At 46.3% G+C, this 144179-nt stretch overlaps 1 protein-coding gene and 1 pseudogene across 3 annotated transcripts; one reads left to right on the top strand and one right to left on the bottom strand.

The window, feature by feature from the left end:
• LOC119164791 (uncharacterized) overlaps nucleotides 1-4634 on the top strand; it is a 4876-nt pseudogene extending 242 nt beyond the window's left edge.
• A 42762-nt stretch (nucleotides 4635-47396) lies between these two features.
• On the bottom strand, nucleotides 47397-123968 carry LOC119163271 (carbohydrate sulfotransferase 1). Of its 3 annotated transcripts, none has more exons than XM_075873780.1 (4): nucleotides 123007-123968; nucleotides 72007-72099; nucleotides 60637-60922; nucleotides 47397-52350 (listed from the first exon to the last, which is right to left on the bottom strand). In XM_075873780.1, the coding sequence occupies exons 3-4, from the start codon at nucleotides 60818-60820 to the stop codon at nucleotides 51062-51064; spliced, it is 1473 nt and encodes a 490-aa protein (XP_075729895.1). In that variant the 5' UTR covers nucleotides 60821-60922; nucleotides 72007-72099; nucleotides 123007-123968; the 3' UTR covers nucleotides 47397-51061. The 3 variants fall into 3 exon arrangements, with proteins under 3 accessions (XP_075729895.1, XP_075729896.1, XP_075729897.1); XM_075873781.1 differs by lacking the exon at nucleotides 123007-123968 and adding an exon at nucleotides 111898-111984; XM_075873782.1 differs by lacking the exons at nucleotides 72007-72099; nucleotides 123007-123968 and adding an exon at nucleotides 67227-67512.
• Nucleotides 123969-144179: the final 20211 nt, after the last annotated feature.

Genomic DNA, 144179 nt, shown 5'->3' with positions numbered 1-144179 from the left:
CCATCTCAAGAACTATCTGTGCCTTCTTGAACGCTGGGAGAGGTGGGACTATTTTTCTGGGAATCCTTGACAATGGTGATGTCAGTGGTCTCCATCTCACAAAATACCAAAAAGACCCCTTGGCTTTGAGTCTTGAAAACTTGATGCTGCGGTCATCTTTGAGGGTGTGCCAGTCATCTTCGTTCCAGTCATCTTTGAGGGTGTGCCATTGCCAACAAACTAAAGACGTGAGATAAACAGCAAGGAGAGGTTCAGGCCACACAAATTGCAGTGTTCGATGCCATGCTTGTGTGACGATGAAGCTACTGCTCAGCTGAGTGTTGGCGGATTGGTAATGCGGTATGTTGTGGAGATTAGGCTATCTGCATGGGACAGTTCTGACCCGAGAAACAGTGGGTTCAATAGAAGCAAGATGGGCATCCACCCCATGTTTGACAATGAAGAGGATATCTGCTTTTTGCGCCGTCAGGGCAGCAACATCCGGTGCACTTTGCAAGATGTCATCGACATGACCCATCAAGAAGTTAAAAATGCGGACGACGTCACGCTCTTCGTGAGTGGACCTACCTCCCATGGTCGTCAAGTGCGTGAGAGCTTCCAGACTGCCATAAATGCAGTGAATAGCCTCATAGGTAGCGTGGGCCTTGAATTCTTCGCCACTAAAACCGAGGCCCTCCTCGCCCACCTGAGCGAAACAGGCCGCTACAACGTCCCGAAACTGCACCTTCGTGTACACCAACTGCCATGGCTAAAAGGCAACAATTGTACGTAGCAGTATTTGAGAGTTTATGAGGCTTGTCATGGTCGCTCGTGAATGAAGCCTCAAAATGTTGATACTCCGAGGCAACCTTGATGTTCTTGCATTAAGGTCACTTCTGTTTAAAGTGCGAGGTAACACACCTTGCACGTAGTCGCCATCAGCAGATGAGAATGAACCCAGCACAGGTTGTGGTTGGGGAGGGGGGGTGCATTAGGTTGTGAGACAAGTGTGTTGAGAAATGGCACATCGCGCACAGACTGCACACCGTACATGTTGAGTCTTGAGGAGGATTAGTCTGCCTCTTTGTCTGCTATGGCATGTTGTTTTGCTTCTGCGGCCTTTACAGGTACAGAAGGTGTATTTGGAAGTTCGCTTGCTACTCCTGCAGAGTGGGACAGATTAGGCTCAGACAAGGGAGAGTTCTGGCCAGACGCCCGCTTCTCCGTGTCAAGGGCCTCGCCTGGCGAGGTGAGGACTTGAGACCCGAGAACCCTGGAGTCTCTGGTCTCTGTTCAATAGTAGGTGGAGTAGACTCAACTACTGCCGCCTTGGGGGCCGGCGCCACAGCCAATGGCTCGCTCTGCGCAGGCCGAAGGAGTGGCGAGGGCTGGTGCGACACTTCCCTTTGGCGCGCCGCATCAGCATATGTGGGGCCATAAAATGGCGAGACTCTCCTTCTTGCTTCTTTAAATGTAATGTTTTCTTTTATCTTTGAAGTGATGATCTCTTTTTCATTTTTTTCCAGAAAGAACAGGAACGTCTTTCAGAATCTTTGCAGACAGTCAAAACCAAAGATGTCTGTTGCCAACTGCCAAGTAAAACGCAGAAATAAGTTTGTCAAATGTGTCACATCAGGCATCTACGCCACTCCCTTCTGGAAAATGGTACGTAGGGAAATCAGGGAGATGCATCAATGACAGGTTTCCTGAGCACAAAAAAAATAATGTTGGAAAAATTGCTATTGATGGTTTTCTCGCGCAACATTGTAAACAGCTTCAATGTTCCCCTATCTTTGAAAACACAATAATAATAGCTAGAAGCAAATGCGAAATGACTCGTCTTAGAAGCTAAGCAGATTGTGGCACTTGACGATGTGTGTGTGTCAGCCAGTCGTCGATAGCACTGTCAGAAAAATAGTTGACGTATCTGTGCAATACATGAGTTTATCAGCGCGTATATAAGTACCGCTGCACTTATATTTATTTATGTTGATCCTTTATTCACGTGCTCACATGACTGTGACTCAACGGACAAGTGAATGAATGTTCTCTGGTTTCTCAGAACCAACTATGTTAGAAGTTAGCGCTCGGTCTGTCTGCATGTGCCCTCATTTTTTCCTGTTGACATGCGCTACGAGGATACTTACTGAAGATAGGCTTAAGGGCGGATGGATAGCTAAGACCAGGTTTAGAACTGCTACTACCTATCTCTCTGTTATATTTAAAGGAAACTCTAGCAAATTTAAAAGCTGCTTTAAGGCAATTTTCACTAAATGTTTTATGAAGTTAGTGAGAAAATGCGAAGTCACTTTAAAGATAATGATAAATCAGTTAGTTCATTTTTATTTCGAAGGAAAATATGTGAAAACGTCTTGCATATAAGTTGATGAAAACGGTTGTGGGTAATAAATGTGCCTAGGCTGGTCTTCATGACCAAAATAATAATTCCAGTCATGGCCAATATTTAGTGAAAAATTTGCTTTTTTCATGACACAAACTTTAAAGCTCTTTTTTTAAGAAAATCGTTCGAAAAAAAAAACATTGCAGTGGGAGCGCCCATATTTTGCTTCAAAGGGGCGCATGTTATTCAAAAACAAGTTATGAAAGTTTTCACTTGGTAGCTGCAGTGGTTACAAAGAAAATACTCTTTTTCTGGCGAAAGCTAGTGGTTTAGAGGAAATGCTATTTAGGGTTCGGGTGGCCGTCAAGTAAGAATAAAATGGTCCCGCAGCATATTCTTCGCCATTATACATGATGGTGAATATTATACATAACAATGGCGGATTATGCATAATACAATATATAATGTTTGTTATGAGGGTTCGTGTACTTGTAATTAAAAAAAAATCCCACGTAGCACTTAAAACTTTGCAGTTCATGCACTCTCTGGCGGAATCTCGGTGTGTTTACTGGGCACTTGGTGGTACTGCTTGCTAATAATTCTCGCCTCTAGTGCAGATTTGCTGAACACTAAGGCACTGAAGCGTTTTAAGTGCGTTTGTGAAGAAGTTCACAGCTGTGGAACACCCGGAATCGCAAGAATTGCAGAACCCATGACCACAACGTGGACATGCCAACATAGAAAACACAAATATAAACAAACTTTCTCTGAAATTGAGGTATTAGTGACTTTTAGCTGATGCGTATACTTCTTTGTGTTACCGCGTTACTGGGACTAGAGTTTTAGCAACGTTTTGCTCCACAGAAATCTTTACATTCGTACGTAAACCAGTACACGATGGTTATGTATGCACACACACATGCTCTATTTCATTTAGGTAAGATTCAATAGGCGCTGTAGAGAAATAATTATATAGTGTAATATATAAAAGAACAAATTTTCAAGATTTATTCAATAACCAAAATAATTGAAGTTGGCTACGCGCATAGGGCTTGAGCTAGCTCCCTCAAAACGCTCAACTGGTTCAACTATTCAACGTTAAGCGGCTAGGCGCATTCTTTATTTGGAGCGAAGAATTGGTCGTCGATATCGCAACGAGTGTGCTTTAAGATTCCTTCCTATAGTGAACCATCTTCCATAGAAGTATATTGATGATTTATTAATTATGGAGTTCCTGTAGCAGTAGCCACGGAGCAATTTTCGCAAAAACCTCTCGTTAGGTATCGATGCCATGTATACAAGAACCTTGTACCGGAACTTCAGGTTCCACAGAGGCGATTTGGACGACCTGATCGCTGGCATGCTCATTCCAGGCGAAGTGATAATTGTGCAACGCGTCCAGTTGTCAGATCCCGAGGTTTTGCGTACGACAATGCAGCGCCTCACTTATCCAAGTGAACTTTGTGATCTGGAGACGATATTGAACTGCTACAGCTCCATGATCTCGAGTGAGGTATTCAATGTAGTGGTCCACATCGAATGTTACCTGGGACACCAGCTGGAAGATCTTACACTTTACAGCTGGACACCTGCTTGCAGATCTTACAATTTACAGCTGGATGAACCTCCTGGATCTTCAAGTGTTTTCTCTTAATTTGTGAATTGCTAAATTGTTTATTTAGCATGCTTAATAATGTATTATATGTTATTATTGCCTGGCATATAATGATTCAAATTTTCATTCTCCAGTCAGTACGAAAAGACACAGTGAGTAGCTTTGGTTCCTGTTATCGTTTGTAAAAACGCAAAGGGAGAGTTCCCTTCATTGCGGATAGTTATGACAGTAACGTAAAATCAACCAAACAAAAGCTCAAGCGCAAGTGAAAACTTTGATATGTGGGGTTTAACGTCCCGAAACCACCATATGATTGTGAGAGACTCCGTAGTGAAGGGTACCGGAAATTTCGACCACCTGGGGTTTGTTAACGTGCACCGAAATCCGAGCACACGGGCCTACAACGTTTTCGCCTCCTTCGGAAATGCAGCCGCCGCAGCTGGGATTCAAACCCGCGACAAGCGGGTCAGCAGCCGAGCACCTGACCACCACGGCGGGGCCAAGTGAAAACTTTGGGTTTGGTCACATTTGTTCTGCTATGTCTATACTCAATGAAAAGGAGCAAAGATAGTGTTTATTGCTGCAATCATATCTCAAAACAGAACCTGTCTATAAATTCTATTAGCAGCTTTTTTGACTGTTTTTTGTTGTCGCTTTCAGGCCGTGAACCAAAAGGATGCTGCACTGAAGACCTGCTGAGGCTTCATAGGTGGCACGACACAACGAATTTTCGGGCATATATATGCTCCAGAAGGAGCACTACTCTGAGCATAAGTGGTTTCATTTGCACAACTACTCGGCCGTTATGTGTGCCAATGAAATCATTTGCCAGCTAGATGGCCTATTCAAGAGATGGCGCCACGATGCTGGTAAGTGAAAAGAGTAAAATTGTGCGCTTGCATGAAGTTTGGTTGTAGCTGGCAAATTGTTTGACGTGCCGCAGACGTACATGAGGCAGGACTCACATGCTACGAACCTAGCTGAGCACTAACCTTTTGGTGTGGTAACAATGTTATTTTCTCAAGACAGTGATTGATTGATTGATTGATTGATTGATTGATATTCTTACAAGAAAACGTATATTTACAGATATTTACAGCGATTACACGTGATGACAATGCCTGGCGCACTGGCGGGCTGGAACCAGTCTCTATCCACTTCGTAGTCTTTTCTTTCAGTCTGGGACCCTCTACTGCTTTATGCCCCAATCCCACTACTGCCTTGTGGCACTACCCCGCGGCGTTAAAGCGCCGACCCGGCGCTTGTCACGAAAGGGGAGTGTTGGGTCACACATAAGGCTTCAGTCTGATGACGTGCACAACAGTGGATGGTGGTGGCATTGAGTGCGCTTCGTCGACGACTCGCTGTATCTCGTAGGTGAGGTTGCTGATCTTGCGAAGGACTTTGTATGGTCCGTCATAGCGAAATAAAAGTTTTTCTGAGAGGCCGATGTGACGACATGGGGTCCACAAGAGTACGAGAGAACCTGGTGCATACGAAACTTCGCGGTGGTGACGATCGTATCGATCTTTCTGAGAGGCTTGAGAAAGCATGAGTCGTTCGACGACGCCTTTGGCGAGCATTTTCTCGACCTCTTTCTGGATGACAGAGCGTTCGGCAGCGGAGACGCGGTAAGGGCGGCGATGAATTGGGTTGGCATCGCCGGTGTTGATGTGATGGGTCACAACTGATGTCTGGCCTAAAGGGCGGTTGTCAAGATCGAATATTTCCGCATAGGATGTCAACAGACGGTGGAGGTCTTGTGCTTCGGAGGGCGAAAGATCTGGTGCTATCATTTTGGCAATGTCAATGCTTGACAGGTTGGGCGCAGTGAGCAAGTTGACGTGCGGAGTAGGTTGCTGAGCCGACAGTTCAGAAATATCACACTCTTGCAACGACGACATGACGCCTAGTTTAATACCAGCAGGAAGCACATGCGTGGAGAAACCAAAGTTCAAAAGAGACAGATGGGTCTGATTGTGGCATACTCTCACCACGGTGTGCGGAACAGCAATGGAGTGCTTTAGCACAACGTCGGTAATAGGTGAAACGACATATTCACCATCGCGCACAGGCGGATCACACACGAGCTGCACGTAAGTCGCGGCTTGCGGCGGAAGATGCAGGAACTCGGTGGCACAAAGGCGACTTTGAGCGTCATGGGCAACAGCGGCGTCAAAAGGCAGTTCCAACTGAAGAAGTCCCGTCGAGCAGTCGATAAGGGCGGAGTGCGCAGAGAGAAAGTCGAGGCCAAGAATCACGTCATGTGGGCACTGCTCAAGCACGGTGAACAATACGACGGTCTGGCGCCCAGCAATACACACGCGAGAGGTACACATGCCGAGAACGGCAGATGTGCTCCCATCGGCAAGCATTACTGCACACTTAATAGGAGGCGTGATCACTTTTCGCAGTTTAATACAGAGAGCAGCGCTCATGACTGAAATGTGTGCACCAGTGTCTATGAGGGCTGTAACGGTAACGTCATCCACCAAAAGGTCCAAAATATTGCGGCGTGTAGGAATCGTCAGCAGAGGATTTGCAGAATGGGTCGTTAATGCAGCGTCACCTCCGGGAGCTGCATGGTCTAGTTTCCCGAGGTTGAGGGCCCAGGTCGTGCAGGGGACCTGGATCGAGAAATCATCGGCGAGAAAGATCGGCGGCCTTGGGGTGATGGTGACCGGCTGAACCTTCGGCCCTGAACGTTAGTAGGAGCAGGCTGTGGATCGTGCGGAGTAGAAAAGCGGCGAGAACTGCCTTCAAAGCGACGCCATGCCCCAGTGTTCCAAGATGAATTGGATGACCAACGATCGCGACAGTAGCGTGCAATGTGGCCGGCGCGAGAGCAGTGAAAGCAGATCGGTCTATCATCCGACGTTCTCCATTCAGCAGGGTTCCGGTAGCGGGAAGGGTAGCGTGAAGGGTACATCGGAATCTGGTTTACAGAAGCCGAGCTCTCGGTGGGGCGAACGGCGCAAACAGGTGTGATGCCGAGATTTGCTATTTCTTGGCGAACGACGGCTTGGATGAGGGAGACGGTGGATGCGTTGTCTTTAGGACCGTCAGAGGCGATGGCTGCAGGAGCCATTGCTTCGAGTTCGCGGCGAACGATTCGGGTGACATTTTCGGACGATGTAGCTTGCGTGAACTTGGGGCTGTCTTCACAGGTCGAAGTGGCTGCAGTATTAGGCAGACGCGCAAACTGGCGGGTTATGCGACGGTTCTTGGCGTGCTCGAAGCGCTGACACTCCTTCACAACCGCGTCGACGGTGGCGCAATCTTTAACGATCAACAAATTGAAGGCGTCATCGGCAATTCCCTTCAATATGTGAGCGATTTTGTCAGTTTCGCTCATGTTCTCGTCCACCTTTCGACAGAGGCCCAATACGTCCTGTATGTAGGATACATACGATTCCGTCGATGTCTGCACGCGACATTCCAGGTCTTTCCTCGCGGCCTGCTGTCGCCCAAATGGCCTGCTGAATAACTCGAGAAGCTTCAATTTGCAAACGTCCCAGCTGGTCAACTCCGACTCATGCGTCTCATACCAGGTGAGCGCCGTATCCCGCAAATAAAATACAACGTTGGCCAGCATCAACGTAGGGTCCCACCTATAGTATTCGCTCACGCGCTCGTACAAAGCGACCCAATCTTCAACATTCACCTTGTCCTTGCCTGTGCCCGAGAAGGTTCCGGGGTCTCGTGGAGGCAGGAGAATCAGAGGAGGCAGCTGGTGCTGGTGCTGCTGGTGCTGGTGCTGGTGCTGCTGGTGCTGGTGCTCCTGGTGCTGGTGCTGGTGCTGCTGCTGCTGCAGCTGCGGCTGCTGTTGCTCTTGTGGGTGGGCCTGTTGAGCCATTGCAGGAAAATGAAGGTGGCGACCACTCCGAAGTTCCGTGTTGGTTTGCCGGAAAAGCCAGAGGTAGGCGTACCCAGCACCTCCACCAATAATCTTACAAGAAAACGTATATTTACAGATATTTACAGCGATTACACGTGATGACAATGCCTGGCGCACTGGCGGGCTGGAACCAGTCTCTATCCACTTCGTAGTCTTTTCTTTCAGTCTGGGACCCTCTACTGCTTTATGCCCCAATCCCACTACTGCCTTGTGGCAATATGTTGTGTATAACGTCTCGAAACCACCATATGATTATGAGTGACGTCTTAGTGAAGGGCTTCGGAGATTTCGACAACCTGGGGTTCTTTTACGTGCTCCCAAATGTGAGCACACGGCCCTACAGCGTTGTCACCTCCATGGAAGATGGAAGCGCCGCAGCCAAGATTCAATTCCGCGACCGGCGGGTCAGCTGCCGAGTACCTTAGCCACTAGACCACCGCGGCGGGGCACCCAAATCTGCTTCGGGCAGTGAAACAGTCTGTCTGCATAACGACATTCTATCGCAGACATGCATTTATCCCTGCTGAGGAGAGATAATGCATATATCACAGTCAGGTGCACAAGAAAGCCTCTGTGTCATAAACATCCAGAACACAGTTTCAGTTTCTGGGCAGGCACCGAAAGAAGCAACAGCAGTATGTAGATTGCTGCGATTGGCACCACCCTCATAGGTTGACAAGAAATTACTTATATACCTCTCATTTGAGTTACGTCTCAAAGATCCTTTTCTATAATATTGAGGAATAAATCGTTTAGTTTTTGACCGTGTGACTGAACACAACTCTAGATGAGTTTTTTTTTTCTGACCGCTGCTTCATAGTCCGCTTAAAATATATGCATTCACGTAATGAAACGTGATGCCACATGTTCAGTGACATGAATGTCCCACACGATGTCATTGCGCCACATTTACGTCATCAAGGCATCCATATTGGGGAACCAGTACGTGACGAAGCTGCGACAGTGACGTTACGTGCAAGCGATCTATTGTCCATGTTCAAAACTCGTGACACCTTTTGCTCTGTTGCAGGCATACTGAAGACACCGCGCTGTATTAGAACATCGTGATAGTTGGCAGGTGTCACACGTTAGTTACATATGAGGACAGGGTGTACCAGCTAAAGCGTCTCCTTCTGAAGCATAATGGGTGCACCCACTTGTAGCCCTACCAAGAACATTTCAATAAGTGCATGAGCACTGTACGGAAAGGTGTAGCGTGGGACTTCGGCAAAGTGGCTGCTGACTTCGCATTTGTGGAACTTCACAGGAATGCAAGAGTGACGCGCCAAAGTGAGGAGGATGTACTAGATTGCTACGCTTCTCACCAACTGCCACATCGGCCTGTACGACAACCTGGTGTCTAAGTATTTTGGCCTTGCACCACCATCACTCTGTGAATATAGCATTCGATTGAAATAATAATAAATGTATGCTTGTTTTCTTTTCATTCTACTGCTCCAATATTCATTTTTATTCTTCTGTACCAGCACAACTGATTGGTGCAGAAACTCAGTGTCGAATGATGCTGTGGCACGGGGGTGAAGTGCGTGAATTCTCGATATGTGAACCTCGATCTGACAGTGGAAGACAATGATGGATAAACTAAAGCTAAATGCCTAACGCCGTTTGATCAGCAACTGAACTACTGAAATAATTCATTTACCTACCGACAACGCCTCACCGGAAGCACTCGCGCCGTATGTATGTTCAATCGTGGGTTCGGGCACCTTTGGCGCGGTTTTTAACTGCTTCCGTTGCGCATATAAACACGCCACTTCGTGGAAACACTTGTGAAGAATGCTGAAATATTGTGCCACAAAAATTAAAAAAAATGACATTTACAGTCCATGTTGCCCTCCACCTTCCTGCCATAAATTTTGGCAGAAGAGGACAGCTCTACTATTCAAACCACATGACGTCACACAGGCTGTGGCAATATGGCGGTCCCAGACGGGGGGCAGGGTTTACAGACGGCGACTTCAACATTTCGTTTTGCACTGAAATAATTTTCACAGCCAACTTTTCTTGTTTGATTACGCATAATAGAGCGTATACTTTGATATTTCACCGAAAACCAAAATTTGATGGGTCACCATGTGACGGACCCTTCAACAAAAAAAGAAAAGACAGCAGCTAGAGCCACCGCTAAGAACGCGAAATTTAAGCACGTGCATCAAGAATTTATGAAACGTTATAGGCGACTAGGAACAATATATCATAATGGTGGCGGGGCTACAGGTAGCAGAAGCAATTTTGTTGACCTTCAATTCCTCCATGGTGCCTCAAACAGCCAGTCATCTACCTGACAATACCAGGCATCCAGAAAAAAAGGTGATTTCTCAATACCAGTCCTCAAGCAGCTCGCATTACTTCTGCTTTACGAGAAGTACCAAGACTGCACCCACGTCTACACCGACGGCTCCGTCCTGCCAAACAGCTCATTTGCGGCGGTCGTTATTCCAACGCACGCCACAACCATCAAATTCAGGACAGCTCATGCAACCATAACAACGGCAGCAGAGCTTGCAGCGCTTCGCGCTGCGCTGCGTTTCATTAATGACCAAAGCACGCAACGGTGGACGATTTTTTGCGACTGCAAGGCGGCACTGCAGTCACTTCTGTCAAATCTACACCGTGGTCCACACGAGAAGTTGGTATTTGAAACAGCAGAAATGCTACACCACATAACAGAGAAAGGGCACCACGTTATATTTCAGTGGTTGCCAAGCCACTGTGGAATTATCGGTAACGAACGAGCTGATCAAGCAGCCCGGTCCGCCCATAAAGAAGACAACGACCAGTCAATACCTCTCTCAAGAACGGACGCTCCTAGGAGGCTCCGCATGCTTGCTCGCCAACGCTCCATGGCTCTTTGGAATGAGCCTCTCTTTACGCATGCAAGATTACGATCCCTTGATCCAACGTTAAGCATGCAGCTTCCAACAAAAATTCGACGAGGCGACGCTACTACTCTGTGCAGACTATGGTTGGGTGTCGCGCTTACCCGTGCGTACGCGTTCCGCATAGGTATGGCCGACACCGCCGACTGTGCACACTGCGGAGATGAAGAAACAATTCGACATATACTGTGTGACTGCCCGAAATACAACCTGGAAAGACAACACCTTGCTAATAAACTAAACAGGTTAGATGACCAGTCGCTTTCAGAAGAAAGGATACTGCGCCATCGTCATGACTCATCGTCACAGAAGAAAGCCGTGCAAGTGCTATTGGGCTTCATACGAACTACTGGCCCGTCGGAACGCCTCTGAGTGGACTGATTTTGTGTGTGCGTGTGTGTCGGTGTTTTCCTCTTATTTATTTTTTTTAACTCTTTCTTTCTCTTTCAACCCCCTATTCCCCAACCCTAGTGTAGGGTAGCATACCGGATACTAGCATCTGGTTAACCTCCCTGCCTTCCTCTTTTCTAGTTTCTCTCTTTCTCTCTCTTGTTGAAATTCCTTTTCATGCGAAAGGGCCACGAACTGATGGAGTAATGCAAGACCAAATGCTACCATTTGTGGTATAGAATAACGCTGTAAAGTGCTATGTGTGACGACCGAAGAAGATACATAAATATCGTATGCGTCAAATAGTTGCCTGGTAAGAATGCTTGTGTTAAATACGTTCTTCTTTTTGTCCCAAGAAAGCAATGCAGCAGACATTTAAAGGGGGCTAGAACAGCAATTAAAAACTGAGACCAATGTATGTAGGTCTGATGGTCCGGTCACCCTCTCGAAGAAGCAACCAGGTTCGTCTGGCTGTAAGCTGTTGTGAAGGAAGCTCACATAGAAAGGGCAGCGCGAAAACTCGGGGTGTGTGTAATACGCTTACTTGTGTCACTGTATTCATGCTACAAAGTGCGAGGTATATTGCCACAAGGTATATGTGAGCAGACGTCTTATAGGTAGAAGGGGTACTGTGACCACAGTGATGACAGCCTGTTTTTTGTCATAGCTATAGCTATAGCCACACCGTGTTCCAAATATGTCGTCGCAGTACAACCATGTTTGAGTCTTTCGCCAGTAAAGGCGCTAAACAGATTCACATTGGGCTTTGCGGCTGCTTTATTTCGTGGGTATTAGCTGGGCTTATGGTCTCTATAAGGGTATCCCACTAACCAAGGGGAGCAGCTCCAACAGCCGAGCATGAAATCAAAGAGTATCGATGTTCTCGGTGGAGTAGACCGATGTCTAGGGGATTTGGCTTCCAGACGTCGTCGGGGCGAGACGAACGCTCCGGGCTTGCTATTGCTGCTTCACCAAATCCCACAAGGCATCGACTCGGCTACGTTCGCGTCAATTATTTTGGGGGGGTTCATTCGTCTAGCACTACGGTCAACGCATGACCTCAAAAGTGTCCTCAAACACTTACGAAGCACCTATTTTCTGTTTCTGCTTTGCGTAGACCGATGACTAGAGATAATATTAGAATAAGACAAAGCAGCGATATCATTTTAGCATTTTAATTACTATTGTCACAGCATCGCTGCTGACCGCATCATATCGTAGTGCACGCTCACCTGTGCATGGCACGCGGTAATTACGGAGGGTGGCTGCCACCACATGACTGAATAAATGTGACGCTACAAGCTATCGTGCCGTGACATAAAAATCGTAGCGACAACGGTGTTTCGTTTTTTTTCACTTTTTTATCGTCAAATAGATGCCATCGAAAGAAAATCCTGCAAATACAGAAATCGAAAAGGTGAAGTTTGCTTTCCTTTTGGTTCAAGGTTAGACGCTTGCACGTGTCGGATTGTGCGTTTATACCGAAGGTTTCTCTCTCCTCTCACTTCTCGCGTTCCTTGTGCATCGTTTCGCGTGGTGCCAAGTCCAAGCGGTGTATTTGTTCCCTTTCATACAACGATATGTCACCTCCCCGTTGCAATTCGAGTGGCTATACTTAAGAACCTGCGAAGCCTCTGAAGGATCCCAGAAAGATTTGCCTCGCCCCGCGAAGTTCTACTAATAAGCACAACCTTGCTTCAACTGCATCGTTCCACAAATCCCCGTGTCTGAATGCGAGGAGGCAGATGTGGATTAAAGCGCTGGGGATCAAAAAATTGCCCGCAGCTTCCCTCGGGGGAACACTGAGGAGGATGCGGAGCATATAATTGGTTAACGGGGTGTTAAAGTGCGACTTACTTGGGTCGATGGCTAAATTGGTTAACGTGGTTGTGAAATGGGGTGTTAAATTGCGACTTACTTGGGTCGATGGCTAAATTGGTTAACGTGGTTGTAGGAGGGGGTGTTAAATGAGTGAACACGTACACACGTATGCGAAAGGGCGGCGCTGGTCGAAGGGACGTCGATCATTGTGTTTGTGGATTCGTTGGAATTCATTTCACCGCGACCTTGGACGTCGACGCGCCGTACAAACCAACCGACGAGCGGCAACTGAGCGAGCGAGCGCCGACCTTGAGTATATATACAGCTCGACGGCGCATGCACTGTCAGCTGTTGAATGTTCTCGAAGCGCGACGCCACATGCGCGTCCACTGGAGAATCAGGAGAATTGTAGATGTCGAACGCGGTGTGTAGAGGAGGAAGGGTGCACAGATGGTGGAGGAGTGAAGCACGCGCGGTCTGTAGAGGAGGAAGGGATGCACAGATGGTGGAAGAGTGGGCGACGGCGCGACGGCGCATGCGCGCGCGTCAGCTGTCGAATGTTCGAGAAGCGGTGCGGACGGCGCGGACGGCGCGGACGGCGCACTACAAGGCGCGAGTATAAGATGCTCCGCATCTAAAAAGTACACACCGTCAAATGTGCGCATTGAAATTCCCTGTAGATGCCTTCGAGCATCGACATTATGGTTGCACATCAGGCTTCCACCTCGTTGCGACGCGATACCGATGTGTTTCACAGCAGTGTCTGTTCTTGGTGCTGACCATAGTCCCAAGGATTCGCAAGACCATACAACCGTGAGTATACTCGAATGTTGAGCAATGCCACTGTAATTGCTACAGCGAAACTCGCTTCACTCAATTTCCTTTAGACTTAGACTGCAGCACCTGCACTTAGAACTGATTAACGGTCCTAAGGATTAGCAAGCCATCATAACTATCAGTGTACCTCGACGTAAAGCCATCGCGCTGTCATTGCTAAAGAGAGATACGGCCTCTAGCCCTGTTCATAGACGTACTGTGCATTGTTTAAAAGACAGTATGATATGACGTATTGATGCACACAAGCGACACCAATGGCACCATTGAGCTACAGCCTTTACCGCCGTCCAACGTTGGCCTTGAAAAACGTGTGTGGTAATAGAACCCACGTCACCTCTTAAGCGTTACCTCAAAAAGAGGGCTTCAAACTAAATTGCATCTACATGGAAGCGAAGTGCTTTACCTCAAGACCGCAGCTATGCTTCAAATTGTGTCGCAAAAAGACCCTATAAGTGCCTCATGAAGGGCACGTGGTATGCAAAATTTAGGCAATATTTTATTGCTGTTTTGTTAACAGAAAGTACATATATTAGCACAATGACGTGTAAAAAAACTAAGCAACCGACACTATACTCACTTAAGTGCTTATTAAATCGTGTTCTTCCAATTAAAAATATTTTGCATAAATTTTTGGCGTGTGCATCAACTTACTGATCATCTTACAGATACACGTCTCTAACAGGAAACCACATAAAAGAACAAAAGGAATACGAGAACACAAAATGAACGTAGCACATTAAAAGTTACGGCCAGAAGAGTGGCAAGTGCAACATCACGCTTGTACACTTTTTTTTTACTTTCTCTCGAAGTAATTCTTACAATGAATGTTTGTGGCATTATTTAAACTAATTGAAGCTGTAATTTATAGTTTATTTCACATAGCAGACATAAGAAGCATACTATATGATTACTACATTCCAATGGTTAGGAATGCTTACAGTGACTTAAAACAAACAAGAAATATGCGTGCACTGAGCCGAGCTCATGAATTTTCGCTCCAGTGAACCACCTGTACTAGTGTGTCGCTGTCAGTCAAGTAGACGGAAACCTTCTGGTGGTAATGTGGAAAAGTAAGCTCGAACGAATCTTTTTCATTTTATATTGTACGTGTTTAACTGTTATTGAGCCTAAATTGTGTTTTTTTTATTCTCACATCAGGCATGCTCAACAACCTAGTCAATGTGTGTACGGGCCACGACGTTTCTTACCCAGGATGCCTTCATTCCGACATACCTGACGGGAAGTGGCTTTAACCGGGTAGTGTTACGCATTGTAAGTGTCAGGGCAGTTGACTGAGAGAAAATTAATTTTTTAGGTACACCGGCCTACCCGCGGGTTGTTGCTGCGTAGCAATGGAGCCAACTTTGCTTGTAAGTATGGTGAACTTTTCGTCACCTGTCCAGACTTCAATCCTGGAGTCATTCAACGACTTTCTCACGTAGTTTGCTCAGAAGTCGGTGGCATTTTTCTCAAAGATAATACGTGCCAGGTATTGAGCGGACTTTTAGTGCGGCGATATAGTTCGAGTACCTTAGTACCGACGGTGCTCCACTGACGTTCAATAGCTTCAGTAGAACGCAGCTGGTCATCGTCCACAACAACGAGGATTCTGAACATGCACAAAGCACCACAAAAGCTGGAGAGCAAAAATGTCAAAAAAACCTTGTGCGATCCAAGAAGGTCGAAGAGTTTGTTGGCCCGACCAAGGCAACTCCAACATATGGTCGGTGTCTAAAACCTAACGAACAGTTATTAGAGAGCACCGGACTCCATACAACCAAGCTACCAACCAACCCAACCCAACAAGCACAAGTAGCCCTGTCCTGTCAGACTTCTTTGCCGAAACGTTCTGCGCACTAAGAAAGTATGTTCCTTTTAGAATAGCATTGTTTATATTTGCATGTTTATATTTGCCTACCTAGGAAAGCTTATTGATAAAGTGGTACTGGTTTGAGGTTCTTCACAGTCAGTAATTAAAGCACGAAAGTAGAAAAGTGGCACCAGCCACAACCTGTACCCAATGTCTCATCAGAGAGTGACAAGGCCTACAAAGCAGTATATACTATAGCTTTTTTACTCACAGCAATCACGATTCCCCAAACAGCCTAGCGGACCATGGACGGAGCGCAGTGCGAGTAGCTGATAGAAGCAGCACGCCCATTATGGGTATGTGTCCTGCTCACGTTACTCTTGCCAGCTACATCGCTTCAGTTCTCCTCGAAACGCTAATATCCCCTCTGCAAGTCACCATCACCCGAGTGTACAAGTGTGGAAGTCAGATTCATCACAGAGTTTCTATGACGTGCTGCTACGTATGCCACTATGTGGCCCATTAGCGATGTGCTCAAAATGTGAGTGTGGCTCCACACCATGCACATTTACTGATAATTGGTTTTCTTAGGGTACACTCTGCGTAACCTGTGTAAACGTTGGAAAGTGCTCATTGGCAGATCATGCTGGTCCCTTGTTTCTTCTTCAGGTTACGGCGATGGCGGCATCTTGCATTCAGGAATTCGGGAGCCTTTGGCATTTAGGAATTTCTCTTGGCGCAATGGGTGCTCAGATGTCCTGTGGCAATAGGTTTGCAATATCTCTCTTGAGTCGACTCAGTCCGACTATGATAGAGCCGTGAGTGTGCGTGATTGTGGGTGAGGAATATCTTGGTGAGTCTGAGTCCAAGTAAGACTGGTTGAGGAAAACTTTAGAGTCATTTAGAGTGAGCCCTATGCGCACAATATATTTTAGTGGGTCTGGGTGAGCTCCACTTTTCGTTGCTGACCTATAGTAATATTTACTTCTCTTCGGCATTGTAGTATCAAGTTTATTTAACGTTTATGTTAGTGTCGATTCAGACCTATCTCAATGTACTTGGGTGCATACCCCACCTCAATATTTATTGATCAAATGCGTAAGCAAAGAGTGTCGGGGTGTTATAACCTCCCAGCACAAGCGTTTTCATAGGAAGACATAGATAATAACTATCTTGTGCGAGTCACGTGTTTTATAAGAAATCCTTACTGGATTGTGTGATAATGCGTATTTGAAGGTACAAGATTAGAAGGCGTATTGTAGAGCACCAAATATGTGAGATACTTGCGTAAAAGAGCATTCACATCAAGATCGAAATACCTAATTTCGCGAGAACGGACACTCGAGTCGGCTCACTTAAGCTCAATCGGAGTGAGACCCGCTGAGTAGGGGCTAATGTGCTGGCGAATTTGACTTCGAGGGAGTGCCGTTGACAAAAAATGTAGTGATTCTGCGTCCAAGTGAGTCCTCAAGGTGAAATATGTTTCTTGAGTGAGTTTGAGAGAGCTCCAATCTTTTTGCCTACCCAAGGAGGTATCGTCCGCAGCTCGGCTTGCCCTACCTCCAGCAAAGTACTCTGCCCATTCATCTCCCTCCATGCCGAAGTGAGCCGGACCCCTTGTCACGCCGTGATCCTAGTGTCTCTTCGTACCACAAATATTTGCAGTAGTTGTAAGGGTACATTGTGAGAGCCAGTTTCGGAAAAGGCGAAACGTTGTGAGGTAAAGCACCTGCCAAGAAATAGGCGGCAGGCCGCATATGCATCTGTACGAGCAAAGCTGCTCGGTCACTGGCCTCCATGTCTTGTTTGGCCGAAGCTACGGCTGTGGCTACAGCTATTACAGTTGATCTGTTCCGTACGGTCACTGCAGTGGTTGTTGGCCCTTGGTTAGTCACAACTGAATCGAAGACAGTGATGGTACTTGCATATTTATAGTAGGGTCCTGTCTATGAAGTACGTATTATGATTGTCTCATTGCTTTCGTAAAGTGGCCTCCTGAGCACACTGCCACGCATTTCGCAGGATGGATTCGGTGCATGTGGAAATGAGTTGGGATTACGAGGGTCCTCTCTTAGGTTTCAGATGTTTGTAGTGTGGTCTCACCCACGCATGACTGTGGCGTTATTGGGTAATGTGAAGCTGAAGGGTTAAGCGGCCCTAGTGTTCCATCCTAACCCTTTCTTTATACCAAGGACAAGCTAAGCTCCTTTACTGAGATTGTATTGCTCCTACCCACAAAAGAGATGGCTTAGAGGTGACAAAGTTAAGTTACCCTAATTAATTTTGCTTGGTCCTCTAACCTTTTACAAAATGGTGCGGTAAAAATTTTAAACGTTTGTTTAAAGTATAGACTTAGGCTGAGAAAGGACTTCATTCTGCTAACTTGAACTAGAAACAGGCATCCCCCCCTGTGTTTTATTTAAAACAGTATGCTAAGTGCAACCTGGGCTAATCTCCGATCTGCAGGTGGGTATTTGCCGATGCCACAATGAGCAATGAGGGCCAAAACAATTCAAAAAGTAGTAATTTATCATGCAGCGTACTGCTTTATTCGCCGCCGTGTTCGCTCCGTGTATCTGTGCCGATGTGGGCGCCAGACTAAGACGGAACCATCAGGTTCCGTGGGGCGGCTTTCAGCTCTCCCATAGTATAGTACCAAGTACTTTAAATCGTTAACCACATCTTCTAAACACGCGTATTGCTACCACGTAGTAGAGGTTATTGTATTCAAATTCGTCAAAGATGTTTTCGAAGCACACAAATCATCTCATCCTTTGTTCGTGGATGGGACGGCATTCTGTTCCACAGTAGGGTGTACCAAGTACCGTAAATCGTTAAATCCCTTTTCAAATGCCAAGCATTTCTTAGCGAACTTCGGCGACTTTGAGCATATCTATCTATCTATCTATCTATCTATCTATCTATCTATCTATCTATCTATCTATCTATCTATCTATCTATCTATCTATCTATCTATCTATCTAGCCGCCTTCGACTTTTAGCTCTCCTGGCTGCTTAGATAATGTTATCGACACCAAACTTCGTATGGAGTAACATTACTGTATGACGAGCATATCTGACTAGTCACAACATGAAAATCATGACATGTATGTAATGATTTACATTTCATGGTATTGCTTTTCTTGCAGTGGTTTTGTTCAGATAACATGTTGAAAAACTGGTATGGTATGACATAATTGAATGGCAAACACAAGCGACAGACTCAACATAAAAATCAACACTTCCGTGTCATATAACAACATGACTACATGCCATGCTCATGATGCCCTCTCGGCCATTTCGCTAGCGTCACATATACCAAATTTGGTATTACGCTACGTGAGTGGATGGTGAAGGTATGCGACTGGTGCAAACATGATAATCATGAGATGCGTGTCATGTAACAACATGAATACATGCTACGCTCATGATGCGCTCACGTTCCACTAGCTTCACATGTACTAAATTTGTTGTTACGTGACGCGAGTGGACGACATAGGTTAATGACACGTCCAAACATGATAATCACGACATGCGTGTCATGTAACAACATGACTACATGCCGCACTCATGATGCGCTTGCGGCTGTTTCGCTAGCTTCACATATGCCAAATTCGTTATTACGTGACGTCAATGGATGACGAAGGCATGCGACTGGTGCAAACATGATAGTAAAACTCAACTTTCTACCCACTCCCTCTGTTCCCTTGAGCAGAGCTCTCCCAGCTGCGTAGCGGCTGTTGCTATAGAAAAGAGTGGAAGGTTGGTTGCTTCTCGGTGTCCGTCTTGTCTTGTCGTTGCTGCTGCTGCTTGTTCGGGGATGGAGGCCAGCACATTTCAAACGTTGCAACAACTAGACTTTATATACAGAAACTTAAGTACATATTTTCTTTGTACAACTTCGTTTTCGAGTCGATGCAGTTCGTCACGCGGCCATTGGTGACCAATGGAAGTAACACCTTGATGGCCATTGAGCATTGGCCAATCAAGACCGAATGACAGGTATGCACACCAAGTCGCACCAGCCAGCAGCAATGCATTGCCACTGAACCAGTATGAAAGAGTGCACTCATGTATAGGCATGATGGATGGCACGCCTGGCTCAATGAGCTGTATGGCACGGGCCATGCGCAGCTCAAAGTCAGCTGACAGCGACCGAGTAAGCCTCACATGTGTAAGCATCCATGTCAATAGTAACATCCATCCAGCAAATAGTAACATGCTGGTTGGACATATACGCAGTACACAGGAAGGAATACAACTCAATTACCGGATTTCTGAATCTAAAAAGTGATCCTAATGCATTTACGATGCTTAATGAGTGTGCATATACATGATTTTTGTATGTTTGATTTCCGTATATGCTTCACAGCCGAAAATAGTGCATAACCCTCAGCCGTAAATATATTTGTTTCCGGGTGCAGCACACCGGATTCCGAGAAGGATGGTCAGAGGGCTGCATAAGCCACCTCTGCATGCGATTTAGAAGCGTCGGTATAAAGCTCCACGCATGAGTTGTGTGACTGGAGTTGCCGGAAATGCATTTTAATATGTGCTACTGGTGCATGTTTGGTGATCTCGACAAATGAGGTGTCACAGTGTATAGGCTGCCACTTCCACGGTGGTAAAAGTTTCGCTGTGGGCGTAGGACAAAGTTCTAGCAGTGGAACACCCATTCCTTCACTTAGGTTTCTCACACGCAAAGAGAACGGCTTTCTCACTGCGGGTCGATTATGGAAGAGCGTGGCAGCGGTCATATCGTTTATAGTTGAATAAGAAGGATGCTTGATGTTTGCGCGTACCTTTATAAAATATGTGAAACTACTATAGGATCACTGCAGGTGAAGTGACCACTCATTCGACTCTTCATTGAGGCTCTGGATCAGACTTGTCCTGAAAGCACCGATTGCCAGTCGGATGCCCAGATGGTGAACGGGGTCTAGGATTTTAATGCACTTGGCGTTGCGGAATGATATAATATAGAGGCTTAGTCAAGGCGCTACCCGACAAGGCTTTTGTACAACTTCAACAGGCACTTTCGATCACTACCCTATGTTGTACGTGATAGGAGTTTTAGGACGTTCATCGCTTTCAAACATTTCATTTTGACATATTTAATACGGGGAATAAACGTCAGCTTAGAATCTAAAGTGGTTCCCAAGAATTTATGCTCACTGCTCACGGAGAGTTGGTCTCCCTTAATCGCAACATTTGGTGGTAGCATTACCCCTCGTTTGTTGGAGGAAAGTACGCAAGTACTTTTTATTTTAAAACCATTCTCATCCGCCCATTTAGACAATTCATTCATTCCAAGCTGTACTTGTTGTTCGCAGATAGACATATTGCATGATTTGAAGCTCATTTGCACATCAACATACACGGAATAAAACATCGCGCTTTGGATGACTGACTGCATGGAGTTCATTTTTACAAGAAAGAGTGTGCAACTAAGCACGCCCCCTTGCGGAATACCAGTCTCATGGGTAAATAATCTATAGACAGCATTTCCCACTTTTACGCGAAAGGTTCAGTTAGACAGATAACTTTTAATTGTGATTACCATGTTCCCATGGATGGCCATGGTGGCAAAATTGCGTAGAATCGCGAATTTCCATGTGGTATCATACGCCTTCTCTAAGTCTAGGAATACCGAAAGTACAAACTGCCTATGAATAAATGCATCTCTGATGTATGTCTCTATGCAAACAAGGTGGTCTATTGTCGACCTCCCCTCTCTGAAACCTCACTGAAGGGGGTCTAGTATACTGTTACTTTCTAGAAAGTGGATTAAGCGCCGGTTTATCATTTTCTTATGTAGGTTGCATAGGCAGCTTGTTAACGCTATTGGCCTGTAGCTGGTGACCAAGGACGAGTCTTTGCCTTGTTTAAGCACCGGGATGACTATCGCTTCTTTCCATGACAATGGAATATATCCAGCTTCCCACATGGTATTGAAGAGGGTTAGGAGTGTTCTTATGCTTCGGGTTGAAGGTACTTCATCATTTCATACAGTATACGATCGCCACCTGGCGCCGAGTTGTTGCAGTAGGCAAGAAATGCCTGAAGTTCAGCAAATCAAAATGGGCAGTTGTAAGTCTCCCTGGACGGACGTTTACAATTAAGGGGTTACCGCTCTTCGCGTTCTTTGAATCTTAAGAACGTTTCTGTATAGTGTGATGCACTTGAGACATATTCAAAATGTTCACCTATGCAGTCTGCCTGCTCCTCCAGGCTCTCCCCTCGACTACTTACCAAGGGTAGGGGGTGTGACTCCGGACCCATTAACTTGTTTGCCATATTCCAAACCTTCAGTTCGTCGGTTTAAGTATTTATACCAGAAATGTACCTATTCCAACTTCCTTTTTTTTGCAAGACGACGCGTTCTGCTGGCTTGGCACTTAACCTGTTTGAAATTCACCAGGTTTTCAGCCGTTGGGTAATTTAGGAGTTGTCTCCAAGCTTTATTTTGTCAACTGCGCGCTTTTCGACAATCGTCGTTCCACCATGAGATGCGACGCTTATTAGTCATTCTGTTAGTTTGCTTAATACATTTCACTGCTGCGTCAATAATAAAACCTGTTAGGTATGCTACAGCATCGTCTATATTAAAATCAGCACTGTCATCTCCATCTAAAAATGTAATTTCTCTGAACAGTTCCCGGGGGAAAGCCAGGGGGCGCTCGTCCAGTGCGGATGTGCGAACACGTCGGCTCCCGATTGTTCAAGTGTTCTGGCACGGATTTTTTGCCTCAACTAGCAAGAACTGTGCATCATTCGACGCCGTTTGTTGTAGTGAACCAGCAGATACCAACATCTTACCGGTGGGTGAAATTTTTGGACATCCCCAGGACTTTTACCCACGCCACGCAGACGCCTCGCGCGTCGACGCGTTTCTCGGGCGCTGCAACAGCGTCGCGACGACGCCTAACGTGTCGTCGAGCTGAAGAATGGCCTCCAACCCCAATGTGTCGGTTGTAGAAGGCATGGACATCAATCCGGAAGAAGCGGAGTGCGCGGGATGGATTGAAGTAGCCAGCAAGAAGAAGAAACTTGCCGAGCGGGCGGATTGTAACGCTGGTAATGCGCCCACGTCAGCGACAGGAAGCGGTAAAGGCGGCTCCCGCACTGCCGCCTCACAGAACGTGTTGAGGCGTGTTGTGAAAGCTTCCAGGATCCCAAACCTTCCCAGGGATCACTTTAAGACCATTATACGGCCACGTGGAGGGATGGATGTCAAGAAGACAGACCTTCTTATCTTCAAGCGCTCGCTCGCAAAGGCGGCTTCCCTAACAGCAGAGCAGGTGTTCGACGACACGCTGTGCACGAACCCCTTCCAGAACATTTTCGTCGTTGCCACGCCGTTCGAGGCGAATGCGCGCGCCTACGCCAGGGTCCAAGAGATAAGTATGGGCTCAACTGTCATAGGCTTGGCGGCTTACGTGGCTGCGTCTGACAACACATGTAAAGGAGTGATCCGTGGAATCAATGTGGATCTCAGTGACGCAGAACTGACAGAGATGATCGTCAACCGGAGGAACCCTGACGCTCTGGGGGTTCGAAGAATCAAGAAGACACCAACAGGGATCGTGTTGTTTGACGGACAAAAGGTCCCCCAGCACGTCGTGTGTGATGGTGTTCGATACCCTTGTTCCTTGTATCGCAGGCAAGTGGACGTGTGCTATGCATGTGGTGATTTGGGCCACAGGTCCGATGTTTGCCCCAAGAGCGATGAACAGAAGAAATGCCGCGGATGCGGCATGCAGTCACCATCACCGGATCATCAGTGTGATCCCACGTGTGCCATCTGCGGCGGAGCGCACCCAACGGCGGACCGCAAGTGCAGAAAGCGCTTCCAGGTGCCCTACATCGTGCGCCAAAGACGGCGGCGCCGCCGTAGGCGCGCGCGGCGTGGCTCCGACACAGCTGGAGGCGAAGAAGGACTGGCGGAAGAAGAATCATTCTCCAGCGCTCATCGCAGCAGATCGGCATCTAGAGGACGCTCCCGATCCAGAGGACGCTCCGGCAGCAAATCGCGCTCTCGCTCCAGAGGGCGTGACAAGGGCAGCAGTCGCTCCCGTTCGAGAGGACGATCGGGTTCCAAGGGCCACGTTCAGAAGCAAATGTCTTGGGCGGACAAGGCCAGGATGAACATCCCAAGTGGCCAAAAGGTAACGCAGGGCATTTTACCAGAGCAAAAAAGAGAACAATCAGAGATTTTAATGCTTAAAAAAGAAAATGCAGAACTTAAAGAAGCACTACGAACGCTGAGGGCCGAGTTCGAGCTCTTCCGCAACTCGCGTGAACCCCGTGAAGTAGCCACACCCATACCGGTTCAAGCAGGAGGGTCGAATAAGCGCAAGGCCGTTTCGCCCCCCGCGATCGCGGAAAGCGTGGCAATGCAAAGTGACGAGTCCCCGCTCAGGTCCCTGAGAAAAATGTACTCGCGTCTTTAACGGCGATTCAGGAATCGCTCAAGCAGATGAGAGAGTCCTTAGCCATTCAATCTAGCACAATCGAACGTATGGACGGGAGCGTCTCCCACCTGACACGTCGAGTAGGAATCCTCGAATCTAAAATGAAAATGATTGACTCTAGCAAACTCAAGACGACCAACACTGGTACGATTGCAAAAGCCAAGATAGTGCAGCAGGATTCGGACGCTACGAGTTCGCCGCAGGCTATGTTCCTTCAATAATATTCAAAATGGTGGGCCAAACCGGAAACATAACTATCTGGCAGTGGAATTGCGGAAGTTTCTTAAGGCGTAAAGCTGCTCTACTGCAGCTCATCCAAGCACAGGCGTCAATGCCGCACGTCCTGCTCTTGCAGGAAACACTTAGCGAGAAGGTAGTTCTCTCGGGCTACCGTTCGATTAGCCAAAAAGGCGCAAATGGCAGAGGTATCGCCACGTTGGTCAGGAAAGATACCTCCTTTGAGCAGCACGAAGTCAAAATTTGCGACTCGGATAAGAGATCCGGTCTCGAGGCACAATTAATTGAAATCATCCCCAACGGCAAAATCCGAAGCAACATATTCGTTTTTAACCTGTATAGCCCTCCTTCGGCTTATAAACATAATATCCGCTCACTCCTTCATAGGGTCGCAACTGCCGCCAGATCGCACCCTTTAATAGTAGCTGGGGATTTCAACGCTCCCCATCCGTCTTGGGGCTATGTTACGAGGACAAAGAAAGGGGCCAATCTAGTTGCAGCCAGTATAGACTTAAACCTAACGCTTATCTCCGACCCGCGTTTTCCCACGAGGCTGGGAAACTCGGTCGCCAGAGACACGATGCCTGATCTCAGCTTCACTAGAAATGCGGTGGTCGAGTGGTCCAACTTACAGGAGAACTTGGGAAGCGACCACAGCATCATAGAACTCCGGATGGAAATAAGAGCACCACCCCCAAGAACCTATAAATATACAGACTGGGACCTTTTTAGGCAAATCAGAGGTGAAGATGAGTCAGTACATGACACCTTCAGTGAACTTCTGGTACAAATCCAGAAGGATGTCGAGAAGGCCACAAAAGAAATAGTAACAGAATTTGATGCTCCGGGGATGGATGCAAGGTTAGCGCACCTCCTGGACGCCAAACGCTCTCTCATCGCGAGATGGAAAAAACAAAGGCTAAATCGCAGGCTACGGAAAAAGATTGCGGAGCTCAATCGGCATATTGAGGAGCACTGCTCCGAACTCCATAAACAACAATGGAGGGACATCTGCTCGGCTGCGGACGGGAAAATGCGCAAAGGAGGCAAATGGACCCTCTTCAAACACCTCCTAGATGATGGACAATCCAAAGGCAATCAGAAACTAGCCATAGACCGACTTATTAATAAGGAGAAAATGGCAGGCATCTCAGAAGCTTCCCAATTTCAGATACTTGCCAACAAGTACCTCCCGCTTAGCCAGAGCTCAACTTCTGTCCCCCACCGGTATGAGGGTGTGCCTTCCCCAGAGTTGGACGCTCCCTTCTCGGAAGCTGAGATCAGGGAAGTGCTCCATAGCCTAAACGGAAGGTCTGCCCCAGGTCCCGATGGAGTTACGAATCGGCTCTTAAGAAATTTGGATGATAAAGCCATTCAGGCCTTAGTGAAGGAGATAAACAGGGTATGGGAGGAGGGCGTCGTACCAGAAACTTGGAAGAGGGCCACAGTGGTCTTAATTCCCAAGCCAGGTAAATCACCCAGCTTAGATCACCTCCGCCCGATCTCCCTTACTTCTTGCCTTAGCAAAGTAGCAGAACATGCAGTACACAACAGGATATCGCGCTACATCGAGAGGAATGACCTATTTCCATATAATATGGTAGGTTTCAGGCCCTCACTTTCCACGCAAGATGTCATGCTCCTCCTCAAAACACAAATAATTGACTTTCCAAGCAAAGATGTAAAAGGGGTCCTCGCACTGGACCTCACTAAAGCATTCGATACTGTCAAACACGACTATATTCTTAAGGAGATATCGGCTTTGAACCTGGGAGTTAAATTCTTCTCCTTCGTTGAATCTTTCCTCGAGAGTCGGACGGCGGCAATAAAACTGGGACAATCAGTCTCGGAGCCTTTCAAACTCGGACGAAGGGGTACTCCCCAAGGGGCAGTTATCTCCCCCCTTCTATTCAACATAGCCATGCGCAAGCTTTCGGCAAGCCTTTCTAAAGTTCCTAATGTCGGACACGCTTTATATGCTGACGACATTACAATCTGGTGTCCCGGAGGATCGGAGGCGGCGGTTGAACAAGCTCTACAGGAGGCTCTGGACGTTACAGAGTCTTTCCTGGAAGGTACGGGACTGGCGCTTTCGCCGGAAAAGTCGGAACTCCTGCTGTACAGACAGGCTAGACGAGGTGTTAGGGGACTCACCCCTCTCGATCAGGTGCCCATTAGCCTTTGCACCAAGGATGGTCGCACAATTCCTAGAGTCAATTCTATGAAAATTCTGGGGCTTTTATTAGACTCTAAGGGATGCAACGCAAAGACTATAGCCCATCTCACCACAAAAACAGAGAACATTCTGAGATTAATTATGCGGGTGTCCAACAAGAAGGGCGGCATAGGCGAGGATATCCTCCTTAGGGCCCACCACGCTTTCCTCATGAGCCATATCATATACATAGTGGCGGCTCTCAATTGGACCAAAACGGAAAGGGATAAATTGGACACGCTCATGCGCAAAAGTGTCAAAAAGGTGCTCGGCGTCCCAATCACGACTAGCACAGAAAAACTCATGAAGTTGGGAGTGCACAACACCACTTCGGAATTAATTGAAGCGCAAAGGTCAGCACAAATAATTCGGTTATCGAGTTTCAAAACAGGAAGAAAACTGCTCGATGCGGCAGGCCTCCGTCCTATCTTCAATCAGGGAGAAACTACGCAGCTTGATTATCAAACAAGGAATTCCTTTATTGTTGACCCTCTTCCACGAAACATCCATCCCCAACACAATAAAGGTCGTAGGTTGGCGAGGGCTAGGGCTTTCATAAAGAACCTCTCCGGAACAGAGACATTTGTGGACGCGGCGCGCCACGCCGGCGGCAGCGGGTTTTCCGTGGCAGTAGTCAATGACAGGGGAGAACTTGTCTCGGCAGCTTCAGTGAAGACCTCCTTGCTCGATGTAGCAAAACAGGCTGCTGTAGCGCTGGCATTACTGGACACGAAACGCACCACGGTGTACACCGATTCCCGAGCGGCCGTTAGGGCGTTCGCATCGGGATTGATAGCCACAGAGGCAGCCAGAATTCTCCACAGCAAACCCCCCTCAGACGTTATTCATCACATAGTCTGGTTTCCCGCTCACATGGGACCAGACGTACTGCCGGGTCACCTGAACCCAAACGAGATAGCCCACGACTGTGCGCGAGGTTTCACAAGCCGCGACGGGGTGGTCTCTCGGGTGGGTTCGGGAGAGCTCGTCCACAGTGATCCTCTCGTTACTTTTCACGAGATAACATCTCATTACAGAGGAGAGCGACAGACTTTTCCCTTTCCCCATCATAAGCTCCACAGATCACAAGCAAGCACGCTCCGCATGCTCCAGACGGGGTCTTACCCCTCTAGGGGCTTTCTGAGCATGCTTCATCCGGATATTGATCCACTTTGCCTAGATTGTGGTGAATTTTGCTCTTTGAGTCACATGCTCTGGCAGTGCCCTGCGTTACAGGATTTTAAAACAGAAGAAGACTGGACGACGGCAATCACAGACCTCAGACAAGACGTCCAGCTTCAGGCTGTCCCGAGGGCCCGTGAACGAGCGGAGAGGCATGGCCTCTCTGTTCCGACATGGGACTAGCCAACGGCTGGGTGGGGACCTACATAGTTGGCCCGCTGCCTTGCCTCTCAGGACCAAATAAAGTTGTTTGTCCTGTCCTGTCTGAACAGTTCCCAGTCGGCTGACTTGGTGTTCCAACGAGGAAAGTGAGGCGAGCATGTACCTTCTGTTACCTTCAACATAATCGGGAAGTGGTCACTCCCAAAGGGGTTATAGAGAACGAACCACTCCAGATATGGAAATTGATTGATATGTGGGGTTTAATGTCCCGAAACCACCAATTATGAGAGACGCCGTAGTGGAGGACTCCGGAAATTTCGACCACATGGGGTTCTTTAACGTGCAGATATGGAAATATTGTACTCGAGATAATACTCAGGTCTATAGATGAGTACGTGTTGTGTGTAGTGCTATAATATGTTGGTTCTTTTTTGTTTAGTAGACATGCACCTCACGAAAACAGAAAGTGTTCTATTAGGCGTTCTCGCGCATCTAAATGGGAGTCGCCCCTTAGGGGATTATGTGCATTTAGATCACCAATGACTATATACGGCAGAGGAAGTTCATCAATGAAGGTTTGAAATTGTGTCTTCGAAAGTTGACAGCAAGGAGAAATGTAAGAAGAGGTAATTGTTAGTAGCTTCCTGAACAGTACTGCTCGGACAGCAACTGCCTCAAGAGAAGTTCGGATGTTTAATTGCTTACAGGCAACACCTTTATCAACTATTATAGCGACACCGCCCGACGAAGCGGCAGCTTTGTCAAGGTCTTTGCGGAAGATGGCATATTGGTTTAGAAAGTTTGTGTGGACTTGAGATTTGTTTCCTGAACACACAGCACCTCTGGAGTATGTTTATCAATAGGTTCTCTAATATCATCGAGGTTATGAAAAAGTCCTCTCACATTCCACTGCAATACTTGTGTGTCCATTTTAGATGTGTTTTGTGCTGTGTGCTGAAGGATAGAAAGTTAGCTCACGGACCCTTTCCAGGCGCCGTGACACGAGATTTTTCTTCTTTGGATCGGTCGACGGATTCGCGCCGATCCTTAGGCGCTGGCTGAGCCTTCACACTCGGTTTGGTGTCTATTGCCTCTTGCTAGGCGCTGGACACGCGCTCTTGCGAGCGCTGCGTTTGTTTTGAGGGCCTCGCCTCAAAAGACGAGACCTTCACGGCCCCCTGCCCGGAGGTTGGTGGGTCTTTCTTGGATGGTGGAGCAGCACTGGCTGCAACCGTCAAGGGGGCGGATGGCATCACCACTGGCTCACTACGCGTGTGCCAGACAGCCGCCGGGGGCCGTCGTGGCGCTGCCCCCTGTCGCGCCACTTCAGCAAAGCTAGTTAAGACACCTGCCTTCGTGCCTCCCTAAAAGAAATGTTTTGCTTTACTTTAATTGCGACAATTTCTTTTTCTTTTTCCAGCATGGGCATGACCGTGATTTGATTTGATTGATTGATATGTGAGGTTTAACGTCCCGAAACCACAATATGATGATGAGAGACGCCGTAGTGGAGGGCTCCGGAAATTTTGACCACCTGGGGTTCTTTAACGTGCACACAAATCTGAGTACACGGGCCTACAACATTTCCGCCTCCATCGGAAATTCAGCTGCCACAGCCGTGATTCGATCCCGCAAACTGCGGGTCAGCAGCCGAGTACCTTAGCCACTAGACCACCATGGCGGGGCTGGGCATGACCGTGAGTATGCGGCATGCTCCCCATACAGTTCGCACAGTGAAGAGAGTTTTCACAAGCATCAGATGTGTGTTCTTCAGCACTGCATTTCACGCAAGTTAGGCGGCCTCGGCAGTTCTGTGAACTATGGCCGAACCGCTGACGTATGAAACATCGGTGAGGGTTTGGTATATATGGCCTCACTCGAAGCTTGATGTACCCAGCCTCAACTGAGTCGGGCAGTACACTTGAATTGAAAGTAAGTATCAGGTGCTTAGTCTGAACTTCTTTGCCATCACGCCTCATCCTAATTCGTTTCACGTTGATGACATTCTCTTCAATGAAACCCTCCAAAAGTTCAGCCTCCGTCAGCCCTAACAGGTCATCATCTGAAACAACACCACGGGTGGTGTTCATGGTTCGGTGTGGGGTTACTATTAATTTGGTGTCTCTGAATTTCACTAGATTAGGCAGTCTCTCATATTGTTTTTGGTCGCGGAGCTCCAACAGGAGGTCACCACTTTCCATTCTCGATGCTTTATATCCTGGGCTTAAGATTTCTGTCAAAGACTTCGAGACTAGAAAAGGTGAAAGTGTTCGCACTGATTTCCCGGGTGTGTCAGCGTGGATAACGTCGAATCGGGGAAAAAATACTTTCTGGTGACCAAAAGACTGGAAGACTTCATCGGTGCGCCCTCTTTTCTGAGGGCGATCAGGGAGTGAGGGAAGGAACTAGCCATATGTAAATGTTTACTTTCGGCAGCGGCGCCAGCCACCCACCATGGAGTCCTACAAGGGGACGCTGCAGGATCTGTAGGTACAGGCCCTGCAGACGCCAGCTGTACGCCACCACTATAACCGAATATCGTGTATCCAAGGTAGCATAGCCACACAGGGTTAACCTTTGCCGCACGGAAACATGGGAGTCAATGTAAGAGAGTAGAGGACAGGAAAGATTTAAAGTAAGAGAAAAGACGAAGATGTGAAGGCGAGACAGGAAAAGGCGACTGCCGATTCCCCCCGGGCGGGTCAATCCGGGGGTTCCGTCTACGTGAAGCCGGGTCCAAAGGGGAGTGTTGCCGCCGCTGGAGGGTCTTAAAGATCCAATCACCCAGCGTTGGCTTAACCCCCAGGATCCTCTTTTCCCCGGACACAGCAAAGCCACGCATGGCTAGGCATGGGAGGGGTCGAAAGCCCCCGTTAGCTCGGGTCCGTGGTGTCACTACACACCAAACGCCTGCTTGCGCAGACGCCCTTGCGGGGCATTTTGTCGCGTCACGCCGGTGTTGCCACGCGAGGCACTGGTCCCGCCATATACTCGCAGGCACGCGCTGCGCTGCGTTGCTTTGACGCATGCGCGTTTTAGCGCGTCCGGCGTCCCTCCGTCACGAAAAGAGGGAGACGCAGTGTTTTCTGGATAAAGTGCCAACCACTGGCACGCGTACGCTCGCGTCTACGCGTCAAAAGCGTCAAATGCGCCTCTCGGCGTCGACGTCGGAAGGGCATACGCGAGCAGGCGCGAGGGATCAAGCCGGGCTTGATATTTCGCCTCACGTACGCTATGTCACCACGCGTACAGCGGCGCCAACCAACCAGAGGCCGCGATGCCTCCGAGTGCTGGGCCTAATGGCCGCCGCTTCGAAGGCACGGCCGAGTGCTAGAAGCAAGCACGAAAACTACTCCAAACATTCCTGTATGACCGCTTCGTCATCTAGCATGACACGACGAATGTCTGTGAGTGATACCAGCATGACTCAATTTCTTGCCGAGTGCGAGTGACGCCGACAAATCCAGCGAGTACCTGCCGGCTTCCTAGCGAGTGCCTGCCAGTTTCAGTGTGGTCGTTGGCCGTGTGAAAACATCGTATCGGCGATTGTACTGCGCCTGTGCTTTCATCTCCATACGTTGTGCTCGATGTCAGTGGGCTGTGGTGGTAAGATGCTTCCGATGATAGAAGTCATGATGATCGACACTAGCCGGATGCCGAAAAAGATGTGTGCTTCGTTTGCATTCCTCGGCGGAAGCTGACGTGACAAACTCAGACAACGAAAGTTAAGTTGTTTACGTCTCAGCTGGCTAAAAAAAGAAAAAAATAATAATATATAGAAAGAGTGCTTGAGGCTTGTCTGATGTCTTTGCAGTAGCGTGTGATGCCAAGCTAGTGACATGTGATCATCGTTTACATCGGCGTACGAACTCCGTTGAGCTGTAGTACATGGTGTCACTGACACGAACGAATTTATCCGGGATACGTGTTTACATCAACTAATTCAGCTGTAGCTCCGATGTGCGTGTTTACGTGAACGAATTCCACTAAAGCTTCGATGTGCGTGTTTACGTGAATAAATTGCACTGTAGCACCGGTGTGCGTGTTAACGAGAAGCATGCGACGAATGCAACTGTGTGATCTGTGAGCCGTCGTCGTGCAGCGGTGAAACTGTCCTACTGTGAAAATTGCTAGCCGATTGTATGTGTTCCTGCAAAACTACATCCACTAGGAGTCGATGCAGTAGGCAGGCATGAAAATTTTCGGCCTTGAAAATCTTCGAACTACGGTCGCACCGGATGATTACGGCGCTCATGGTCTCACTTCCGGAACATGTGCTGCACAAGCGCGGTGCTTTGTGTTCAGCCGTGCAGTGCGGCAGTTGTCGTGTGAGGAGCAAGCAATGGACGGTGCCTTCATTGACAACGAGATTCTCATCGCTGCAGTGCAGCATAGACTATCATTATGGATGGCAAGCCACCGGCAGCACAAGGACGAGATTGTGAAGGCCGTGATGTGGCGGGAGGTAGCTGCAGCCATGTTACCGAATGTAAATATTGATGGTAAGTTAGCGCTTGGTCGTTCGTGCGACATGCATAAGCGCTTCAATCTTTGTATTTCCCATTGCGCAGAAGCTGCCGAGATTGTACAGAAGCGCTGGAAGTCGCTACGCAACAACTTCTGGCGGCTCTTCGTAGCAAATAAAAAAGCAAAGAGTGGTGCCGGCCTGGACGATGGGGAGTGTATCACCATCACGTGGCCATATTTCCCGCTTTTATACTTTCTCAAGGATACCATGAAAACAAGGGCGTAGGTCATTTCATTAATCGTTGTCATGAGCATTGCTAAATGTCATCTTTTTAAATAGAAATAATGTGACGCTGAAAATTCTGTGATTTTCAAGTAAGCATATATTGAATGCAGTGTACAGCATGTAGGAAGTTCAAGTGTTGCTTTCTTTTACATGTGGCCAAAGCAGCAGTGTGCAGTGATGTGAAAAAATTATTCGTTTCAACAGCTATAGTAATCTAAGCAGTGTGGTACTGACAATACTAACATTAATGACAACCACATTAAAGACCTTGATAAAACCTTTTGCTGACACAATGGTGTGCATTTTTCCATTGTTGGGCAGTGTTGTCAAATGGAAAAACAAATGTTTTTGTGCATATTCAGAGAGCCCTCTTTGCATCATACATGTTCTTAATTTTTTGCTATTTCACCCACCACGGTGGTCATGTGGTCATGGTGCTCAACTGCTGACCCACAGGTGTAGGATAAAATCTCATTTACAGCAGAGGCATTTTAAATGGAGGTGAAAATGCTTGAGGCCTTTGTACATAGATATAGATGCAAATTATAAACAACCCCAGGTGGTCGAAATTTTCAGAACCCTTCACTACGGCGTCTCTGTCGTAATGACATGGTAATTTAGAGAACCCCAAAAATTATTTTTTGCTACTTCAGGGAACACTGACATTTTTTTCTTTGGTTGAGTGTTACATAAACTCAACTTTGTGCTAAGTCTTTTCACAGATACCTCAACAATGCGCTGCACAATATTTGTTGATTCAAAGAGCGAATTAGGGGTGCAAGGGCGCCAGGATTCTCCCCACCAATTTTTCAGGGTAGGTGGTTTCTCAAGATATCCCGCGCGAGTCGCATAGTTCATTAAAAATCTCCTCATCGAATCGAAACCACTGAGAACTCGTTCTTAAAGCTACAAGATTGAAGGCATATTATAGAGAATCGATTATGCCAGTTACTTGCGTTAAGGAGCGTTAACACTAAGATTGGAAAAGGTAATTTTGCACTAATGAACTCGTGAAGCAACCCAGATTCAGGCGAAACTGTGAGTTTGACTGAGTAGCTATGTTGGTGAGTTTGGGTCCGCACTTCAGTTCGGTTCTGAAAAAGTACAGTGAGACTGAGCACTCTCATTGTGGCGAGTCTGAGTCGGAGTGAGTCCTCATAGCAAAATGTATTTCTTAAGTGAGTCTGAGTGAGCTGTAATTCCTTTTTCGACCTGGTCATGGCATGGCTAAGGTGAAAATCCCGTTGCATTCGCTGTCAAAGCCTTTTCTCCAGACTTGTATGGAATATAATTAAATAACATTAGCCACCATATGTTCCACAGGTGATTGATGATTTATATTTACCCAGGAATGGTAAGAAGACATTGGTTGTTGGAATGTGAGAGTGGTAATGAAAACTAACATTGGCAGCATTGAGGCGAATGCAAAAATATCGGGGTTCCAGCAGGAATTGAACCCACAAGAGGCCAGGCCTGACCTCTTATGCCTTAAAAAGAGGTAGGGGCTCAAGTTTGCCACCAGTTTTATATCACCTATGACTGGTTGTTTTGCTCGCCACTAGATGACGCAAAAGGAGGCTGTGGTAGCTCTCGCTCCCGTTTGAACATGCCGCAAGCAGCCACCAGAGTTGGCAGGCCACACGCTCACGTGCCCACTTAAATAAATATTGACATTGTACTTGTACAGTATATATATAAAAAACATACACACAGTTGTGTTCGAGATCATGAGCAAATATATTGGATGTAAGTAAAGTGCATAGCTGTGCCTTTACGTTTAACGTTGCCGCAAACATTCACATTATTCCTACACCACATGCATGGTCATATTGCATCAACTAAACGTTGTAGTTCGTCGAAGAGAAAACAATACTTACATTTTTTCTTTACCTTAAAATTGACTGAATATTCCAGTGAAAGCACTAAAACGACTCTAGGAATCAATCTTATATGTACTGTTGACATCCTTCTATAAGGTATGTACGCTTCTTTGCTAGCATCTGTTGCAGTTATTGGTGAATCACATGTGCTATAGTAGCAGAGTATGTGCAGTTTACTACACCAATGTGGCCTGCCCAACATGGGCTTTATGCATAAGGACATGGCCACTGCTGCAAAACAACTATTACTGTTTGGTCAATCAGCCCAGCTTCTGGTATGGCTAATATGGCTTGCTGTATATTTAATTTATGAAAGTGTTATTCATATTGTTTTTTTTTCGTTTCGCCACTAATAATCCCTGTCCGTCTGTTTTCCAAGATAATGTACTATGCCAGAGATTTTGCTTGATGTAAAATGAATTGTGATCACTTCATCTATCATTAGCTGTGCCATTTCGAGCTGTATTGCCAGCACAGTTAGATTCTTGGTTTTCTTTTTGTATGTGGTTCGTGCCATAGAATTCTAGATTACATAAATGAAATGCAAGTACGTTAATGTGTTTTTAGTTATGTTTACATTGTTTTTACCTTAGATTGCCTCATTGCCAAAGTTTAATTGAAGTGCAAGTAAATAAGTGCAAGGGCCCTTTGTATATGGTCTGGAAAACACGCAAAACCAGATATAGCAAAGTATTTTAGTGTGACAGAGTGTGAAATACCAAGTGATGTGCTTAGGAAAAATCACAGTTTAATCCTTAATTCTATTTCAGTGCAGAAAGAGGTGAAATTATATTTCATTTTTATTTACTTAGAGTTCCTGCAACGCCACAGTGGCATTACTGCAGGGGAGTTTGCACACAAAATTCAATGTGGTTACTAACATTTCTATGAATAGTGACGCTTGAAACACTCTGGAAAATAAAACAACATATAATAATTACAGCATTGAATCCAAAAATATTTTAGTACAATGTGACATGTGGCAAACAGGTACTAAAAGTGAATAAGCATGCCACGATGTCACAACAATGGAAAAAAAAGCGCTGTTGTCACTCAAGTTTACAATATCTTCGGGAAGTTTGTTCCTCTCTCTACTTGTTTTTAAAGAGAAGTAGTTAGCAAAAGTTGTGGTTTGGAATGTGTGTTCGCGTATTTTATGTGTGTGTTGGCATCTTGTGGAACGATATGTTGGTGCTACTGGGTATTGGCCTTTAAAAAGGTTATAGTATATACTAGGCAGAAGTTTTAGTCGAAGTTTCCGTCTTCCAGATTGTAAAGGTTCCCAGCCTAATGTGGCCTTTATGTCTGATAAACCAGCAAATAGGTCGTAATTTTTGCGGACGAAACGGGCTGCCTGGTTTTGAATTTTTCTATTGTTTCTGCAAGATACTTTTGAGCTGGGTCTCAGGTAAGACAAGTATATTCAAGTATAGACCTTACATGCAGGAAGTAGAGAATTTCCTTTACCTTTTTTGTTGCACAGTGAAAATTTCTGTGAATAAAATACAACGTTTTACTAGCCTTTAAGATCATTTTTTCTATGTGCCTGTTCCAATGAAATGATTCTGTTAAATAAATTCCTAAATATTTACACTCGGGTACTTCTTTAGCTGGCTTTTCATCAATGTAAGGTCATAACGTTCGCACATGTTGCTGCCTGCAGGACATCTGGAAATTATGTTAGCCCTGCCAGCTTGCAGAGCACTTCCAGCCTTTTCTGCAGTCCGGGTGCACCAGTAAGGCCTGCAAGCCAGGTGCAGGCTGGCAGGCAACCACCGAGGCCTGATAGCCCTACTACCAGCATAGGTATGAATGTGCAGGAGCTTCTGCAGGACATGGTCCAGTTTGAAGACCAGTGTTTCGCACTGTAAGACGCTTCTGCACATTCAGATGATGATGCTTCTGGGCCTCCAGTGGTTGTTTGCCTGTACCCCCAAGAGAAGACTGCACCAGAGCCTGCCGTCACTGATAGAAGCGCCGGATCAACACCAACCCAGTGAAGAAGTTGCAAAAGGAAGGAATGAAGAAGAGTTAGATAGCATTACTCAAAATGTGCAAGACTTTTGCGAGACATTTGAGAAAACTGAGCCAAGAAACGAACATGAACATTTTGGGCTGTGCCTTGCTAAATACATGGAGAAGATACCATAACAGCGACAGTTTGAGCTGAAAATGAAGCTCATGCAATTAGTAATAGAGTATGTGGACTAGTTTATTTTTATTTCAATGGCTGAAGTGATTTTTTTTATTAAGGTACGGGGCCAAGTGCGAATTTCTTTTAAATATGTCATTTTTACATTTTATGTCATGTTAACTGAATCACTCATTATTTTGATGCATGAACTTTCTCTTTAAACAATTTCTTTGCAAAGATGCAAGGAAAAATGTTACACTACCCAACAGTTGCGAAAAGAAAACTGAAAGTACCAGTTTTGTGTGCATCATAAGATTAGCTTGATATGTGGTATTTGATATGTGGTATTTTGTTTACTCTTTAATGGGGTTGTGAAAAGGTCACAGGGCTTTTTTATGAGCAGCATGAGGAGCACGAGTGTCGAGGTGAAAACTGTTCTATTCCTGCGGGAAACTGCCGACACCGCAGGCATGGTTGCGAGAAACGCACGAAGAAAGCTTCGTGAAACAGTCAAACACACGTCCACCCGTCAACAGGAGCACACATGGAGAAAAACAAACTGGCGCGAAGAGCTGATGTTGATGTGGATGACACGCGAATACAGTCGACACTATTGGCTTGATTTCTAATAAACAGTTTAAATATTTAGGAAAAGTGTCAATTTAAATATAAAATATACTATTTCAATTTACAAAAGCTCCTCCATGGCTTAAAGAAGAGTAACAAATGTTTGAAAAGTCAATATTTTCAGGCAATGCTTTGGCAGTTTCACATCAAAAGCTCTAGCAACACTGCGCGTCAGCTAGGCGCGACGCGAGCAGGCGCGAGTGCCGACGCGTACAAGTGGTTGCGCGCCCTTTTCTTCCATAGGCGTGACTAGACGCTTTTGACGCGTAGGCGCGGGCGTGCGCGTACCAGTGGTTGGCACTTAACTCATCGGCACGAATTTCGTGCTGTTTGCCGACGGACGCTGGTCGCGTCGGTCGCGCCTGGCATCACACTACAGAGTGCTCGCGTTTTGTTAACGTAGCGCCGTTGTTCCCAGTGTGCGCGCGCGTCAGCACTACATTGGAGTATATTAGGCCTTTCATGATACGCTCGCGGCCATTTTGCTAGCTCCACATATACCAAATTCGATGTTACTTGACGTCAATGGATGACGAAATATATGACTGGTGCAAACATGATAATCTTGACACCTGTGTCATTTAAGAGCATGACAACATGCCCCGCTAATAGCGTGCTCGCGGCCGTTTCGCTAGCCCCACATACACTAAATTTGGTATCACGTGACGTAAATAGATGACGAAAGTAAATGACACATCCAAACTTTATAATCATGACACGGAAGTCATGTACAGCATCAGTTACCTCCATTGATTGATTGATAGGTGGTGTTTAACGTCGCAAAACCATCATATGATTATGAGAGACGCCATAGTGGAGGGCTCCGGAAATTTCGACAGCCTGGGGTTGTTTAATGTGACCCCCAAGTCTGAGCACACGCCTCATCTACCTCCCTCTCGTAACATTGTGACGATTTTAAAGTGACATATCAAGCTTTACTATTCATGCTTCGCATATCATCGATTCCCACTGTACGTGGAATCTGCCAATTTTTGAACACAACTTTTCACCATAGTATCAATATAACCGACAGCGCTATTTTTTAAGAGTACCTCTAGAGAATATTATTAAGTCTAATACGTGCATCTACGCATTTGGATACATGCACGAAGTTCTAAAACACTGGGCAAGCGTAAACAAGGGCCTGTGCATACCTGCAAAAATTTCCGTTCCGTTTCAATTTAAAACTGCCATTTTTTGTACGTTTGTGCGGTGAAAAGACTGCAGTGTTATGATATGTGGCCGTGAACATTTCAAAACCACCATAAGATTGTGAGGGACGCCATAGTGAAGGACTCTGGAAATGTCGACTACGTGGGGTTCTTTAACGTGCGCCCAAATCTGAGCACACAGGCCTACAACATTTTTGCTTCTATCACAAATGCAGCCGTCGCAGCCGGGATTCAATTCGAATGGACTGAAGTACTTGACCCATTTGACAATGTCAATTCTAGAGAAACGTAATGCTTTATCTTTTTATGCATCCATCCGCGAATTTCTTATGCACAGATGTACTAGCGAATACATATATGCATTCATTCGTGCATGCGTGAAGAAGGGAAACACACAGTAATTTTTTGTTGGTGCAAAGTCCCAAGTGAAATTTGAGGGGGAAAATGGTTCCCCTATTTTTTTTTTCGTTCTGTGCAGCGGGAATGTGTTCGGTGAAACCAAGTGGTGGAGCCAAAGTGCACATGACTTGCTTGGAACTATACAAATATTGCCCATACGCGATGGGATATTTGAAAGGTGACTGAAATATGGTACAGCTGGTTTAGCAAAAAGGACGTACAGGCGTAAGCTCAAAGTAACAATATTGGTAACATGGAAGAAAAGACACGTCATGTGTAAATAAAAAGTGCCTATAGTTTACTCATCATCATGCAGATAACTTTGCCTATTCAATATGAACGCTTACTCAAGCAACGAGTAGACTTCACAAGCACGATTATTTTGTGACTTAAGTTGTACAAACAGAATGCTTATGTATTATGATGATAGAAATTGCGCATTAAAATTAAATTTATGTTGTCATAAAATATGAAATTGCTTTCCAACATTGATTGCTTCTTTTTTTTCCCGACTTACCACTGAACTCACAGTTCGGGGTACTTTAAACGTATATAGGTCTGTGACGGGAACATTTTTTTTAATAATCCACACGGCGCAAGATGATAGGACTTTCCTCTTTTCTGTTCCCAGCCGTCCCCACATCCTCCGGTTAAACTGACAAGCATTCAAGCCCAGGCCTTTGGACTACGCTGCGCTTCAAAGGCTGCAACCATTGGCATCGCCCAGGGGTACTCAATGATGACGCACATTACCGCTCAGACCACGCGTAGTTACCTGTGGCAATATGCCAGCAACCCTTTCCGTCATCTGGCAAGCATCGCTGCGGAAAAGCTCCGTGTGACATATGGTACAACTGTCCATGCCTTTAGTGCATCCTTGTATGCAGCTGCACAGAAGCCGCTGTTTACTTCCCGGTGCTTGTAACTTCCGCAAGTACGTCTCAGGTCTACTACACAGCAGGTTGATTGATCTACCCACTCTGGCAGCAGTTCAGCGTGGTCGCGCAAGCTAAAAACATCTATTGACTGCAACCATTCTTTCAAAGCTGCAATGGCTTCCCGTTCGCGAAACACAAACCATTTTTGGTGACTCAATTCATGGCAGACCTCAGCTGTTTGTGCTCTCTAATCTCCACCACCATGTGTATCACTTTAAGCTTTCAATGTGTGAATAAAGATGCACAGAGAATGGCGAGGGGGAGGTTTAACTGGCTATTGAAAAGGAGTTCTGTGGAAACCTGAACGGTGGCGCAAGGGTTAAGAAAGTGAAAGAAGACGACTACCCGTTTGTAGCATGGAGCCAGATTTCTCGGAAAGAAAAGCTTCTAATTGCCAAAAAAATTGTCTTGGTCCGGGGTTCGAACCCGGGACGAACGCCTTTCCCGGATGGTTGCTCTGCCAATTCACTTAACCAGGAAGCTAGCAATTTGCAGGGCGAGGGCGAATTAATCGACAACTCGAAGCACATAGACACAAATATTGTAAATGAGTACTGCGCAAACCCACAAGGTGGCGGAAGGGTTATTAAAGGGTAACAAGACTTGCTTTTATGCAATAGAAACGAGCGGGCCTTACAGTTCAAGGCTGCGCTCGTCGTATTGCCTAATCGGATCCGGTAATACGGTTTCACTGTCCAGCTATCTTCACAACGTATATTTGTACCTGTGTTTGGAGGCTTCTAATCACCACTTTATTGAGAGGTTAAACAGCGGACTGCGACATTTCGACACATCAAGGGGCTTCTTTCTGGCTGTAGTTTCCTCAGTTCCCCCCGTCTGATATTGCAGCGAGGCTACAATGCGTCGGCGGGCGGCATTTTTGAGGTGGCCAGTCCTTCACGAAACTGGCCATTTTGTTGCTCAAGGCATTCCTCGCACTTGCGGCAAGCAGGAACCACCTTATCTCGGCGCTTATCACATTCGCCGTGCGCGAAGCGGCGGCACCGACGATCGCCTGCAATTTTTTTTTGCATTTGGTTCTGTGGCTCAAGTTCAGAGAGCAGACTTTGGCGGATATCATGCCACTGTTCATAGTAGGCCATCCACATAATTTTAACGTGGCCGTTCGGATCCCTCGCATGTAATTAAGCCGGCACCCTTGTTCCCCAAACGCTGTGCGCTATTTGGCACAAGTAATTACCACGCTTTTACTCATGAGGTTATCACTTCTGCGTGATAAACTACCCCTCGAAATTCGCGGTGATGAACAGCCTAGCCTTCATAAGCAATTAACATCCGCTGACGTGAAGTGGTCCCGTCGCAGCCAATCGGTCTCCTACGTGGACCTTGACTGCGAACGACGTGCTTCGCTCTAGAAGCCGTACTCGAGATAAAGTGCGGAAGAGAACTTTGCGAACTTCGCTGACTGTTGCGGCGTGCGAAAGAGGCACATGTATTGTTCCCAGTTGTAGAGGTGACACCGTGCACCTTGATTATCACAGTATGGTAATCTGCTATTCATTCAATTGCCCCATTATTGCTTTCTCGGTGATCAGTTTCCCAGCCATCCTCACCGTCCAAAAGGAATGTATTGTGATGGGGTCTCATAATCTCATTCACTCGCACAGACTGCCTAGTCGTGCTCAATGCAGTTGGGCGCGTTCATTGGCTAATGGAGCCAGAAGTCTGAGCTGTGCAAGCGGCCTTCGTGCTCATATAGAAGTGATATAATACGAAAGTTGAATGAATCAGCGGTACTATATTACATCTCAAAGAACCCGTTCCCAACGAAGTTTCTAGCAGGGAGGATGCAGTTGTGGCTTGATACTGGATCAAAGGAATCGCTTTAGAAACCTTTTTCGTCACGTTGGTATCAGCGACCGCATTGTTTAGTGCACATTCTCCGTTCGTCGTTGCAAAATGACTAAGTATCCGAACTGTGAATGCGATTCATCGTGCATGTTTGGCAAGTACGTGCGTCTGAGTTGTTCGATTGTGTAAAAGCGCACGCTGGTGGTTTGGCTTCCATTTTCGGAGGCGGACCCGGAAAGCACAGCGCAAAAGGCTACCACAAGAGACATGCCTTAGACCCATGTGGCTGCAACATTGGTAATTATTCGTTAGCACATTCACTCGCGTCACGCATAATAATATCTGAGATTTTGCGTCCTAAAAAAAACCACGATATAATTGTTGAATACGCTGTAGTTGAGGGCTCCCGAAATTTTGACCTTCTGGTGTATTTTAATGCGCATAGGCATCGCGCAGCAGGCGGGGATCCAGAGTTTTGCATCGAAGTTCGACCGTCGCGACTGGGATCGAACGCGCGTCGTGCTTGCTTCATGGACAGACAGTATACCCGCATTGACGACGATTCAAAGAACTACGTTACTCCGTAACTTCAGCAGCTGTCATGGGTGTAGTCGGCAGCGCGATAAATTTGCCACTGAGAAGACAGCAAGTCGTTGCCGTAACACTGCGTCGAGAACCGCAACACGCCCACGTTGCAAGAATCAGCCAAGCATGGGTACTCACGTTTACAGCTCGGGTCCCGATGTGTCTAAGTCATATTCAGTCAACGGGACGCTGTCCAAGGTCCGCAATGAGTAAAAAAAAGCTACAGAAACACACGCTTCGTCTAATTAGCAACTGAGAGCGCTACCGGGGGTGCTGGAGCTGTTCCTCTTGAAGCCCGCACAGCCAAGCGTTCCCGAACCGAAGCAGTCAAAATCCAACGTACAACTGAAGGAAACTCCCAGCATGCATCGCTGGGTACCGCGTCTTCAGAAACAAAACTCGGCTTCGCGCGTAGTCGCAAGCGGTATTTCCGTGCGTCTCAATCGCTGGAAGCTTCCTTTCTTATCACACTCGCGTAAGTCGCGAACCGTGAAGCCGAAATTCTCCGCCACTTTTAGTGATAAGATCTTCGGTAGCGGTTCTTCGTTCTCACAGCCAAGCCCTTTCACTTTTAACAGTCAATGTGTAACTTCTTCCACAAATGTGTCTTTAAACTTACAGCGACATGCGTTGTTCCGAAACCTTTAAATGATTTTTTTCCCGCCACTATTGAGAATGAGTTACAACGGTAAAGCATTTCTCTGCTGACTTGAGAACATAATTATCTCAAAGCTAATCCAAATACCTGTAGTATAATTAGTGAATGTGACCTCATCAGCACACGATTCAGCTTTGCAATCGCAATAGAAACGGAAGAAACACACAGAACAAATTTGCGGGATTTTTAGTGAACGTTTACGCTACAGCTAGTGCAAGAAAGCAACTCGAATGACAGTAATTGCCGTAACTTAACATCTCCAAACCCCAGCATATGAGAGACCACGTGTAGCGGAAGGCTCCGGAAACTTTTGTCCTCCTCGGTTCCATAATCCGCACGGGAATCAAGGCACATGGAAAACTCGCAATTCGCCCCCATCGAACTGATGCTGACACGGCCGGGATTCAGTTCTACGATATTCAGGACAGCATGGCAGTAGCATAACTAAGACCACTGCTTCGGACAGTTCGATCGGCAAAAACTCGTTATCTAATAGAGGCATCAAATTTGTAATTAAGATCTGTGACGTTACGTGCCACCACCACGGTATCATTCTGCGGTACGCCACAGTGCGAGACACCGGATTAGTTTCGTATGCGCCATGTTCTTCAACGCCTGTGTCCGTGTTTCCACGCCTGCTAACTTTCATGATAAATTACTTAGCGGCCAGCTGAACGTTTTCTAAGCTCAACCTATATGTGCATCCAAGTGCTTGACTGCTCTCGCATTTTGAAACCATCAAAATGAGGCCAACCCTAACCGGTATAGTCGAACTCGAGTCCTCGAGTTTGCCAGCGCACTTTACAAAATGAGGAGGAAGGAAAGCAAGGAACGAATGGCAGGAAGGTCAGCAAGATGCGCAATCTGTTTGCATCCCACGCTCTATAAGGAGTATTAAGGGATGGAAGAATGAGAATAATCTGAGTGAGGTTAAGCAATATTTCTCGGTCTCATACTTTTTTTAACTTTTTTAATGACTTTTTTTTTAAGTCTGACGAGCATGTTAACAGTCTGAGCAATAGTAATGCGTTAAGTACTGATGAGAGCTTCGTTTTTGAGCTATCAAGCACACTTTCGAGCAGCGCCCCATCGGAACGTAGCCGCAACGTGACACATATTACTCGTCCATTATAAGGCAGGCTGCACCGACACGCCGTCCAATTTAAATAATGATTGTGCCTATAGGCTACATACAACTCACATACTGACGTGAAGGTCAACCAACCGGGTGGTGAAGAGCGTGATGAGTTGGGATAATTCGTGGTTGTTCATGGTTTTTTCTCGAGCCAGGTACGGGGGGACAAATGGTGTTATAGGTGTTGACACAGTTCAAAATTCGGCGCTACAAGCACTTATGCAACTTTTCTATTGATATACTGCGTTAATGAAGTTTTAGGCTTCGGCATAGGTCAGCGAACTCACTCATGAATCGACTCAGTTGAATTCACTCAAACTCAGATAGAGCCGTGAGTCTGAATCCGCGTAAGTCCGATTCAAGAAAATCTTAGTGAGTGTGAGTTTGAGTGAGTACGGCTCACGACTGAGTGAGTCCGGGGGAAATACATTTTGATGAATTTGTGTCTCAGCGAGTCTGGTTCTAGAACAATTTCGTGAGGGTGAATCCGAATGAGTCCAGCTCAGGATAATTTTGGTGAGTCTGCGTCCGAGTGAGTTCAAAGTGCAAGGTATATTCCTTCAGTGAGTCCGAGTGAGTTCCACTTTTTTTGCCGACGTATGGTTGTAGCTCCTCATCTTCAGCATCACTATCAGCCTTACTTGGATTCACGTTCATACTCACGTCTACTCGCACGCCTTTAAATGTAGTATTGTTAATACACTATTTCAATACTTATATTCGAGGCGTGAACCACATAGGGATGAAGGGGTGGCATGGCCTCTACTTCGCCAACTTTTTCAGGGAAATTCTTGATTTAATCTTACCTATAAAAATGTGCTTACTCGTTTGCAACCACTCATAACTAGTATACTAAAGTACTATATCAATAGGCGCCAAGAGGATCCTCGATTGCGTGAGATATTGGTGTTAAAAACCATTGTTGCTATCGTCGAACAAACTAATTTTTAACTGACAGACTCATTAGTCGACTCAATCGGACTCAATCAGACTCAGATTGAGCCGAGAGGCTGAGTCCGAGTGAATTTGGGGAAGCAATTTTTTGGTAAGCCTGAGCCCGAGTGAGACCGGGGCACATATACGTTTACTCAGATGGCTCAAGTATTACAACGCATTCAACATCGGCATTTATTATACTGTTATACCACAGCTCAATATTCAGAAATAACTTAAATTATGTCGCACGGTGTCAACTACTACAGCTGAGCTTTTCGCTATTCTGTATGTTATAAACTTTATGCAGACGCGAGAAAATGGGTACTTTTCAGCGACTCACAGGCCGAATTAAAATCACTCTCCCGTACAAACACGACAATAATTAATGATATTGCTACGTAGCTGACATATCAGTGGTCTGAAGACGACAACGAGGAAGTGGTCTGTCGGTTGTGCGTGCTGTCTTCCATCTTAGTCGACGCCATACGCATCAGTGTCAAAATAGATTTAAATAGACACGCCTCATGTCATTTTTACGTAACAATATTATTACATATGAAACGCTGAAAGAGCTCACGAAAGCAAGCAAGCCGCAACATGAAATCAAATTCCAGTGGATACCTGGCCATTGCAACATTCCTGGAAACACAGCCGCCGATGAAGCGGCAGGACAAGCACATCGTAATGATGTTACTGTTTCTTTACCGATTTCGAAAAATGAATTTCGTAGTATTATAAGGGCTACAACTTTCAGAATGAGCAAAACTGCTTGGTTTGACCAAAGTACAAAGAGCTGTGATTTATATCACATTGATCCAATCTTTGAATTCGAAATTACGCTACCATGAAAAACTCTTATTCACTGGTTGAGGCTAGGCACCACATACAGAAAACATTTTTTGCACAGAATTGGCAGAGCTGAAACTCCTGAATACGTATGCGGATTTATAGATGAAGACGTATATCACCTTCTCTTGACTGTCCACATCATGACACTCCGAGACACCGTCTTAAATCTGAACGGTTGGCATTCAACCACAGATCGTTTAGCATGAAGAAACTTCTGGGCCCATGGCCAACTGGAGTTTTACAGATACAGACGCACGCTTTAAAAGCGTTAACACGTTTCTTACAAGACAGCGGAATTGCTGACAAGTACTAAGAAATAACGAACATTCATTTGTATAACACATGTCGTACTTATTATGCGTGGTATCATATGACACCCATCATATGTGTGTGCTGAAGTGAATGACGTGTCGACTGTTATGTACACACGAGCAAATACATATTCATAAGAACGAGATGTGCGCTCTGCTGTTTTGTGTGGATAGAATATTAACCAGAGACATTATCAGAGACTTCATTCGTTGACTTTCCAACATTTCCTTATCATTTTGTTGTGATATGTGCGTATAAGTGTTTTTACATATGTGTGCCCGAATGTTCTATTTTCGTGCCCTGCTTTGTATGTTTTACTTTAAGATACGTGTTAGTTGGATTCAAGGGCTAAGGAGAAGCCTGCGCCATAATTGTGCGCCAACATCTCCTTATATATCATATCAATAAAAAAAAAGACCGGCTGAAGAAACTTTTCTCGAGCCTGTGCCAGAGACAGTCGGGATCAGGAAAATTTTGATGAGTCTGAGCCCAAATGAGCGCTCAGCGCAAAGTATATTTCATGAGTAAATCTGAGTGAAATGCACGATTTTCGCCTACCTATGGGATCCAGTATATTGCGTGATTGAAGCATTAGTCAGCTTTTTCATCGTCGAAAGAGCTTACTTTTCTATTCGGAGCCTCACTCACAGGCCCCTGAATTTCGAAAAGATTCACTCGCTTTGCAAGTCTCCGCGTTCGGAGGTCACTATCACCGGTCATTTACCCCTATAATTTCTTATCCATAGCTCAATGCCGCATCCTCCACGTCAGTTGAACACTTCTCGTCTTTAAACTGTACTTAGTGAGCAACTACTTCTTGCGCAAAACTTCTTAAATAACAAACGTAACAGACACGGACGGTCACAATATTCGTCCGTTGTCCTAGAAATTTCGCGCAAGAAGTAGTCTGTCACGGATCACCAACTTGCTTGACCCACACCATGTACTTAAGGATGTGAAAAGGAGGTTGACTACAAACTAAATATATATAATGACCAATATGATCTTCAACTAATCCTACTGTGTTTGTACGAAGATAAAAACTACGCGCTTACGAGAAATTGAGTTGCCACTCGATATCTCACCGACGATATATGCTTTACCACGGGCTGGCATTTGCCAATATGCCTCACGATACCTCAAGTGTAATTAGTCACTGGGGAAGCCTTTGTCTTCAGATAATACTGCAATATCCTCTCTCGTTGTTGTCCTTGCTGCGATATCCCTGTTGTTCTGTCAGATTGTAGATCAGGGTGACTTGCACCTTCTCAGATTACCTAATCAGCCCTTGCATGTCTGTGCTATTCTTAAAAATTTCGTGGAGGTAAATGACGGGTCAAGTTGCTGCAATGATAGTGCTTTTTATTAACAGGCTGAGAAGTGTCCACGATAAAATTTCTCGTCCAGTTCCAGCTGGATAATATCCAAGTGGTTGCACTCCCTCATAACGTCACGTGACACAGCAAAATAAACATCTCAACGAGCACTGCGTTCAATTCACATGAAAGGCCAAATCACTCAGAAACCATGGAAGACAAGAACAAGTTTGACCACATACCCACCACCACGTCAACATTATTCTAATCCAACCTCGAAAAAAAAAACACATTTTGACAGCACACAGAGCAACGGACACTGGGGAGTGTTTTTGTTTTTGCTACGTTTCTTTTCCTACGTTAACAGTTGACATTCACACTGGACCAGTGCCGTATTCATACGGAACTTTGCGCAAGACTTCCAGACCTATTCGTCTTCACTGCTCATCCTACTAAGAATGACGAGTGCCTAAAACACTACCAGCAGGAACATAAGGCCGAATCTTCAACTGTGTTTATTGCACCGTATAAACGCAATGTCAACGAGCGTTTTGACCGCTTCAAAGCATCTCACCTTAACGTCTGCAACGGTTCAGTGCGACATAAGAAGCCCCTTTATGACTAGCTATTCTGTCACATCCTTGCAAATTTTATACAGTACGATGTGCAATATATGAGGTCACTTCTTATGAAGAACGACAGTAAACTCGGTACTGTTAAGGCACCCGTGGCATACTACTAAAGAAATTAACTCTTCCTAGCACTTTTAAACTCGTGTGATACATTTATTACGGTCTACAATAACAAAACTCATAGTATTATAGATAGTGGGCTAGTCGGCATAGTTCCAATAACGTAGAACATTGCTACAATATGAAATACAAAGATCAGAATAGGTAGCATTAGCGTAAGACCTGTGACTTCCTCTTCTTGTCTTTCGTCTCATGGCGCTGTCTGATCCTTCACGAAGCCATCAAGTTGCTCTTGTGTCTTGGGACCATGCGTGACAAGTACTTCAAAGTATATCGCAATTTATCCTATTTTGTCAATAACATAAGTTGTCGGACGTGAACCTCAGATGTACTAAACCAAAAAGACTCGCTGTACTGAACAATGGCTTGGCGCACGAATCACCCTTACCGACCACGAGCAGATCTTCGACAAGTACGGATTAACGAACTATTACGCAGGGATACGTTAGGTAGTTTGGACGGAATGAGTGGGCTCGTCATGGTGTTTTTTTTCCGCACTACATCCTGCATACATCCCTCTTTAATACTTGACATGCAACGCACTCTAAATCACAGCACACTCAAGTACTTCTGATCCGACTTCAGTTTCAAGGAATACCTCGAAGCTTTCTTGCGCTTTGCAAGATTGTATTTTTGGTTGATTTTAACTTGGCTGGCTGTGTTCCTAAGCATCACGACGACAGTCTTTCTAGCAATACACCCGCTACTGATGCGTATAGATCAATTCCATGTTTGTAAACAGAGGTAGGTGTCGTCGACATACTGAGGCGACTTTAGCGACGTCAATACGTGCAAGCTCCACCCAGCCTAAAGCTCGCCACCACTCTTTACTTCGCAAAGCCGCCTCCAAGCTCAGCACGTCGGGAGGCTACGCGCTGGGCTCGAAGACAGCTTTGCAGCTGCTGTGCCAGTTGTCACATCATAGGGCGCGGTGGCGACCTTAGGGCTGGGCGGAGCCTACGAGCCGCGACTCCGCTGCATGTGCCGCGATACGTCAAGGCGCCTACAGCTGTTTAAAAACTTGGAATAAGCCTACAGGTACCTTTGTTGCTCGAACTACGCAACTTCTAGGCAAGCCAAGAGCTATCTACGCCAAGCTTTGTTCCTCTACCATGTTTTTTCTTCTTAAAACAGAATGCCTAAATATATTCAAAATGTATATGTTGAAAAAGAAGCGCTCAAAACAGTTCATTGACCACAGAAGTTAGGGTAAGATAAGTCATCACGCGCAATATCGCAGTCGCTTAGCGTTGTTTCTCTAAAATAACTGTTCACAGTGAAACCTTTATTGAATGTGCGGATAAGATATGTTCTTGGTAACATTTCGGCGCGCACACAGTGGACGGAAGAACGGACGGCTAGAAGACAAGCAAGCAACTCGCCAGACTTTTCATTCTATTATATTACGTTGTTCTTGTAATAAGCCTCATAATAAGCCTCATAATAACGTAATGTCATAATGTAATAAGCCCGATAACTAACGACTTCAAAGAGTAACCTTTTACTTTTCATTTGGTAGTTCCTGGTAGCAGTTAATGTTTTCATTGTAATGGGTGCCTATTTCTCTGGTCTATACAGCTAACTTTGGCGCAACTTTTACTAGCTGCTAAGAAAAAACAAAACATAAAAGATACATGTGCACATTAAAGCGGTTTAAATCAAGCTTTACCAAATGTAAAAACAAGCACAGCGGACATATATGTTCAATATTTAATATAAATTCTGAAGGCATGTTCTGATATGGTGAACGCAAGCTCGCAAAACGTGATCGCCATTGAATCGAGCTTTCTAAAGTGTTCTGGGATATTAAATTATTATGCTGATTTGTACATAAGCGTAACCATAATATATATTATGAGCTAAGACTTTATCTAAAGTACGCGAGTCACATAACACTCGTTTCAACAATAACCAGTATTGTTCTTACGTCGACTGTTTGAAGAACGCCAGGTGCCATTTTATTTCGGCACGTATAAAAGCGTAACATGTTTGGCAGTTGACCACGTCTTACACCACTGTACTTGTTACGAGAAGAGGTTGGTGACGTTTTTGTTAAATAATATAGCCTCTCGAAACATGAATATATGAAAGTGCGACATGTAAACATCACTACGAGCATCTACTGTTGCCTAACACCTAACACTTCTATGTCTCATCAACTATAAATATCTAAGTATGATTAAGAGAACCATTTATTTTTGTCTGCGCAACTAATAAAATGACTCCTTAAACATTTACCCCAGCCTTTGCTCAAAGGCTATAAAGCAACCACGATCGGTGGACCAACTGACGTACAAGCTAAAAGCCTAAAAAAATGATTGTCTGCAATGTTCACACGATAAGACTTATAGTAACAATATCAGACTTGAACGTGAGAAAGCCATAACAGATGTGTGGGTTCAAATACACACATGAACGGTGACGTAGGTGCACTCATGGCAACAGTATCGCGTGGTAACGCACCGTCTAAGGAATGATCAACATGAACTTCTAAAGCGCGCACACCAAAAACTCTAGGCGTGTCCTACGAGTGCACGTGTGGTTCGCAATTGCATGACAAAATGTTCGATCTTTCATGTCATATACCGTAATATCTCTGACAGTTACTACTGACTGTTAAGCACCGTGCACTCACAGAGTGCAATACCATTTCTCACAACGTCTTTAGGCTGGCAACAACATGTCACAATTATGAGATGCTGCCCGGACCGGGAGATGTCCTTTGTGGAAACGCCAGCTCCAGATGCTTTTCCATTCGGCAGTTTTGCGTCACTTCAAGTGTTCATCTTCCCCTGAACTAGTGCCTTCCTTTCATTTTCCTGTAGCCTCAATAGTTCCCTCTTTTAGCAAAATACGCACCACAGAAAGTCATGTCTTCCCGACCTTCTAATGGGAGATCCTTAGCTCATTGTGACGCAGCAGAAGTACTCGTTCACAAGTTTTTAGCTTCCAGTGCCTACGGACACCCTCAACGTGGTATGCACACCCGCTGCTATCAAGTGCGGCACAGGAGCTATGGGCACTTCGTCCAACAAATCACTTTCGTCAGTGATGGTCTTGTAACCTAACCGAAGGAGCACGTCCGAACAAGACCGCTGAATCTCCGCGATGTCCTCGAAATTAAGTTTAGTTCTCCACTGAAACGCGACGGTAGACGAATTCCTCTTCGTCGAATATGGGTCCAAGGCGTCGACCTTTCTCGCTTTAGTGTGCGTCTTCAGGAAATTAGATACGTACACCGTGTAGTTGAGCCCGAGAGCTTCGAACATTTTTAGCGCTTCTTTCTTTGGGTCCAGTGACACGTCCTCGTATCGAACTCTGTACGTGCTGTTCGGGAACATCCTCTGCAGGTCCTCGAAAGTGTCAAGGTCGGCTCGAAGCTCCGAGCACAGTGTGTCCTGGTGGGCGCAGCTCTTGGACTCGTTACACCACTCCAAGAGTCTCCTCGAAGCCAGAATGCCCCGCGGGTCACGCACCAGGTGTAGAACCTTCATCGACTTTGCTAAGTCTGGGTTGTTCTGCAACCAATCTCGGACCTGAGACATGTGCAACCGAGTGACCTTCATGACTTGAGCAGGCGCCCGAGCGCAGACCTTGGACACAAAGTCCGGCTTGAAGCACACCGGATATTGGCCCCCGCACAGGGCCCAAAGGAAGTGGTTCCGCTTGAAAAGAAACTTCCTTTCGTACGCCCAGCGGACGTAGTGCTGCACTCGTTGGAAGTCGCAACGAAGCAGGTGCCCGATCAAGCCGGAAGCGTTGCTGGCCGCACTTCCGTTCAGCCTGGCGTCGTTGCTGAACATGTGCAGAGGTTCGAAGTGGTAAAATGTGGCCGGTGTCGCGGACAGCAGGTCACCTACAAACGTGGAACCTGCCCGGAAATACGTGACGACGAGAACCCTGTGGACCTTGTCTGTGGGTACTACCGGGTAGTGTTCCAGGTGCTTGTTGAACACCTTCAGCATCCTGGACAGCCGGAGCGGCTTGAAGCGGTTCATGGCGGGCCTAGTGACGGAGGCCTGCTGGTGGATGATGAAATTGCGAAACGCCATGGGCGCTCGCACCACTGAGATGGACGTGGAGGTTACGACTCCCGGTCTGAGTACACCGGCAGGCGTGATTCTTGAAAGAGCCTTCTTCGTCGTCGAAACTTTTGCGATCGATGCTTGAAGGAAGGCTGGATTATTTTGTTCCAGCGCTCTTCTCCCCATGCCACCTGGCGACGAAGTCCCTGCAGAAGATAAACAGCAAATGTTCTAGCGTCAGTAGCCATAAGGATTGGTCATCGTGGTATATTCATCTTCCTAAAACTTCACCTGTACACGAAATTACAGATCAAAACGAAAATGAACACATAGAAATAGCGAATACACGCGGCAAATGGTGAGCTAGCTGTGAAGCATTCCTGAAAAATGAGCGTGGGTGGCCTAATTCAGGCACAGGAAAAGAGAACGAGATAGCGAGGACGCCGACTATGAAATGAAAGGGCGTAAGGGCAGAGAAGAAGCGAGGCACAGCGCTCAGCTCGCATACTGAAGAAACTTAGCTGCGCGTGCGTGAAGCCGTGTTTCCTCGTCCACTTTATTTTGTAAAAATTAGCGAACGTAACTGAATATAAAAGGCATATGCGAAAGCGAGTGCGCATGAGCAGAAACAGTTAACGTAGCACATGCTCATTCACTTTACGGTTTGTGCTCTGTTGGTCATCTATTCAGTTCGGAAACCGCATAGTCCTAGCATGCGTGGATTGGAATGTCGTGATGTGCAACATTTTGTGCCTGATGGGTTAAATTATTGAAGCATGAATCAAGATCAATTACCCGTTTGTTGGTTACGTTCTCGTTCCTGTATTATCCAGCTTGCAGCCTATGCGCTGAAATACAATTAGCATTTTCTCATTGCAATGAAGACTTTCTTAAGATATAATAATGTTTGTTGTGCAACATATGTGCTTCTGTCAAGCATTCGCTGAATTGAAAGTAAAACAGTTGTCGCCTTGCTCATCGCGTACTCAGCTATCACGGATAAAATTTGAAGGCAGCCGAGAAAAGGAAGTGATCAAATCTATGTGACCACAGGAAGTTGCTATGAGTCACCTTACTGTTGAATCAGTGCAAACGAGTTGTACTTAATAAATGTACATCCACCGATACTTGGCGTCACCTTGAAGTACGCCCTAACAGCAACATTGATGCAAACATACTTATAGTCAATCATTACCGTAAAAAATATTGAATACTTGCACAAAAGGAGAATAATGTTAGCAACATCCTGAAGATTAAGGTCATGCGGAGTGTACTTCTCAAACGCTGTGTCTGTACTCTTAACCTGATTTTTTTATTTTGGTTGGATACACTTTTTGTGCGTGTTTTCCTTGTAGTAAGGTCCTCAGAAGACAGCATACAAAAAAAATGAGCCAATGGTGCAAGCATTTTCAAATGAATTAACATGACATCAGAATAGGTAATTAGGATCCAGTGAATGGAAGATTGCAAAAAAATGGCTTTTTTTCTGCCAATCAATAGTGTACACAAAATAGGAACCTACGTCTTACTTTTCAGCCTAATTCTCTTTGAAACAGCTTTGGTACATCGTCCCGAAAATGGCGCTTACCCACCTCACCTTACGCGCCTCGGCTTCACCGAATACCTAGGCCACGGTTCTTCTTTGTGGCGGCTACCTCGACAAACGTGCCGCAGTATTGAAATCAATTGCAGTGGGGATCATTGAACAACTATGTCCCTAAGAATGGGCAGTATTGGTTACGCTTCCGAGAGAAAAAATGTGCAGTGGTGTCACTTGACACCACCAGGGCCGTAAGGGTTAAGGAGAAGCATTTTTAAAATGACAACATTTTCAGTTTTACAGCAGTTCTCTTTTAACGGGCATCGTTTGATGTAAAACATTCGAGTTTCAGTATTGTCTATAAACTCCGGTAGAAACCTCGGTGCTGGCAACGCTTCACCGACGAGGCCTTTGAATGCAAAGTTGTACATGTAAGGTAGTCACCGTTTTGTTTTTTTAAGTGAAATGTGCTGCCACGTTGAAGTAGCTATATAAGTAGTCATTGAAACGTCGAGAATTTCACCATCACATCGGTGGCCCACAAAATGTCGAATTTCTTTCTCGCTGTCACTGTAATTGTTTTATGCCGGTGTCAACCACGGCTCCACTGACGTACTTTCGTCACGGAAGTGACGTTAAAAAATAAGATAACCGATTGTAAGCATTTGTCGCGCGGAATCGAACCAACAACCTTTCGGATCTCCGCACGCTGCGCTTACCACTACGCCACCGAGCGTGCGTTGTGTGTAGTGCTACTGGCAAGCCATTTATATACACTATACACAGTTCAGAAGTCCTCAGAGCTTCGGAACTTTAACACGTTTTTGTTATCAATGGCGAGATAGAGTGACGCGCTGGCGTTGGGCACGCTCTAATGTCAAGTTCACACTGAAACATCCGCTTTATACAGCGACCGAAATTCCCCTGCCGCCGAAACACAGCGTCGTTCGCACTGGACGCGTCCCGCGCCGCCGAATATGCCATCTACCACGGGGCGAACGCGGGATGGATGCGCTGTCACCCAGTTGTTGTCGCGGCTCACAAACGCTACTACGATATCCGGTGGTGTATACTTCGACGATTCTCGAACGCAAGAAGCAAGGAAAGACAGTACTGCTTACTTTGCTGGCAAGTGGCTGTCTTGTAATGCACGAAGAGCAGAAAAACCACCGACGCCAGCGGCGTTGGTGGTCGCTGGCGTTGGTGGGTTCGTTTTGCTCTGCAAGACCGCAACAAGCTCGGTCACGCCAACAGCAAGCTCGGTAACTTCTTTCACGAAATACGGAGGCGAAGTAGGCACAGAGTAGGTTTCCCGTTGGTTTCAACATTCGGCTACGTGCACTGCAGCATAACAAGTGAGTAGGGCTTGGCCGCCATTATTCAAAATTCCTTGACTAGCGCTCCTATTGGCCCGCGGTGACCGATTCGGCGGCAGACGCCGCAAAAATCGGTCCGAGAGCGATCGGCGCGGAGAGAGCCCTTTCGGTGGATCTCGCCGCCGCCGAACCGGATTCGGAGCACTTTCGGCGGCCGGAATGCTCAGTGTGAACGCGGCCTAAAGGTCATCGCTCCCACGAAGCGCCGCCTCCACGGAGCGTGGTCTCTTCAGCGCGCGCGCTTATAAGACTCGTGATTCGGGAGAGGAGGACGGTTTATTCGGACGCTGCCACAGCCGCGTTTACAAAAGGAGCACGCTGCTAGAGTGTAACGCTGCTGATACGCGACGCAGGAAAAAGTATGACAGTTGTTCGCGTTTTTCCTGAGTATACACTCCGAAAACTAAGAGAGTGCTGGGCACTCTCTTTAGTAGAGTACTTTCTTGTCCCATATTTCACTCTCTTTTCTAGAGTAAATCACCCCTTGTTGAGGCAGAGTAGAGTGATTCTCCCAGAACGTGTCAAAGCACTCCCCTTCAACAGAATAACATAACGCTGCCCGAAGCAGAATAGCGTAACCCCCCCCCCCTAAGAGAGTAGTAGTACACACCTCACGAAAAAAAAATCATTTGTAGAACTTGAGCCGAAATTGAGCTTCTTTGTTTTTAACGGATCTCTACGAGCACTAAGGGAAAAAATATGTGAAAGAAAAAAAAGCATGGCCGTGTGGGGTTTGAACCACCACCCTCTAGATGCACTGCTTATTGTGGGCTCGACACGTTAACTACTACAACACACTAATTTACGTTAGGAGGGTGTTTAGTCGGGGCGAAGCTCGTTATGGCGGCACCCGTTCGTCCTTCGCAGTCATAGTAGTAGTCGTAGTGTGTAACCAGTCTTACGTTTTGACCTGCAAGGTGGTGCCGGTGGGAGATTTCCCCTGTGCGTTGTTGAACAATAAAAAATTCATAGCGTGCGCATTCACTAAAAGCCGAATTCTGTCATGCCTCATTAGCAGCCATTGGCATGTACATTGAGCACTATCTGAAAAGAAAGGGTTGCTACGTTATACTCGCCGGGCGTAACATCCTTGGTTTTAGAAAGGTTTAGGGAACGTTGAGCCGCAGTGCCATGAATACAGTGAAGTATACATATAGTATATGCCATGAACTCGAGGTGGTTAAAGGTGGGAAGTAGGTACGAAGCGCAAACCGTGAGAAAGTGAAAGCCGAATTCTCCTGTCTCTCATTCCCTATTAGCAGCCATTGGCATGTACATTGAGCACTATCTGACAAGAAAGGGTTGCTACGTCATACTAGCCGGGCGTAACCTCTTTGGGTTAAGAAAGGTTTAGGGAGCGTTGGGCCACATTGCCATGAATACAGTGAGCTAGCATATACCATGAAGTCGAGGTGGTTAAAGGTGGGAAGTAGACGCGAAGCACAAGCCGTAAAAAAGTGTGCGTGTGCCACCTCTCGTTTAGTCCTTGGAATGTCCGCTGGATGGTGGTGCTTCTATATCGGGAATATATGATAAAAAGATGCGAGATGGTGGTACTTGGAGTGTGGAATAGATGGGCAAACGGACACACTGACAGAGGCATGGACGGAATCACGGATGGCTGCATGGACGGACGGACGCATGGACGGACGCAGGGGCGGATGCATTGACGAAAGTAGGGACGGACGCACAGGTGGACGTACAGACGCACGAACAGATGCACGCACGAACAGATGCACGCACGGACGGGCAAATGGACGCATGGACGGTCACACAGACGGACGCATGGACGGACGGAAGCAAGAACGAATAGACAGACGGATGCTTTGCCCCACTCTCCATCATTCACTCCGTGAATATGCTGCCACTTTTTTTTGTTTCTTAAAAGTAATGTTGGTGATATGCCAGCATTTTCTTGTTTAGAAGCGTAGATTTGAGTGTGTCTGCACTTCTAAAAACCAGACGTACTGTAGCTAATGTGTTTAATATGTTTGCTCATTGCTTCATTAGCTCAGAACGTCTACTGATATGTTTTTTTTTTTCAGTAGAAAAGGGAAGATTCGCGCAACCGACTATATGAACGTCATTTGCGCTGACTCGCTAAGTGGTTAGTCATTTCTAACTACGAAGCAGTGAGCATCGGAAGTGTACACTACGCAATTTAGTTTTTATTTTCGCCCCCTTGGACATATTTTTGGTCATTATTTTTCCCGTTCTACGACTAAAGCCGCCATACTTTACTGTAGCTGTACTGTACGTAAGGGTTTCGGCAGCAGCGCCCGTGTGCGATGGTCGTAGCGAAAGGTCTCAACTAGCAATAGTCGCTCCTCAGTTGGCAGTTCATTGGATGCGACACAATGGTCGTAGCGAAAAACAACAATATTAATATAAGGAGAATATCATAGCCGTTTGCGTTGAGTTTCGGTGGTGACTGATTGGACGAGGTATTATTCGCATATTTCACTACAGAGATCCAAGGCTTAAAAAATGGCAAATGTGACGTACAGTAGGAATCGATGATATGCGAAGCACGAATGAGGAAGGTTGATATGTCACTCTAAAATCACCACAACATTTAAAGGTGGAGGTAAATTATGCCATAAATAACTTCCGTGTCATGATTGTCATGTTTGGATGTGTCGTTTACTTTCGTAATCTATTCACGTCACGTGATACCAAATTTAGTATATGTAGAGCTACTTCGTCATCAATTTACGTGGCGTAACAACAAATTTGGTATATGTGGAGCTAGCGAAACGGCCATGAGCGCATCATGAAGGGCTCGATACACAGCAACGTAACGATGACGCGCGCGCACACTGTGCACAGCAACCCTTCATTAGAAAAACGTGCGAAATCTATAGTCTGACGCCAGGCCCGACTGGCGCAACCAGCGTCCGTCGACGCAGCATCACTATAGCGTGGCATGATGCATGGCAACCAGCGCGAAATGTGACATGCTGCATTTCGCTCTGATGCGTTACCCCGAGAGCACTGCGTCTGCCTCGTTATGTGACGGAGGGACGCCGGACGCGCTGAAACGCGCATGCGTCAAAGCAACGCAGCACGGCGCGCGCCTGCGAGTATATATGGCAGGACCGGCGCCTGGCGGAGCAACGCCAGCGTGACGCGGTTAAATGAACACCGGCGAGCACGCGCACCGCATCACGTCGAAATTTATTGGCGCCTTGACTGTGGCATGTAGTCATATTCCAACATGACACCCATCTCATGATTATCATGTTTGCACCAGTCGCATGCCTTCGTCATCCATTGACGTACCGCAATACCATATTTAGTATATGTGACGGCGGTATATAGTAAAACGGCGGCCAGCTAGCGCATAATGAGCGTGGCATGTAGTCATGTTGTTACATGACACGCATCTAATGATAATTATGTTCGCACCACTCGCATATCTTCGTCATCCATTTACGTATTGTAATACCATATTTAGTATATGTGACGCCAGCGAAATGACCGTGAGCGCATCATGAGCGTGGCATGTAGTCATACTGTTACATGACACGCATGTCATGATTTTCATGTTAGGGTCTCTTGCTTGTGTTCGCCATGCGATCATGTCATACCATACCAGTTCTGAAACATGTCATGTGAACGAAACCACCGCAAGAGCAGAGGTTCATGAAATGTAAATTATGACAATCAAGACATAAAAGTCATGATTTTCATGTTACGACAAGTCAAATATGCTCGTCATACAGTAATGTTATGCCATACAGGGTTTGGCGTCGATACCATAATCGAAACTGCCAGGATAGCTAAAACTCATTGGCGGCTAGATAGATAGATACGCTCAGAGTCGCTGAAGTTCGCTAAGGAATGCTTCGCATTTAAACCGTAGATATTAGGAGCTCCGAGGGTCCCCCAGTGCGCTGAAATTCACTGGCGCGCGCTGGAAGCGCTGTTATTTTTGTTAATCATCTCTAACGTCTCAACAAACAAATGCAGTAAGTTTTACTGCATATATGTGTGGTTATTAGGTATAGTGCTACTCACTCGCGGTGTGCCTACACATCTAAAAGTAATCAAGGGCAGGAGTATAATCACGTTTTACTCTCTCATGCCTGAAGGGTATATGTGCATTTCACTCTCTCGAAAAGAAGAAGAGTAGAAATCTGTTTTACTCTCTCGTTTCATACACAGTGAAAACGAATTTCACACTAACTGATGCTTTGCGAGAGTAGAAGAACACTCTGAAGAGTAACTTGGCCTTTTCACTCCTGCGACACACTCCGCAGTTTTTAGAGTGTACGTGGGCGCTCGTTTTGTGTGTCTTTCTGTTTAAAAAGTGCACTTCAAGTGTCGAACTCGGACCATTGTTTCTCCGTGGTCGTCCTGTGCATGCTAATTTCATGCGTGCTTCCTGCTTGAGGTGTGCGCTGCATGTTTCGAGCTACTTTCCATTCTTAACGTGACTTTGCAATTTGTTGCTGTTGCTGAAACAATGCAAAATAAATGCCCAACTACATCTTTAAAGATGGGTCCCACTTTCGTGTTATACCAATTTATATATAGAGAGATCAGCCACGCTTTTTTAAAACTGTTTGTATTTTTCACCAGGGCCTAGTTTGATTTTCTTTAACAAGATAACCACATTGGGCAGATATGTGTCTTGCTGGGTAAAATTACAACAATAAACGGACTCTCCAGTCAATTAGTTTTTTGTGTTTAGTTTTTTTTTAAACCGACCCTACGAGCCCTCACCAAAGCTCACGAGAGATCATGCATTCATACGAGCAGTCATACTGTTTTATACTGTCAAAATAACTCTAACACTGAGGACTGAGGCCAGTCATGTTCCACGATAAAATACTTTTATTGCAGTTTATTTTGATGTATTGGCAGTATGACCACCTAAAAGGTAGACAGAGCAAAGAAACATGAGCAACAAAAACACATGAACAAGAAGGCATCAGATGACAATAGTATATCTATTAAAGTACATAAACTCAAAATAGTGAGAAAAGCAAAATAACTTTCAAAATATTTATAAAAACAGATGGGATACGTCCCGGTGAAAACATTCAAACATTGACCATTTCGTCTTAAACATGCATGCGGGAGAATTAGAGCAAAAAGATACGTACTACATCGTCATAGACATTCGCACACAGGGGAAAGCGGCCAGGGGACGGCTGTCCGGTCTAATCATTAAAGAAGGGCGCCGAGTCAATTCCGCATCTTTCCTTAATCAGACTTGTTTGATGACTGTCTAGTGTGTAAGGTCTTGCCTAAGCAAATCTTCGACATTGTGGTACTTGAGGATTCCTGATGTTGCAATCCTGGGGCGGTTTATCTCCAACCACGGTGCTTCCAACATTTTCCCGCAGGAATGCTAAGTGCCAAAGGCAGGCGGCGGCAACAGCAAGCCATCGCTTCATTGATTTTTTTTTTCTGCGTCCTTTGCAGAGCTTATTTCTGTGTCGGAGTCTTTCAATGGAAGTAGAGCAGTGGTGCTCTGTTTAAACGTTAACCCCTTCTCCCCTTCCCCCGATATTGAACTTAACCAATTCTTACGATGGCAACGTTTGTTACGGTGCCCGAGAGCATACCTTCGACATCACGACCTGGTCGCAGTGTGTCGCTGGTGCTGACTTTGGCGAGCAGCGAGTTCACGGAGGACACAGGCGGAGCCCGCACAGCTGGCAAGCCCAGGTCCGGAGCCAGCTGAACCACGACAAGGAACAGAGCTGCCCCCAGCGAGAGAAGCAGCAACAGCCTCTTGTGACAAACCATGGCCTATGATAAAGACCACAGAAAAGGAACCGGGTTTGACTCCAATGACCTGGAGTCAGGACATGGCTGGCTAACGCCTCCTTGGACTCCGGTGTTATCTTTCTGTAAAATAGAAACAGAGAGTATTTGCGGTAAAGAACGACTAATAATACACATTCAAATCAGCGGAAACTACTACAGGAACTGTGAAGTGTTTGACACTCTAAGCAAACACTCGGTGAACAAGGTACTCCTTTTCTAAAAATGCGCTTCAAAATTTTTTGTCATGTTGATTGCTGTGTATGAATATTTGATTATGGGCATGCACTGAGTGTTTAGTTAGCATTGTGTCCCATATTGCTCCGTATTCGTCCTTGTGGTTCTTTGTGCTACTGAGCGAACTTTTACTACCAGCCAGCCACTCCATCGGTCCTTTTGTTACAAGGCCCTCAACTCCTCATTACTTCTTAGGCACTTTTTGAATGGTGTGCTCAGATTTGGGAGCGCGTTAAAGAACCCCAGGTGGTCAAAATTTCCGGAGTCCTCCACTACAGCGTCTCTCATAATTATATGGTGGTTTTAGGACGTTAAACCCCACATATGAAGCAATCTTCTTGAATGAAAGAGACAATAGGAATCACTACCATATTTTTAATAATTTTGCCTCTGGCTAAATAATTAGGTAAAAGGGAGGAAAACAAAAGGAAAGGGTAATAAGAGATAAGAACAGAGTAAAAAAAGAAGGAATTCTAAGTTGGTGTCAACACACAGGACGTATAGTCGTGCTAAGCACAATAAAGTTTTTATTGTCTTGTGCACAATAAAACCATGGGTCAAAGTGTATGGATCGTCGCCTTTGATGTTGTTTGCGACAATATTTATATGTAGCTGACGATGACCATGTTTCATGTGTTCAGCATTCATGAACCATTAGTATGCTAACGAGGCCGTAAAAATAGGTTTGCCACGACCAGCATTAGACACGTAACCTTGTGCTCAGTGGCACAACACCGTAGCAACACACCTGGCACTGTGTGTTAGTCACGCTTAAATTTCACCATTCAGTGAATAGAAAGCTAAGAAAGAGACCCTAATTTTCACGATGCGCAATACGGTGTCTATCTGGAGAACCTAGAAGAATGGGGCTATCAACAGCGAAAATGATTTGCATTCAATCAGACATAAATAAAACTACATTTGATTTTCTGCTCATTTGTTGGCCTGCAGAAGTCTCCAACCTCGTTCTGTCCTAAGATAGTCTTTCGGAAAGATGTTGTAAGGTTGTTCAATTTTTCTGCATAACTTTTTTTTCTGTAGCATGCAATGTTCTTGCGCTTCGTAAGAACTAAAATCTGCATAGTGCCTGCTGCACTGAAAATTGTTAGCCTTGTTTTAAAAACTTCACACATGACGTATCTGTACGAACGGCTGGCGATTGATAATGACGTCGTACGCCACACAAGGCTGCCCGAATGAGATACTGTATATGTGTGTGCTCCCCTTCTTTTTCTATCTCTCTCTCTCTTTATCTACTATTCTTTCAATACTTTCACTCGTTTCACGTATACTGTAGAGGTAGCATTCTGACCATTCTAAATCGGTTAGCACACATGCATGTAATCTCTCTCCCATGTCTGCCTTCCATGTATCTTCCATCGCTGCCTTCGCCACAGTGCGCCATAGTACTGTGAAGAAGCATACATCATTTATTTCGGGGAAGGTAAGTCAGAAGTTGCCTGCGTAAGGAGTTTATACCACGCGTCAGTATTTGGTTCACTTATGCAGCGCCTCCAGGATGCAGAAGTGGCCACGGAGACACCAAAGGTGTAGCCAGGCCTCGTCACGGCCTTCAGGAAAGTCTCGACTTGGACTTGGAAGTAATGTATACGATCGGTAGGCCACGATACGACTCCACGCTGCCCTCTTGCAGGCGACATGCAATCCTCCGTCGTGGTAGAAATTCCAACTCACGTCTTCAAGCGTATCAGCGTGACACCTTAAATGTCACACTACTTCTTTCTCCTCTCTATGTGTGTGAATGCGCGTCAGAAGCGTCTGTCCTATAAATGCACCCCATCACCCGTAGTAACTTAAGTCGCACATAAGACGGCCGATGTGCTCGCCCAATCTGTGTTTAACGAATGATTCGCTCTACTGCAAAGGGTGGAGCCCCTGACCCACCAGTGCTTGACGACGCCGTGTAAAAAATGGGACTCGCGATCTAAATACAAGGCGACAAAATATCAATGAAAGAGAGCCAGCTGCGAGCAAGTTTCGTAACGGACAATTAGGAAACCCACGAGAAGTCCTTAATTGCGCCATGTGCTGTGCATGCGCCTTTTTATTTTATCAGTTCGTTTCGTTTGCTTTTGTACACATTTGGAGCTGTGCAGACGAAAGGGAGTGTGTGATGTGGCGGTTGTGCGGAACGCTGGGCTACCCTGGAAGTCGCTATCTCCCCGGGAGATTCTTATCAGTTTTCGGTCATTAGTGTTGCGTAGCACCTCTGACTCTGATATCCCGCCGACGGAAATCTTGCACGTGTTGACATTTGAGAAGCCTAATCCAATGACAGTAGAATGTCCGCAGCAAAATTAATGGAGTATTAGCCGGAAGGATCATTCATTGCAAGGCATGCAAAAACGAGCAAACGGGTCGAGTCGAAATTCCCGAGTGCTCAAGCACCCGTCTTTCCCAAAGGAAGATTCAGTCACCTGCGGCGCTGCATAATGAGCGAGTCTTTCACTAACCGTAAGCAAACACTTGAAGCTGGTAATAATACTAACAGAAAATTAATAATGAGCATACAAACACTAGGAGTAGCTAAGGAAATGCAAACGCCGCCTCACTGTGGTCAACTTAGTTGTGGCATTATTACTCCCACATTAAAACATCTAATCTTGTCGTGTGCAGAAATATAATATACACTTCTCAAGCCGAACTACATTCTTAAAATTATTCCGCAAGAACAGAATAAACACATCATTGAGTTCAACTCCTCCCGAAATTCCCTCAGACGTAGCAGCTTCTGTTGACACCTTGTATTTTGTCGAAAAACAGAAACTGGCGAAAACAAGACACATTTTTAGATATGCGCTACGGCAATGAATGTCGTATCAAGGTTTTTTTATTGTGCCGCCATTCATCATCATTTGTTGCTCTACTGAACTTAATACACCAAAAAAAATGCTTTTGAAAGGCCAGCGATTTCGCGGATTGCATGTATAACAGGTACGTGCGTGTCACGCGAACGCGTGTGCTACGCAAATACCTGTGCGACACATAACGTCTGGGGTACGTAAAACGTGCCTCAGGCGTACAGCTTCTTTGTAGTACAAAATGCGTGGCAGTGACGAACCCGTGCGTGCGACACAAACTGCTGCGCGACGCAAGCATCTCTATAACGACCGTTCAGCAATGTGACATTTGTCGTCCCGAAAGCAGTACAACGATCGCCGAGCGACGGCTAACCCGCCGCGGTGGTGTAATGGTTATGGTGCTACAGTGCTGGCCCGAAGGTGGCAGGATCGAATCCCGGCCACGGGGGACGCATTTAGCTGGGGCAATATTCTGGATGCTGTGGAACTCATCCTGGAGGGTGAGGGGTGTGTGCGGTCCCCAGTTGGGACCGGTGCATACTTGCGTGCTGCGAGCACGTCTTCACTGCGGGTGCGTTTGTGGGCTTAATTGTAAGATGCGTAAGAACCAGGTGAGTAGCTTGGCTATGGCCACACAAGACCAATAAGAGGAGGTTTCAGTATTTGGTGACGGAGAGTCTGAGGTGGGGCAATATTCTGGATGCCCGTGTACTTGGGATAAAGTGCTCGTGAAAAAATTCAAGGGAGTCGAAATTCTCCGGAGCCCTCCACTGCACCGTCCGTCATAATTATATCGTGATTTCGAGATGTCAAAGCACAACAGTTGTCATAAATTGCCCTATAGGGCTCGCTTCCTGTACGCCGGCGTGGGAACCCTTTTGTATCGTGTCACACAGGCGACGAGGTCGGATTCTTGCAATATTTGCCTCCGTCCTGTACACCATTCACAAGAAGTTTAATTATGCGAACACGAAATATGGCGGATGAACAGAACAGCGTCCGACGCCGTGTTGACATTCACTGCGATAGGTACGCGTATACACCGCGGCAGGGAGTCGGACCCGCGTCTTCGAGCTTAACAGCGTGATACGTTACTGCTTTAACAGCCACGACTAGTAAGTAAGAATTTTCAAAAAGGCTATCACTGTTATATTTGATTCACCTAAGGGGCCCCGCCGTGGTGGTCTAGTGGCTAAGATACTCGGCTGCTGACCCGCAGGTCGCGGGATCGAATCATGGCTGCGGCGGCTGCATTTCCGATGGAGACGGAAATGTTGTAGGCCCGTGTGCTCAGATTTGGTGCCCGTTAAAGAACCCCAGGTGGTCAAAATTTCCGGAGCCCTCCACTACGGCGTATCTCATAATCATATCGTGGTTTTGGGACGTTATACCCCACATATCTATCGATTCACCTAAGGGCGCAATTATGCACAAGAAGTCACTGTACACACGCAGCGAAGAAACAGAAACCCCTCATATTAAAACACTGACACATCTTGAATCACTTCCGTGCCTGCAAAAGAAAAAAAAACGCCTCAGCGACGTTACTTGGCGCATATAAAATGTGCCTACTGTTAATCGAAGCAATGCAACGTAATCTGCTTTATTTACGTCCTGTTACAACTTTTTTCGCGACGTCTCACATTTATCCTCGTCAGCGTCTGTCGGGGCTGTCGGTCTGTTATCTTTATTTCTTACTTGCAGACGCGTTCCACCAATGCCGTTGCAAAAACCTCATTTTTTGCTGGGTTACTTATTTTTGCTGGGTTATTTTTCTCCGCTTACATTTTTCACTGTCAGATTGAAACTTTTTCACAACCAGTCTACACGTCCTGACCATAAATGATTGATTGATATGTGGGGTTTAACGTCCTAAAACCACCTATGTGACTATGAGAGACGCCGTAGAGGAGGGCTCCGGAAATATTGACCTCTTGGTGTTTTTCAACGTGCACCTCAATCTAAGCACACGGACTGACCGTTAATGTCTAGCTCTTATAATTTAACGTACAGGTAACGATATTTTAAAAGAACAGTGGTATGAGCCGGTATAACAAGTAGTTTTTAGAGTGTCACGATTTTTAATATTTTGGTCGACAGCTCTTGCCATCGGAGCGGATAAAATAACTAGAACGATAATCAATACCAATAGGTGGAATTGCTATTTTCTCGATAACTAATTTTCACAAATCAGGCATGGCAGACTTAAAGTAAATTTAAATATACTTATTGTTTTACCACATTACCCGCCGCGGCGATGTCGCGACTACGGTGTTCGGCTGCTCATCCCAACCAAGGTCGTGGGTTCGATTCCGATCACGGTGGTCACATTCCAATGGAGATGAAACGCTACAAGCACGTGTTCGCTGCGATCTCAACGTACGTTAAAAAAAAACAGGTGGTTGATATTTCCAGAGCCCCCCACTACTGCATCTCTCAGAATACTATTACTTTAAACATTGCAGTGACATTTATTTATTTTTTGTTTTTATTTTATTTATTTATTTATTTATTTATTTATTTATTAGTTTGGCAATACATGATTGTCGTGGTGCAGGAGACGAAAGACGACATTATGAGCCACCTCACTAAGCTGCCATTCAAGGATAAAGCTCTGGTACGAATTGAAAAATTCACACAAAGATTTCTACGACTATCTTTTAATAAGACGCTCTAAAGTGGCTTCCGTGGTATAAATATTTTTAGTACATGCCACAAGGACTACCAGCTAATAAAAGAAAGGATCATTTGACTCTTTTATGAGAGTCATCTATTGTCCATGTATTACTCTGCTTAAAGAGCCACGTGAACTTTTTGGGGGGGAGATTAATAAACTATCGTTGAATCGGAGAACCGCGGCGTTCTTTACGCTTGTCTCTTCAGGAAGAGGCAAACTATAGTCAGATTACCACTCACCAGAAATAATAACAATTATTCATTTTTTTTTCGCTAGAGAGTACAGCAGTTGCACGGCAGTGACTGAATTCCCACTTGATTAAAAAGTTGAGTAAACACAAGTGTGCAAGCTTTGCAAGTAAGCGGAGAAACACGAGCTGCTTAGTTTCAGGAACGTGAGATGGCATTCGCAGTGTTGAGTAAATACACAGAAGTAAAAACAAACCAGAATAGCTTAGCCTGGGGATAGCTTTCCCGTTTCGTTTGTTTCTTGTTAAATCAGCGCTGATTGATATATTCGTGCACCGCATACAAACAGCCCCACCTGTCAGTTCAGTACTAAAGTGCACAGCAGACGTTAACTTCGTTCTTTCAAATATTCGTGACCCGGCGTACATAGGCTCGGTGTGTACCATCCAGTTTTCACAGCTCACCTCGCAGAGAATCTCTACACTCCAAGCCAACGCTGCCGGGACGCGCGCGAGGACAGTCTCCCGACGAATCTCGTCGAAATGGGTGCCTGCGCTCTTGACCATCACTATTAATGGACGGACTGTTCACCATCACTAATCGTGACTTTTAGATGACTATTAAAGAGCTGTTCTTCCGAAAAAACCTCCTCTCCAATCAGTCACAGCACTAAGAGAGACCAACGAGTACGGGGCAAGCGAAACGCTCACAGTTTCACCGAGCGATACGTGGTCCGTCGCGCTGCACCGGCACGCGAGGCCCGGCGATGATTTCTCACTGCGTAACCCGGGGTCCCGTCCCGTCCCGTTTCAGGGCACCACCCTCGCCGTCGGTGTAGTGGACGGCACTCACGTGGTCACCGCCCCTTCTGGCTACCGCTAGGCCGAGCGTGTACACGAAGACAAAATCGTTAAATGGGCTGCTTCTGCTGATACCTTCTTCCACTGAGTGCTCCCCTCTCCACACGCTATCACTGTCCGGCCCGTCCTTGCCCTCTTCTTTTTCGCCCTTTCCTCACAGGTGCGTCCGGCCAACCGCAGGCGATACATCAAACGCTTCGGTGATCTGCTTTATGCATCGCCGTATACGTAACGCTGCGGGCTTGTTTCTTTGTTTCCGTTGTCCGTTATGTTTTTTCTCCACTTTTAGCCCACATTTTTGGGGGAATCGCTGTGCCTTTATGTATCGCGTGTTCTGCGTGTGGTGTCATTCGTTCCGTTTCCCTCCGAGGGTTGTTCCGCTGACATCCCCTCCCCCCTTTACCTGCTGCGGCTGCGATTGTCCTTTATTGTTTCTTGAGGTTTTCCGATGAAAGATTTTTTCTGGCAGTGCATTTACCAGCGTTGGTGCGGACGAAAATGGGATTTTTAGGCATCGACCATGACCGACATCGGACGGAAGGCCTCGGATACCGCTGGCTGCGACTCCAAGAAAGCCAAAATTTATTAACAATCCTCGCCTGTACGAGCGCCGTAAAAAAATTAGTGCTTAAGAATGTTTCCAGTGAAGTTAGGCGAAGTAGATTAGAAATTGAAAATTAAAACTGTAAAGAGTCAGTGGAGCTACCTAACACAAAAACCTCTCTCTACGGTAGCACCCTAAACATAAACAGAAATCACACTACGTAAATCAGCAAAAGTCACCATCCTGGGTGTCTTGCACACTGATGAAGACTCTCTCTTGTGCATCAGATGTGAAGTGTGTGAGAATGCCACCTGATGCGTTATCTCTCTTTTTTGGTTTTTTTTCTATGGACAAAATAACAAAGCCCTCTACATACGTTCCATTATTGGTCGTATTCTTGCGCCCGAGGCCACTGGTCATCTTCGTAGGCGTACGTAGGGTTCCCCACCTCCCTGTTTTTCTAACTAAGGGGGTGACCCCTCCCCCCTTGCCCACTCACGCACGCCTGTGGCTATCTTAAACATTTCCAGGTATGACTTCAAGGCTATTCAGATCGCTCACGTTCTCAAAGTAACGGCGTTGACATAAAGACAATTAGACTAGATTGAAAAGGCTTCATTGCCATTGGTAAAGAATACGGAATCACAAGGAACATCGCCGTAGAAACGCAGGCATAACATATTGTCCTGCAGTGTCCACACCCAAAGCCTTGACCATTCACATAAATTTCATGTATCGCATTAGAACCTCATCACGATCCTGACAAAACCGGTGACGTCATCAATTCGGACCTTAACGCGCAATCTCTCGAGCATGAGTCTCTCACGAAGACTCAGCAAATTTTAGCGTATACGTTTGAGCTCTATGCGCTTGAGTGCAATGCACCCACCCACGTTTTTAGAACCTGGTTCTATAGTAACGTTGGCACATACATCGTCATGTTTCGGTTGGCGCATATATGCTCAAAGTATTCGCATACGACCTCCATGCATTTCCGTTTGCCCTCCTTCATGTTTCGTGGACCGTTGCTGAGTATAGCCGGCTTTGCCCAATTTCTCTGGCACTCACTGACACTGTTTAATAATGTATGAAGTTTTACGTCACAGAACCACGGTTACTTTGAGGGGCGCCATCGTAGAGACCTCCAAAAATATTGACCATCTGGCGTTCTTTGACCTGCACTGACATCGCGCAGGGCACGGGCGTCTATCATGTAGCCTCCATCGAAATGCGACCACCGGGGTCGAACCCACGACCTTTGGGTCAGCAGCCGAGCATCGGAACCACAGCACCGCCGCGGTGGACGTTATTTGACTCTTTGGCCCAACAGTGAAACAAGTTGAACATGTGACATAAACGACGATTGTTGGAAAATACGCGTTAATTTGCCATTTTTTGCCGTTTAATTACTGTACTTTATTTGACGAACTTTATTTACTGTACTTTAATTACTGTAATTTAATTGGCCGTTTTCTTACTATACTCGAAAGCTCTCCTTAAAGTAGAGCTTTCGAGTACAGTAAAGAAACGTGATGTCCCGGCGACATCGACTCCGTTGTGTTAGCGCCCCAAGCGCGAAGCTATATCGCGCTGCGTTTGCTGAGCGCGGTAAATAAAAAAGAGAGCGCTAGACCCCCGCGCCCGACAGCAGGAACACGCGCATGCGCAGTGCACCACTCCATTCGGCTGATGGGACCACCGACCGTCAAGAGGTGGGACCCCAAATCAAAAGGTAGAGAACGCTGGGGCAGAGCCAGAAACGATGCTATACCTCCATATCCTGGCCCTCCGGGACGAATTAGCTACATCTCTCTATCGGTTGTCATTAGCACAAGTACTTATCTGTATATAACACCGCACCTGTCCGGTGCGGAAGCGGCTAATCGTCTTCAGAGTCCCCGACCCACGCCCATTCGTATGACTGCGTAACTAATGCTGTTTTCACTCTTTGATGATACACCTTCTCGCCTGCTGCTACTACGATCCAGGCGCCCAATGGTCATTTAATGTCTTCGTGAGGGAAAGAAAAATGGCCTGAGGATCGATTCCACCCTTTTATCGGAAATGAGCAAGGAAATTAAAAAAAAAAGAATTGTAAATCACGCCTCGAAAGTGAAGCCAGAACACTGTCTTCTTATCATAGGCTTGATAAAACGTTAGCTTACACTGAAAAAAAAAAACAATTTTCTCATACGTTCTATGGATTAAAGAAGGCGAATTTTTCTAGGCAGCACTGCTCAACGTATCTTTTTGTATTGCTGCTTTTTATCTCACAATTCTAACAGATTTTATTGCAGGTCAGGTTTGACTGGTACGTGAGGTTTAACGTCCCAAAGCCACCATATGCTTATGAGAGACGCCGTACTGGAGGGTTCCGTAAATTTTGACCACCTGGAGAAATTAACGTGCGCCAAAATATGAGCACACGGGCCTACAACATTTTCGTCTCCATCAAAAATACAGCCGCCGCAGCCGCGAATTGATCCCGCGACCTACGGGTCAGCAGCCGAGTACCTTAGCCACTAGGCCACCGTTGGCAGGGCTACTATAGGTCAGGTTAGCAATACTAATTTAGATACGTGGCTTGACAGTGACATTACAGTGACATGACAGTAATCTCTAATGTTCTAGCTTGGCATTGATTTTTGCAAAACAAAATATCTAATCGAACATCGCTCGAAAGGCTATGTTTTGTAGGCAAGAGAGGGAGATAAAAATAAAGGAAAGACAGGGAAGTTAACCAGAGGAAGACTCTGGTTTTCTATCGTCTTCTTAGTTAATGAAGAAATGGCTGCAAAGGAATGAAAGAGACAGAGTTTGCGACAGCGGAGAAAAAATTGTGACTGGGGCACTATCCTCAGCAACGTTGCTCGTGAACAGACACAGTTCGTCTCTGAGTCCGGCTGCTTGCACGAGCCACAACAACGCCTTCAGAGCGGCATGTGATGCAGACCGGCTGGGCCAGGGCACCGAAGTTTATTTTCTCTGACGGGGTGGTTCTGCAGCAGACCCAGTGTGGTAGAGAAGCAAGTACGAAAAAAATGATAGCCTCTCATTCGGTTCTAAGAAGTTCCCGGTGGAGCATTTTTTTTTTTTAAGCCTGCCAGGAAGTAAGACATACTTTGCATGTATTATCGGCTGACTTTTAGTCACAATTGGCACTCCTAATTTCGCTGTGCTATGTGAGCAGCTTTCCTGTTGCTTCTGCGCCTTTCTTCGACATATCTTACAGTGCGACGTTGTTACTAGCGGTATCATCGTAGAGTACGCGCGAACAATCTTCACGCAGCGAAGAACTAATGTAAATTGCAGATCGGAAGCTTCGCGCTTTGCTGCAACCAGCTAGGTACAGTTTCCTACAAAGGTTCCGCAATTTTTTAGCAAGCACCTCTGATAATAAAGATCTAGTATTACTTGCTTCATTATTAGTGACAAATTCCAGCAGGTAGGCGACGTTAGCACTGACTATCCCGTCATCATTATTTGAAAAACAAACAAATCAGAGATGCCATTGGACACTTAGATCGCAAGCCGTGCATTTTGGCTCAGGCGAGTACGACTTTTGACTCCCCCTGGTGTTTAGTGATAGAAGTTGCCACACATTATAACGTCAAAAAAAAAAAACGACGGATGGAATACAGGATTGCTGGTCACCCGTTATGAGTAGTGACTCTAGTGTCCATGCGTGTCTACACTATCCCCCTGTTTTTTGTATGGGCTACAAGGAAACCAGCAAAAAAAAACTACCTGTTTTTCTCACACGGATCCAACCAGGTACAAAAGAAAACTTCCGCACGGGAAAGTATGACAGACGCTGTGATACAATATCGCAAAGCTTACCTTGAGTGTTAGAACCAAAGGCTGATACGTCGGAGCCAGTGGGATAAGATTTCTCGCGAATTCCAAACCACAGAGCACATGGCCTTCTCATTCCTGCAAGGGAATCGAGGAAGACATCACTGTACGGTTACGCAAGTGAACAATGACATGAGGCGCCACAAGCAGTAAAGGTAATCACGAAAGCAGAGCTAGTCTGGCCAAAGTCATCAAGTAGAGGGTTGGAGACTGAACAGAATATTTTTTTGTCGCCTTCCCGATATCGCAGGAATTTTCCCGACATATACACCAACACTTGTAATATATTCAAGAGACAAGCAGCATAGCTTCCTGCATGCTGTGGGATTGATTGATTGATATGTGGGGTTTAACGTCCCAAAACCACTATATGAATATGAGAGACGCCGTAGTGGAGGGCTCCGGAAATTTAGACCACCTGGGGTTCTTTAACGTGCACCCAAATCTGAGCACACGGGCCTACAACATTTCCGCCTCCATCGGAAATGCAGCCACCACAGCCGGGATTCGAACCCGCGCCCTGCGGGTCAGCAGCCGAGTCCCTTAGCCACTGGACCACCGCGGCGGGGCTGCATGCTGTGGGAGTTTAAGGTCCAATAAATGCATGGTATATACCGAGACCTTCTGGTCGAGTTGGCGCACCACACTGCGGAGCCCCCGCCAGGGCGATCATTCATGGGCCACCTAGCCAACCCGCGACGCAGCGGAGAAGCAAGACCTCGAGGGCCATGCGTGGTTAGCCTAGAACGGGGCCCTAAAATTGCTAGTTCTCAATAACGTTTATTCCTTTTGTCATCAAAGAAGCAACACAGCAGAGAAACTTGGTTTTTCTGTTCCGACATGGGAGCGGTCACACTGTCCAATAGCGCGTTCCGGAGGACCACAAAAAGCTTTCCCATTCATTCCTGGGGGGATGTGTTTTCTTGCTGAGTCACGCTTCTGCTGCTTTCGCGGCAGAAAAAAAGCAGCAACAAATTCGTTGATTGAATAAATACGTTATTTAAGGTTAGTACGGCAGCTTTCTTCAGGTGAGCCACTGAAAACTTGTTTATGTTACCATTTTTCAACAATCAATGCAGATAAACAGCTACAAACAGTGGCGATTTTCGCGGCAAAATTTTCAATACCAGCTACCTCCGTGATGTGACTAATCTTGAAATTTTTCTCACACCGGGGAGTGATACCGGCCGTCGAAACAAGTTTGTCGCGAAGCGCGACCGGTCGCAAATGGTTTCAAATTACCTGCGTCACCCAAAAAGCGAGCGTTTTAGCTCAGTAGCTCGTTGCTCAATTTTTCAGTCCTGCGACTACAATCGCAAAGCTCTGAACTGATCACATCCACATGAATAGGACGTGGTCTTAAGTTTCGGGGATCAATGTCAATGCAAGTAGACGTGAATTATGCAGGGTGACGGTCTGTCTCTTGACGGTTAAAGTTCGCACTCAGGTGTGAATATCGGGCGCCTTGAGTCGTGGTTTGGTCGCCAGACCGAAATTGTCGCCCGACCAGTGCAATTCTGAGATGGGAGCTGGCTTTACAGAATTGTTTATTTATTTGTACCTTGCTAAGCCATCGTGCCCAACTGCATGAGAGAGTACAGTGACTAGATATATAAAGACAATACATACAATAACGCCTTCACAATTTAAAATAGTAATTAGGATAGAAAATGCGAAGACAATCATGAACGCAGCAAAACATGTCATAGAAGGGAAGTGCACAAAAAAATACAGCCCTTCCTCTATAAGGGGAAGGCAGGCAAGGGAGTAATGGTGAGTGCATTCCTGATGTACACAGCTTTGTTTCTTTCGTTCTTTATTTGTTTTTATCGCGATCCGTAATACTCACTCATAAATTATTTCTTCCTCAATAAGGACCAGGAATTTGATCATCTTTTGTTGAAAACTTTATATAACACTCCCTTCTGAACCAAGGCCTGTCACTAAACTAGCTTTGTGGCGAAAAGAATGCACAGGTGTACGTCAAAGAGAGGGTTCGCCTTCCTCGAAGCCATTAAGCCAATTGACATTCACACGGCTGAGGGTTCCACAGAAAAAAAAAAAGTCAGGCTAGCGATTCAGAAGGCAGTGCGAACGACAGCTGATCACGCAATCGCGTTCTGCGCTTCAACGCAACGCTCATGAGTTCCCCAAGTTTTTCTTCGTTGTGCAGCGAGAGCTATATTGGTCGTATTCCTGCCGTTTACCTGAGGACGGTGGCTGCAACGCGAGCTGAGCCGTCCACCGTCACAGCTGTACACTGAGGGCCCTTCAGCCGAGCGTCGCATGCCACGCTTAGTACTCTATAGCCACGCGCATATGCGGCGTTCAGAGAGTTTCCAGGAAACTGCGCGAATTCCGCATTTTTGACGAGCGAATTTCACCGAGACACGGCCAGCTTCACTAGAGGCCGCTAAATGTTTCTTTTTTGAGAGATATGAGAAAAAAATTTAGATACTTTAGCTTGGCTGAAAAACGACGCCAAAACCAAGTCGACGCATATTCATCCTCCGCTCAGTCGACTTCGCAAGTGGAGCGATATATGCGTTATATACGGTCCGCTATTCGCACAATCGTTCTTCGCACGCGCCCTGCAATTCCTTCTGCACCTTCAGGTGACAATCGCTAGCATACGCAGGTCTGGCCCTGTAGCGGATTGTAAACGCCCAGCTAAAGGTGCCTAATATCCTCACCTAATGTAACCGTATGAACTAGTCCATAATATATATTTGTTAGCTTTGTTCCATGCGCACGCGCCCTGCAATTCCTTCTGCACCTTCAGGGGACAATCGCTAGCATATGCAGGTCTGGCCCTGTAGCGGATTGTAAACGCCCAGCTAAAGGTGCCTAATATCCTCACCTAATGTAACCGTATGAACTAGTCCACAATATATATTTGTTAGCTTTGTTCCGAGCAAGCCACGCGTGTCCTGTTTTCAGCGCAGCTTACTTCGTGCAGTGTCCTCTATTCCACATCACGCCACGTCGGCCAGCCCTTAATGATCCACTCTGCTTGACCTAATTAGATGCCGCTGATTTTCACCGCCAGTGTTTGCAGCGACAAAAGCACGACCCATACCATAACTGCATTCGCCTACGTCACAGTAGTACTGCAGCATAAAGAAGAGTGCCAGCGACAGCGTGGTAATACCTGGAAAGGAGTGGCAAGATAAACAATCTCTGTGCACGGTGGGACAGTGTCGCAACTATAGGCCGATTATTTCGTTCGCACTACGCGTCGTCGTATCCTTTTGCACCGTTTGCATAGGCAGCGGCCTTGGCATACAGGCAGGTATACCAGCGAATAGAGCGCGGTGCGTCACACAACATCGCGTGAACTGTCGTGGATACACCACCAGCGCCTGTACGGTTCGAATTTTGTGAATAATCAGGTATACACGTTAACTTGGGGCTCGAGGTGTATGCAAATGCGTCGCATCACGCCATCTCGTCTCCTCGAGCATATTGTTTATGTTTGTTTGCTTCCTTGCTTGTTTCTATTTTATTCGTAGTGGAGGTCATTCGTAGCAAAGAAAGTGATTGCTTTTGTCCTTGGTGGGTCACGAACGCAATAATGTCTCTGCAATAAAACCAAAACTCCTTTTTAAAGCAAAGCTATGCTAGCCTCCCCTGTGCCATAGTGTTGCCAGTAGTAGTAGTCAAAGTTGTAGTAGTAGGTGTCTGTTATACAAGGTGAAAAAAGGAGAAAGTGAAGAAGAAAAAAAATTGCACCATCTTCCGCTAAAGGGAACCATGCGTAGATGTCATGCAGTGGGCGCTAATGCTTACACTGGCGGTGACTTTGATGCTCATCAAGCGAAAACGAAGTAAAGACGATCTTGACTGAATTCCGAACGCGCAATCCGGTGCACACCTATATGGGGTGGCCAATGAACAGTTGTGTAGTGCCAGCAGTCGGCGTCACCGTCATTCACTGTATATGTATACGTATCTATATTTATATAGAAACGCAAGAAAGAAAAGGAAAATAATTCAGAAAAAGACTCCGGCGCGCGGAATAGAACCTCCGACCTCTGAATTGTGAGTGCGAGGAGTTAGCCACTGAGCCACGAAGGAGCACTTCTTTGAACGTTCAAACGCCAAGCAATTTATATCTACCACTTCCCGCTGGCGATGGCCATTTCGGGGGAACTACTATCGTGTTATCAGTACTACCAGCGAGATGTCGCAATGAGCGCGCATCGCCGCATCATCACGGTGCAATGGCGCGCGCTCTCATCTCCCGCGCATACTTTGCCTCGCGGAGAGGGGACTATCTCCCGTTCACTCGCTTATCCCGTGGCGGGGACAATCGTACACCTTGGGCTTTGCCCGGAACGATTCTGTTGTAGTCACCGGGCGCACAATGGTCACTGCACTCATAGCACAGTCTCCGTTTGCGAAAAGGGTGCGCTTTTCAGACACCGCGAAGTAACAACCGAGATGCTTATTCGCGTTCACCTGTACTTGTGAGTACGTTTCGTGCGTAATTTGTGCGTGAGAAACGCGGGGCGCGTTTCGATCTTCTTGCCGTATTTCGCGTGACCTTCCAATTTGCTGCTATCGCATTCGTCGCTTTGCCTTCGCGGCAAAGTTGTGAATTTTTTTACTAGCAGACGCTGCCTGCGTCGGACTTGAGAGGCGAGAAAAGGGAAGGGGAGTGACAGTATTGCGGGTATGTTCATGGATCACCACGAGACGCGAGCTTGCGCAGTGGGGGTGTAAGGAGGGAAAGCGTTAGACAGGCTAATCAAAGAGCTGCTTGGCATCTGATAACTGTTACAGCTTTAAGTCCCAAAACAAATAAGTGATTATGAAGAGCGACGTAGTAGGGGACCTCGGAAGTTCTGAACTCTCGAAATTCTTCGACGTGCTCTCAGGTCTAATAACCCAACCGTTGTCTGAATTTCGCCCCCATAGAAAATGCGTCCACCGAAGCCGGGATTTGATCCGGCAACATTCAGATTAGTATAGTCGAGCACCGCAACCACAATAGTACGCCGGCGGGGTGGGAAAAGTCAATGAAGAAATAAACAGAACGAAATGATGATGATAACAAAGCACGTGATCTCGCTAGCCAGTCACATAAACTGGCGCACTTGTTTCGCTGTCCGACGGTTATCACGGCGTGCAACAGGCTTTTCTTTTAGGGGCGAAGCTCCATAGGGTGTGCTTCTGTTCTTCTTCCGTTGTCGTACGTAGCCACCGGCGGCACATACCCGCTCAAGAGCGGGTATGTGTCACAGTGATTGCAAGATGCGAGATTGCGGTACTTGGAGTGCTCACTAGATGGACGCACAGGCGGAGAGACAGACTAGAAGATAGACGGACAGATGAACGGACGCGCGGAAGTACAGACGGTTGGGCGCACAAGCGGACGGACAGACGGATGGACGGACTCACGGACGGATACAGACGGATGGACGGAAAAACGGATGAATGGAAGCATGAACGGCTGACGGACGCTTCGCCCTAACTTATCGTAATTCACTCCATAGATTTATGCTGTGGTTATTTTTGTGAACCTTGGAATCCAGAATATTTTTTTTTTCATTCTTGGCGCGCTTTGTAGCAGCATTACAATAGACACTTCAGAAAACAATTCGTGAACATAGTCGAGCCGACATTTTCAAAAATTGACTTGTCTTTACAGAGGTTAAAGCTGATTTCTTTAGCGCTATAGTATATACATACTTCGTCCCCTCCTTTTCTAATACAAACACAGAAGGGGGAAATGACGAGTGAGTATGCGGAATACGTGAAGGGGAAGGGTCACCGCCACAAATCGTGTGAGTGAAAGGGAAGATGTATTACGTGAATAAACAGAAAGCAGAAACAGAAAGGTGAGGGGAGAAAAGTTGGGAAGGATGACGCTTCGCTCAACTACCATGACAGAGGAAGCACTACTTAACCGTGGTATATTGCAAGTTATTTGAAGCAGGGCACAACTTTCAATGGATTTTGTTGAGCATGTACCATATCGAATGCATTAAATAGCCCCCATAAAACGTTTATACCTGTTGTTTCGAGGGTGTTGACTTGTGAATGAGGTTCGATTCTGTATATTTACTGTATCTTGAAGGCCGGAGGTTTTACTGAAGTGTGTAAGCCTTTTGAGATAGTCGAAGTCACGACTTCCTACATTAAAATGTGGTTCTACTTATTTCGGTGATTTCTTTGCGGTGTCCACGCGAAGACTGTTTATTCTAACATTATCAGGCTTTCCCGTGTCGCCAATATACCGTTTTTGACAATGTGAGCATTCGATCATGTAGATAACGTTTGAATTAATGTAGGTAACACTAGATGTTATATGATGGACGTATTAACTTGCCCCGCTTTTTGCTAGAATGTCACCTTGAAGGTATTTGAAAGTCTTGCAGCTTTAACTAATGCTAAACTTTACGAGGGCAGTAAAACGCGGGTTTACTTTTGCATAAACTTACATGTTCTGAAATTCAGGTCCTTCCTCAGCCAGACGCAACAATTCATCTTGCGACGATACACGAGCATTTCTATAGTTCGGGAAACGCTTTTCCAGGGCACTCATTGCTGGCTGGAAACGCTTTTCCGATGTGCTCACTGCTGTCATGTATTTGATAATACTTACGGAGGATGTCAATCATGTTTTGTAGCGCATTTGACTATTTGGCTATAAATGCTTGCGGCTGTTTGGTGTGAGACGGAGGCCCTTTTAGAAATAGTGTTGGTTTACACGATTCATTGTAGACCTTCTTTATATAAAGCGCTTTGCAAATAGTCTCTTTGCCTTTTGATTTCTTTAGTTTACTTAAGTAATGAACGTATACTGCAGTCACTGTCGTCACTATACTGATTATTCTGATACGCCTCACCTGTCTGACAAACATCCCTCGTTTGCAGTGTCGCGGGTGCTGACCCGTGTAATCTAGATGGCGTTGGTTGTCTGTTAGTTTCCTGCAAAGTATCCTCTTTCTATTCCTGTTTCGATAGATACCGCCGTGTCCGGGAAGTTCACTTCGTTGAGAGAATGGTGTAGGGTAAATGTAATACTGGATTCGAACTTGTTACAGGGATCACTGAACGCGCTTACTTCGCTTATGGCCTATTCTCAAGAAATGCACGTAGCACGTTTATGACATGCTCCCACGAAACTGCCCCCATCGCAAGATAAGCAACCAAGCGAGCGCTAAAGTTGCAATGAGGGCAGTTTGTACGTCAGGCGTTTTCGTAGGGAAAGATTCATTTTTTGTTACAGAGCGCACAAAGGTCACTTCGCTCGCTACGGAGGTCCCGTTTGCGAAGGATGCACGCTGTGCAAACGCAGTGAAGTAACAACTATGACACTCGGTAGGTCCCACTCGCCCCGCGTAAATGTTGTGCGTACGTTTCGTGCAATTTTGAGCTTCAGCAGCGCGCTCCAAGTTTCTGCTTGGTGTTCTTCAGTTGGCATTCTTATTTGTTGCTATCACATTCATCGCTTCACCCTTGCGTCGAAAATGTTACTCTTTTTATTATTATTTTTAATGCTGCGGCTTTAGGTAACAGGTTCGGGTGTTCAGTGATAAAGAGAGAGAAGATAAATTCAGAGAAAGGCAAGAAGACCAAATTGATGAGGCGCGCCGTAGAGGAGATTCGAGATTATTTTTGACCACCTGCGGCTCTCTGGCGTGAATATATATTAATGTACACGGGTGTTCTTTGCCTTTTTGCTGGTACCGCAGTGCCACCTCAACGGCCGGTAATAGAAAAGGGACACCGCGGGTTGTAGTGGTACACCTTACGTGCTAAGCAACGCTGTTGGGTCACTTCAATACAGGTTAAATGCAAATACGGGCGTACATCTGAATTAGGGTGCGTGTTAAAGAGCCCCAGGAGGTCAAAACTTATCCCCACTCGCTTCCTCGTGGCGTTCCCCGTATATATACGGTGCGCCTCGCTCGTGATACTTGACAGTCTAAAAAAAGTTTAAGGTTCAGAGAGAGAGCAGCAAAGTGAATGAGGACGCGGCCACTGGTTATACTAGAAGCGTTACGTTCGGCAAATCGTTGTTTGGTAAAACAAAGTTCTACAAAAGGTTTCAATCTACATCAAAAGTCTTCCCTTAAGCAACCCTTAGACAACTCCCAGAGGCGTTTCTGTGAGGGTTTTGTGCTTTATTACATTTAAAATAATAAATATATTCAGGCTATGCATAAAACGCGTCGAAGAGGACTTGAAGAATCAACGAGAACTAGGGAATGTACAGTAATCGCAGTCAAAGGAAAAACTGAGATTTCAAGCTTTCCTCCGCGCCTCTCTGGAATCTTTCGCATTATTGATTTCTTCCATTAGCTTTTTTTACGGGTTACACTCAGTACTGAAGCAAGCTTCAATAACGCTGTATTGGCACATAGATGCCCTCAACTTTCCTCTAAAACCATAGTAATAAATTAGTAATTATTATTACGAATTTCTTGTTACTGTTTTAGAGGGAAGTCGGCAGCATATATGTCCAAACAGAGCCTTATAAGAGCTAGTTTCGATTCGGGATTTACCCCATTTTGAAAAGAACCTCCCCGCACGCATGCACACAAAAACGCCAACACATAAGTGTGCGGAGGAGGAAAAGGGGGTAATATCATGTCCCAAAGACGGGACCACAGCGGCCGCATGCGTAATCCCGTCCAGAACCAACAGCCGGCAGTGCAGGCTTCCCTTCCCGGCGAGCTCCACGGCTGCGGAACTGGCTGGACTGCATCTCGCAGTAGACTTGCTGGCTGAGGACATCCCCCTTCAGCCGGCCGCGGTTCTATGTGACAGCAAGGCGTCCCTGCAGACCCTGGCCAACTCCCGCCGTGCCGGACTGACGGCCTGCCTCCTGAGAGCCAAGGTTCGCGCCCTCACCGACGCCGGGGTGTCCGTCTCCTTCCACTGGCTGCCCTCCCACGTGGGCATCGCTGGAAACGAGAAGGCGGACACCCTCGCCAAGGCTGCCCACCAGCCTGGTACTCCCTACTCCTGTGCCGTGGCGGCCAGGGACTATTCACAGGCCCGTCTCAAGAGGCTCCTCATCACAGTCCACCCAGACCCGAGGGTGGCCAGCGGGCGAGGACCAAAGCCTCTCCCAGAGACGGGCCTCACCAGGCGAGAACGGGCCTCCCTGTTGCGACTGCGGACTGGCTGCGTGTGGACGGCGGCCCGCCGCCACGCCAAGGGACTCTGCCCCTCCCCGGCCTGCAGTCGTTGCGGAGACCCAGAGACCATCGAACACCTCCTCTGTGCCTGCCCTGGCTTAGCACAGGAACGCTTGAGGGCCTACGCGGCCTACAGGAGACAGGGTCTGCCCGTCTCCACCCTGGAAAACCTGCTGTTCCCGTCTCATCCACATCCAGCAGCACTCCGCAGCCTGGCGGAGTTTGTGGAGGAGTCAGGAATTGCTGCCTACCGCTGACCCCAGGAGCCCTGCTGCCCTTGCCCTTGCCGACGGCCTGCTGCCTGCGCTGAAGCGGACCGGACATCCCTCCCACACACCACACACTATTTCTCCTATCCTCTTTCATCCCCCTCTACCCCACCCCAAAGGCACTGCGCCGTGTCGCCTGTAGGCAGACAGAAATTAGGTGCCTTCTTCCTTTTCCTCATGAACCACTAACAACAACAATGTGCACCTACAATCTAGGATATACGTGGTTACTACCGAAGACCGATACTGAAGCGGTATTTTTTTCTTTCCTATAGCAAATGTGCGTTACCAAAGCTTAGGAGGTGATTTCGGTTGCAGTATCAAGGCCAGCCTATGTATAGCTTTCCAGAGCCACGTCATCGCTGGATGTGTTGGTTTTGCTATTAAACATATATATATATATAAATATATATATATATATAAATATATATATATATATATATATATATATATATATATATATATATATATATATATATATATATATATATATGGTGGGGTGATATTCAATGGATCCGGTGGAAAATGCAGTATAAAAAGAGGTCGACAAACGTGCGAAAAAACACTAGTTTTACTAACGTTTCGGCAGGTGGGCCTGCCTTCGTCGGAGTGAATGGTTACACATGGCACACAGGGCACATATATAAGCCGCTTCTTTGCGTATCACACGGCTAAGTCATTATCAGTAGTATAGGAAACAAGATTATATATCACCAAAGGTACGTGGCTATAGTGTATATACAGCTGAAAACGCGTATCATTATACAATAGTGAATTGGCACGTATTAGATACCCTACAACTAGTGTGGAATGAAACAGGTCAGCAAAATAACAAACTGCGCACGCAGTAGCTCACTCGGTCATACGTTCTGCGGGATAAACACAGCCTAAAAACATTCAGTAAGCCTTTAAAAAAGAAAAAGAAGTTTAGAGAGATAAACAAAATCACAAAGCAGGCAGAGCAAAATGAATGCGAGTAAATGATGAAGTGACAAAGGCCACCTACATTATGTAGGTAATATTTGACAATAGGCCAACATCGTGCGAAGAATATACACTTGTCAGTAAAACAAAAAAAAAAGCGATTTACTAAGGCAATATGCAAGTAAGCGTACCCGGGCTCTCGTTCATGCCGGCAGATAGTGTTTTGAATTTATGAATTAAAAATGACTCTTTTACTTCGCGTTCATGGTGTGATTTAAAACCCGATTCCAGTATTGTAGCTTTCATGTTACTGAATGAATGACCTGCCTCGGTGACATGCCTTGAAATCGGTAAGTTAGGAAGGGCATGCACATGAGCTTTATGATTATTGAAACGGTATCGAAAAGCAGTTTCAGTATGACCTATGTATTGTACATGACAGATTGAGCATTCTAGCAAATATACGACATTTGCAGTATCACAAGTAAAACTGCCCTTAATTTTGAACTTGAAGTTCGTCGCAGTACTGGCTGCCAGTGTTGTTGTCCTCATGTGTGCGCACACTTTACAGCGGGGCTTTTTACAAGGACGGCAACCAAGCGCCTGGTCGTTATTGCTCTGTCTGGTTTTAGAGGAAGTTAATAAATCTCGCAAATTTCTGCCTCGTCTGTACACAACACGTAGTGGTTCTGGAAACGCTTTTGCAAGGCGTTCGCTCTGCATAAGTATGTTGTGGTGTTTACGGAAAATTGATGCTACGTTAGGTGCCGATGCGTTATGGGTTAAAACCAGGTTAACCTGTGAATGACTTTTAGGATTTTTCTTGGGGATGCAGAGTGTGGTACGGTCTTGTGCGTCGGCACGCCTTACTGCGTCATCGACTAACTTGGGCGGATATTTCTGTTTAAGAAGTGCAGTGCGTAGCTGGTTACAGTTATTATCAAAGTCAGATTGCTCAGAGCAAATTCTCTTAAAGCGTAAGGCCTGGCTGTAAGGTATGCTGGATTTGCAGTGCCTTTTGTGGCTGCTTTGAAAGTGTAAATACCTCTGTCTATCAGTCGGCTTGCGGTACAGTTTAGTGCTCAATTTTGCATTATCGAGACAAACGGTTACATCGAGAAAGTTAATGGTCTCTGGTGAATATGTGTGCGAAAAGGATATGGAAGGGTGAGCATTATCAAAGTCCGAAATAAAAGACAAAAGTTCCTCCTCTCCATGTGGCCAAATCATGAAAATGTCGTCAATAAATCTTTTATAATAAAAAGGTTTTAGCGAACGACCCAACAAGAATTTGTTCTCAAGGGATCCCATAAATATATTTGCATAGCTTGGCCCGATCTTAGTACCCATAGACGTACCACTTACTTGAACATAATGCACTCCATTGAATTCAAAGTTGTTGTACTGAAGAATCATTTCAAGCAGTATAGCTATAGTCGAGCTATCAATGGACTTGTCGAGAGCGGAGTGATCGTAAGCCTCAACCACGGACCTTATACCATCCAAGTGCGGTATGCTTGTGTAGAGAGACGCAACATCGAGAGTTACAAGAAGAGCGTTGTTAGGTATAATAAGGTTGGCAATATCAGAAAGGAAGTCGTTAGTATCTCGCAGAAATGACTGGAACGTAGGGGGTATCTGGTTTATCAGGCTATCTACGTAACGCGACAAGTTTTCTGTCACGGTACCTATGCCGGAAACAATTGGGCGACCAGGATTGTTGTGTTTGTGGATTTTCGGCAACAAATAGAATCTACCAGCTGCCGGACTAAGAGGGATTAGAGAAGCTGCCCTATCATTTAGTTTTTTCTCCTTTATTAGTTTTCTTATTGTGCCTTCTAATATCGCTTTATAATCCTCAGTCGGATCGGCCTCGAGTCGCTTATAAAACGACCTATCATCAAGTTGCCTGTTCGCTTCAGCAATATATTTGGTCGTGTCCATGACAACGATGGCACCTCCTTTGTCCGCAGGTTTTATTGTGATGTCGGTGCGTTTGCCAAGGTTTGCTATAGCTTTTCTTTCTAGGGTCGATAGGTTTCGACGAAAGGACTGGGGTTCATTATAAGCTTGAATGATATCTCGCTGCACTGCTTTAATAAATATGTCCAAGTGTTTGTCACGTTGTGACCCCGGTGTCCAACGTTTAGCCGAGAGTAAAGCGGTTGGATCGTCGGCGGGAGTCGGCTGATCGAAGAAATATTCGCGTAGTCTCATATTTCGTGCGAAGTTGTCTAAATCTTTGTATAACTGAAATTCATTATAGTTACCACTTGCTGGACAGAAGCTTAAACCACGGGATAAAAGACTAAGTTCTTCTTTAGATAAGATAGCAGTTGAAATATTAATAATGTTGTCGGGTGCAGGTTTGCATGTTCTTTCCTTGGCCGAAGATGGAGGTGTTGAGTTTCGAAGTTTTACACCATCTCTGAGCAATTTTTTGCGTTTCTGTGCGTTAAGCTTGGAACGTTTCTTTTGCTCATATGCTCTTAGGGACGATGATTCCTCTGGAGAAAGGCTAAACTGATCGAGTAGTTGGCGCTCCCTGTTTATCAGCGATTTCACGGAAGATCGATAATGGTTTAATACAATGTGTACTAGCTCAAGTGAGGCGTTCTTTAAGGTGTCAAACCACTTCCTCGCGTTGCATTTCGATAGCTTTGATGTTGCTGGCTGTAGACAGAGACTTAAACCTCTAGGCGGAATGGAAGCCGCTAAATATGCTTCTAGAGTAGACACATGTAGCTCGTAACGGACACGTTTCTCGACAGACTTCCTAATTATTTGAAACTGCTTAGAACACTTTGAACTCAGGATACTATTCGACAATGAGTGCTGTAGTCAATTATTCGGTTTTCTTTTTAAAACGTCTGAATATTTGCGTCGAAGTGGGTACCTGGAGCCCGTAAGGGAAACTGCCGTCTTTCGTGGGTCTTGTGGAGCCAAGCTGGCTGATGTTCCTGGTGCGGAATTCCTCTGGGCAGAGCAGGAGTAGCACTTCTCGTTCCGGGGCACACAAGGATGATCCGCTGACCGCTGGTTGGCGGACGCTGTAGGCGTTGATTCGGCGAGCATGGCATTGCAGCGTGGCTCCTTCAAGGTGGGTTCGTTGCGAGAAGAACTTGCATGACCCTGGATGCTTTTGGTCGGCCGGATAGCCCCAGGTTGTCTTTTGCGGGTCTTGGCGGTTTCTGGCGTAGTCCGGTGGCTTCTTTGTGGGGTAAGCCCCCGAAGGTGCTGGGGCGAAGATACAGCATCGCCCCAACCATTTGAAGTTGCTTCACTTGGGGAGTCGAAGCAAAGCTGGCGTATGTGACTTGCCATCAGCGCGACGCCCTCAAAGCTCACGTGCAGTCCATCGGCTGCCAGTACTCGTCCAGGTGGCAGCCATTCGAACATGTGGTCCAGAAAAGACAAATCCCTAGAGCGTTCGCAGAAACTTCGTAATAGGCTGTTGAAATGGCTTGCTTCGCGGTTGAAACGATGGACAAATACTTGGTTATTATTTCTGCGACGTTGATTCGTGGCCCTTGGCAAGACAAGCGTGGCGTACAGACGGCTTATTTCGGGTCGCTCTTCACGGATTTGGTGTAGAAGGTTGCGATAACAACGAAAGGTTGCTTGAGCACTTCTTTTTGCCAAGTCGTTGCTCCCGACGTGTAGAACCAGAGTTCTTGTCGACGAAGGAACTAGGTCAAGCAGTGAAGGAAGTATATATATATATATATATATATACTAGCAAACTTTCAGTTCAATCTCGTGAACACAGCCGAGTGCAACGCTCGTTCATCGCTATGTGCACGCAGTGCAAGCGGTCACGCACTACAGTGCGAATCCATGATATGCGAAGCACGAATGACGAGGGTTGATATGTCGTTTTAAATCAGCACAACGTTACGAGGCGGAGGTAAATTATGTCGTACATGACTTCCTTGTCATGATCATTAGGTTTGAACCAGTCATTTACCTTCGTCATCTATTCACGTCCCGTAATACCAAACTTGGTATACGGTATACCAAACTTGAAATGGCCGCCAGCGTGCTATGAGCGTAGCATGTAGTCATGTTTTACATGACACGCATATAATGATTATCATGTCCGGATGTGTCATTTAACTTCGCCGTCTATTGAAGTCATGCAATACCAATTTGGTATATTTGAAGCTAGAGAAACGACCGCGAGCGCATCATGAGCGCGGCATGTGGCCGTGTTGTTACATAACACGCATCTTAGGATTATCATGTTTGGACTTGTCATTTACATATGTTCGCGTCACGTAATACTGAAATTGGTACATGTGAAGCTAGCGGGACGGCCGCCAGCGCTGCATGAGCATAGCATGTAGTCATGTTGTTACATGACACGCATCACATGATCATCGTGCTTGCACCAGACACACCCCTTTGTCGTCCATTCACGTCCCGTAATACCAAATTTGGTGTATGTGAAACTAGCGAAACGGCTGCGAGGACATCATGAGTGTGGCTTGTGCCCCGCCGCGGTGGTCTAGTGGCTAAGGTACTCGGCTGCTGACCCGCAGGGCGCGGGTTCGAATCCCGGCTGCGGCGGCTGCATTTCCGATGGAGGCGGAAATGTTGTAGGCCCGTGTGCTCAGATTTGGGTGCACGTTAAAGAACCCCAGGTGGTCAAAATTTCCGGAGCCCTCCACTACGGCGTCTCTCATAATCATATCCTGGTTTTGGGACGTTAAACCCCACAAATCAATCAATCAATGAGTGTGGCTTGTAGTCATAATGTCACATGACACGCATTTCATGATTATCATGTTTGCACCAGTCACATACCTTCTTCATCCGTTCGCATCACGTAAAGCCGAATTTGGTATATGTGAAGCCAGCGAGACGGCTGCGAGCGCGTCATGAGCGTGGCGTGTAGTCATGACTCATGACTTACAAGGCAAGCATGTCATGATTTCCACGTTAGAGTCTGTCGCCCGTGTTCGCCATGCAATCATGCCATAGCATACCAGTTTTGCAACATCTCATGTGAACGAGACCACCGCAAAAGCAGCAAGACCATGAAATGTAAATTATGGCATTCATGACATACATGTCATAATTTTCATGTCATGACTAGTCAAGGAGACTACGACTTCAAGACGCCAGAGGGGCATAAAGTACACCAACAAACCGAAAACAATGTAGTTCGTTAATGGCCGGTAGCTCCTTGATATCACAAACACACCGATGTCTCGGCTTCACCGTGCTCGACTTCCAGTTTTCATCCAATCGCTTTTTCTTTGGTCTGCTAAAGATACTGCGCTGATTTGTTTATTATTAAATCAGTATAACGAGGCCTTCATTATCCTCTTCAGCTTTTCTTTTCATTCGAATTGTAAACAATTGTAATTAATTATATCACGTAGTCAATGGTAGTTTACATTTACGATATGGCGGCTTCATGTGCAGAATTATTTTTTATTGTTGCGTCTCTCTGCGTAAGCTCTTTCACTTAGTACGTGATATTGCCTCTCCGTTGCGATATTACTGCTGCGATATTACTGCTGTGACGGGAACCGTACCCGCGACCTTCCAACTCGGGAATGTAATACCACGAAGAGCCACCGATTCACGCACTGCGTTAAGTGGGTCATCAAAGTAAACATCTCCGAGCAATGTGCAGGGTTTCGTGAGACTACGATAATCACTGGGGCACGGATGAATCACCCAGCCACAGTTCTTTGGCGCTGAGGTAAGCAACAGCGTCCACTTCACCTGTAACGTGGACCACACACAACGGCTTAAACGGAGGGCATTCAAGCGCGCGCTGTCCGCATAAGATAAAGAAGTGAAGCACGTCCGACCACCACGCTTTCTGTGATGTACTCTGTAGAGGGAGAGCGTAGGAGTGGTCGCCGGTAAGTATTCTTCTCTCCTTGTTCCCCCACAACAAGACCGCGCTATTTCAATCTTCCCAACGACCGACCGCCGTGACAGGCGAGGCGTAAAACACCCGTTTCCACAGACATCTTCTTGGGCGCACCGTACTAGATACGAAAGGCCGCCAAGAATCTGGGTCGTGTTGGTTGAACCGGTTAGCATTGCTACGGAGAACGATGCTCGCTTCTCTCCTTCACTCTCTCGACCACCACCACCCTTCCGTGGGTAGACTACTCGGCGCAGTTTGTTGTCGGGCGAGCTCTGAGGGAGCTTATTGCGTCAGCGGCGATGCGTTGCGCATAAGAACGTTTCGCGACCGTCGCGGTACATATGGCAGAAGAACGCTATGGTCGGGTAACGGTCCACCGTGCGTGTCCACTCGCCTTCTTTTCCGGGTGTCTCCGTGTTTCCATGTCCTTTCCGGTGTATTACCGCGAGTGCTTCGCAAACAATAGCGGTTGGCTAATATGGGATACCCTGCTCGGAATACCAGGTTACCGGAAATACGCGCGCGGCAGCTCGTTACAATCGGTGACGTAAGCAGGAGTAGGTTCGACTTCTCTTCGAGCTTAGAATGTAATAAGCGCTAAGATACGAAATCACGAATCGTTACATACATGTACGGCTTCAAAAATAAGGAAGCAAAATAGGAGAAAAAAAAAACGGCAGGGAGGTTAACCAGCCTATAGGCAGCCGGTTTGCTACCTTGTGCATGGGAGGGGGATGGGAAAGATGAAAGATAGAGAGCAGAGAGGGAAGAGAGATAAACACAGCACATTCGGCAGCGCACGAGCGCAAATAAGTGTTCATATATAGGAGATGCGGAAAAGAGGCACCGGAATACGACACATAATAATTGATGGGGTTTAATGTTCTAAAATCTAAAATTATGACAGGAGACGCCGTAGTGAAGGGATCCGGAAATGTCGGCCACCTGGGGTTCTTTACCGTGCATCTATATCTAAGTACTAGGGGCTCCAGCATTTTCGCCTCCATCCAAAATGCTGCCGCCGCGGCTGGGGTTCCATTCTGTGACCTGGCCCCACCGTGGTGGTCTAGTGGCTGAGGTACTCGGCTGCTAATCCGCAGGTCGCTGGATCAAATCCTGGCTGCAGCGGCTTCATTTCCGATGGAGCCGAAAATGGTGCAGGCCCGTGTGCTCTGATTTGGGTGCGCGTTAAAGAACCCAAGGTGGTTGAAATTCCCGCAGCCCTTCACTATGGCGTCTCTCATAATCATATGGTGTTTTCGGAACTTTAAAACCCCACATATTAATCAATCAATCATTTTGTGACCTGCAGGGTCAGCAATCGAACACCATAACTATCAGACCACCGTGGTGGGCAAAAGCGAGACATAACAAGGTTTTCTTGTGTCCTATATTTTTGGTGTCAGTTTACTTTCGCTAAGAATGGCATTAGAAGTTACCATCCCCGGTAACTTAGCAACGCCTATAGTGAAAGGCAAACACTTCTCTTGTATGTCTCCAATCGAGTGGGTCTTGTGCTAGCTGCAAGCGTGCCATTAGAACAAACTAGCTTTTCGACGCCATTTTTGTTGATGCTATGTTATGTTCAAAGATGTGATGGTTGTAGAAATTAAAAAGACGACCGACGTAGTAACCACCTTATGCTGATAAACCCGCTTCGATGAATTATATTGCAGCCTTGCAACCGCTATTTAATATGGTACCGACGAAGTTACTGTTCCCGTGCTTTCATGCAGCTGTATAATAATGCCCATAGGTGGTCCAGTACGCCTTGGAGTCCGCTCGTGTTTTTTTTTTTTTGTCGCCTTATAGAATAGAAAAACGAGTCGTCCAAGAAAGACTTCCATATGATTACTGACGTTTTCTTGTTAACAGTTGAGCACACCACCCAAATGTCTTGGGCGAGTTGGTGTCTCATTCTAGGTTACAGCGCGAAGGACACCAGAAGCATACGAGCAAAATAACTTCGTCCACTTCACTTGTCTGCGTCCTGTATTCTTCGCCGATTACCCGAGAAACTGTGCACTGCTTTGGTCTTACGCAAACAAAAAACACGGCAGAAGCGCATTCTCATGCTTCTCGATACCGAATGTAGTAGTCGCAACTGTTCTCCTACCCTCTTTTTTATCGTTGTTGCTCGCCGTCCCACTTGTTCGAAAAGCTTCCAGCAATAATGGCTCCATTTGTTGCGACCAGGCCTCTGTTGCCACGGCCACCGCAACTGACCATCCAGTCCACATCTGTCTGGAACTTCCAGGCGCACGCGGAAGTGTGTATGGACAAGGAAGCTCGACCGCTTGATTGTTCGCGCTGTCGTTAGTAGGAATCGTGGGTTTTTCCAGAGGCACAATAGACATCAAGTTAGGCGCCTTTGTTCCACGAACGAGCTTGCTCACTTCATGTGGGTCGGTCCGGGCACAATCACTTACCGTACCACTAAACCTGAACAGATCGTGGCTGTCGCAATTCCCAGAAACGCAAGGAAAATGCTTACGCCAGGAGTGACCGAAGACGACGACCTAGTTCAGTCATCATGCCTAGTACCGTACGCCGAATGGAGATAATACCTGCTTGCTGCTATTCTGAACCAGCTACCACAGCAATAGCTCTGTACGTTTTATTAGGAAAGTGGACTGGACAATTAAAAAAATGGGCAGATCCGAAGTCCTGTGGGAATTGATTATATGCGAACCACGAAGGAAGAAGGTTGATATGTCACTTTAAAATCAGCACTACATTACGAGGCGGACGTAAATAATGCCGTACATGACTTCCATGCCATGATTATCATGTTTGGATGTGTCATTTACCTTCGCCGTCTATTCATGTCACGTGAAACGAAATTTATTATCATGTGACTTGATATGTGGAGCTAGCGAAACGGCCGCCAGCACGCTATGAGTGTAGCGTGTAATCATGTCTCACATGACACGCATAATATTATTATCTTGTTTAGACACGTGTAATTTATTTTCGTCGTCTATTGACGTCACGTGATACCATTTACGAATACAAGTGCCACATCTACGCGCAGTTCATAATACAGGACCATATGAGTATGTTGCTGTACAATATTTTCATAAAATGTAAAAGTTCTGTGAAGATCTAAAACCTGTACCATTGCTACAGATACGTCACGCTTGAACGCGCGCGCGTTTGTGTGTGTGTTTGTGTGTGCAACAAAACATATAAATAAGTATGCACTTAGCGGTTGAAGAGTGCACTATGGAGGTCAGATTTCGCTATCGCGTTCAACTCTTGAAGGCGAAGCTTAAGGGTACCCCAATTTTTTCCGTATTTCTTTCTGTTTTTGCTCTTTATTTTTAGAACATGAAGATGAAAAAAAAAAAAGAGGGCAACCAGATGTTAGGCCATCGCCAACTTCCCACTGTGTGGGAGCCCTCCCAAGCGACTGTACTTCGCTTTGCCGAGCACCAGGCCAGAAGCGCGCTTGTGCCTATTTTACCGGTAGGTACCCGGCGGCAGTTAGTGCCTGCCTCCCACAGCAGCGGATGTGCTCAAATATTTCACCAGGAAGATACCGCTGCCGTGGTGGATAAGGCGACCCAGGGACCTTTTACGGAACCCAGATGGGGCCACCTTTCGAGATGAGTACCCGGGAACAACCGAGCGCCAGGTGGGTGTACTCCTCTACCCATTAGGAAAAACCGGTGGGTGTCCGGTCGGCACTGGGAATTGAACCCGGCACCTCCCGCATTGGAAGCGGACGCTCAACCGTGTAGCTACCACTGCGGTGCCTGCGCAGATGTACATGATTGCGCATGGTGCAATCGATCGACATTGCTTTCGTCGGTGCCTACGACACCACTTTGTTTGGCAAGCAACACTGGTGAGCACATGCTGATTGATCACGCCCTCGCGCTTGCGTGATACATCCGCCTTTTTAAAGTGCGCTGCGCGCATATGGTTTCACATTTGATATTCGGCATGTGCGTGTGTGCGAAACGCAATTCCATGAAAGCGGAATCTTTTCGATGTGGAAAGTGGTAAAGTAATTCGATGAAAGTGCAAACTGTACATCACTTGGCACTCAACTACATGCGTGAGCGGTCGATGTCACGAGCGTTTTCCGGTAACACCTAACGATCTCACTGTTGCGCCCCCTCATCATCATTGACTTCGTGAAGCAAAACGGACAGGCGCGTGAGCATATTCACTTCGTGAATATGCCGTGATTTTTTCCTCTGGTTTTGGGGGGAGGGGGGGGGGAGTCATGTGTAAAAGAAAAGAAGAGAAAAGTGAGCCCCGTAAATGTCTCTCAGGGGGAGGACACCTCAACAGTAGCTCACGAGGGATGGGGGGAGAGAAGGCAATAAAAGGATAGGATTAAAAGGTAGAGAGATAGAGGAAGGAGAGAGCGAGGTGGTGGGACAGGGAGCGACGGAAGTAAGGAGAAGACAAGACAGAAGGACACGACTGCAGGAGTCCGAGGACGGGGCACCCCTGGCGAGAGCTCTTGTTGGCAACAGGAGATGGCGTAGGGCCAGTCTAGTCAGTCAGAGCTACGCTGTCGTCGTCGTAGGGGACCGGTGGCAGGAGATAGCGTAGGACCAACCCAGTCGGCCAGAGCTGCGCTGTCGTCGGAGATCGCGAGGGCACAACCGGTCGGCATGGAATCCAGTGAGCGAGTCTTCTCTGGTTTCTTCTTTGCCATCTGTTAGTGTATATTTTACAACGTCATATCCGGGACAGAAATTTGTCAGTAGAGCCGTGGTCCATGGACCCTGGTATAAAAGACTTTCATGCTCACAAATGATGACTAGAGACCGAATTATAGGCGAATACTTATCTTCCTTCTTGCGTTCCTATCGTGTCATTTTGATATATGAGTATGAATTAGAGGTTGGGAAAAGCTTCTATAGTGTTTTAGGAGCGAAGCTTCTTATAAAGTGGGCCTCTCAATATATGTCTCTCTTCGTACGTGACCACCTATTTCTATGACTCACACAGCAGGTGCGGATGGACGGATGGATGGACGGACGGACGGATGGACGGACGGACAGACGGACGGATGGACGGACGGACAGACAGACAGACAAACAGACAGACAGACAGACAGACAGGCAGAAGGGCGAATGGACAGAAGAAAGAATGGACAGACGGATGGACATACAGACAGACGCACGGACGAACGGATGGATGGACGTACAGACAGACTGAAGGACGGACGGGCAGACAGACAGACAGGCAGACACACGGACGGATGGACGGACGGACGCAGGATTCACGATTTACCCATAATGCCCTCCGAATCTTCGCCCCACTCATCATTGTTCACTCTGGGGATAAGCAGTATTTTTATAGCGCGTATAAATGCATATTTATGACTTATTGGCCAAACTAGTATAAATGTCTACAAATGCCTATTTTCAAAATCGATGTCTATAAGAACGCTATTTTACCTCCAATTTTGCTGTATATAGAATACAATTGGAGACCGGTTTTCATGTTATCGGACAAAATTGAGCATTCGGAACTTTAAGGGGTGCAATCTACACTCTGTCTCATAAGTTATTTTCAGCACTGTCAAGCCTACAAGTCCTCATAGCCAATCGGAAGGCCGACAACTTTTTATACATGTATTCACCTGCGTCGCATAGTGTGCTCGACATCACCCAGCGTCAACTCGAATGCTTATGAAAGAGTAGGTACTTCTGTGTAGCCGCAGGACAATGAAGAACGAATGCGAAACCGCGGAGTGCCACCAGAAGAAAGTAGAGTGTATATTAAAGAAGCAGATGTGTGCGTGGTTTTTGTTTTGTTCGCCATTCGCTTACGAAACAGCGATTCACTAGGTCGCATGAAAAATGTCACCTTGACGCTGTAAGCTGTTGCGGGCGCAACGAAAAGCTTTGTACAACTAGAACTTCATGAATTGGTTCATCACAAGCCGCGGAAGCATGATGCGACAAGGTGAACTCGAAACCTTTGCCACTCACCCGGTGTTGCTTTCGCAAGCCCTCTTCGATGTCGGAGCAACTCGCAGGCGGAAAAACACTCGACGCAGACGCGTCAACCCGTCATGCGCACGCAAGGTTACATTGGCATGACATGTCCATGCCAGGTCGTGCACGCAAACGGTGTTGCGTCGTTGCAATGTTCTCGTTATTTTACTGTCTCCTTCTGTGCGTAGATTTCTATATGCGCGAACGTTTGGAGAGGCTGGGCATGTATCTTTACCACAATACACGGCGTTGCACCACTGGAACTACTCTATGAGACGATGCCCCCAAAACACGCCAAGCGTTGTGAATGCTGGCACTGGCACGATTCGAGAACGGCGAGAACATCAACGCAAACGAAATGGAGACAGCTTCGTCTCGCATCTCGCTCGATACAGAGTAAAAAAAAAATGATGCACATAGATTACGTTTGTATGCTTTAATATTTCGTCAACTTCTATACTTCCACTGAGGAAACAGATTGCACAAGGTACACACGCCCCCTAGAATAATTCTCGCAGTGTTATGTACTGCTTTCACGTACGCAGGACCACTTCTTTAGTTGTATTATACGTCCTCCACCTTATAGGGCGCGCGCCCATCAGATGAAGGTCAAGCGGCGTTCAGTATTTCCCCTCTTTCCGGGGCTCGAATCATTGAAAGTCTTCGCACATGAGATCGTGAGCGTGCAGTGCATGCATTCTTCTAGCCTGCACGAAATTCTAAAACCTGGTGAAGGGCCGTCCCTTTGAGGCGTTCACAGAGAGAGAAGAAATTGACTCTGTGCGGTCAGGCGATGGTAATACGACACAAAACACACATGCGCGCATACACACACACACACACACACACACACACACACACACACACACACACACACACACACACACACACACACATACACACAAGTCTACTGGCATATTAGCACTCTGGCAATTTGTTCCTGTGTTGCCCTTTTCAGCCATGCCGAAAAGAAATGGACTTAGGAGTGTGTTTATTCAATAGTGGTCGCTCAGCAGACCATGCTGGACTTCAAAAGCAGCGACCCTATTCTGCAAACACTGCGGGAAAAAAAATGCACGGCTATGCTAAACAATTCGTGCCTTCACAACATCACAAACTAAAACATTTCTATCTTCTTTCCTGTCATAGAGACATATCCTCCACGTATTTCTTCAAGAATTTGACTTTAGTCAAAGTTTCTTGTGCCTATATATTGTTACGAGAAGGAGACAGACTCGGAGGGGTAGTCATCGATGTATTTTCAGCCGGTTAAGCAAGCAGCGCCAGCCACAGAGATTAGCTCGCGAAAGTCTATATGCTTTGTCTTCTTCATCTCCATGCACTGGCACGTAGCATGACCCCCGCGCGGCGGAGGCACCATCCTGGTGCTTTAAAGGTCGTTATCTGGCACATTTTTGTAGGACTTGATCCGTCAGACGTGCACAATATCACTCAACCGCACATCAGATGATGATGGATAGATGGGGCTGATCTCGTAGGTGACAGGTGTTACTTGACGCAATATACGGTAGGGTCCCGTGTAATGAACTGCACTGTCACGTAGCAATATACAATTTTGGGGGCCTAAAACAATCTCTTGCGCGCGTATTTTTGGCGCCTATAACGCAGCTTTCTCGAGCCTGTGAATCCAGCCTCCAATGATGGCTTTCGCCTTCGGGTCGTCTTAGGTGTATCAACAAAGGAAACTGCTAGTTTTCTTGAACGAGTCGGGAGTATTGGGGCTTCAACCGTTCCTGTGTCAGATACGCGCAAGGAGTGTTTGCGCAGATAGTATGAACAAATTTATTTTCTCCCAGCCATGTACAGCTTCCTTGTAAAAGCTTTGTTTATTTGACACAGCACCACTGCCATCGAACTTAAGACCGAGCTCTCGGATATTTCCACCCCTCAGGAGACAATACTCATTGTTCCACTTGAAAAGAGCCACGGTATTACATGGGTCAATTAACCGACCGTGATGAGTTGGGTGTTAGAACCCACCTGTCAGTGAATGATTGCCCACCGATACGGCTCTTTTGTTTCGAAGGGTATAACACATTGTATCGAGACCCTTACGACACTACCCTTATCTTCTCCTTTTATCTAGAGGTCATATCTCGATTGCCGTGGTGGTACAGTGGCGATGGTGATCGGCTGCTGACTCGAAAGTCACAGGCTCAATCCTGGTCGTGGTGGTCGCATCACGATGCAGGACAAATGGTAGGGGCCCACGCACGTGTGATGTCAGGGCACGTTAAAAAACACTAGGTGGTCGAAATTTCCGGAGCTCTCTGCTGCGACGTGCCACGCAATTACACCTTGGCCTAGGCAGTCAAGCCCCAGGAAGGAAGGAATCGGACAAGGGGAGAAGACAGGCAGGTTGACCAGAAATACATACGGTTGCCTACCCTAAACTAGGGGATTTGGAAAGGAAACAAGAAAGATGAAAGAGAGGGAAGCGAAGTAAAAGAAAACAATTGGCCCCGTATCTGCATGTTTCACTGCGAATGTCGTCAAAGCGTCTGGAAAGAGTGAACAAAACGTTCATTCGGTGTTCAGCACGAGAAAATTGGTGAATTGTATTTTGGAAGCGCTGCTTTAGAGAGCATCAATCCGGGATGCGAAGGCGAACGAGCGCATCGAGGCTCGTTAGACACGAGCGCTATCTGGAAGTTATCTTCAAAAACGACGGAAGGCGTGCGCACCTGTCTCGGAGGCGATAAGGTGTAGAACGCAAAGCGACGGGCAGGTGCCACCACCGTGTCGTCTTAGCAAAGCATTGGAAACACTCGCTTTTTTCAGCATCGCGTTGCATTGTCAGCGCAGCGTGATAAACGCTATGGTCCTTGAAATTACTTACGCATGCCTTCTCCAGTATGAAGACATACATACAAAATTTTGATGTGTTGTTATGGTGCCTCAGATATTCACAATAATTGCTTTTTAATTGACAATTCCACAAGTATGAACGCTGAAACTTGAGCAAAATCGGTAGGCGCTGCGGACAGGAATCGCCGTTTGAGATATCGTTTGGTGCCGTTTGGGGTATCGTTACGGCAGACAAACAGACAAATAGAGATGATATCATCTTTAAATGGAAGTGGCAGACAGTAAATTCACTGCAACGTGTAGAACTCCACCGCAAGTCAGGCGCGTCCGCACGAACCCGTCGTTCTCCAAAAACACAAGAGGGCTTTCACAGTCTTGTGGGCTGTCGAGACACGTGGACGGTGTTGTAATAGCACCTGCACAGAAAGTGGCCGATCATCCAGTCACCGCAGTGCGTTGGCAAGTACTTGTCTCCTTGAGGTAAGTCGAGGACAGTGGCGCAGCACGTGCTCGATGTTATTGTCACTACTGTGGGAGGTCATCTTCTAAATAGGCCAGTCATCGAAAGCACATCGCTGAAGTGAACTTTGTAATCATCCAGTGGCCGGGCTCAGCGTTAACGACTGGGACTCCAACACTTTCGAGAGGGTAACAAGTTACTTTCGGCCCACACAGACAGCCTTCAATGAGGTATACATTGCGCACAAACCCTATTCCCCGCGCAGTCAGTACAGGTGGCATGCCTGCCTCGACGAAGCAAATAAATCCGAACCGAACGTGTCGACCTCGTACTTAGACATTCGTCAGTGACACTTGCCGCCACGTTTCCTCCCACTTTCGTTGTTCACCGCTATGCTGATAACTTGGATCAAGGACTAGTATTGACTACTATAGGCCATACGTGGCGATTAAATGAATTCACAATGTTTTCTTGTCTTCCTCCCAAAACAACGAAGAAGACGCAAGCCATCTTTTTATTTAGCAGTGTGGTTTCTCCGGGTCAGTCGGATACAGGATGACAAATTGAAGTTTTCCACCACGTCATGACGCAAGCGCAATAAGAAAGACCGGCCTTTGTCCAGGGTGTCTTTCTTCTTGTGCACCCTTCGTAACGTGATGAAACCCATCACTTCGTGATCGACTTCTCGTTTTTATTCTCAGTAAATCAAATTAATTGCGACACCACCTCTCGAAAGCTCTCGGCATCTAACGTGGATGGCCTCCAGAATCGTAGGCATAGCAATATTTTTGAACCTAACCTGTTTTCGCACTACTTCAGGGGTTGGCCTATTTCTATTCAACCGACCACGTCATGTGATGGCGTCAACGTGTGACGTCACTTCACAGTGGCGTTCTTGTGACGTAATGTAGTCGCGTCTTCGCTTGATAATCATCATTCGCCTCACTCGTATTTAATAACACTTAGTTTTAGCGTTTGGTGAGCCATTTAAGACTTCGTACTTTTGAAAATCAAAGCACACTTGTGAAGTAATGACGTGTCAGTAGGATCGTTATGCCGAGTTCTGCATCTGTTGTGATGACATTGAAGTTGTGAGAATGAAGTTGTGATGACATTGAGTCCGTGGTCTGATGACATTTCCGGGGTCCGTGGTCCGTGGTCCGTGACGACATTTCCGTGGTCTATAAACACGTAGCTACCAGTCAATAAAATATTTGATATTTTTCAAACGGGGCGCTGCAGCATCCGTTTCCAGACTCGGGACAGCCCCAATCGAGAGATCAGGATGATTCTTTCTAAGCGATGTCTCCATGCAGCTCGTTCTTCCCGCCCCGAATAATCAAAAACGAAACAATGCGGCTCAAGCTGGCCCCTTGCACTTCACGATCTCGTCCTCCTTTCTCCGTCCGCCTTTTCCACTTCGACTTTCACTCCACACGGAGCGCTTCCTCGCTATCATCAAGGTAGAGAGAGAGACAATGCAAGGGCAACGACGCAGCCGGCACTCTTTAAAAAAGAACTTCCAAAAACAAAAGGGGAAGCGCCGACGAAAGGAAACGCAGCCACGACGACCGTAATTCTCCATTGTCTGCGAGCCGCGGTGCCCGACCGGGCGGCGCAAAACAAAAGCCCAAAACAGGGTCAGCCACGCAGCCACCGTCTTGGTGTACGTCGGCATGTCCGCCCCGTGAAGAGGGAACCGGTTGCCGTTCCCACATCGCTCAACTATAACAGATGACCCCGGAGTGAACGTGGGCATGTATACGTGATACACGACGCCTAATCGCTCCTCTTGTGCGCTCCATTTTCCTCTCCACCGAAGCCCTCTCCACTATCTTTCTCGAACGAGAGCAACAGCGAGTTTCGCTTTCGAGAAAGTTGACGTGTACTGTTTGAGCCGCTGCGAAAAATCGCGGCCTCAACGCCTGCATTTCATCTGCTGAGTAAGCGGCTATGCATTAGCATTCAGACTGGGAAATGTTTACTGTGCGCGCTTCCGCCGTGGGAAGCTATGCGATGGTTAAAACACACGATGCGTCCCTGAGCATCCCAAACAGCTCCGGCCCGCAACGTTAGGTGCCTGAATTCCACGCACTGCAACGCTGCGTGTGGCTAAGCCGCGAAGCGGCTATTGTATGTAAACACGAGCGCATCTTCTCAAGCCATGCCAAGCAGTAACAATATAGGAATCGGAAGCATCTTTCGCGTTCTTTAATGTGCGCGTTGTACAAGAGTGCTTGCGGGCAACAACATCGTCTCTCTCCGTAATTACGTACGCTAGAGACCACGGTGTCACAATCAGTCGCACTTTGGTGTTAGGATGTTGAACACAGCGTAAAACAATTTATGACAAACAATGCGGGGAACGAACTAGATGACCGGGAAAGTACCGAATCAGCCAATAATGATATCTGGGGTTTCACGTTCCGAAACAACGGTGTGGTTATGAGGCATGCCATAACGGAGGGCTCCAGAAATTTTGGACCTCTGGTGTTCTGTGACGTGCACTGACATCATGCAGTACCCACGCCTCTATAAGATTTTGCTTCCTTCCTAATGCGACTACAACGGCCGGAATCAAACCCGCGACCTTAGGGTTCGAATCAACGAAGGCTCCCCGTGAACCAGCTCTGACTGTCACTATGAAGCGAAAGAGCCACAAATTAGCATAAAATTGCGGATATGTTGCCTTTTTACGTTTTAGTTGTTTTGTTCTGTCTGTCACCCCGAGCCTTTTGACATTCACAATATGCTAACAGCTGCCGGAACACGAGCCCGATACGTGCACGTGCGGTAAACAATGGACACGAGTCGAAACTATAAGGAAGCTTACAGTAACTGTGTTCCCGGAAGAGACTTCAAGAAAATAGTTTCTTCCAAGAAGATACGTGTGAAGAAAAACAGCAGATTTATGCTAAATCTTCCATCATTGCTGTTTTCGAATTTTCGCGAGCAAGTTAAACGAAAGTTACGCCACACACATCTGCACCACCCGAGCTTTAAAACATTCCTTTTGCGCAAAAGTTAATTCCGAATACGATTCGCTGCCACCAAATTTGGTTGTGCGTGAAGATTGCGGATTGGTCTTATTAATTTATAAATCTCCCGCAATAATGCCAACAAAGGCGCTGTGGATAGTGTTTCAAATTTGAAAAGAAGTTACAATGCCAATGCTGCACAGAAAGCCTTATGAGCGAGTTCATAAAGTAAAATAAGAAGCATTTTAAATATACGAGGCGCTACAGAAGTAATGCCCCATCGTTACACTTTGCGCCTTGTGTGCCTGTCTTCAATGGTGTACATGCCAAATCAGCCTCCCCACCCAATTCAAGCCGCTTTGAGCAGACCTTTGACAGCGCGGAGTTCGACAGCCGGTTGAGTAAAACCCAGTTGAAACCCAGTTTCATTATGTATGGTTCACGTTTCTGATTGACTTTTTACCCTAAATCAATGAAATGTCAACGAATCGACCACTCGGTAACCGGACCATGCCATAGATTAAGTTGCTTTCCCGAGCGTCTCCCACAAAGTACGCTGTATAGAGAGCATAGATGGTAGAAGCTGGGCTGGACCTCCCTTCTGCACTAATACACCGCAGGACAGCGCGTCATATAAAATCAATCTTCTTGAACACGGCCTTGTCACTATTCAGGCAATAATGCAGTGCAAGCATATACAATCTTATATTAGTGCACCCTAGCGTCACGCCAGTAGACAGAACAGGTGCGAACCAACACACTGCATTGCGTATTTAAATTGCCCCTTTACCTTTCTCTGAGAATTACAAAGACGGCATGACGTAATAAAGTTCTGCGTGTTCGTGGAACGCTTCCTTTCTCCGTCGCTTCATCATCGCCAACAGCGACCGTAATAGCCTCGCACGCCTCTATTGCGCGTAACCCTAGCCAAGGACGATTGGCCTCGTGCATGCCAGGTTTTCCTGCTGCCGCCTTCAACGCCCCGAGACTCGTACGCGTGCAGGCAGCGTTAGCTGGACCTCCCCGCAAGCCGAGTGACGGACCGATACAACATCGCGGAGACGCCATAATAGTTCCCTTCGCAGCGTGTAGACTTCGAGGTTGAGCATTGAAACAGAATTAGGATAAAATAGAGATGCGTATCTGGAACACAATGGCTGATAGTGTGGAAGAGAATTGAGCGTAAAAGGACAAAACGCTCTTTCAGTCGTCTCATCTTCTTGCGTATTGCCCGTTTGAGCTCAAATCTATTCCAGAGTGTCCGCAACGCTTGTATCATTAAGGCGAATGCCTTAGACGTCTTGTCAAGCTCGAAACCTGACCGGCGTCTGGCCTCGACGGCGTCAACGCGAGTGACACAAAGTGTCCTCACCACGTAATGAGGTCCCCACATGACGTCACTGCGACGTCACATAACGGGACGTCGCACGGTGACGTCATCGCATTATATCATCGCTTGGTCACTGGTGTGCTGATCCCGGAGGCAGTGCGAAATGAAACGAGACGCAGAGTAGTTACAATGCCTCCGATCACGGAGGCCACGTAAAATCATGTCGCGAAGAACTTTCGGAAAGGGGGGCGGGATGACAGATTACGTGCAATGATATATATATATATATATATATATATATATATATAGTTATAAACTTCGAGAATAGTGCAGTATAGGAAACAAAACAATAAAATATTTATTTAATTTTAACAGTTTCGGCTGGTAGACCAGCCTTCTTCGGAGGATGTAAGTCTGGTCCACCAGCCGAAACTGTTTGGATTAAATAAATATTTTATTGTTTTGTTTCCTATACTGCACTATTCTCGAAGTCTATAACTTTTATTACGGTAGCCGGAAGAAACTCTGATCATCTATTTCATCTATATATATATATATATATATATATATATATATATATATATATATATATATATATATATATATATATATATATATATATATATATATATATATACATATATATATATATATATATATACATATATATATATATACATATATATATATATATATATAATTCCTTGGCATTACTGTCTGTTAGATCTCATTAATATTGTGTTAAAACACGGAAAAACGAGCCCTTAGGTATACACCTCTTTCCCTTATATATATATAGAGATATATATTCGTAAATGAAGTGTTCTGAGCCACAGATAATGGTTTGGAGCTGTAACATTTGGAGTTCGTGAAATCATTTGACGGGGCATCCCATAAGTCAGTAAACGCTCATAAATCAATAAAGCAACAAAGAACTGAAAAGACGAGGCTTTGTTGAAGGACTGGTATGTGCGACGGTTAGCTAAAGAGAGAAGGCAGCAACACTCGGAATATCATTGGGTCGTGCTCTTGAACAACATGCCCAGGAAGAATGGTTCCAATGGTCAATGGCTGATGTTAGGAAGGATTTACTAGATGCTTGAGCTGAGCCAAGAATACGTTGAACACTTTGGGCGTTGAGGCAGAATCCCCCTAGCGTAACGTTAAACGAAGTACTAAGAGAACAAAGAAATTCTGAAAATCATGAAGCCCCTTGGAAACACGCCGTCCACTTGCGTACACGTTTACTGAAGGCTTCTCAACTTGATTGATTGATTTGTGGGGTTTAACGTCCCAAAACGACCATATGATTATGAGAGACGCCGTAGTGGAGGGTTCCGGAAATTTTGACCACCTGGGGTTCTTTAACGTGCACCCAAATCTGAGCACACGGGCCTAAGGCTTCTCAACTTACAAGTTCTTCGGCGCGTACGTTCAGTCTCACACGGTGAAGCGTAAAGCGTGCTCGCTTGTACAAAAATGGTTTCATCGATCATCTTCGTCACCGCCGACTGCGTCGCGTGCTTTTTAATAAAGCACCGTCCTTCACACAGCACGACGTCCGGAGACAATGGGTCGTTCGTGCCGCTTCGAGACGAACGTGTACCGCTGAGTCGCCGCCTTGAACTCAAAATGCGTTCGAAAATAATGGGTTGTCGGGGCAGCTCGGTTCGAGAGGCGTTCGACGCTCATCTCGGCAGTGGTTACAGAGTATAGAGAGAGAGAGAGAGAGGGAGAGAGAGAGAGATAAAGATGCAAGGAAAGGCAGGGAGGTTAACCAGACGCACATCCGGTTTGCTACCCTGCGCTGGGGAAGAGATAAAGGGGAGAAAAGAGGTTGCAGAGAGATGAGAAGGTACACAACAGAGTATAGAGTGGCGGTAATGAGCACGAGGTCAGAAGTTCGATTCTATGCTCGCTGACGCTGTTGGATTCCCATGGAATTTGAATACAGTCCGTCACAGGCGTAAGCGAATATGGGAGGAGAGGATGGGGCTTCAACCATTTCAAATATTTTTTCAGAGAGACACGAAAGAAGGGACGTTAACCAGACGCTAGGATCCGGTTGCTACCCTGCACCATAGGGTTAGGAAATAGGGCGTTGAAGGATAGAGATATAAAAAATAAATAAGAACAAAATACGGACACACACACATGCACACGCTAAATAAAGCGATCCACTCGTGCATACCGACCAGTAGTAGTTCGCAAAACGCCCAGTAGCGCTGGCATGGCCTTCTTCAGCGACGACGAGTCTAATATTCAGTTTTGACTTCTATCTCTAGATAAGGATAGTGCATGTGCATATGACCCGCCGCGATAGTCTAGTGGCTAAGGTACTTGGCTGCTGACCCACAGGTCGTGGGATATAATTCCGGTCACGAAGGACGCGTTTTCGATGGAGACGAAAATGCTTGACACCCGTGTGCTTATAGATTTAGGTGCACGTTAAAGAACCCCAGGTGCTAGCTATGTCCACAGCCCTGCACTGCGACGTCTCTCCTAATCGTATCGTGATTGTCGGACGTTAAACTCCAACAATTAACAATAGTATTGTATGTGTATACGTGTACACGTAAAACTACCCAAACACGCCCCCCCCCCTCTCTACTCGCAAAAGATTTCTTGATAATCTTTCAAAATTAGGCGAAAGCTATTTCAGCCCCTCGTATAGAGCTCTTACCCCCCCCCCCCCCCCCCCGTATTCAGGAACGCTACTTGACTTGAACTTCACTTGAAACCACCTTCAATGCAGCGCATTCGCAACGCGTCTGTGCGTTTGTGCTGCCTTGGCAGGGCCTAAAGACAAAGCGTTCGAAACCCGTTTGTGCTGCATTGAAGTTAGTGTACGCAAATGCCGGCACATATAAAGTATGGACTTGCGCAAAGACCCCAGCCGTGTCGGTGATGAAATACCGATTTCGCAGCCCTAAACTTAGAAGAAAAAATATCAATTGTGACTAAACTGTCTTAGGTGCATAGTGGGTACCTCGCTTTGGCACAGAATGATGAATAATAGTATAGTGCGTATTTTCCTAGTTCACTAAATTATCATGATCTGTGACGTAGTGACTACCTAGTAGTATACTGTAGTGGTACTAGTTGCCGCATGGTATATTGAAACAGGCTCTATAAAAGCTGCTCTCCAGATTTCACTGTCAATGGGCTGAGTTTGTCGTGCAGGCTTGATGTCTTTTCTATTATTATATTTGGAGCCAAGCTCCCTAGGACCATATAGCTAGGTTTCTAATGTTAACTAGAAGGGATTCTGGGGCTGCTATCGTTCAGCGGACACGGAAATTATGAGTAGTATAGACGAATGTGCCATGTTTTCGTGCTTATGGGCTTCGAACGCATTCGTAGTTTCGTTTATTGTTGTGTTTCATTTTATTTCGAATAAAAGAACGAACCCTTCTGAACTTCGTGAACCGAATTCGAATCGGTGAGCCCAAAGGGTTACGGTGGTTAAGCGCAACTGCTGAACATTCGCTGGTTTTCGTTTCATGACGAAGCAGCTCCAAGCCACTCGAAGCCAAACAGAGCCGAATGCATGAAGACTGGGCAAATCCATGTACTACCCATCATTCCTACGCTCACTGAAGCACCGTGCGTCGAAGCTCCCATAGACACTAGTGCCAGAGTTCCCCCTAGTGTATAAACGTTTTGAAGACTGCAAGCGTTGTACCCCAGAAAACTTCCGGTCCCCTCATTTACCAGCTCCTAACGTCGAAACTTAAAGCACGTTTTTAAGTTCCTTATAAACGTAACAAAAGTCTCTATTTAGCTTTTCAGATAAAGAGAACGTGCGTAAAGTTCAAGGGAGCCTCTTATAATTTAACGTAGATAAAAAACATTTATTTGAATATATTTTGCAAACAAGAGAAAAGTGTATAAAGTCAGCGGGCTATTTTTTAAATATCTTTTTTTGCCCACCGATGCCATTTTGACACATTGGGGAACGAAACAGGATGTCATCAAAAGGCTGTGTTTGTGAAAAGTGAAAGGGTCTATAAGAAAATCTATGCATCGGACCCCACGATGTCCATGTGTTTCAATCCGTCGGGGCGGCGTGCACAGCTGAAACGCAGGTTCAAAACACCTACGCGAAAAAAAGTCTACCGAGCATACATATCGCGCATATGTTTTGGAAAATAAAAGGCGACAACGCCGTAGAAACGCTGATATTTAGGCACCCACCAATGAAAAAAATACCGCAGAACAAAAGGTTACCGCCGTAAAAAGCAGAGGCTTTCAATCAGAACCAAATGGCAGCCCAAAACAACGTAAAACAAGCAAAGCAGCAACGTTTGATTTGTGAACACTTGAACACTTTATATTCTGATGCACGGACCTTTGCTTCGGCCGCTTGGGATGGCTTTAGGCTCTCCCGTAGTAGAGTACCAAGTACTCTAAATCGTTACCCCATTCTTCTACTCCCCCCCCCCCTCAACATCTGCGACTCGGGACGGCTTTATGCTCTCCCATAGTAGAGTACCTAGTGCTCTGAATCGTCAACCACTTTTTCTAAACACACGGCTTCGCGGCAATGAGACGGTAACATCAAATACTTGTTGGCCATCACGTGCCCATGGGACAGCTTAAAGCTCTCCCATAGTAGAGTACCAAGTGCTCAAAATCGTTAACCACTTTTTTCTAAAAACGCCAAATATTTCTGCAAGGTAGTGAGACCCAAGGGACGGCTTTCATCTCTCCTCTAGAAATACAGCTTGCTCTAAATCGTTAACCACTTATTCTAAACACACTATCACGCTCACGTTTCCACGGGATGGCTTTAAGCTCTCCCATAGTAGAGTAACTAGTACTCTAAATCGTTACTCCCCCCCCCCTTTTTTTTTAAACACACTAAGCTCCCGTAGTATAATAAATACTGTACTCAAAATTGTCAACCGTTTTATCAAACTAAAGCTGTTAACAAAATACAAGGATGTTAACCACAAAAAATACTAGGCACGATCCGATGCGCTGCCCCGCCGTGGTGGTCTAGTGGCTAAGGTACTCGGCTGCTGACCCGCACGTCGCGGGTTCGAATCCCGGCTGCGGTGGCTGCATTTCCGATGGAGGCGGAAATGTTGTAGGTCCGTGTGCTCAGATTTGGGCGCACGTTAAAGAACCCCAGGTGGTCAATCAAGCATCATCAGCTCTTTAGTGTTCCTTCAAAGCTCGCGTCATCAGTCGTCCATCACTGGTATTTATTAAGCATTTCGCCTGAAAACGACCACCGCGCCTGAGGAAAGCTTTCCGGATTCAAGATCTTTCGGCCGACCCCCTGGACAGTCACCTCGCCGGCTTCCATGTCGTGGTCTGCGTCGGTCGTCTCCTCGAAGCCACACGAGACGCGAACCGAGTCGCGCATGACAGCTCTTTTCAACGCGACACAACGACCGAATGACGGCGCCCGAACACAAATTCGTGACTTTCTGCGCACGGAGGAAGCGCCCACAGTCATCAAGACGAAAGTGCGCTACAGCGTCATGGTGTTACAGCGGTAAACGGTATAGAGTGCTCGCCGCGAACTCACGCTGTTTCGTGATTACGTACCCTCAGAGCACGTGCCTAAATGCCCGCGACCGGTGAAGCCGGCGTGATCCATTTTAAAGTGTCCGCTTCGGCGACCTGATTCTGATGCCTGAGCCCCTCGGTGCGTGCACCGTTATGCGTGGCTAATAGCCGCAACGTCCGTCTTTCGTAAGGTCACGATAGATCTCCGCTGTGTGTGCTGCGTGAATGCATATATATATATATATATATATATATATATATATATATATATATATATATATATATATATATATATATATATATATATATATATATATATATATATATATATATCTGGCGCAACCTGCTAACAGAAACGCAGGGCAAAGTTCACTTATACATTGACGTGATGGTGCAAATGCCAGGAATCGGCAGTGGTAGGGGGTCGTACAGTGCGTGAGCACTGAATTTGTGGTCTCATGATATCGTGTAGAGCCTGAAATTTTTGCAAAATTTCCACTCGTGGGTCATTTTCCGGTACAGAGTTTTCTGAGAGAACACCGTACCCAAACAATACGAACCCGTGTGCCAATTCAATTGGTATCGCCAGGCCGCACAATGCTAACTACTTTATCTTTTGGAAGCAATTTGTTTAGAATCATGAATTCACTCGGTTCTTAGGCATTTTACTTTTTCGGATTTTTGCAATGATTACCACTGTACCTAATAAAACCTTGAGCAAATTACGTCAAATTCTAGTTTTAGCACAACACTCGTAGCACCACAGTCTACGTCGACCGCAGAAAGCGCACAACATGCTCGGACTGATCAGCGGATTTCCTTCCTGTAAGTACAGGGTGGATCAAAGGCCCTTCGGGCCGCTATATCATGTCATCCTACGGAAGCGCGGCCTGGCGGCTTTTGGCCACCGTTGTTCATGAAACGCCGACAGCTTACCTTCAACATACGCTATTATGTAAGCCTTACACAAGCGTCCATGTCCTACGATCCCTCGAGCACTAAATATACCTGTGGCATGAAAGGAAACACCGCCATAGAAATCTCTATCCAAAATGTTCACCACAAAAGCGATTTCGTGCTATCACTGCACCCGTCGACTGCAGTTTCCTGGTGGAGCCTTACGCAGGCTATTCATTCTGAAGCGTACAAATGCGCACGCCACCACGCGATTCAGAAACTCCTCTCCAAAGTATACTGCACGCTTCAATGAACTGGCGAGCGCGGCTGAGTGGCATAGGCCGCAGATAGGATTGCAAACATAGCGTGGAAATTCGGCCACCATTTTCCGGTCGGCATACAATGCAGCCAATGGCGCGTCCACAAAGTGCGCAAAAAAGATACGAGCAATGGGGTGGTCTTCCGTCCACGCATCGTTTGGCTTAAAAAGGGATGCCGGGCGCGTCGCCGCCGCTTGTTTGGAAAGTGCTTCACGAGGAAAGAAAGAGTCGACCTATGTCACGCAAAGCCTTGGCCCTGAAAAGAAGGAGTAAACCTTTGGGCCGCACGCGATTTAGCTGACGTAAACTGTGCCGCCTTGCGTATATATAGAGTGTATCCGATTCGAAATCAAACAGAATCAAAGAAGCGGTGCCCCAAAGCTGAGAAGAAAATAAAAGCTACGAGGCTTACCATGTAGCAGACGAGGTATAAAATCGGAGGACAGACGACCCGAACGCAAACGCAAACGTACGAAGAATGAACAGCCGGCAAAGGTTGACATTTTGGCAGACCACGTAAGAGAGAAAAATGACAAAAGAGGAAACAAAAACTTCAGCAAAAGCTTATAACGGCGAGGCCTAGTCTGTAATTGAAAGCGTACAAAACAGACAAAAGGTGGGAAAGCGGGCGAAAGAAAGAAACGGAAGATGGCGGTAAAGTTTCGTGTTGTGGGGCAAACCCACAAATAATGGTTAGAAAAGAAGAGCCTAATGGGGCGAAAAACAAACCTTATTAAGAACGAATGCGGTTGGAGGGTTCCAGCTGAAAGTACATCGAAGAATGGCGATAAAAAAAAGGGGGGGGGGGCTGTGGAAGCGCACACGAGTGAGCTACGCTGAGTGCGTGCCAGTGTACGAAGACATAGTTAAGAAGAAGAAAAAAAAAGCAACCCAAATAAATAAAGGTCGCTCGCAACCTTCCAAACGAAGCGGGGCTGACTCCCGTGTTGACACAGTGACCTACGTTCTGAGGATTCGCGTGCCAAACGAACACGACGTACAGATGACATCCCTGTTAGGCTCAGAAAGGCTGTACTAGTCAGTCCCCGGAAAAAGAAAGGCCCGCACAGAGGCGAGCAGAAGTCAACAACTGGAAAGGGAATGAGGAGAGCGGGGAGAAGGACGTGTTCAAGTAAACATGAAAAAAAGACTAAGACGTCGGAAGCGTGCCCTAGCATATGTTTACCAACGCAACGCGAAAGCAGAAGGTGCCGTAAACACCGCCGGACGCAAACCCCCTGGCGGCAGAGGCGAGGTATAATTTCCGGGATCAAAGAAACGGCTATCCGAGGTCTTTTATGACCTGGAGCGAGCGAATCCTCAATACGCACACTTGGCGCGCCACGCTTTGAATGACGAAACGTTCGAAGCGTGGTTCTTGTCCGAAGGTCACGGAGACGCGTCCTGCTGTTGCCAGGTGATGACGCCACCACCATTTTGACGAGTGCACAGACGTGCCGGTGTAAATGTTTTTCACCAATCGGCGGAAGATTGACGAGCCGATGGCCCGTTAAGTGTGTCCGCAATAAACTCCGTGGTACATTGTTCATTAGGGTTTCGGCTGTCCACACGCTGCCCTTTGGCGTGTTAGCTCGTTTTCTACTCCGCCGCTGCTGCTGCGGGAATCGACTCTATGAAATTGATAAGTATGACAGTTAAAGAGTATGGGGTTTGAAGATAGAACGATGGGTTGGTCTTAATCTACTAAGACGTGCTTGTCTTCCTGGGTTACCGGACGCGGTAATGTTGGGGCAACATCACGGCCGCGGCGGCCGAATTTTCGATGGAGGACAGATGCCAGAAACTTGTGTACTTAGATTTAGGTGCAAGTTCAAAGAAACTCGGGTGGTCGAAATTTCCGGAGCACTTCACAAGGCCATCCCTCGTAATCAATCACAACTCATCCAATCACAAACTCACCCGCCCAATCACCCATTTTGACATTCCAACTCACAACTCTCGCACAACCCCTTCTCACCCGCACTTACATTTGCCACCCCTTGCTACGATGCACTGTGCACAAGTATGCTACGGTTTACTCTACACACCTCATTTCTCTTCTACTCAACTCAACATCAGTCCCGCTCACCCTAACTTCCATTTTGTACCCCTTTTTCTATAGTGTACTGCGCACAGGTGCTGCTTACCGCCTGTCTGTAGCGCGTATGTGGTAATTAATCCTCTCCCCTCCTCCTTGTCATCCTCCTCATCCCACTTCCCTTTCCCACTCCCTTGCTATACACTACTATATACATGGCTACATGCTACGCGAGGTGCTGCTTTGACGAATGGCTGCTCAGAATACTCACTGTCCCTTGCACGTAAACTACATTATAGAATACTAAGCCGTGGTATGCCTTCTCCCATCCTCTTGTACATCCTCCTCACTAACTTCCCTTTCCCCTTGGTATCATCATAATCATCTTTCTGCATTTCAGAACAGATATTCAGCTCTTATCGAGGAAACGAGCCTCAGTGTTGACGCAATGAATTATAATTTGACGAGTATCGTTACGGAGTGCGCAGCGGAAGTTGGAGGTATACGGTAGTTATAGGCAGAGCCCAGGCAAGAGGTCCCAGGAGACGAAGAACCTCATTAGAAAACGTCAAAGCATGAAAGCCTCAAACACAACAGACAAGGTAGAACTGGCAGAGCTTTCGAAGTTGATAATAAGCGTAATGATTTTCATGTAAAAGGTATAACATGGAGGTAATTGAACATGTTCTAAAGAATGGAGGAAGCGTTGAAGTGGTGTTAAGGAAACTTGGGATAGGCAAAAACTTTTGATGTACTATACTATAATGTACGCAGGCGCTAGTTGCTACTTGGAACATACCAACTGTTTGTGGCGCATAAACTGTATTAAACAGGACTATGTCATTGCCCCGCCGCGGTGGTCTAGTGGCTAAGGTACTCGGCTACTGACCCGCAAGTCACGGAATCGAGTCCCGGCTGCGGCAGCTCCATTTTCGGTGGAGGGGAAAATGCTGTAGGCCCGTGTACTCAGATTTGGGTGCACGTTAAAGAACCCCAGGTGGTCAAAATTTTTGGAGTCCTCCACTACGGCGTCTCTCATACTTGTATATAGTTGTTTTGGGACGTTAAACCCCACATATCAATCAATCAAGACTATTCCAATATTTACCATCAGTACTATACTGTGTGCGGCTATGCTGTGTTGGCAGCTGCCTGGCACATACCCGCCGAGTTTGTTATCTACGACACCACCCTAGCACGCACCATCGAATATTCGAGCTCAATAAAGTTGGATAATCTCTCTCTTTCTCTACAAACGTTAACAGATCTGCTGATGAAAAAAAAATCACAGCATATTCACAGAGTGGATGATGATGAGTGAGGCGAAGCGTCCGTGCGTCCGATGGCGTTCAAGAATGCAGACGGTGCGCTGGTAACACCGACAAGACGCGAGCCAAAGGAGCCGAGTGCAAGCGTCTTCAACGCACACACCGCTCTGCTCCGTCCATGCTCCACCAACAATCCGCCACGTACGGCGACTATGCAGGAGACAGAAAGAGGCACTCGTTCTCCGCGCACTCAGGCGAAGCGCGCACAGTAACCAATCGGAGAGCAGCGGCACTTCGGAGAGTATAGCGGCAGAGCAACGCCATCTAGAAAATGAGACGAGGAATGGTCATCCATTTTTTTTTTTTACCTTTCTCGTCTCTTCTTCTCTCGGTTACGCGTGAGTGACAAGGTTAGACTAAGAGGAGCTTCGCCCCTAAAACGTGTGTTGACGAAGGTGACGCGACGTTTTCAGTCTGCTTGCGCATAAATATTCTGTATGGTGCTTTCCCCAGTTTCGCTCTAACGTTACAGTCTTTAACGCCGTTAAAAATGTGTGACCGTACGGCGTCCCGACTCGACCTGCAAAATCACCCATCCAGAAGGCGGTTACGCTAGCTATAGTTAGCCTCGCGTACTTAGCAAGTAATTAAGGACATTATATGTGCCCACCATTATATCGGCGGCGGATGGTGCGCCTTAAGGTATTCACCAAGATACATCATAGCTGAGCAGTGCAGCGCCCTTGATACACGTTCGCGTTAATGGGGCCGCACTGCCCGATTGAACCCGAGTGCTGAAGGTGTGCGCGCCATCAACACGTCTGACGGCTCAAGTTCGAGCGAATGAGCTTTTAAAAATGTAAGAACTGTAATGCAAGGCCTCTTACGCATTCACCTAAAATGACTGGTAAGATAAGGCCATTTTCTTCTTTTTCTGCTACTTTTCTTTTGAATTCAATGATTCATTGATTGATTGAATAAAAATTTCTTTTAACGTCCCATGCGATACTTTAAAAACCGTTTTATCTAGTTTATATCTGTTCCCATCGTCTTTGAACAGAGGAATTACGGTCACTATATATGCAAAGATTGTATGTATGTATGTATGTATGTATGTATGTATGTATGTATGTATGTATGTATGTATGTATGTATGTATGTATGTATGTATGTATGTATGTATGTATGTATGTATGTATGCATGTATGTATGTATGTATGTATGTATGTATGTATGTATGTATGTATGTATGTATGTATGTATGTATGTATGTATGTATGTATGTATGTATGTATGTATGAATGTATGTATGTATGCAATAGCTGCGCCAAATTGTCGATTTCTTGGACATCTATGATGTCGGATGTGCCAAGAAAGTCTTGCTCCTCCCTTTCCTCTCGTCTTTTAAACAGAGGGCAGCAGGAACAAAGTTAATTCCTCAAGCGCGTAACAATAGGATGACGGACGACGGCAGCAAAGCGGCGGGAAGCGACCACGACCTCAACTTTACGACGTGCAGTTTGCGACACCCGAGGCGAGGTAATAAAGATTACGTGGCCAGACACGAGGCGCCACTAAAGCCGGGCAATTTTCTCGATGAAGCCGCTCGCGCTAACTTCGCGACGGACCGAGGAATAACTGCGTTGACTCCGTTGACTGTGCACCTTCTGGTCAGTGACTGAGATGCGACTCGTCCCACGAGTGGTTCTCCTACACACTTTCGCTCGCAGCTCTGGTGCACTATCGCTTGCGTTGCATGAGATACACCGACACCTGGCAACCTGGGGATATATTTCCTACATAAGATGTCAATGTCGAAAGTCAAACTGTTTCTTATGCAATCACTGAAGACGACTCGAAGTCGAAAAGAGAGTGACTAGTTGGGCGAGTTGGCTCATTCTTAACGAGCTTATGATGCGAAAAAAAAAAAAACACGAGAGAAGGACAAGCGCAATGTCGAAGCCGAAAGTCGTGTCTATCCTTATATTTTTTTAATCGACTGTATTAATTTTTTTTCACATTCACCACTTCCTTGAAATGTTCCTTAAAACCTTGAACGACAGTGCACATTGAGTTAAGACATAAAACACGAAAATACGAACTTGAAGTTCAGCGCTTGTGTAATGCTTTCGTGTTTGTGTCTTGACCCACTGTGCGCTGCCGTTTATCATAAATTGCCAGTTCCGTTTTTTTATAAGCAGATTTAGGCTTTCTTTCTTTTTCCCGAGTCGCTTGTAGAATTTTCCACTCACTTGTCGCGTTTTTCTTTAAGGCGCTTATTTGCATTTTCTCCGCAAATATTGTTATCTTATAGGGCTCCTCACGTTAGCCAATTCGCGTTTTTCGTTCACTAATAGCGTGTTTCTCGATGGCACTGAGTGGTTGAGCTCAAATGCGTGCGTAGGGTGCTCCACCAAGCGTATAGGGCAGCCAACCAGGCATGTACCTGGTTAACCACTCTGCCTTCTCTCTTTTGTTGTTCTTCCTCCCTCCACCATCAACAAGAGGGCAAATGTTCGTCGCAGCTCCATCCCCCCCCCCCCCCGTACCATCTAAGTCAATTCATGGGACAAATTTTGTACCCCCCTCACCCTGACTCCGTGCTCATGCCTGTGGTTTAGTGTTGAAGTCAAGTGTACGTGTAGGGAATAAACGAGTAAGTTTAATCATGCGAGGCCAAAAATGCCTTCAAACGAATGGAGATAGAATTTTAAAAAATCCATGTGTTTCCGTTCACAGTTGTGCATAATTTCGTTCATAGTGGCACGGAAAATAATGAGGTGATTGCTTAGATTTTTCTTGATATTTGAGGAACATTTTTCATCGTAATTAAAATATTTTCAAACATGGGTAAATGCATTATTTTACCACTGTATTTGGGCTTTTGTGATGAGTATATATAGCATCTGGCAATACCGATTCCTCTCCTCCATTCTTTCTATCGCATTTCGCAATGCTTCCTCGATACTTTGTACTTCTTCCGCGCCGGAAATCTGACCATCGTCCACGTGTTTACTAGCGCTACAGTTCAGTGGCCACAGGCATTAACGACGGTGATGTGTTCATATCCAGGCGACAATGCAGTGTGACAACTTCGAATAACAAATGACGTCAATAAAAAATCAGGCTGCCACATCAGCAGTAGCCGATTGCCGAGAAGCCCACAGTCGACAGAGCATGAGTTATTGGAATACGGCGTATACAAATACGCAATGTCGACGCTGCACATTCAAGCGCCACCTTTCTTTAGGTATACACTGACGGCGACGAGTCTTTGGATGCGAAGCAGCAATGGTCGGGCTTGTCCCTTGTCCGTCGTCGTGGCCACGCTAGTACTCGGAGCCCCCCCCCCCCCCCCCCCAGATGGCTCTGTGGCAAAGCACTCGCTCCTTTCCGGCGCGTGAGCTGGTATGAGTGGAAACAGCCAGCGTCGATGCCCATCTCAGTATTAAAAAAGCGCTTATTCCTCTATCTCTCTCACACACAGCGTAGTAGTATGAATGATGTCATGTGCATGAGTGCAGCGGAGGCGAGGGCTCGTAAGGCAGCTGTGTGCTTAACCATGAACTTCTACGGTGATGAATAAAAGGCACCTCTTTACAGAACTTCTAAGTCGACCCATGGCTTCTTCGCACTATACTGAGGGTTCCCTTTATGGGGAGCTGTGTGAGATTTTTCGCTTACGACACCACGGTCATCTCATATTTTTTAACTCACAGCCACTCGATTAGCTCATACCTCTCATTTCTTTAAAGTACATCGAAGAACAACGGCAATCTGTATTTCTATTAAAGAAGAGCAGCTTCCTGGCCTTAAACTATAATTTCTAGAAAGGCAACCACATGTTCACAATATATTGTGAACGCTTAGAGTACTGTGCTCACTTTACCCACAAGTTATGCACGTCTACAAGTGTGTGTGTTTTTAAAATGGTCGTTGATTTAGAGAAGCCTCATTTTTTATACTCTGAAGTGTATACATTCAGATACAGCCGAATATACACACAGAAGTGGCCTCTTCGCATTCTGTTAGACCTCATTCGATGCGCCCGTGTGTTATCCTAGCTTTGTACTCTATTTCAAATAACTTTAGTGCAGGCGACAAAGGGGATCGCACAGCGCACATAGAAACGTGCCAGTACGTTTGTTATTTTTTCAGTACATTCGGAATCTTCTGTGGGAATTGTATATTTAGAATAAACTTATGACATCTTGTACTCGAGCATCGCAAGATAATTCACGCTGTATACGTCCTTTCAAGGTTACGCCTAAACTTTGCGTATTTAGCAGTCGTCCCTGCAAACGCCGTTTTCGGGAAGCACTGCGTCTTCCTTGTTGTCCTACAGAGAGGGCCTTTGATTCATTACGATGAAATTCAGCAACGCGTTGACAGAAAAGGACCATTTAGAATTGTTTAGCGCCACGGGCACATCACATTCTTATGAGCTGCCGACCCGAAGGCCACATATTCGATCTTGGCCACGGCAGTCGCATTTCGATAGATGCGAAATTCCAGAAGCTCGTGCATTGCGCGATATTAGTGCACGTCAAAGGAGACCAGATGGTCAAAATTTTCTTTCTTGAGCAGTCCTCTACGATATGCCTCATAATTGCGGCTGCGGCGGCTGCATTTCCGATGGAGGCGGAAATGTTGTAGGCCCGTGTGCTCAGATTTGGGTGCACGTTAAAGAACCCCAGGTGGTCTAAATTTCCGGAGCCCTGCACTACGGCGTCTCTCATAATTATATAGTGATTTTGGGACGTTAAACCCAACATATCAATCAATCAATCAATCAATCACGATATGCCTCATAATCTTATCGTTATGGCTGCTGGCAGCGTTGACTGATTGATCGATTGATTTGTGGGGTTTAACGTCCCAAAACCACCATATGATTGTGAGAGACGCCGTAGTGGAGGGCTCCGGAAATTTCGACCACCTGGGGTTCTTAAACGTGCACCCAAATCTGAGCACACGGGCCTACAACATTTCCGCCTCCGTCGGAAATGCAGCCGCCGCAGCCGGGATTCGAACCCGCGACCTGCGGGTCAGCAGGCGAGTACCTTAGCCACTAGACCACCACGGCAGGGTAGCGTTGACTGACGCTCCCACGTTTAAATTCGTATATATATATATATATATATATATATATATATATATATATATATATATATATATATATATATATATATATATGTATATATATATATATTAATTTAGTTATTTATTTGTTTATTTATTTATTTATTTATTTATATGTCTGTGTGTGTGTGTGTGTGTGTGTGTGTGTGTGTGTGTGTGTGTGTGTGTGTGTGTGTGTGTGTGTGTGTGTGTGTGTGTGTGTGTGTGTGTGTGTGTGTGTGTGTGTGTGTGTGTGTGTGTGTGTGTGTGTGTGTGTGTGTGTGTGTGAGATCTAACAGACAGTAATGCCAAGGAATCTACAGGGGAGGTTATTAGAACCAATGGAGTGTAAATAAGAAGAAAGAAAAGTGGATGAAAAAATAACCAGCCGTGAGCAGGAATCGAACCTACGATTTTCGAAATTCCATTCGAATTATATATATATATATATATATATATATATATATATATATATATATATATATATATATATATATATATATATATATATATATATATATATATATATATATATATATATAGTTTTACTATTAGTGGCAATAATCGTCTTACGTGACCGATGGACGGACATACCCCTTTATAAATGGGTCAGTATAAAAAAAATGCTTTCATGTTTCGTAAATGCAGCAAGATCTCACGCATTGTGAAAATCAATTTCATGCCAACCTGTCGGCAAGTAGCTGCCTATGCATGTATCCTTCTTGTACGGGGTGGATCGTCCCGTCTGTGAGTAATTTGAGCAGCGCGCGTGTTGGTTTACCACGCACGCCTATACGCTGGCGTTCCAATGGCAGGTTGCGTGCGTGGAGACCATGGACGCTCAACTAAACCTGTCCATTGTCTGGCGAAACTCGGCAATCGCGTTACAGCAAATACGTCATTCTAACAGAAACGAAAGGTGAGCAACGCTCATTCGCTCATTGCTGCAGGAGCATATGTGCCAGCGTTTGTGCGCTACAAAATAAAATGACCAACTCTAACATACAACATATCTTTCTAGAGCAATAGATACAGTTCTAGACAAACATATGCCGCCCTAGGAACTTCACCCCTATTTTCTTTTTCAGGGGCGAAGTGCCCTAGGAACTTCGGCCCTTCTTTCTCTTTCAGAGGCGAAGTCTTATAAACTTCGCCCCTTCTTTCCCTTTCAGGGGCGAAGTTCCTAGGGCCCAGCCTTGTCGCCCGATGTCCCGGCGTCTGCCTCCTATCACAACGCCTGCTCTGTAGCTGTGAAAAAATCGCCTGCGCCATTTACAAAAGAGTAAAAGAAAAGCGATGAAAACGGGGCAATGCAAAACACACAGAAGCGCAAGCCCTTTATACTAGTCTATGAATTCATAGTACAGACTACGAAATTTGCGACCTAGCTTTGTCGTCGACGCTCACTGCCGGCTATCATGGCGACCAGAAAACATCGCAATAGGCGACACACGGGCGTGCGTTTGAATAACAAAAGGCTTACAATAGACGAACAACAGTCATAATTGTGACAGAACAGTGTAAAACGCCTACAAAAGCAAACCATTTTGCTAGTCGGCGATTTCAACGTTGATATTATACACCTTAGAACCTACCTTCGCCCACTTGTCATCATTCACTTCGTGGAGACGCGTGGATTTTATAGGTCATGCAAAGTGTTTCATAAAGTTTTGAATGACAGCGTTGACACTCCAAAATGCTGAAGGACCAAGTTTTAAGAATTAGACACCCGTCAAGCAACGACAGTTTTCATAACCATACCGTGGTTTCGTGACGTGAAAACTTAGTAGTTAGTACTAAGTATACAGTGCTCTGTGTTGACCTGAAGTTTCGATCAGCTGTGATGCATGTCCGCATGTCATGGGCTTAGTTATGCGCCACATGTGACAGCCAAAGAGGGTGTCATGGCGTACGTGTCATAGATAGATAGATAGATAGATAGATAGATAGATAGATAGATAGATAGATAGATAGATAGATAGATAGATAGATAGATAGATAGATAGATAGATAGATAGATAGATAGATAGATAGATAGATAGATAGATAGATAGATAGATAGATAGATAGATAGATAGATAGATAGATAGATAGATAGATAGATAGATAGATAGATAGATAGATAGATAGATAGTGTGTTTTTGGTTCTTCCGAAACAAATGCTTTATATCTTAAAAATGTTTCCCTTTCAAGGACCTACAGGGCTACAGAGACGGCACTACACGGTGGCGAGACGGCGGCACAGCGGGGGCTTTCGTGCCAATTGGGGCCACTCGACGCACAACCTTCACCGCTTCTTTCTTTTTCGCCCTCCGCACACACAGCCACACCCTCCTTTTTTCGTCTTCCGTCGAAATGAAACCGTTGCGGTCGGGTACTAAACTCGTGACCTCGATCTTGTGGACTTTCTTGAAAGAACTCGATCATCTCTTTTCCTCTTTGTAATGTGGGATATCTGAACGCTTTGGGCAATTTTTTCACGGCACGTACAACAAAAATCATCTTTCTTTTTTTTTGCCATTCTTCACGCCGTTTTCCTCCTCCTCCTCCTCCCTTTTCTTTGCTGCCTTGTCACGAATAACCCACAAGGAACTTAGATAACAATCATTGGTCGTTTTTAGAAACTGCCTTTCCGAAAAAATTTGTTTGTAGTGAACTTGGATATCTGTTACCTATTACTATTTTACAAAGACCAAACTTACATACATTTCAAGGAAGAAGGAAATTCAGGGGATTATGGATACTGAAGTCCAGATATGTTCCAGACAGAAAGTCGCTGAAGCCAATGTTTTGATGAGAAGGCTTGTTTTGTATCAGCATAGCAACTACTATCATCAACTTCGTATCTACGCACGCCATGGTCCCTCTTTTCCAGCGTCATTACCAAACTTTCACCTCCACATTTGTTATTAGTATTACTGACCACAAGCACTCGCCCAATAGTCTTCGTGAATCGACAGTTGGAAAAAGATCCCCTCGACCCTATTGCATAACGTCTAGGAAACTAGGATCTTAATCTGACGATAGAAGAGTGGCAACGTGAAGACAAAAAATTATTTGCGTAGCGTAGATGCGCAAGCCTATAATAATATTCTGTTGCTCCTTGAAGTCTCAAAGTGGCGTGTTCGTATTTCTGTCACCGCGCACGCTTGAGCAAGTTGATTTTCTTTCCCTTTGAATACACTGATCTCGCCACATCGCATCGTGACAGCTCACACTGCTGAACGCAACAACAACAACAAAAAAGCAACGAATACAAAACTTTGTTCGCTTCGTCGCGGCGCTATTCAAGTATTGTGGAGCTAGGTCATTCGAGACACTCTCAATACTCGACCAGAATTACGTGTTCAAAGAATTCGGTGCACAGCTCTTTTGTATTCCAGGGGAAGATAACATTGGGCAAGGAATGGCGAAAGACAATCAAAATCCACGCAAAATCACGGAATAAATACCAATGATGGAGCGAAGCAGTGTGCATCCTATCATAAATCGTGACAGTCTATGTTGTTCTGGTTAACAGCATTTTAATCTGCTCTTGTAAATATTTCATTCTGTCACACACTTTGATTCATTGGTGGTTAAGTATCAGTGCGTTTCTGGTGCTGGGGCCTTTTGTTTGTTCTGGTTAAGAGCCTTTTGTTGATAACTTTTTTTTGTTGTTGTTCACAGGCGTTTCTGCTTCTATATCTCCGGTAGACGCCGGACGGCGGTTTACGGGAGGGGGACATGCTTCGCCCCTTAAAGAATAGAAACACGAAACTGCCGTAAAGGATCGCGAGCCAAAGAGACCGAGTAACAGGAGTCCTTCGCGGTAGTATTGTGGCAAGATCCCCATTGTTCACTTTCCTATTCTGGATTTGACTTCAATGACCTCTCCTGTATGTACGTGCGGAAATACCTGTTCACAGCTGGACGAGAGAACATTGTAGGTCGTCGGGCGCTCGCTGACACCAAGTGTAATTTTGACTCCCTGACTCACTTTTGCCGTTATTTGGAAGTTGAATGAAAGCGGAGGAACGACATCTAAGAAAACCGAAGAAATCGTAAAGGATCACCCGTAAGGTCGGTTTTTTTCTTCACGTATTGCCACTTCCAAATGAGTTAGTTATAAGGCCATCTGACCACACTCTGAACTATACGCACCGTATAATGTAAGTAATAAATATGCTGCTGTCTCACGCTGCTGATATCCTGATCATGCTTGGTACAACTTCCAAACATCTTGTTTATGGACAACACATACATACACAACAGACAAATGTTTCATGTACATCATACGTTTATGAAACACGTTTCGAATGATTCACGAGTACAACGCTGGTAACCAAATAAAACACAGCGGCCCTACATTTAAAGAACTGAACGAAACGTGAACCTTTGATGGGATCCTTCGCAGACATGTTATATCTTGTGCTGGACAGCAGTTAAAGGAAAGATCGATGTTTGACGTGACGAGAAATTGACGAGTAGGAAATGTCGCTGGACAGAAGGTTTCGACATAAGGGCCCAATGATAGTTTTACTTACGAAGTATAATCACCGACGAAGACAAGTCCTAAATGTTGTAAATGTTGGCTGCAGTGAGATTGGCGCATCCTACTAAAGAATTCACATTTTGCAAATGCTTCCTTTCTTTGTAAATTACGCGGCGTCCTACGTAGACCTTTAGCCAGCTCAGTGCGTGCGTATCGCTTGCTCTCTCTTTCCTCGTTTCGTTTCTTTTCCTCCCCTTTCCCACTTCCCTCAGTGTAGGGTAGCAAACCGAGTACAACCTGGTAAACCTCCCTGTCTTTCCTTAGCATCTTTCTCTCTCTCTCTCTCTCTCTCTCTTAGTCAGCTAAGCGGAATTTCGTGTACCGCGCATTTGACCAGGGGCCTCATATGCTTTTTGTCACAAGGCGCTGTTTTCTTCCCCTTCCCACTAATGCGGAAGCGAACAACCGAGAGCCTCTTTGGAGCCGAAATAACGACTGGTACTCCATATTTCCAAGTTATGGTTCCATATGTAAGACGTCTTTTGTCATGCAGTTCGCTCTCTCTCTCTGCCTGTGTTTTATTTAGTGGCGTTACTGTTTACCAAGCGAACATGAAATTAGGTGACGTAAAAGAACACTCGGCGACTAGTTCAGCCTTTCAACACTGTAAACAAGGGCATATTGTAATTTTTAGTCAGAATCTTTCCGCTAATGAGATTAAAACTTAGCCATGGCTATAATCATATCTCAGTAAGGTGGACATTGACGGCTGTAGAAAGTGAATATTATTTCGTTTAAGGCAGCGAATACTGCGTGAAGTGATATTAGCGATATTAGCAGCCAATTGCATTCAACCTAAAATATCTATTGCATATTCGTCAGCATGCAGCCCTTGAAACACTCACCGCGCGAACAAAAAGCACTAGAACACATTTTTGCGCCGATACTGAGCGTGGTGAGGCCTCCGCTACCGGAACGAAAGCCCGACCGACGAAAAATAACGGTCACCTTCTTCCAGCCCGCTCGAATGACCTATTCCTTCACGTATGCGCAAGCAGCCGACCTTGAACTCATTCTCCGCGAACGACTCAAAACTGGGCGTTCTCTAGACTCGCGCGCGTGAACGCGACGGAGCATCACACTTCGCGTAGCTGCGACATCGTGCCAGTGTCGTGAAAGACAGGCTTTAACGAGACCAGACAGGGCGACGCGAAGGCATCACAGAAAGTGAGACGTGCTCGTGTCTTTCTAGTTCCTGACCCGTCTCGCTTCCTTCTGTCACTGTTATTAGTTTTTTTTTCTTTTTTGTGTCATCGTGTGTTTCTCAACACGCAGCCACAGCGAAAACAGTGGCAAAGAAGCAGGCTTATGTCGTTACAAAGATAAAAAAGTAAAAGAAAGAACATAAACGAAGAAACCGAAGCAGGTCACAAACCTCCGCCAACGCGGAATCGCGGCACCCCTGGAAACCACGTGGGAGTCGAGTGGGCAGCGCGTCGAAGGGCGGCATATGAAGCAGACTTCAATGGACTACAATGTAACTCACCTTTGTCGAATGTCGAAGACTCCGACGAGGAGTTGTCATGCGTGATAGCACGAAGTTCCCAACCAGGAGTACGGGGACTTTCTACACAGGTAGTGCACACGGACGGATCGTTGCACACTCGGTAGTCACTTGCAACTGTGCAGAAGCAGGGGATTTGAACGATGTACCGCTAGCTGGATGCACAGGGCCAATCCACGGTGTTCTGTTGTCTTAGCAGCCAACACGGCTTACAGCTCTCCCATACTAGAGTTACTCTAAAGGATTCACGATTTGGTCTGAATGCGCCCGAAACATCCACCACTGGCAGGTCGATCATCCATCCACACACCACCGCTTAGGTTCAAACATCGTCTTTGGCTCGTCAATATGGCACTGGCGTAAGGATCGTGGATCACTCAGTCGTCAAGCTCGGAACATCAACAGGGCACCGCGAGTGGTTTGCTGTTCACCGTCAGTAGGTCGACAAAAGTGCCGCATAGTGTCAAAAGGTACACTTCCAATGTGTTAAATTGACTAAGAGGTAAAGCTAACACCCGATCACGGTTTTGCACGATGCTGTGTGTGGACGGTAATCTTCGGATCGCCCCGGGAGCGGTCCGCCGAACACTGAGGTCGTCATCTTCGATGGAGCGTCCGATACATACTGGTCTCTGAAGGAGGACAGGGGCCTCCACCTTCGACGCGGAACCACGCCGGGCGACTTGCGACCCACCGGGGCCAGGGCAGGTATTAAAGAGAGGAGGCGATATGGGCAACGTATGGGCGGCGAGCGTCGTGTTACACCGAGTCCGCCGGAAAAGGCCGAAGCCGGTTCAACCAGGACCTGGCCGTCGTCCTTGCCGCCGCCTGACTGGCCCGGTTTGCTGTAACAGCGAGCAGCGTGGAACGTCTTCCTTGCTCGCTCGCTAAGCGAACGCGTGCAACTGGCCCGTCAACGGCGAGTACACGAAGACGCAACGCGCTGCGCTCGGATCGGCCGCGAATGATGGAAGGCGAGAGAAGCAGGCGAAGAGAGAGAGGAGGAAGCGTAAATAGGAAAGAGAAGTTCAGGGGGGTGCGCAGCGATTCAAGATGAGGAGGGGTGATACGTGAAGGATGTTACAGAGGACAGTCACAAAAGAGTGCTATTTTGTGCGAGAGGGCAAGCATTTAAGGGGGGGGGGGGGGGGGTTGCTTCTTGCACTCACTCCTCGGCTTCTCTCCTTTGTTTTCCCTTCAAGAGCAATCGTACGTCGAACTGACACCCGGTGTCTTCACCAAGTATCGCGGCGGGGGTCGCGTGATACGGGAAAAGGAGAAGAGAGAAATAAAGGGGGGGTGGAAAGAGATTCATGGCGAGGAAGATGCCGCAAAGTACCCCGTAGGAAAGTTGACTAGGTGAGTTTCCGCGGTAAAAGGGGAGTTTTGTACGATGCAGCTCTAAATAGTCTCGCTTGCTCATCTCTGTAGGCTTTCTTTTTGTTTTCTTTTGTATACTTCCATAACAAGCGCCAGTAGCCCCTCGAACGTTCACGTTCTTTGGATATTATACACCACATTTCTCTCTTTTCTATCTCTCTCTCTCTCTCTTTTCAGTAAGGGCTTCTTCCTCTGTTCTTCCGCGTCATGGACAATCGTTCCTTCCTCCATTCTTACTACTTCCTCCTACCACTTATCATTATTGCTGGCGCCGGCTATCCTTCTGTTTCTCTCTCTCACCTCAGCGCGACATTGGTACGACAACTTCCGAACCTTTGATCGACTTCAGTTTCTGTTAAAGATGTGGCACTGCTGATATTGAAAACATTCGTTTCATCGTTGATCTCTAAGAAGCTCCTGTCAAGCTAATTGGTTCACTCTGAATCCACAGATATACTGCGCGACACAATCATCAGCACTTACAACATAACTATGTTTTTTTCGGCCCCTCATGGCGTTTGTGGCGTTTAATAGAAGTCTTGTTGATTTCGCTTTGACATGGCAAATGACAGTGCGCACATTGCTTTAAAATGAAAAACAAAAAAAAAAGAAACTGATGACCATAGAAAACTTAAGTACGTTTTTATTGACTGGTATTGCAGTAATGTGAACTAGCCCCGCCGCGGTGGTCTAGTGACCAATTAAGGTACTCGGCTGCCGACCCGCAGGTCACGGGATCATATCTCAGCTGCGGCGGCTGCATTTCCGATGGAGGTGGAAATGTTGTAGGCCCGTGTGCTCAGATTTCGTTGCACGTTAAAGAACCCCAGGTGGTTGAAATTTCTGGAGCCCTCCACTACGGCATCTCTCATAATCATATGGTGCCCCACATATCGCTCAGTTATTCCAACTAGTCGTCGTAATGTACACGTATTCGCCTACACCGTGTCCTTCATCAAGCCGTCTTATTGGTGTTTGGTTGATTTTATACGGATGTTGCAGTATTAGTGATCTACACATCTACGAAGAAAAAAGGTGTCACAATTCACGAGACAAGAGGAGGTGTTTACAAGAAAGGTTAAGATTACGCTTAGTATTTATTTCTAGAAACGCAGCGCTTCGGGATACAGCTCGGAAGAATTCTAATAGCCGTTCGCCAGAGGCATTGTTACAGGGACAACATTAATGAGCACTGACAATTATTCCAAGAAAAGTATTGGAGATCTCATTAGATGTGTTTGTAATGTAAGTGTGGAGAAATAAAAAGGAACGAAAAGATAATTTGCCACCACAACTCATGAGTTGTGGTGGCAAATTATCTTTTCGTTCCTTTGCAGTGGTATAGAACATCGGACGCGTTATTCGATGGTCGAGGGTACGGATCCTGCTGGTGGAAAGTTATCTTTTCATCTACTTTTCTTTCTTCACATTAACTTTTCATTTGCTTGTAGTAACATTCCATAAACATTCCTTCGCACCCTCAACAAGAAATGGTCATAGGCCTCAAGTAGAAGAACTGGTGACGAGCAGGGCACGTAGCGCGAAGACAAGATAACCGGTGATCATTAAAGATCACAGACATGGAAGTTCCTAGAGAAGGCAAGTGGGTGAGGGGGAGACAGAAAATTAGGTGGGCAGATTAAATTTAAAAAATAACACCAGGATTGCGCCAAAGGTGCAGCACAGTCACAGCGAAAGCTTGAAGAGTGGCATTTCAGGGCCTTTTCCAAACAATCATTGCGTAACTGCTGCAAGCACACTTGTTGGGTACCCACTGCGGCATGAATAATGATAATAATTTCTGGGTAGTATTTAGGCCGGCATTCACTATGCTATTTTTCGTCATTCTTATTCGAAGCGTGGTATCTACTAAACACCCTCAAGGAATTTTGTACCAATTGTTCATGCAGTGGGTGACGACGATGAGAAATTATGCCGGAAGTGGATACGCACCACAGTTAATGGGTGAACAAGAACAAGCTTTTGTAATGGGTTGGAGCAATGGACGACCCACTCGTTACGCTATTCGCATTTTGTGATGCCTGGTTGTTCTTTTGGTGTTCTAAAACGCTTTATTAGTCATATTAACGTGATTCCTTTCCCGACATCAAGACTGCCTAAGGCAAGTTTCCAAACAAGTCTCAAGCACCGGAGTTATGAAGCGTGGAAACTTGGAGAAGCTGGTAGGACATAAGTGAATTTAAGAACAGCGCAACCTAGAAGTAGTTACTTCGTAACTACTTCTAGGTTGGGTAAGCACCGGCGTGGCTCAATGATAGAATACTGGGCTGACCCCAGTGCACTCGAGTTCAAGCCGCACCATTTCCTGGATACTATTTTTTTTTTCATTTTGCGCGAAGTGGTTAGGGACACCAGCGACGGTGGCGATGGCGGCGGACAACTACGGTGCCACGTGTGACCTGAGTTGCGATCTCATAACAGCTTTCGCTGAAAAAAGTTTGCGGGTGTGAAGTGGCAGCAGCAAGCGCAGGACCGAGAACATGGGAGGGGCCTTTGTCCGGCAGTGGACGTAGTCATGATACTTTCCTTGGCATAATTGCCTGCTAGTGCTCCTTAATAATGTGTCTCACAAAAGATAACGAGTTCTGAAACTAGCACTTCTTCCCTTCATTGTTACAGGCTGGAAGACAAATTAAGCTGACTTGTTCGCCAGAAGTTTGTTCGCGGGAAGTTGAATATGATCAGGATATTTGCATAACGCAAGACAACGAGTAGTTACGATGTAACTGCAGAAGTCTTTTCCTTTTCCTCTTCTTCTGTAGTTACGTCTACTCGTAGTCTCGTACTGTAGTTAAGTGAACTCGTAGTCTTACGCTGTGCAAATATGCTGATTCCCAATCACCAACTAGCCCAAGCATCTGTCTTATCAAGTTGAATATGATGTTGGGTAGTGGAAAGTCAGTGTGCCCGGCTACCCCAATGACACATACAAAGCGCCTTGTATGTGTCATGGGGGTAGCCGCGGAGGGGGTGGGAGTGATGAGTCAAACGCCCCTGGAAATTTTCAGTTTTGCTTGCGAATATACACCTATATAAAAACAAACGCACAAACAAACACAAAGTATGATCGAACGTCCCCCTCCCGAAAAAAATTCTCGCTACGCCCTTGGTATGCGTGTTATGTGTCTTTCGCTGGGGAGGCTTGGATGCGCTATACTATCGGATGCTACGAACCACCAAGCCCTTCGTGTGACGTCAGTACTTTGTGAACTACTACTACTACTAATACTACTACTACTACTACTAATAATAATAATAATAATAATAATGTTTAACGGCCCTAAACCACAATAGGATAATTAGCGACGCCGAAGTGGAGTGCTCTGAAAATTTCGACCATCTGAGGCTCTTTGACGCGAACCAGAAATTTAGATACACGGTCATGTAGCAATGTTCGCTTCCATAGCAAATTGAGTACTCTACTTAAAGACGAAGAATAAATACGGTATCGCAGCTAACCATCTCTTCTACACGAGATGCGCGTGAGAACAGGAGACCAACCTTCCTCGAATGAATGAAGCCGAAAGGTCGTCCATAAAAACAACCAGTCTCCGCACTACTCAATCTCCTGCCTTTTCCTGCTTCGTCCTCTCAGCCCACCTCGAAGCCCGAAACCAGTTATTTCTTTTTTCGGGTCACTCGCTGTTACTTCGCAAAAAACTGGCGTCGCTTCGACGGCCTCCTGATATTGCAGGTTCTCGCGGGGAGCGAAAGTGGTTCGTCCACTGCTGTGCGCGGTCGCCCGCTCAAAGACTGTGCGAGCAGCGGGAAGGGAGAATTCTCTCTACGTAATTGTCGCGAGTGTCACGCAATTACGACTCCCAACTGGGCCCCTTCATTAGTGAGGACGTGCGCTCACAAGCGGGCTCATACGTATAACGAAGAGATATACGACCACAACGGGCGTGAGCATTGCAGGAAGGTAGTTTAGAAAGTGCGACAGGGGTCAAACTCCTGCCGGGCTCCTTGGAGGGCACAAGAGTTAACTTGTGGACTCCTCCCTCCACCGCTTACGGTCATCGCCTCCAGTTCAAAAGCAGGAAGTATAGAGAGTTCCCTCTGAAGGACAACTCGCAGGACCCTTCATGTAATTGGCTGATAATATTATTATAACATGAGGGAGTATTTATGGCCTATATATATGGTATTTGTATAATATATGGAGTTCTGGACTTTCTATAAGGTTAATATGTGGGCCTTATAAAAAAGAAAGCTCTTGCGTTTTTTATCCACTGTGTACCGCGCTTTAACGAGATGCACGTCACGTGTTTGATTGACAGCTGTAAACTAAAGCGTTTGCGTGAAGCAGATCAATCGTGACCTTCGCGGTGCGTTCTTACCGACGACCCGCGGATGTCAGTCATTTACGTAATTCTGCCGTTAGTCAAAGAGAAGTAAATAGTTCACGAAAACAGAACACACAAAAATGAAGGAAATACCATATGTCTTTTCGATGTTTTGTTGTTTCTTTGAAAGGGTAAGGCAGACCTCTCATGTCCGAACGAAAATTCCGACTTATGCTCGTTGTAAACGTGCATTTCAGAGCCCTTGCTCATACATTTAGTCAATCTGTTTCAGCGAATTTCGAAATTAGTACCGCGATTTGACTCTCCACAAGTAGCCAGCTCTGCGTATGACAATCTCTATTGGTTTCATAAGGCTTTGGCATGTTGGCGACGACAATGCGAATAAAGAGGCCTGGCCTTGTAATTTTTTTTTTTTGCGAGAATGTCTCAAACGTCAATACCGCACCACAGACAGTGTACCAGTACCGAGATTGCTAGAGCATCCTAATATTAATCCCGGCTGCGGCGGCTGCATTTCCGATGAAGGCGGAAGTGCTGTAGGCCCGTGCGCTCAGATTTGGGTGGACGTTAGAAAAGGTGATCGAAATTGCCGGAGCCCTCCATTATGGCGTCCATCATAATCATGTGATGGTTTTGGGACGTTAAACCCCACATATCAATCAGAACATCCTAATAAGCCCACTTAGTACTATACATGTAACCACCAGAATAAGTTATGAATTTGGCATTATGGCACAGTGCGTCAGCGATACGAAATGCAACGCAAAGCATTGATAATCTTCGCAATGCACACCAGGTACTACGACCTTCTCAACGAATGGACGCACGCTGCCCCGCCGCGGTGGTCTAGTGGCTAAAGTACTCGGCTGCTGACCCGCACGTCGCGGTATCCAATCCCGGTTGCGGCGGCAGCATTCTCGATGGAGGCGAAAATGCTGTAGGCCCGTGCGCTCAGATTTGGGTGGACGTTAGAAAAGGTGATCGAAATTGCCGGAGCCCTCCATTATGGCGTCCCTCATAATCATGTGGTGGTTTTGGGACGTTAAACTCCACAAATCAATCAATCAATCAACGACTGGACGCTGAACGCTTTTTTGCATGCATGTGTCAAGACGGACTGCCAACTTTGGTCCATATCATCTTTCAATTTCCTCATCCATTCTCGCATAGGCATTTATGTTCTACATGGGAGCCTATTTTTCCTTGCTTACGGATATTTTTCCCATTATATCTGTACAAAGAGAAAAAAAAAACGCCTGGCCTGCGTGGTAGGCGCAGCACACTCATAGCGAAAGCTAGCAGAACGACCTTTCAGAGCATTTCCTAAACACTCATTGGGTAACTACTGCAAGAACACTTGCTTGGTACCCACTAGGGCATTGATAATAAACTTTTGGGTAGTAGGCCGGCAATCGCTATGCTATTTTTGGTCATTCTTCTGAGAATCATGGTACCCGCTAAACACTTGCAAGAAATTTTGTGCCGATTGCCTAGGCAGTGGATGACGACGATTAGGAATTATAGCTGAAGTGGGTATACACCACAGTAAATAGGAGAACAAGAACAAGCTTCTGTGATGGTTTGGAGCATTGGACGGCCCATTCGTTACGCTATTCGAGTATTGCGACGACTGGTTGTTTTTCCGCTGTTGTAAAACGCTTTATAAGTCGTATTAACGCGATTGCTTTCCTGACATCAAGCCTGCCTAAGGCAACTTTGACAAGTCACAAACGCTGGTGTAACTCAGTCGTGGAATACTTGGCTGGCGCCCAGCGTACCCGGGTTCAAGCCCCTCTGTGCTATTGGTGCTAGGTCATGCCTGCCTAAGCAAAGTTTGACGATAATTTACAACCACTGGCGTAACTCAGTGGTTTAATATTGAGCTGGCACCCAGCGGATCCGGGTTCAAGCCCCACTGTGTCATTGGTGCAAGGTTTTTTTTCTAATTTCGTGCGATGTGGTTACGGAAACCAGCGGTGGTGGCGGCAGCAGCGGCGGCGGACAACAACTGCGCGTAACTTGGAAAGTGATATCCTAACAGCCTTTGGTGTAATAAGTAACTACACCCACATTGCATGCTTGTGTCTATCTGGCGATAGGTGTTTACACAACATTCCGCAGCTTTTTATAAAAAAAAGGAAACGTAGATGCGACTATTCATGTGCGCTTTCCAGACAAGACCACTTCATCATTAACGAACTCCTAATTTTCGACCGTCGCAGCTGTGTTCAGCTAAACACCCACCACTGTGGTACTGAACAATGCACTCGTTTCACTCACATGCAGCCCACCAGCAGCCCAAGATAGCGCCGTCGGTACTCTTGTCAACAACGCGCCAATTGGTCATGCAGTGCAAAAAACAGTGTAACATTTTGTCCTCGCAAGACCTTTCCAGTAGGTTTTATTTTTCTATTTAAAAACCTATGTTGTTGCAGCGCGATTCAAGATGGGACAAAATAATCGCTCACATCTTTCCGTAAAGGGAACCCTAAAGCAGTAAGCGACGCAGCTTTCATCCCCGTAGACGTTTATGGTAGCGCACACATCCGCTTTGCGAGCCCTCCCCTCCGCCGCACTCACGCTCATGCCTTTAATCATACTAGTAGTACGCTGTGTGTAAGAGAGAGTGAGGAGTAAGCTCTTTTATTATACAAAGTAGCGCAGCGCCTCTTGCGGTGTCCACTAATGCTAAAGCACCCGCCGGAATGGAGCGAGTGCTACACAGCAGAGCTATCAAGTGGGTGCTCCGAGTACCAGCGTGGCTGCTACAACGGACAAGGGACAATCACGTACCTTAGGCTGGGTAGCTACTCGTGCGGTGTCCAATCCTTGGGCACGTCCGATTCGGCCTCCTCTGATTGACTGGAGCGCGACGCTTGTTTGTGGTCTTTCATCCACAACGTCATTTTGACGCTATATATATATATATATATATATATATATATATATATATATATATATATATATATATATATATATATATATATATATATATATATATATATATATATATATATACATATATATATATATATATATATATATATATATATATATATATATATATATATATATATATATATATATATATATATATATATATATATATATATATATATATATATATGCCTAGCTTTCACAACTCTCGACTCAAATGAGAAAGACGGAATGTGCTTCACCATAACGAATGCTGCCCAGAGGGATCCGCTTTTGGACGCACATCTCTGAGGCCGTGTGTAGACTGTAATCACGTTAGCTCTTGAATTAGGCTTAACGCGGCTGCCCACCTGACACACCTGAAAGGTTGGTACGCATTCCCTGCATCGCTCTTCAAACACCTCAACACGTTCATACGCACATGCAGACGTGATTGATTGATTGATACGTGGGGTTCAACTTTCCAAACCGCAATATGATTATAAAAGACACCGTAGTGGAAGGCTACGGAAATTTTGACCCCCTGGAGTTCTTTAACGTGCCCCCCGCCCCCAATCTTGGCACACGGGCCAACAGCATTTTCGCCTCCATCGAAAATGCAGCCGCGAAGCCGCGATTCGATCCCTCGACCTGCGGGTCAGCAGTAGAGTACCTCAGTCACTAGACCACCACGGCAGTGACGCATGTAGATTTGTCAAGTCTGTTTAAGATTCCGTTACTGTACATTTCGCCCACTTAGTTTCTTTTTACGCTGCCAATGTGACGGCGGGTTCGGCACTCTGACGTGGTGAAGCGCGCCATGACGTCACGACTCACCATTTTAACGCGCTCCGGCGTAACGAGTATGTCCGAGGATTGGAAACCGCGAGAATAGCTGCCTTTGTTCGCATCTAAAACAATAGGGTGAAGACACGCTCTTGTTTAATTCCTCCAATCATCTGCGTCTTACATTTTCCTGTGCTGCCCTCTGCCATTTCGTCAGGGCTTTGTAGGAACAGGGTCTAGAAGTAAACCCTCCGAGATGAAAATACGTTTCGGGACTTCTCAGCTAAAGAAAACGTGCATGCGCCGTAACACCGTGAAAAAGGTGGATTCGACAGGCCTTGCCCCGAGAGCTTGCAAGATTCGAAGATCATAATCAAACACGGGCAAGGCAGGTACTGCCCGGGGTCACTTCGCCTTCGGCTACAACAGGCAGAACGCCCCCCCCCCCCCCCACCCCCAGCACCATTCATAAAACTGGCGTTTCATGAAAAAAATTGCCAGATCCCACGTACAGTGGGAATCCATGATATGCCAAGCACGAATGAGAAATGTTGATATTTCACTTTAAAATCAGCACAACGTTGCGAGGCGGGGGTAAATGATGCCGTACATGACTTAATTCCGTGTCACAATTATTATATTTGGATGTGTCGTTTACCTTCGTAATCTATTCACGTCACGTGATACCAAATTTAGTATATATGGAGTTAGCGAAACGGCCACCAGCACGCTATGAGCGTGGTATGTTGTCACGTTCTTACATGACACGCATGTCAGGATTATCATGTTAGCATCAGTGATATATTTCGTCATCCAACGCCGTCACGTAACACCAAATTTGGTATAAGTGGAGCTAGCAAAATAGCCGCGAGTGCATCACGAAGGGCCCATTATACTCCAATGTAGCGTTTACGCACGCGCCCGCTGGGCGCAGGCAGGCTACATTAGCAAAACGCGAGCACTCTACAGTCTGACGCCAGGCGCGACTGCAGCGTCCGTCGGCGCGGCCCAACGGCAACCAGCACGAGATGCGACATGCTGCATTTTGCGCCGATGCGTTACCCAGACAACACTGCGTCTCCCTCTTTTCGTGACGGAGGAATGCCGGATGCGCTGAAACGCGCATGCGTCAAAGCTACGCAGCGCGGCGCGTGCCTGCGAGTATATAGCATGACCGGCGCCTGGCGTGGCAACGCCGGCGTGACACGACGAAATTAACGCTGGTGAGCACGCGCACCACGTCACGTCGAAATGTATTAGCACCTTGACTGCGGCATGTAGTCATGGTCTCACATGACACGCATCTCATGATTAGCATGTTTGCACCAGTCGCATACTTTCGTCATCCATTGCGTCACGTAATACCAAATTTGACATATGTGAAGCTAGCGAAACGGCCGCCAGCACATCAGGAGCGTGGCATACAGTCATGTTCTAACTTGACACGCATCTCATGATTATCATGTTTTCACCAGTCACATACCTTCGTCATCCATTCACGTACTGCAATACCAAATTTGGTGTATGTGACGCTAGCGAAACAGCCGCGAGGACATCATGAGTGTGAAATGTAGTCATGTTGTTACATGACACGCGTGTCATGGTTTTCATGTTAGGGTCTGTCACTTGTGTTCGCCATGCAATCATGTCATACCATACCAGTTGTTCAACACGCCTGTGAACGAAACCAGCGCAACAATTGCGGGACCATGAAACGTAAATAATGACATTCATGACATACATGTGATGATTTCCATGTTATGACTAGTCAAATATGTTTATCATATAGTCATGTTATGCCATACCAGGTTTGGTATTGATGCAATTATCTAAACGGCCACGAAAGCTGGAAGTCTTAGGCAGCTAGCTAGCTAGCTAGATAGAGATAGATAGATAGATAGATAGATAGATAGATAGATAGATAGATAGATAGATAGACAGATAGATAGATAGATAGATAGATAGATAGATAGATAGATAGATAGATAGATAGATAGATAGATAGATAGATAGATAGATAGATAGATAGATAGATAGATAGATAGATAGATAGATAGATAGATAGATAGATAGATAGACAGACAGACAGACAGACAGACAGACAGACAGACAGACAGACAGACAGACAGACAGACAGACAGACAGACAGACAGACAGATAGATAGATAGATAGATAGATAGATAGATAGATAGATAGATAGATAGATAGATAGATAGATAGATAGATAGATAGATAGATAGATAGATAGATAGATAGATTCGCTCAAACTCGCGGAAGTTGGCTATAAAATGCTTCGAATTTAATAACGAACAATTGCATTCCACTGTAGATACATGTTAAGTACACGAGACGATAAAGGGATAGAACTGAGGCCAGTGAGGTACGCAAAAAAAATTAAAAATAAAACCACCCGGTAAGCAAAGAAAAAATTGGCAGCATATCCACGGAGTGAATGATGGAGAGTGGGGCTAAGCATTCGTCCGTCCATTCGTTCTTGCTTCCGTCTGTCCATGCGTCCGTCTGTGTGACCGTCCATGTGTCCATCCGCCCGTCCGTGCGTGCGTCTGTTCATGCGTCCGTCCCTGCGTTTGTCCATGCATCCACCCCTGCGTCCGTTCATACGTCCATCTATGCATCTGTTTGTGTGTCCGTTCGTGCATATATTGAACACTCCAAGTACCACCATCTCGCATCTTTTTATGATATATTCTCCATAGAGAAGCACCGCCATCCAGCGGACATTCCAAGGACTAAACGAGAAATGGCATACGCACACTTTCTTACGGCTTGCACTTCAGGTCTACTTCCCACCTTTAACCACGTCGAGTTCATGGTATATACTAGTTCATTGTATTCATGGCACTGTGGCTCAACGCTCGCTAAACCTTTCTAAAACTAAGGAGGTTACACCCAGCGAGTATAACGTAGCAACCCTTTCTTGTCAGATAGTGCTCAATGTACATGTACATTGGTGTTACGTCGCCTGCTAATGGGGATTTGGTGTTACGTCGCCTGCTAATGTGGATCGCAGCGTGCGCGTTAACTAAAAGCCGAATGTTCCTGTCTCTTTTTCCCCATTAGCAGCCATCGGCATGTACATTGAGCACTATTTTTTATTGGTCAACAACGCACAGAAGACATTTCTCACCGGCACCACCTTATAGATCAAAATGTTATACTTGTTACACACTACAACAGCTCCGAGGGACAAACGGGTGCCGCTATAAAGAGCTTCGCCCATAAAAACACGCGAGCAAGTGTTCTTTACTACTCTATGTGGTCTGTAGTGGTGTATTCCCGGACAGAGTCTAACAGTTCACTGCTGAGTTCACGTTCCTTGAGAGGAGGCTCAAAAGGAGGTCGTGACCCAGCAGCAACGCAGAGCGGTCGTATAATCGCGATAAGTCTAACCTGGTACATCGCAGCCTATCTTTTGTTTCGAGAAGGATATTATTGGAGAGTTGCTGCTGGAGTGATAAAGAACTAGATGGCAAAGTCATAAACACAAGCTATACACATTTTGTGGTGCCCTCGTGTTATCTTAAACGTAGGCCAGTTAATGGTGCTATAACAATGACATCGTGATAACGACTGTATATGGGGTGACGACGATAATGATAATGGTAGCCACCTCTTCGCCAACATATACTTACTGAGAATTTTTTTTTTCAGTTCTTCTCCTAAGATTTTTAAATGCGAAGCATTTCTTAGCGAACTTTGCTGACTTTGAGCGTATTTATCTATCTATCTATCTATCTATCTATCTATCTATCTATCTATCTATCTATCTATCTATCTATCTATCTATCTATCTATCTAGCCGACTGCGACTTTTAGCTCTCCTGGCCGTTTCAATAATGGTATCGATACCAAACTTTGTATGACTTAACATGACTGTATGAAGAACATATTAGACTAGTCATAACATGAAAATCATGACATGTATGTCAATAATGTCATGATTTAGATTTCATGGTCCTGCAGCTCTTGCGGTGGTTTTGTTCACATGGCATGTTGCAAAACTGATACGGTATGGCACGATCGAATGGCGAACACAACAGACAGACCCTAATATGAAAACCATGGCATGCGTGTCATGTAACCACACGACTACATGACACGCTCATGATGTTGTCGCTGCCCTAGCGTCATCTATACCAAATTTGGTATTACAATACGTGAATGGATGACGAAGGTATGGGACTGGTGCAAACATGATAATCACGAAATGAGTGTCATGTAACAACATGACCACATGCCACGCTCATGATGCGCTGGTGACCGATTCGCAAGCTTAACAAATTTGCTATTACGCAACGCGAACGGATGGCATAGGTAAATGACACATCCAAACAAGATAATAACGACATACGTGCCATGTAACAACATGACTACATGCCACACTGATGACGCACTCGCGGCCGTTTCGCTAGCTTCACATATGCCAAATTTTGTATTACGTGACGCAATGGATGACGAAGGTATGCGACTGGTGCAAACATGCTAATCATGAGATGCGTGTCATGTGAGACCATGACTACATGCCGCAGTCAAGGTGCTAATACATTTCGACGTGACGTGGTGCGCGTGCTCACCGACGTTCATTTCGTCGCGTCACGCCGGCGTTGCCACGCCAGGCGCCGGTCCTGCCTTATACTCAAAGGCGCGCGCCGCGCTGCGTTGCTTTGACGCATTTGCGTTTCAGTGCGTCCAGTGTCCTTCCATCCCAAAAAGAGGGAGACGCAGTGTTGTCTGGGCAACGCATCGGCGCGAAATGCAGCATGTCGCATTTCGCGCTGGTTGCCGTTGGACCGCGCCGACGGACGCTGGTTGCGCCTGGAGTCAGAGTATAGAGTGCTCGCGTTTTGGTAACGTAGCGTCGGTTTGCCCAGCGTTTGTGGGCGCCCTATTTTGATCGATGATTGATTGATTGTCTGATGACGATGATTGAATCGTGGGGTTTAACGTCGCAAAGCCACCATATTATTATGAGAGACGCCGTAGTGGAGGGCACCAGAAATCTTGACTACCTGGGGTTTTTTAACGTGCACCCGAATCTGAGCACACAGCATTTTTGCCTCCATCTAAAATGCAGCTAAAGCCGCCGGGATTCAATCCCGCGACATGCGGTATCCACTAAACTACCGTGGTGGGGCGCGCGGCTACCTTGATGGAGTTAGCAGATGACTCATACGTGTGGGCTGTGCTCTCAGCCATTCGCAGGAATTGAGGACATCTGGATGTGGCGCCATCTCTTGGTGGCAGGAAAGGGAGCCTGCCCTAATTGAATGAGAAATAGATTATCCTGAAAAAAAAAAGCTAGTTATCAAAAAATCGGTTCTAGGTTCTATGTAGCAAAAACCACTTGTATATTTTCGTATAATTGCCGTATCGTGCTACAAAGCGTGTGGATTCCGAGGACAATTGAACACTGCCGGTAGAAACACTTGGAAACCCATTGTCAAGCGCTAACACTAAATCGCGCAAAACACACCGCTACGTCTTGCCACTCTCCCCAATCAGGCCGAACTCCCCTCTTCCCCACACACGCAACCCCCACAACTCCCAGTCCCAATGATGATAATGGTGCCATCATGTAGTGCCCTCTCTCGATCAAGTCCCGATGATGATCACGACGCCACTTTCACATGTCTCCTCCCCTCAAAATGTGAAGCCACCACTACACATCGCCTGCAGCTCCATGGTAGAGTGTCAGCTGATCTGCATGTCTCACACCGTGGCGACGACCCGTTTTGGGGTCCACTAGAACAAATTCATTCTGTCCTACACGTCTCACTGCCCGAAAGGGACCGGAACGCCGGGGTGCAAGCTTCGAGGAGAAGCCCTTGGTGGCATCGCTGAGGGAGTGGCTTTCGAGCAGAACAAGATCACCCTCCTGTATTGTCAGTGGCCGCCTGTGCTGGTCGTAGCGAGTCTTCTGGGCGCGCCACATGTGGTCCTGGTGTGCCCTGGAGAAGTCAAGCACCTCCTGCAGACACTTGGAGACCTCAGTAGCAAATGCATGGTATGCTGTCGCAGGAGACTCCGCGTCGTCTTTGGCTTCAGCCTGTGTCTGTGGGGTTCTCAGCTCCCGGCCATAACAGAAAAAGGCAGGCGTATAGCCCGTGAGAATGCTTTCAGCCGTGCGCATGGCCAGGGCAATTTCAGGGATGTGCTAGTCCCAGTCTTTGTGGTTCCAACAATAAGCCCTAAGGCACTGCTTGATAGTGCCATTGTGGCGCTCCACCATTTGCCCGGCAGGGCGGTACGGAACCGTGTGTCAGTCTTGTATGCCCCAGTGCTCAAAGAGGCCCTTCCACAACCTGCTTACTAAGGGCTTTCCATTATCACTTGAAATAGAGACAGGTGTACCATGCCTGCAAAAAAGCTGGATCAGGCAGGCCACCACACTCTTGCTGTTTGCTGCTCGTAATGGGAAAAGTTCAATGAGCTTGGTGAACTTGTCAATCACCACGAGAAGGTACTTGTGACGTCGAGGCGTTATAGGTAAGGGCCTAATTATGTCCACTCTGAGCTGTTCCATGGGGGCAGTGGCCCATTCACTGCTCATCAGCCCTTCTGGCTTCTGGCGGTGGGCTTTGGTGCGCTGACAATCCTGGCAGCATCGCACATACTTGTATATGTCCGAGCGCATACCAAGCCACACGAAATTCTGAGAAATGCGTTTGAGGGTCTTGAAAAAGCTGGAGTGGCCGCTAATCGGGTGGTCATGGGACAGTTGCAGGACCAAGTTGCAGAGATGGTTTGGTAGCCAAAGTACTTTCCTGTTCCCTCGGTAATGTACAAGCAACTCACTCTCTTGCATCTCGGTCTTCTCTGCCAGGTCTTTGATCAAAGGTTGATCACTGTCAGTGGGCGGAAGCTTCCCTCCCTTCATCACAGTTCGTAGTTTTGACAGTATGGGGTTCTGCTCTTGTTCCTGGGCGAGGAGCCCTGCATCATTCAAGACAGTGGTGTCGTCCACTTTAGATGCTATAGCAGCTGCCTCAAAGCTGATTTGTAGGCTGGGCTCTGGAACAGCCATAGGGAACAGCGTCTCGTGTAGACTCGGGCTTGGAACTTCCTTGTGCTGAAGGGGAGCTCTGCTCAAGGCATCGGCTGGCACATTTGCAAGACCCCGCCTGTGCTTGATCCTGCAGTTGAAACCTTGCAGCCGCAAAACCCAACGCTTTACACGTGGTGAGGCCTGGTCTGTGGTGAACATCTAGGACAGTGAGAAGTGATCACACTGTATCTCAAGTTCGGTGAAATCAAGCTATGGTCGGAACTTGTCCACTGCCCACACCACAGCCAGACACTCCCATTCTTGCACTGTATAGCGCTGCTCTGCCTCAACGAGGACCCTACTAATGAAGCTTTTGGACGCAGTGGAGCATCACTCTCGGCTGCCTGCAAAAGCACCGCTGCAATGCCGACTCCACTGACGTCTGTTTCCACCACGAATGGTCTGTTGAGGTCCGGCAAGTTTACAACGACATCGTTGGCCAGGGACTGCCTAATTGCTCCAAAGGCTTCCTCTTGCGGCAGCTCCCACCGCCAACGTTGGTTTTTCTTAAGGAGTCTGTGAGCAGACGTGCAGTGATAGAAAACTGAGGTATGAACCCTCTGTAATAGCCTGCTAGTCAAAAGAAGGCCTGCAGCTGTTTGAGTGTTGTTGGTTGAGGATAGTCCAGCACCGCATGCACTTTTTCCTTGTCCGGCCTACACTGCCAGGGTGATATTTTATGACCAAGGAACTTCAGGTATTGACAGCACACGCACCTGTCATTGTTTGGCGTTCTGAAGGATGAAAACAGGCCGAAAGAATGCGAGAAGAACCAGAACAGAGTGGACAAGCTCTGGAAGACACCAACGCAGTTTGCGAACTCCACTTGCAACCGCGTCTGTGCAAATTATCGATGGAAAAAAAGGGCGCGTACCTCACTCATTATCCACGCCGAGGCTGTTTTCAACTTGTTCGGCTGACCAACTTTTGTGACCGAGGAGACCTCCTTCATCTCTCAAGTCAGTTGTACAGCTTCATGGAAAAGCTTGAGGATATTTTCACAGAATTATTTTTTCAGAGTAAGCTGCACTCTGACAGCATTATGGACCTACTGGCAATTGTTCAGCGCAGACTCTCGATTGAAGTTGGTTGCTGTGTGCACGCAGCTACCCTCAAAGCGAAAGTAATTACTTTTTACGTTGTCACACGTCTTCATTCAATTTGAAATGACTGAACACTGACAATTAGGCAGGCAAGCGGCAGATGGCTAAACAGCTGAAGATGAGCCGTCACACATGAAGTGAATAAAGTGTGTAAATCAGTGGCTAGATGGTGTACTTCAGTTCTTGCAAATAAGAGCTTCATGTCAGCAGCAGAAGCTTCATGTGTATATTTATTTAGTTTTTCACTTTGTCGCTCTACACATGTCTAACATACGTGTATCTGCATAATTATGATTATTAATAACCCCCAGAAAACTGTTGCGCCATGGTCTACAAATGAAGCAGAACAAAATTATTTAAGCACTACGATTTTACTTTATAATAAAGGCGCGAACCCAGCCAGCACGCCTGCATGTTAAAGTTTTTCTGGGAAGTGAACGTACACTGTTTTCTAATTATGTCGTGAAAGGGCGGGCATAATCTTGTTGCGAATTCTTTTTAGGTTCGGTCTACAAAGCATGAACCGTACGTTTGGTCACTGTATCAAACCATATAATTTGTGGGATACATTATTCTTTCCGACGAGGCGTTATATTCGAGGAAATACGAGCTGGCCTGAACAAATATAGTACTTATCATGAATACTTTACTAACTCAAGCACACCCTCCGAACTCCCCTCCCCCTCACACATACACAAAAAGTGTAAGCTGCGTCGCACTAGAAAGGAGAATGCACACACTGCACCGGCTGCCATCGGACTAATTTTCGGGAAGCTGTATCGCAAAAGATAAGGAAAACACTGTGAAGCGAGAGCACCAGAAGCTCTTAATATAATCAGAAGGCAGTCAAAGCATGCAAGTTTATTACAAATATCGAATAAATGCATGTTCCAACTTTTACGAGCGGCCATCGGCGAGCAGCTTCTGCAGGTGAAGCTTTCATTGAAGATGCCTGTGGCGCCATCTCTCTTATGTGACGCTAAAAGCGTCAGAGCAGCTGTGGAGTAAGCCCACTGCCCTCTTCTAGTACACTGTAACGCAACCCCTACAACTCCCAGTCCCGATGATGATGATGGTGCCATCATGTAGTGCCCTCTCTCGGCCAAGTTTCGATTATGATGATGACGCCGTCACGTAACGCTCTCTCTCGGCCACCCTCACACCATTATTAAATATTAAACCCTCTTAAAACCACGCATTTCGCAGTGAGTCTGTGTAACTTAGCCAGGCTGTTCAAGTAAGCCTGCTGTATAGAACCGGGAGTTGTTTTTGATAACTAGGTTTTCTTCATCATATATATATATATATATATATATATATATATGTGACGCTACGCTAGATGCGGGAGACGTGGCGTGGCTCATACCCCATGTTTATTCTACTGTCACTTCTCCCTCCTCTACTTCTACCAACCATCACTTCATACGTCACACAATTCCCCCTCCCCCCGAAAGAAAGCGTGGATTACGAACAATAAAATGTAAACAAGGAGAGGTTAAAAAGTCACAAATGTCAAAGTTCACATTCGGTTCTGTGCTCGAGGGAAGTTCCGTAAACTTTCAGACTTCAGGGGAGAGTGCAGCAGTCCGGTTAACGCAGGAGTTCTGGTGGGCGAGGCTGGTGGTTGCGTCCTGGATAACACAAAAATGCTTTGGACGTAGAAATAAGGGTAATCACAGCTGGCATTCTTGTGAAGAACGAACGAGGTTCGAACATTTTGCAGAATCGACAGTTCCAATATTGTAGGCATCGAATTCCTCGTCGTGGGTGATACACAGGACGTGCAAGCAGCTTGCGTGAGCGTTGATCGAGGTTGATTGGCTGCTGCCTGTGTTCCGGCCGGGTACAAAGGGTGCTTTTGTGGCTTTTCTGGCTTTTGGAGATTTTTCTATAGCGATGTCGCACATGTTTTAATCGAAGGCGCATTTTCGATCTCTGGTGGAGAATGTATACACAACGATGGGCCTTTTCGCGTTGTTCTTTGAGCCTTAAGAGTGGTTTCGATGGAGTTTTCTTTCGTCGCTGACAATGTTGAAGCACACGTTGACGTTGTAGTTTCTTGGTTTCGTCGACTTGCGTGTGGTGTGACATTGATCGTGGTGTGCCAGCATTCTTAGCAAGTCCTCCGCAGGCTTCTACAACGCCAACCAATGTAGCTGTCCCTGGCGCAAGACAATGTGGGAGGTTTTGTGCACTTGAATCTTCTGTATTTATAAACCGCTCATTGTTGGTGGTTGCCTGAATAATCCTTGTGTCATCAGAAGTCGCACCTGCGCTTTTGTTTTCAGTGTTGGCGGTGAGGTTGTATGCTGGATTGCCATCGAGTCGATCTTGTGATTGATGAACACTAGGCGCTTCTACAAAATACTTTTCTTCACAAGATGCTGATTGTGAATGCTTCTGTCTTTGTGGAACTGCTGAGCTGAATACCAAGTCAGTTTTCAAAGTACGCATGTGCCACGAAGTATTGAATTCATCTGGGTCATCAACAGTGGATTGCATTCTTTTATGCAGCGGAGAGTTGAGCACTGGCGATATTTGCTCAGATGAGGAGCCAGGTGGAAGGTTGGGAAAACGACCGCGTGGTCTTTCCGTGAGCATGTGGCTAACTTCACCTGACGGGAATTGTAAATTCATGCTGTGGGCTCGAATGCTTGAAGGCTGCTTATGACTGCGATGACTGAGTTCGAATGCGCTGCGAGTGTGTGTTCTAATCGAATCTTCATTATAGTCTTGAAACCAGATGATCATTTCTTCTTTTATCTTTTGCCAAGACCCGTCGTTGTCGAATATGTGGGTGAGGTAAAATTTAAATGCCTCCCCGGTGACGTAGTCGCTGAAGTTCGTAACCATCTCCCGTTCCGACCAAGATGCAGCGGTAGCGTGGAGTTCGAACAGGTTGAACCAGTCTTGTACGGGTCCATCGTCCGCTGCTCCGGTGTACTTGGGGATGGGAAGGTCAGTAGATGCTTCTGACATGATGCTGGTCGATGCGTAATGCTAGGCGCTTGCACGGTTGTCGATGTGTGGTCAGGGTGTCTTGCATAGAAGTGGGTCGATGCTGAGCGACTGATCAAGGGGCAGGCAGGTCTTCATCCTGCCGACTTGTGTGACGCTACGATGAACGGGTGACGTGGCCTGGCTCATACGCCATGTTTATTCTACTGTCACTTCTTCCTCCTCTACCAACCATCACTTCATACGTCATATATATATATATATATATATATATATATATATATATATATATATATATATATATATATATATATTTCACCTAGTCCCGTTCAGTTGCGGTAGGCCGCCGCTGTGGCCGACCAGAGATGGCGCTACGTGCAAACGTCCCCTAGAGTCAGTGCATATTGTACCTTTATCGTGTACAATTACTTTATTGTCCAGAGTAACTGTATATGCTAACCTTTAGCATGTACAACTACTTCAATGTCCCCAAATCCTGGTCGTGATTGAACCAATAGACGGCAAGCATGAAGGTCGCCTCACTAGCCGCCGCGGCCGTAATTCGTGGCGCCAGAGTTTTGTTGACTCTGTTAGATCTGATCCTAAGGGGTTAGCTG

Source organism: Rhipicephalus microplus, chromosome 9 (assembly GCF_043290135.1).
Source record: "Rhipicephalus microplus isolate Deutch F79 chromosome 9, USDA_Rmic, whole genome shotgun sequence".
NCBI lineage: Eukaryota > Metazoa > Arthropoda > Arachnida > Ixodida > Ixodidae > Rhipicephalus > Rhipicephalus microplus.
Note: the sequence above shows the minus strand (reverse complement) of the source record. Positions and strands in the feature narration are given on the sequence as shown.

What these genes read in the sequence shown, in the direction of transcription:
- LOC119163271 (XM_075873780.1), bottom strand. Translation starts at nt 60,820, where the DNA reads ATGGTTTGTCACAAGAGGCTGTTGCTGCTTCTCTCGCTGGGGGCAGCT. An exon ending in ACCAGGTCGTGATGTCGAAG is followed by an intron (nt 52,351 to 60,636) that starts GTATGCTCTCGG and finishes TATCTTCTGCAG; the next exon opens with GGACTTCGTCGCCAGGTGGC.